Below are 110,422 nucleotides of genomic sequence, written 5' to 3' on the forward strand. Positions count from 1 at the left end.
AACATTAGTAAACATCACAGCATTTAACAGCCCCAGCCAGTCACTCAAATAAAACCATCCATGAATGAATCTCATTTTCTTTTTCCCAATTTGAGTTATTAGCTGTTTATGTTAAACAAATGTTGTATTTCACTTAAACCCATGACTAAAACAATTCAATCAGTTGATCGGTCCAACAAAATCCGACACATCTTACACAAAAGCTTTTTCTTGTGGCTTTGCTTCTCCCGCTACCCCTGAATGTGGGTTGTCTTTTGCCGCTCTTCCAATAGGCAATATTCCTCCTCCTTTTGGAGATGAACCAATGTGCAGGAGAGCGCCCCCCAGCAGCAGTAGAACACTGGCCACCCAGCCCAGATAGAGCGCCGGTCCCAGCTCTCTCTTTAGAGGTGCTGCAACATTCAGATCGTAAAAGTCCCTGATTACTGCAAAGGCAGTCCAAGAGATGGGTATCAAAAAGGCCAAACCAGACACAATGAAGAGCGCCCCTGCCAGCCTGCTCAGCCGAGCCTTGGAGGCTTGGTTGGTGTCACCCAGGCAGTGGGTGCACTTGGCCCCCATCACCCCAAGTAGGAGGGCCAGAATACAGAGGAGCAAAGAGAGGACAATGAGGCTGCGGGCGGCTTGAGTGGACGTGGGCAGCGCCAGTGTGGAGTCGTACGTCTTACACTGGATCTGACCTGTGGTCTGAGACAGGCAGTTCATCCACAGTCCTTCCCACATCACCTGGGCGATCACCAGCTCCCCACCCACAAAGGCGGACACGCGCCACAGAGGGGCGGCGCACACCAATATCCCACACACCCAGCCTAGCACCGCTAAAACCAAGCCCAGCAGCTGAAGAGTCGTCGATGCCATGTTTGCTTGAAAAAAGCCAAAGGTCTCACTTTGAAAGAACGTTTATACAAAACTCCCCCGAAAGCCTTGGTATGAAGAAATCCTCGATCGATGTGTGATAGTCATAAACCACCCCAATGAGTCCAATTCTTCAACGCAGTAATCTGCAGAGATGACATGTTTTCCACATTTAAAACTTGCCAATTTCAAAATGCCATTTCAGAATTAGCATGTGAGAACTGAAGATATTATGTTGACTCAATTCTCAAGATCGCATTTACATTACATTATAAAATATATCATTGCAATCAATAAGACCACTTAAAAATACAATACAATACATCCTGATTCATAATATACCTTGTAATTGGTAAAAACAGGATTGGGATGACATCAGGACAATGAGATTGATCATGTCTCTATGTTTTTCTAGCCAAGACATTCAGAGGCTCCGCCATGCTTTTGAGTGCTATGAAATCTTTACTTTTATTTTCCTCTTAGAATTTTCATTGCTTGTTTCCCTCTAATGGAAGTTACAGTGTTGTCCTGTCGTTGTTTGCGATCGCCAATCTCTCCTCTGAGTCCAGTAGGTTAGGATCAGTAAGCGTTATGTCAAATGAAAACAAGAGCTCATCCAATCCAAATTCACAACTTTTTGTTTTGATTATGACTCTCTAGAGCTTAGGCTACTCGATAAAACGCAACAAAATAATATATCTATTTTTTTAGCTTATGAATGTTGTAAATGCAAGAACCAAGACTCTTACCAATTTTGATCTTGTGAAATGTCAGTGTCTTCACAGTCTTTCACTCTTCTCTTATGACTGGTCAGCTTGTTTGTACATCGCTCGTGTCGACGAGCGTAGGAGGGCTGCAGTGTGTCGTGCTGCATACTTAATACTCACACGCAGATAGTTATGCCACAAATGACAACACAAGGGGACATTGTTAGAGGCGCATGTTCCAGAAGAAAATTCCAATGATGACTGCTCATGATGTCATTCCTTTGAGTTTAAATGTTGAGTAATATTGACTTTCTCTCCCGAGTTTTCTTTAAGAGCATTTTAGAAACTAAGTAGAGCCATGACGATGGCACTTTATCCTAAATAAATAATGTGAAGAAGAAGATGGCAACAAGGTACTTTGCAGTCTTCATGAACAAAGTTAGACTTGTTGATGTTCATCTCCAAGAAATGAGTGTCAAAATGGAAGAACCTCTCAGGAAGGTACAGTGCAGCTACACCACTACAAATTGCACCCCAACCCAAAAAAAATGTGCATGCCTTTCAAATTGTACCTCCTGACAGTGTCAATAACATCAACAATATCATCTTTATTGGGGCAGAAATTTTCTTAGGGCTTCTGTTGGCTTTCATTAGTTAGACAGGTTTACCTCACATATTGTGGCCTATTAGTGTGAACGCAGTGAAGTCATCTACAACCCAAGATCGCAGTAGTCCCTCTCCCAGGAACGCACTTTCCCCCTTCATTACCCCATGTTTTGTGCTTGAGTGAGCTGTAATGTGAGGTTACTCCCGGATGTTTCCTCTCTTAAATACAAATGGCAGCCTACAGACATTACCCATTGTCTTTCATTTCCTTAAGGGAAGAGCTTGTCATGTTTCTAACTATACAGCCAGCACATGACTGCTTAAAACGATTATTTAGCACAGTTATGACACTTACGTAAATGACAATGCTGTAATTTGCTTCGTTTATTAAGATTCACACTGTTACTTAAAATGTTCTATTCAAGTAGAATGTGCTTTTTTAAATACATTTTAAAGGGGGAGAAAATACAAATAAAGAGGCAGCAAGTATCATACCGTTCACAGTTTAAATGAGAGTTATATATCCAGGGGTCGCTGCATAGTTTTTAATTCTGTAAACAGACGATGCCAAAATGACATAATTCACGGATTTATAGTCAAAACAAATACTGCGTGCTGAATAGAGTGCCTCACGTCCTTGGCACTGACGTCGTTCTATACTGGAAAATCAGATTTAGCTTTGCATCGAATTCCTTTCCAAAACCAAAGAGCAACTAAGCCACATAACACTCCCAGGAGGAGAGTGGGTGCTCCAAGCGCCAGCGCCACAGTGGTGTCGGCCCCCACCGCGATAACCATGCCAGCCAACACCAGCACCACCGCAGCCGCTGAGGCCACGCAGATGTTCTTTTTTTTCGACTTTTTCTTCTTCTCCTTCTCTTTCTCTTGCCTCTCCCTCTCCGCGTCCCACATTTTTCTCTCCTCCTCCTTCTTCTCTTCCTCCTCTTGTTTCTTCCGTTCCTCTTCCTCTCTTAGCTTGCTCTGGGCTTTCTCATACATTTCATTTGTGTAGTGTTTCCCGCCGTTGTCTTGGATCATTTCCTTGATCATCGTAACGAGCTCTTTGACTTGGACTCGATCATCTGCGTCGTTGTTGTTGAAGGCGTGATACCTGCGCCCGAACGTGATGGAGAGTCTACGCAGCTCTTTGCACTCTTTTAGGGCATTGTCAGCTTTGGCCTGGTCCTTGCATGTGAATAGCATGATGGTGTACATGGAGGCATCGTCACCAAAGTTATCCTGGATCCACTTTACAGCGTTTCGCTCCTCCTCGGTGAACCTCACCCCAAGCCTGATCACGAGTAGGAAGGCGTGAGGGCCGGGCACTGACATCTTGACACATTCCTCTATTCTTGATTTTAATTCTTCTTCGGTGATGGCAGTGTCGAAGAGGCCTGGTGTGTCGATGACCTGCACCGTGGTGCCATCCACTTCGCCGCTCTGTGTCTCACAGTGTTTGGTCACCGACACCGGGCTCGGATCCTCTCTGAAGGCAGCTCTGCCAAGTATGGTGTTTCCTGTTGCGCTCTTCCCTGATCCCGTCTTCCCCACTAGGACTATTCTCAGGCCTCCAGACAGATCCACAGCTGAAAAAAAAAAAGATCTGGAGTCAGTAATTAAGTCTGGCCAAATAGGTTTACATGTTGATTTCTCTTTGAGGTCTGAATGTGATTTTTTTTTCTTTCTGAACTGCAACTAAAGAATTGGGTCCCAAAAGTATGACACAAAGTGTTAAAATGATTGCAAACTTTTACACACATTACTTTATACTCTCCAGATAAAAATGTGTATTATGACCGCTGTAAAACTACAGGAACTCGTGTCCATAATTTTGCTATGTGAGAGAGTAAAAAAAAAAAAAAAAACCTATACACAGCTCAGTGTGATACAGAACAGTTACACCACAGCAAACGATTACAATAATAAATTGTTACTTTAATTCCACTCAGACTGTGAGTCAATATAGCATTATGATCGCTGTCAAGCAGATTATTTGACACAGCTATTGATTTAGATTGTACACATGACCATAATGTTGTGGTTGCTGAATGTAGTTTTCATCAAATACACAAGTTTTAAACGTCAGAAAAGATGTTAGACATCTAGACAGACTGAAGTTATGATATTCTATTTCCTAAGCCACAGTGATTATTAGTACATTGTTAGTAGTTAGCCAAGAAAGCGATTGTTAGTATTTAACTATTTAATATTAAACACAACACAAAGCCATAAATTGATCGTCTTGGGACTCTCAATAATCATAATGAAGAGGAATAAGAATATAGACACAAGCTTACCATCAAAGTTATTCAGACCACACCCGTCGGATGGAGGGAGAGTTTTCTGCTTCTTTTCTCGCAATGGTATTGCTGCAAGGTCCAATAATCAAGTGGAAACACAAAAGCAAATGATTTATTACTCATTGCAAAGCAACTTTTCTCAGTTATCACACAATCAATCCGGTACTTATGAGCAAACCTTTGTCTTACCTTCAGCCATTACCGAATGTCAAATTTCCAGTTAGCGAGTGGCCAAATGTCTTTCTTCAGCTTTGAATTGAGAATTTATTTTGCTTCTCAATTCTGCTTTACCGTTTGTATGACTGGGAAACTTCTGGAAGCCCGGGAATCTGCACAAGGCGCTTCCTATTTCCTTGTATTGTCCTTGAATTGAATTTGAGACAAAATCCCCACATTGGCAGTCCCGCACGCTCTGTATACCTTAAGAGGATTCAACACAATTGCTATATTTTGAAAAAATAAAAGTAAATACATGAGCAACATTCCTGCTCTTCCACTGATGAACATTTGTTAATTTTATTCGTGCTTTTGCTCAGCCAGTTTGTTGAAAGGGGAGGGAGAAGACATCACATCCTTCCTTTGGTGACTTCCCCTTCCTTCAAAAGCAAGACATTACAACATCGACAGTCAGACCCTGAGTGTCCCCTCTGGAACATCGGGAGAATTCCTCTTGTGTCCAGGCTGTTTTTTCGGCTGTGCGGGCCTGATATTCCAGTCCACTAAGCTAACTATAACTAACTACTAACTTTCCATCCATGTTCTGATCTGTTTATCCTCACAAGGGTCGCGGGGCGTGCTGTCTTCGCGCAGTAGGCGAGGTACACCCTGAACCGGTTGGCAGCTAATCGCAGGGCACACAGAGACAAACAACCAATCACACCCATAATCACACCTAAGGACAATTTAGAGTGTTCCATTAACCTGTCGTGCATGTTTTTGGAATGTGGGAGGAAACTGGAGCACCTGGAGAAAACCCACAGAGGCACGGGGAGAACATGCAAACTCCACATAGGAAGCCAAGAGCCGGAATCGAACCCCACTACTAACTATCCATCCACCCATCCATTTTCTGATCCGCTAATCCTCACAAGGGTCGCACGGCGTGCTGGCGCCTATCTCAGCTGTCTTTGGGCAGTAACTTCAGAGTCATATGCAGTTCCTTTACAAATGGATTGTATCAAGTCAAGTCAAGTACAACTTTATTGTCAAATGTGCACTATGTGCAACGTACTGCACAGATGACATTTCTTCTTCTCAAGCTAATCCATCTGGGCAGGGAGTCATGCGGGGGCTAGTTGGCTCTGGAAGCGAGTGTCAAGTGACGTCTCCGTATGGCTCTTGTGCTTAGGGCTTGGAGTGGCTGCGGAAATCACCGGTACGACAGTGGCGGAGCGATGGTGGTGGTAGAGTCAAAGAACATTGTTCAAGAACAAAAAGAAGGGCAGTGGATGAGAAGATAAGAGTTCGGAGCGAAAGCCAAGGCCCTCAGGTGGAACGGCCCAGTAAAGGGAATAGGGTGAGTGGGTCACGAAGCCTGAGGGTAGCGGGTTTGTTATCAGCCCTGGGCAAAGACCCAAAAACGGTGCGACAGTGGAAGTTTCAGTCGTGAAGGCCGGTAGGACGTCCCATCGTCATCTTCGTCGGTAAGGTGGGCGTTCATCCGTTTAATGGATGAACTACTACTACTACCTACTCGACGGCCAAGGATAAAAACGCCGAAATGCCGTGTCGGAGGTTGTCGTTATGCGGAGCCCTTCAATCCATGAAAAATTAAGTATGGACAGTACACAAAACTCTTGTGGCACTGACACGTCTTGTCAGGGTTTCAGATATAGATTAAGGTATTTTTCCCAGCTTTAGTGACTCTCCATCCAGTAAACGTGTTCGAAAAAACGCGTTTGTTACCTTTGGTTTTGATTAAGCCGTTTACTGTATTGCAATCAAATTAAATTTCTAACACTAGGGAGCGCCCAAGACTTGCAAAACCATCCATCCATTTCCTAATCTGCTTCTCCTCACCAGGGTCACGGGAGTCTGGAAGGAACCCTCTCGATGCTGTAGAATATACCATGCAGTTTAGAGTTGCAACCCCTAAGTAAGCCTAGTTATTTATTTGTGTTACTATGTTTACAAGGAGCGCAGAGGGGTCAACACTGAATTGCTCAGTACCTTTACACGTACTCTGCAGCATCAGCAGCACTTTTAATTTGACCCAGGTGACAACAAAACAAAGAAAAAAAGCCACAATTGTGCAATAAACAAAAGCAACTGGAAAATAATACGTCTGGTACAAGCATAGAGGAGATCAAACATACATTGACCACAAGCAATAATTAATGTGATAACATGAGTGGGTTGGACACTGGCAGATGGCAGGCTTGTTTATTTACATTTGTGCTTGTTCCTTGCTTCTGATTTAGCTGCCCTTTCACGCACTTGCGTGACTAGCTGTCTATATAGCTCTGTTAAATGATATCTCCCAGCTGCTGTGAACTAGGAACTGAATGGACTGTTGACAAACACAACTGCCCTTACAATGATCAGATATGCCAACATTTCCACCAGATGTCTGATGTCATACAGAGGAGAGATCCAATCTGATACTTGCTGCAACGACGAAAGGACGGTTTATGTTATGAACAATCTGCACGTTGAACATTGGTTGATACGAAATGTTGGTGCAAAGATAATTATGTGTATAACTACTGTGCTATGATTGCAAACAGTAGCAATTTGAACACTCTTTATTTCACAGGTGTCAAACTCAACGCCCGGGGGCCAGATCAGGCCCGCAGCAGCATCTTATGGTCCAACTCATGTCTGTTGACTTCATGTTTCTAGCAAATTGTCCTCACTTCACAACACTGACATATGAGATACTGCAAGATTTGTTTTCATCAATCCTCCCTTGAAAATAATCCGAAAGGTAGTTGAACAAACAATTTAGTGGCCTCTGATTTTAAAACCAGCTATCCGTCAATTTGTTATGTAAAAGTGATCAGGCGATCATACATTTGTATGGGTTCACAGTCATAACGGCCCTCTGAGGGAAACCCTAGCCTCAATGTGGCACGCGACAAAAATAAGTGTGACACCCCTGCTTTATTTGAATCATTTCCTGCTTGTACAAGTTCATCCATCCAGTGTGGTCAAGAAGTACTGTATTTGGAGACTGAGTTTTAATGACAAAATCTATTTACGATATTTGTAGGAATGATATCATCAACCTTTAAGTGTGCATAATTCAGTAGCTGATCATCTCAACAACATCAAAATGCCTGAAATACCAGAAAGCAAGAATTATGTGAATGATGAAAGAATCCATACTTTGTAGTACAGTACTTTGTAAGTCGGCAGGTAAAAGCGATTATTAATATTTAAGTAAAGGAGAGACAGATAAGCTTTGAAAGAAATCATGTTGGCGAGGGGACGACAATTTTTTTTTTTTAAATCAGATTGGTCCAGTGGTTAGCGCATCGACCTCACAGTGCAGAGGGACCGGGTTCGATTCCAGCTCCGGCCTTCCCGTGTGGAGTTTGCATGTTCTCCCCGTGCTTGCGTGAGTTTTCTCCGGGTCCTCCAGTTTCCTCCCACATTCCCAAAACATGCATGACAGGCTGATTGAACACTCCAAATTGTCCCTCGGTGTGACTCTGAGCGCGGATGGTTGTTCGTCTCTGTGTGCCCAAGACTGGCTGGCAAGCAGTCCAGGGTGTCCCCTGCCTACTGCCCGAAGACAGCTGGGACAGGCTCCAGCACACCCCGTGACCCTTGTGAGGATAAAGCGCATCAGAAGATGGATGGATGCATGGATGGATTCTTTTCTACCAAGGAAACCAAGAAATATGGACAATAAAAGGAACAGATTGTGACCCATTGCATACCATAGTGCACGAACAACAAACTCCAGTCCTTGTATGTTTTCCATCTCTCTCTGTCCACCTGCTTTTGCCCTCACTCTCTGTATACAGATCATTTTAATTGCATGGATGGATGGATGGATGGGAGTTTCAGTGTTTGGTGCTGCATATAGCAAACTGTGTACCTTTTGCATTTCAGACACCACGATAGGAGCACACAGTGTGACTCATTGTTTACAGAGGACCGATCACCTGTTCAAATGTGTGTTTTTCTGTGTCTGTGCTTCGACAGACGCATTCACACAAAAGGCTCCAATCCAATCTTACTCCTCCAGTACCTGATTCAAATGATCTAAATCAGGCTGGATAGGGGGTCTCGATAAACGGACTTGGGCACCTCAACACCCCTCATACACACACATAATAATCCCAAAAAGAGAGAAAGTCAATAGTCTTCAAACTTTAGAAATACATAAGATTTATTCAAATTCCATGTAACGTGCAACAGAGAACAAACACTTTCTGATGAATATTGTCTTCATTGTCAACTTATTTCCTCAACCTGTCTGTTCAGGAATTACGTTTTTCATATCCAACAACGACATAGTCCAGTGTTTTATGTTCATTGGTCTTTCACTGTATCTGACATATTTCTTTACTTTTGCCTGCCTTGCGTGCACATTGTGGTCCAGTGACTTGTCGTAGCTCAGCGCTGAAGCTCGGCCTACGGGCCTGAGGGTACAGCAGTCCGCAAGCATCATTATGTCCCAGCAACTGGACTGGAAGGGGACCGGTGCGTATGGCCTGATATGAATGGAGGGACAATTTACGGTGTTGTGACGGTCCAGTTTCAGCCGGGAGCCCACCACGCTTTGCCAAAGCCTCGAATACTTTCTCCAGATTGGTGCTGTCCTTTGCTGAAGTTTCAAAGTAGGCACAGTTATCACCGAGAGCGTGGAGCACCTCGGCTCGGGAGACCTGCCTTTCACATTCCTGAAGATCGACTTTATTTGCGCAGACCACCAAGGCGAGCTTCTGCTGTGTCAAATCGTGTGACCATTTAGTCAGTTTGGATTTGGCTGCCAGGATCTCCTGTCTGAGAACACACACCTCTTCCAGTGAGGTCCTGTCATCCACGCTGAAGACGAGCAAGAAAATGTCCCCTGCAGAAACAACAACATCCATTTAATTATTGCTTTCAATGGGTAAATTACATTTTGCATCACAGGTGTCAAACTCAAGGGCCTCATGTCAGTTTACGTGGCCCGGCTAAAGCTGGCCACAATATTTCCTTGACTTCGGTTCAAAACTAGTTATCCAATATCCACTGTGATAATAATCAAATGGTAGGGCAATTATATAATATTATTATTAAGCTTCCAACCTATGATGTAAAGGACAAGATGTTTAAACTCTAGCCACATCCATGTTGTTATTTCCTAAAAAGAAAAGACTTAAGATGTTGATGTTTCATTTCAAATAACATTAAATCTTTGTATGGTTACACAAATGCTGAGCAGTTTGTTTTGCATTTTGTTCTCTTTGTGTACCGAACCATGAAGGTAACGCCAAGTACCCATCCAATAGATTTTTGGCATACGTTACACAAGCAATTATTTATTTACTGAATGTGGTCTCACTGTTACCACTTCTCTGAGCACAACCTTAACAGCCCGTGTATATGTGGCCTGTCATGACAGTTTGACACGAACACACCTTGTGAGATTATCATGGTGCTGTGGGAAATTAAATGTTACACTTAATTTGTCAGAAAGTTAGTTTATATTCATTCAAAATATATTTTGTTTATCTTTCTATGCTAGCAACTACAGTGACAGGCAGGACATTTAAATGATATTTCAGATTAGATAAAAGAATACTTGTGAATCTATACCTGTTGCCATTGAACAGAATAGAGTCCTGCAAGTACAATGTCAGCTCAAACAGGCCTAAATTTCACTGTCAGTTTGTGATTACATTGAGACGATATTCACTTTTGGTTACATTTTGTGCCTGGGATTGTTCGAATGTCATGAGTGCCCTATTGTCCAAATATCGTTTGGGAAACAGTGTCCCATATACGACATGCAATACAACAATACGCACCAGTCAGAATAGATAATCGCCGCTTGGCTGGGAAGTCCCTCTCTCCGGATGCATCTAATATGTCTATTTGGTAAGTTTCCCCGCGTATGCGGAACAGTTTTCGGACGAAATCCTCGGACGTGGGCTGGTACTCCTCCACGAATCCATCTCGCAAGTACCGTCGCAGGATGGAGGTCTTGCCGACCCGCGGCGCGCCAAGAACCACAATGCGCTTACAATGCTGAGGCTTGGTGGAGAACGAGCGCTCCTGTGGGGGTTCCTGACCTATTTGCCGTCGCTGCGTTTGGCAATGGAGAAGCAGGGCTGCCAGCTGATCCAGCGGGGAACTCTTGCACCTGTTCTCAAAGTTCGTCGGCTGCTTCGGGGCTACGCCTGTGTGCGTCTTCTTGTCCTGCCTCCACTGAGACGTGGCCACTTTAAGTATCCCCAAACCTACTTTGATCCCCGACAAGTTAAGGTTTTGCGATGCGTTTTTGTACGCCAGGAGGACTTTGGAGCACCCGGAGCTCTGCGAATCTCTGCTACCAAGGAGCTGCGGACCATCCGTGGAGGAGCAGCAGCGAAATTGCTTTGAGATGGACGACTTCTGTTCATCCGTGGACATGCTCCCAACTTCCATCGTATTGTACAATTTCTATCCGTGACGTGAGAGAGTGAAGATGAGTGTTTGGCTGTGTGACCCCTCTGTTCTGCGCAGATATACACTCGCGTCAACCACGTGATCCATCTACGTCATGATGAACGCCGGAGTGCGTTGTTCATCGTGGACATCGAGACCTTTTGATTAATGTAAAGAACGTTCTAGAAAGCATGATCGATATCAGTAAAGTGACTCATTAGTAGGGCCTACGGGTATATTTCATAAGAACTGTATTCAATTGTTATTGTTATTTGCAGCAGTAACATAATAGCAACTTCATTTTATTCTCATGAAGTAATTATCAACAGCACTCCGTTGCTCCAATGCGTAGCTCACCATTCACTACAAACGTGCACGAAACATTTCATATGATCAATTTATGTGCAGTAAATATTGGCTCGTCTCCCAACATGTGTAAGCTTATGTAGAGCTATCCACCAAAAACAACGAACCCCTCAACTTACACATGCCTCACATATTTACACATTTTCTATACAGGATAAGATAGGATAAGAAAACCTTTATTTGTCTCACAATGGAGAAATTCGCAATGTGTTGGCTTTTGTAAAAGATTATAGGGTTGTTTTGTAAATGATGAAGAGCCACTTCCATTTTAGGTGTCTGCCTCTACTGTCTGCTCTTATGTAGAGTAAAAAAAACCAAAACAAAAACAGTGGTAAGTGGTCAGAGCAGCAAGGCCTTCTCTGTTAGCCTTCCTTGTTCCATGAAATTGTTTTAATTTATAGCCAATAGTCTCTCATCATTTTGTAATGTTTTCATTTTCAGATTTCAGCCTAGATGGACTGCCATGCTCTGTTGAGTGTCTTCTGAGTCAGTAATGCCTGCCAATGTAATTTGGGACTGTGTCTTTAAACAACATTTCAAATTCACACAGAGGCAAGGCCTGCAAGATTTTTTTTTTTTTTGAGTCGGACAGCAAACATTTTTGCAGGCAACTTCCACTGGCAACTGTGGTGATCTGCACATATGAATATATTTAATAATCTGCATCTTTATTTAATCAGAAATATATTAATACTGACCCATACGTGTGCTGATTTGTTTTTTTTCCCAAAGTATTGATGGTGTCTACATTGTAAAAAAAAAGTTCAGTGAATTCAATTTCAAGCCAACAAACTTTGATAAAATTTTTAAATTGGGCAATTCAACAAAATACCTTAAGTTTTGCTAATGGGAAAATAGTTCATGCATTCATCTCTAGTCATCTAGATCACTGCATTGCTATTTTTTCAATCTTAACAAATCAAGCACTCAACACACATCAACTTATTCAAATTGCTGCAGTTAGAATTCTAACAAAAACAGATTTGAGCACATCACTCCAGTCTTCAAGGTTTTCCATTGGCGTCCAATTGAGCACAGAATCAAGTTTAAGATTACCCTTGTTGTTTTTAAACCTCTTAATTGTGCTGCCCAGCCTTGTGTTTGTAACATGCTCACTATCAGACAGACACCTTAGATCCAGATGCAAGTCTTTCCTCAGTATAGCACATATACATTCAAAATCAGATGAACTGGCTTTATTTATTGACTTTGAAGTCAAGATGGCGCCCGAGTAGGCAGCCGTGAGCAAGTGCTCTCATGAGCCTTGCTTTTTTTTGTTGTTTTTGTGTTTGTTTTGTCACTTTGTGTTGTTTACGTTGTGTGGACCTGATGTGGACTTTTTTCAGCATTTTTTGGCCACGACATTCATCAAGGAGGAGACTCTGTGCTCGGTGGTTGCGCCTTCTCGGCAGCATGGGTATACCAGCACTGTTTTTGACTGGGAGGAATGTCGGCGCCATTTGACTGTCGTTGCTGGACAGTCCGGGGCGCTTGTGTCTTGCGCCTGTAATGGGCAGCATTTTTCACAGCCCCGCTTTGTTCAGCGGAGAGATCGGTGCTGTTGAACGGTCTGCGGCTGGATGGATGTAAGTCTTGAGGAGCCGACGATGAGAAGAAAGGAGCGTTAGCGCGGAGCGCCGATGCGGATTTGGAACTGGGAGTCGCGGCTTGGAGTTTGAAGCGGATTACGTGGGACAGGAGAAATGAACTCATCTCTTTTCGTCAATGGACGCTACAGCTTCGTGTTTGCTTTCAAAACTTAGCTTGTAGCAGACGTGTGCACATTTTCAGCATGACGTCTCTGATCCACTGGTGAAAGGACACTTTGATCCTCTCCTCTTTCATCTAGAACTGCTTCAGACAACAAAGTGTATGCAGAAAAGTGGTGAAGATTGCACGACTGTCTGTGTCCTATGTGTTGTGTTGTGTTATTTTTGTTATTTTGACTTCAAAATGGCGCCGCGAGAGTGGCTGCCTTTCCAGCAGCTCCTATATTTTGTTGTTCTACTTCTTCCTTTTGTAACTTTGCTGCTGTGAATTGGGAATTTCTCCATTGCGAGACTAATAAAGGTTTTCTTATCTTATCTTATTATGGTCCAACACTGTGGAACTCCTTGCCTTTGGAACTCCGCACATCGCCAGCAATATCTTCCTTTAAATGTAATTTTACTGCATAACCCTTCTTGTGGCGGCCCGGTGCTCCAGTGGCTAGCGCGTGGACCTCACAGTGCAGAGGTGCAAGGTTCGATCCTGCCTCCGGCCTCCCTGTGTGGAGTTTGCATGTACTCTCCGGGCCTGCGTGGGTTTTCTCTGGGTACTCTGGTTTCCTCCCACATTCCAAAAACATGCATGGCAGGTTAATGGAACACTCGAAATTGTCCCTAGGTAGTAGGAGTGTGAGTGAGGATGGTTGTTCGTCTGTGTGTGCCCTGCGATTGGCTGGCAACTATTTCAAGGGTGTTCCTCGCCTACAGCCCAATGACAGTTGGGATAGGCTCCAGCAACCCTTGTGAGGATAAAGCGGATCAGAAAATGGATGGATGGATGGATCCCTTCTGGTTAGCTTTGAATTAATTTTGGTTTTGTTTGGCTGTTTTTTTAAATTGTTTGTTTTAATATGGGGTAGTCCAGTGGTTAGCACGTCGGCTTCACAGTGCAGAGGTACCGGGTTCGATTCCAACTCCGGCCTCCCTGTGTGGAGTTTGCATGTTCTCCCTGGGCCTGCGTGGGTTTTCCCCGGGTGCTCCGGTTTCCTCCCACATTCCAAAAACATGTGTGGCAGGCTGTTTGAACACTCTAAATTGTCCCTAGGTGTGAGTGTGAGCGCGGATGGTTGTTCGTCTCTGTGTGCCCTGCGATTGGCTGGCAACCGATTCAGGGTGTCCCCTGCCTACTGCCCAGGTGACAGCTGGGATAGGCTCCAGCACCCCCGCGACCCTAGTGAGGATCAAGTGGTACGGAAGATGAATGAATGAATGAATGAATGAATGTTTTAATATGAAGTTTCAATGCACAATATTGCCAACGTGCACTATCCTGAATGGGTTTATGGTGTGACAAAATCAGATTGAAATTGCCATCTCAAAAGGATTTAAAAGCGAAGTCGAGAAATATAAAGTAGTTTATTAAAAAAACGTTCAGCTTAATCATTCCTTTCGTTACGCTCACTCTTGATGACGTGTCAAATGTCCCTGTCCTGCACCGCTAAGCATTACGGTAAACACGTGTGCGCAGTTGCCAGGTACATTTGATGACAATAGGACGCACGCACCTCGAAGCTCATTTCTTGAAGGTTTTGGAGTAAAAGCTGAAGATAAAAGAGGCATGTAAGTCTGTGTTAGTGAATTGTGTTTTTACGAATGATGTCTGGTGGCATTTTGTGTCGCGAATGACACGTTAATTGAGAGCTCATCTCTAGTCATCTGTTAACTTTTACTTTTTATTTACCTTTTCATCGAAATGGTGGCTTGGCTCGGGGCATATTATGTTCGTAAGGAGATTTAAGATGAGCGTGTGGTTGAGTTAGTTTCGTTACAACTTATTTTTCTGAAACCATCTGTTGCTTGCTGCTTGTGGAAAGGTATGGCAAGAACGTCCACAAAGTAATCTTCGTAAAAAGAGATAGGGTTTCAATGCAGAAAGACGTCAGTGAAACGAGCAGCGTGGCAGTAAAGAATAATGACGTTGTCAGACTAGGTAACTGCTAAGCCTAAGAGTCATAGTATTCTCGATGTATATATACAGTACTGTATTCGTGTATGTTTCATTGCGTATTCTGGACTCTTACTGTGTTACGTCAGTGTGTCCACCATGTTGGATGTGGATTTACAGTATATCAATTTAGTTACTAATAATGCCAATCACTAAAGATGCACTAGTTGGATATCTTTCACTAGTAACAAGTGTTTCTCCATTGCTTTCTTTGCCTTTTATCTTTTCTCCATTGCTTTCTTGGCCTTTTATCTTTGCTTATTGTGTGAAAAGCTAGTTAAGCAACTCACAGCAATCATTGTAGTCAGAGTAGACTGAGCTTTTGGCACTTAAAGGGCATTAATCAGGGAGACGAATGGTCACTCTGTCAGAGCTCCAATGTTACCATGTGGAAATGACAGAATCTTCTTGTAGGACATCTCTGCAGCAATTCTCCAATCATGCCTGTATGGTGGATGGAAGCCACTCCTTAGTAAAAGGCACAGGGCAACTTCCTCAGAGTTTGCCCTAAGACATCTGAAAGCTGCCCAGAACATGAGAGGCAAAATGTTGTGGTATATTCGGACAAAGATGGAACTATTTATGAATGCCAGAGGTCATGTTTGGAGGAAAACAGGCACTGCCCAGCATCTGGCCAAAGATGTCCTGCTACCACATTCACAATTTGATCTCTTTGTAAATGTTCTTGTTGATCGTCTCGCTCAAATTGAAAAGGACAAATTGTGGTTTGTGAGGTTCTGATTGTCAATTGCATTTATATAACTTACCACTCACTGTCTATGATTTCCATTGCAGATTCACATAAGGCCCAGTTAAAAATAACTCACACCAGACTCATGGCTCATGCGCTCAGAACTCATTCAGCAGATGTGAGCAAAAATGCTCATCCAGCGACCCGCCGCCTTGGATCGCAACCACTGGTTCATTTGGGTATGTTGTGTTTGTAATGACACAGTTCTCAGCATGTATGTTGTATTTATGAAGAAATTGTGTCCATTCTGCTAAAGGCACGTCTTCAGGATCTGAACGCTTTCAGTTTGATGACAGAGGGATGCTTCTTCCTCACAGCATCCTGGGTAGCTTGGATGGTTTTAGAAAGTACCTGGAGATGAGAGGAGAGACAGAGGTGAAATCTTAAGTGTTTTTCAAACTTGAAATTGGAAATTAATCAATCTAACAGCACTTCCTCACACTAAACATTCAAAAATATATTTAAAAAAATCTTTGTATCCTAAACTTCTTCTAGTTAGTCGGACAAATACCTAATTCCAGAAGAGAACCTCCATCCCATGTCCGAGGGACGCATCCTCATGACCAGCGAGATGTTCCTTTCGGCCAAAGAAACTTGCAAGTAAATGCCTTGCAGAATTGGGATGAATACATCAAGCAGCGCAAACGACAGCAGAACAACTTATCTGGTGAGCTGATGGCACAGATGCAGTTTGCTGTCAAATCCTGTTAGTATTTTAAAAACTTAATAATATACAGTCACCGAAAAGTTATTCTACTTGCTTAACTCGTCAATATTAAAGATGCATTATAACAACAACCTGTTATTCAAGAATACACAAATGAACACCTAAAAACTAAATGGAAAATCTATTGTCATCATAGCATTCGACAAACACTTAATACATTGACGTGTGTCTTTTTCTGCATTTTACGAATTTCACCTGTGTCCAGGACGCCTCAAAAGGCCAGTGGAAAATTTACTGATGAACCGAGATTACCCTTTCAAAGAGCTACAGGAGCAGCGAGAACTTCTACGTCGAGTCTTGCCGCTCATCCAGTCAGGATATGTATGATTCTAATTCAGTGCTTGTCATCTTGGATGTCACTTACCTCTCTATTATTATAACATCCAGACTTACTTTCATTGTCCTAATAGGATCTTCTGCCTCATGTGCTTTTGCTTCAATGCGATATAGGGGCACCGTGTAGGAAGTGAATTTTGGAGTTTCCCCCAACGGTATGGAAATGAATTAAGCGGTATCAGAGCCACTCTGACACAGACAGAACAAGGCAAACGGAAACCTGTCACAATTATTGGACAACCACAAAGCATACTCCAGGAATCTGGTAAACTCTCTCTCTCTCTCTCTCTCTCTCTCTCTCTCTCTCTCTCTCTCTCTCTCTCTCTCTCTCTCTCTCTCTCTCTCTCTCTCTGTCTCTGTCTCTGTCTCTGTCTCTCTCTCTCGCACACACATCTTGAACTGTGATCAAATTGTGTTCTGTAGTTGGGAAAAAAAAATGAACATCAACAGTGGTGCTTCACTGCTTACCTCGTACTATGACCATCGAGCAACATGAATTATTTTAATGCAGACTCATTCAATTTAATTGCGCTTTTTCATTTTTTTTGCCATTCTCGAGTCTGGCGACCCCTGATGGAACAAACCGACCATTGCAATATTAAAAGCATCCGTCCATCCATCCGTTATCCAAACCACTCATTTATGTGAATGAGCTTCTACATACTGGCGGATTAACCATTACAGTAACATAATAATGATTCTGGTAGTTACAGGTAATTTTGGGCCACTGCAGTTCAAACCTACGTTTGGAGATATAGTTATACATTTGTTAAGCTCTGTAGCGTAAGCCTTGGATCCTCTCCCTTACAATGCTATGCATACTGGAGAGGCTGAGCATGAATACACCCAGATAAAGTCCTATTTTTTATATCCTTCTTGGCATTGCGTAGGAATCGCTTGTGCTGAGATGCTATGTCCAGCTTCTCAGATTTTGGACCCAAATAAGGACATGCAGCAACGTGCACTTCAAGAAGTCCTGCAGGGCTTGGAAATCAACAAGCAGGTAACACCAATTAATTCACGCCATTTATGTCTGAATGTGTTTACTGTTTGTCTTGTCTGGTTCTTCCTAACATACTGTACCAGTCCAATAGGTTCCTGTGATGATTTACTTTATACTTAATACCAACTTGAAATGTTTACGTTCAAAGCGATGCTACCAAAGTCACCAAAACATTTCAGTGTTTGCATATGGCATGAGAAACTTAAGCACAGAATACATTTGCATTCAAATCCGATCAGAGATTGTTTTAAATCCATGTCATTCAAATTTTACTGCTATAATAAATCAGCTATTTTTAAAAATATATATTTATTTATTTTTTCCAGGGAGCTTCATTTCAGATATGCTCACAGATTTTGTTTGTGCAAAATTCATTTCGGCAAAAACATTGCACTACTGTACTCATCCAAGAGTTTTTGTGCAAAATTCATTTCAGCAAAAACATTGTACGACTCATCCAAGACTTCCCACTCTCTGTGTACACTTTGTCCCTGCTTGCTATTTATACTCAATCTTTTGATCACAGTGTCCTGTTTTATTTTGAGGTCAAGGAACAAACTTCGATGTAACAGTAGGTCATGTACATACTGTACATAATCCTACAAAATACATTTGTATTCTTTTTTTGCAGACAGCCTTAAACTGTTCAAAACCTACATACTAAACATGTGATGCACGATGTCCATTACAACTTTGAAGTGGACATAGTGAAGACATTGCTGAGACATCTTTTACACTGGGGACAAAATTATTGAGCCGTACTTCACAAAGTACCATCCATCCATCCGTTATCCAATCTGCTTATCCTCACGAGAGTCGTGGGCATGCTGGAGCCATTTACTTTGTAATAAGTTTGGGATAGTAAGCAGTGAGCACCCACACTGAAGCTTCATTCTTAGGCATAACAAAACTTGTTGGGTAATTCTATGCGAGCAACATTGTGCAAGCAGTTTGAGGAAGACCCTTTCTCCTCAAGCATGACTGTGCACCCGTGGAATGTCCGTCAAGACTTGAGTTAGATTTGGGTGCAATGTGAGAAGTTTGTCCTCAACGCCGTTGCCATTTTTTTTTTCAGGAAAATGTTTGCTTTGCGTCAAGGATAAAAAATAATGAATAAAGACCAATCTCCTCAAGGACAGTTTTTAATCACCTGGGCTAGTAGACTACACAGTAGCACATAGTGGTTGTGACTGTTAAACCATACATATTTCATGATGGTTTATTATTTTTCCTCTGAGGGTCGAGAATGTGTCTGGCAAAATGCATATCCTTGCGTTGATTAAACTGTGTACACTTAATGTACGTGATGTTTCAAAAAATGTTCAATCTTTTTAAATACCAATGCAATATTTGTATACGAAATACTGTCGATTTTATGTTGGAAAAATAACAGTCCTGCAAGTAAACAATTGTCTCAACTAGACCAGAGATCGTGAGTGATCAGGATCTGCGTACAAATTCAGAGATGTTGAGCTCACATACAGTACCTTTCTGGAAAGTGCAATTAAATTGCCTAGATACATCTTATAGAAAGCCTATTTTAGCTACAAAGGGGGAACCAACGACAGGAGATGGTCTTCATATTTCCACTGCCTGTTTTATGTGTTATGTCGCAGTGTCCCATATCTATAGTATGTCTTAATTAGCTTGGTTGAGAAAGTAGGGAATGTCCAAAATGTCGAAAATATTATATGTTGATTGGCCACATTAGGCAGTTCACAGCTGAGATTCATGTGGTATCAAAACATTAATGTTCTGCATTGTAATTATTATATCAGCACGAGCAAGCAGTTCCCAATTACCGGTACTCAAAAGTGCCAGGTGCTTATTATGGACTAATTTATTCATATTCCACACTTTTCAATTATTTGTGCTGTTGACATAAGCGGAAAATTAGAGCAAGGTGTTCTATTGCGCTGTGTGCTACTTATGTTTGTGAAAAAATGAGACATTATCAGAACATGGAGAGACCACAACTTGATGTGTGGTGAAAGATGAAAATTTACCGAATCTCTAATGTGACCCGAGGCTCACAATGGAGGCAATTCTAAATCAGCTGAGATGAGAACAAAAGATTGCCCATGCATTGAACAATAAAGTCACTCTCTGTTCAGAGGCATACAGATAGACGATGATTAAAATAAACGATTACTCTACAGTGCATAGAACTACAATGCATAATGAGGAAGTTACATGTGAGTTCAAAGGGTTTCAGAAAACTGAGTGTCTCGTGTGCCTTACTTGGAGGGAAATGAATATAGGATGCACATATTTTATACAAGGAGCGTGTGTGACTGACAAATGTAGTGTAATAACTTCCAGTAACCAGAATGTGCCACTTTAATTTTAGGATCTCGGCAAACTAGAGGTGATTGGCTCGAGCAAACCTGTTGTGAAAGAGTGCCGCAGTCTTTTGTTGGAAGAGGACGAGAGTATGAACAAGCAATGTTCGTCGGAGATGGAAGATGAGAATGTGTGAGTAATATGTGTGTTTATGCCGTTGTAACTGTAAAACAATCTTGATGAATAAGATCATACTTGAATGGAAGAAGTTGAATTTGTCCATTGGTACTGACATACATTTAATTGTTGATATGCTTGCTTTAAAGAAAGAACATTTCGATTGGTCTATGAAATAATTCTATGGCTTCTTTCTTTTTTTTTTTGGGTGACCTAAAGAAAGCCAAAGCCGCAGGGCACACATCTCTGAAGAGTGATGTTTAAATTGACAATGGTAGTCGCACAACATAAGCGTTGTCCTGATTATAGATTCTGTAACAGAGATATTTTTTCCCTTATTACAAAACAACAAATCAATGTATTGATGCTAATTTTGAAAGTGTTAAGATTTGGTTCATTTGGCAATGTGACATGTAATTTTACAACATGTTGAATATGGGAATCATAGATAAATGTCCCACTATGATTAGTCCTGTAATTTGTATCTCTCTTTCTCGGCCAATACTAAAAATGAGATAAAATAATAATGTCCACTATCTTCAGAAACTAAATAAAACATAATCGTATGTATTTTCTGTTTCATTTTCTTCCCCAGTGACCCACTGGCACATAACGACAGTCAGTCAAATACTCTCCTCATTCCTGCCATGAGGTTCGCTGGTCAACTTGCTAGCTGGACTGGGAACTCTTCTCGTCAGCAGGTACGCAATGGCTTCGTTTCAGGAATGTGAAATACTGTTCAAATGCCTCCCGCTGTTTTCAAATACTGTATGTGTTGACCAGGGAAAGGTAGGAATCAGCACGACAATAATTTTTGAGGCTCATGTTGGAGAACGAGTCTCGTCTCAACTGGAGATATCAAATGAGGGCAGCACAGCCCTCCTATTCAGCTGGCAGCAGCTTCCCCTGCCGCAGAAATTCGCAAACCTTCAGTCGCGATCCAGCTGCCCACACTTCTACTTCAACAGCTCCTCAGGTACACACGCCAACAAAAACTACTGCCACCAACATCACACAACGTTGATAGCTAGAAACTTTATTTGTCTGACAGTACAGGGTATCTTTGATAGGGCTGTATAATAAGACTCAAAATACTTGACGTCATTTTCCTCCTCCATTCAGGGGTCATCCATCCAGGAGATACCCAGCAAGTGGAGTTTATATTTAAGTCGGCAAGGCCAGGCATTATAACTGAGCAATGGCAGTTCAACACCCACCCTTTGTTGCTCCAAGGAGCCTCGGTTCAGGTCACGTTGAAGGGGCTTTCGCAGTTACTGGACAGGACAGCAAGACAGAGGCAATTCATAGAGGTATGATACACTTTCAGGAAAACGCATGACATCATTATACGTACCTTGCCTAAGCAGTGACGCCTTGAGAAGGTTAATTGTTCCAAAACTGCACATGTAACTCAAATAATTTGTATCTCACATTATCTTTCCTCATTGAAATGAATGTAAATGCCCTTAATTAAAGCATACAGTAATGAAATTATTAAATAGAATCTACAGAATTAAATACAGTAGTCTGTGCTTCATTTCAATGGACATTGTTTGGCTCCTTCTTGTGTGTGCGCCTTGGCCAACTGCGGGCAGTGTTATAGTCGTGGGTATACATAGGGATGTTAACAACTCTTCAGTAACCCCCAGTATTATTTCTCATTCTTTACAGAGACTAAAGAATATTTGCCTGTGATTATTATTATCTATCTACATGTGTTACTCCGTTTGTGTTCAACTAGCAATTGCTTACACTGTGATACAGTAGCACCAATACATACATGCTATTCGTGAGCCCATAGATCGTGTGTTGCATAGTTTAACAGAAGCTAAACTGAATTTCCTGTGGCAAAGCTTCGGTATGTGATTGTTTTAAATATGCCAGTAATTATTTTGGGCGGTGGACCGGTGAGCATGTCGGCCTCACAGTGCAGAGGTGCCCGTACATGCTTGGGTTTTCTCCGGGTACTCCGGTTTCCTCCCACATTCCAAAAACATGCATGGCAGGCTGATTGAACATTCTAAATTGTCCCAAGGTGTGATCATCAGCACGGATGGTTGTTCGTCTGTGTGCGATACGTTTGGCTGGTAACTGGTTCAGGGTGTACCCCGCTTTGTGCCTGAAGCCAGCTGGGATAGGCTCAAGCATGCCCGTGACCCTTGTGAGGATCAACGGATTAGAAAATGGATGGACGCTTGGGTGAAGTCATTATTTTTGTTTTATGTTTAATTAACTGTTTGACAATACACTTCATCTGGGACTGACAAGACAGCTTGATGATTTGTTCACTGTCATCCAAACTGCAACTAGTTGTGAAGTGAGTAGTGTTTAAGTTACTGCCACCATATAGCACTCGTACCTCAAATTTTTGTTCTCAAGTCAAAATGACGCCTCTCATCTCCCCAAACGTATGAGCTGGCACTTTTCCAGCTTGGAAGCATGCCTGTTTTGATTTAGACCAGGTAAAAAAGCCTTGATGGCCAGTTACATTAATGTAGAGAGAAATTGACGCCGTTTCTGTCTCTCTGAGACGACGCTACTGCTTTGTTTTTTTACGCTTTGACCAACCACTAGTGTCTTAGAGGGGGGAAATCTATCACACACATATATATATATATATATATATATATATATATATATATACACACACACACACACACACACACAGTTTTTGTTGGTGTGTCCTCAGACAAAGCTGGAAGAGAGAGCCAGACTGGAAGTCTGCCGGATGATTGTCTACGAGGCCATGCGAGGAATTCAGACTCCAGAAAGATCCAACTCTCCTGCAGAGCCATACATGGTATTAAAAAACAACACTTCGCTATAGTCAGTCCATATTTCACCTCATTTTCTAATTTATTAGTGCATATCTGATCGGGGCGGCCCGGTAGTCCAGTGGTTAGCACGTCGGCTTCACAGTGCAGAGGTACCGGGTTCGATTCCAGCTCCGGCCTCCCTGTGTGGAGTTTGCATGTTCTCCCCGGGCCTGTGTGGGTTTTCTCCGGGTGCTCCGGTTTCCTCCCACATTCCAAAAACATGCATGTCAGGCTGATTGGACGCTCTAAATTGTCCCTAGGTGTGAGTGTGGGCGTGGATGGTTGTTCGTCTCTGTGTGCCCTGCGATTGGCTGGCAACTGATTCAGGGTGTCCCCCGCCTACTGCCCGGAGATGGCTGGGATAGGCTCCAGCACCCCCCGCGACCCTAGTGAGGATCAAGCGGTTCGGAAAATGGATGGATGGATATCTGATCGACTTCAACTACTCACTACTCCCCCCTCCTACACTATAAAAAGAGTTGTGTTGCCACATTACCTAAGTGGGTCGATTGAGAGGTTGATTAAATCATTCCAAGGAATATAGGACAATAGCCAGGAGTCTTAAAACCATAACGACCCATTTACTAACAGACAGGGAATGATAAAGTGTCATTTGGAATTTATTGCATTATATTAAAGTTACATGATATTTATATTATCAACCCCCCAAAAAAAAAAACCAATTCAAAACAGAGGGTGGGTTTTATACATCGAGTTCAGGAAAAAAATAAAAATTCATGTACATAGTATACTTGTTGACCTGGCTTCAGGCAGACTGTTTTGGTAATAAGACGTTTGATGCAAATAAAAAAATATCCACTTTGGCCATTTTCAGTGGCCAAAAATGTTCGGTGAATTAGAAATTTTTAATCGACTGTTTAGGCCAGCCTCAGACGATAGTGACTCGACATGGGCAGCGTGCTGGCCCTGGGCCACCATTAATGTCAAACCCTGCTTACAAAATGGAAAGAAATGTGAAATATGTGTACACTCAGTGTTTGATTCTTCTTTGTGTTTAGTTGCAATATCTTGATCAGTCAGAGGAGGACCTAAACAAGCTTTTGCAAGAAATGAATCCAGAACACATCTGGGACCTCTCAGACATATCCAAACAGGTAGAAACATTATGTCATGATGATTGTACCTCCTAAACCACAACTTTTCAGGATATTAAAAAAAAAATCCACCATGTTCAATGATTAACATAGCATCATCAAAGAGACCAAGCCATTTTCAACACTTGAGGTTTGTCAGTAATTTGTAAAAATGACACAATCATGTACACTGGCCAAGAGTATAGACTTGTCAATAAAATATTAAGTTAATTGTGTGTGTGTGGGGGGGGGGGTGCGTGTGTGCGTGCGTGTGTGTGTGTGTGTGTGTGTGTGTGTGTGTGTGTGTGTGTGTGTGTGTGTGTGTGTGTGTGTGTGTGTGTGCGTGCGTGCGTGTGTGAGGGACACCATCTATGAAAGTACATTAAGTCACTTAAGATCTCTACACTTTGAAACAGTTCTGTATTCAGTCATCCTGAATATAATTTTTTTTTGGGGGGGGGGGCAGGATATTGCTCCGGATGATGAAATGGACAGTCACCGTGCTTCAATGGATAAGTTCAATGATGATGAGCAAGATCCAAACAAACAAGATTCAACCCTCACCCAAAACGACACGCAAGACACTACAGTCGAATGACTGAATGAGCGTAGGTAGGAGCACGAAAGGGGAATGTAATGAGAGACTGTAACAGAAGTGTATTAATAAAACGGCGGGTGCACCGCTGACGCTGCACAAAATAAACGCCCCCTTCGCACTCCCCTTACTCCTCCACGCGTGTGTGTTGTTGGTGTGTGTGGGTGAGTGAGATGGCAAGAAGCAGGGGGTAAGCTTCAGCACGTCCTATATGCGAATTTTACCACTGCCTGGCCGCCCGGCTTCCTCGTACCAAAACCTGGGCGAGAGTGCGATCGTTCTGTTTGGATGCTGAAACTGAGTCTGCGTGATATCGTCGCTGCGTGGTTCACTGTGGTCACGCGGCAGCGAGGACATCATCTTGGACCTGCAAGGGGGAGAGGCAGTGCGGCGAGGGGATGAGCGATGGGAAAGGTAAACGAAATGAGATTCTATTTGATCTGTGTTCATTTATATTGCAATTCTGTATCTTGGAATCCAGCCACGTATACGTTGCATGAGGGGGTGAGTGGGATGTGACCGTACGTGTGGGGGTGGTGGGTGGGCGGGCGTCAGGAACATGCTCACGCATGATGAAGAGCACTATGGACGCCCTCCCGCGGTACCTGAAACACGCAGTACAAGAGGCTCTGCCTTCTACAAGCGCTTCCACTGCCGTGCATAGTAGTGACGTGTTGGCATGTGACCAGACCACACCACATCAGTTCCTGGACTCACTGCATCACACGAACGGCCGTGGCAAGGAGGTTTGTACACGTAAAGCTCATAGGATGAGTTACCAATGAGGTTTTGGGGTTTGTTTGTTTTTGACTTACTTTGGTTTTTGCTGCTATGTTTCATGTAGTAAGATCAGCCTTTCACAAACTTGGGGCATTTTCAGGGTGTCAGTTAAATGCGTAAACTATTGTTTCGACCATAAAGGAGGGAAAACCTGTTGTGAAAGGACAATTGTTTGTTTTGTTGTTTTATTTAATATGTCTGCTCAGTCACCTGCCTGGCCCCCTCTTCGCTTACTGCACTATCTGCGACTCACCTATCAGCTGTCAATGTTACATCCTCGACCCTGTGGATAGGCAGGTCAATCATGTGAGTGTGATTGGTTTGTGCCCCTTAGTAATTGGCTGGCGACCTATCAAATGAAGTGATGTAAAACCGCACTGCATCATACTGATCGCTATAACAATTTGCTTACCTTATGAGAAAGCAAATAATAAACATCATGATCATCACACTCTATGATGCAACGCAGTTTCAGTACAACACTGAAAATGGAAGCATTATTACAAGTGTACGGATATTTGTGTCACTGATGGTGTAGCGATTTACTTGCCTGACTTTTACACAGGCAGCGTAAGTTCAATTCCCACTGAGTGAATGTGACGAAACAGTTGTCTGTCTAATGTGACCTGGGACTGCCTGCTGACAATTCTAGAATGTAGTGTATCTTTCACCTAAAGTCAACTGGTGTAGGCTTCAGCTCCCAGCAAGAACAGGATAAGTCTGGATGGATGGATGAAGTCTGCTGTCCTCTGTTGTAGTTCTTGGGGTTGTTAAAGAAATCAAAGCAGTTTTTATGTGGCGCTGTGTTCCCAACAACATTTCAAATTCAGTTCTTTGGGAAAACCCAGTGGTAAACAAGTTCCAAAGTAGATCACAATGTGGCCTGTGGAAAAAAAAGCCCCAGGTTTTTCCCATTAAAGGTGTCCTTGAGCAAGGCATCTAATCTAACCCAGTTGGTATTCCGACTGCTGCAAAACCAAACACTGCTCCACCTTATCGCTAACTGTGTGAGCACTGTTGACGACTGCCGTTGGTTACTTGGGCCAATCTTCTGAAATGCATGTCAAATATATGCAGTGTAAGCAAGACAGATCGACTTTGATTTAGTTGTTGTGCATATGGTGTACAATGTGTTGAGTACAATTCCTATTAAGAACTGTTAGTGATGCCAAAGAGGATTTTTCAGAAAGTTGATCCTCCTTACAGGCACTTTGGTAGTCAAGCCCTTCAGTGGTTTCGGTTCATGATTAAACAGCGAGACCACTCAGACTGCCCTCCAAAAGGGGATCAACTTAGGTTTAGGAGGTTAAATCGACTCACATCTTCTTCACAGGAGCCCCCCACGATCAGGTCCCTTATGCCCACCTCGAACCATTTTAGTCGAAAATTATGTTGTGCACTGACCTCAATAAGCTACGCTATGAAGAGGCTTCATCAGACACCTGATTGCCAGTGCTTCTGACCTACTTCCTCCAGAGTGTGCACTAAATGTGAGCCACTCGTTCTTACTACCACCAATAATTGTTTGAATCGCTTTTTGGGCATAAATTGTCCAATGCCATACATGTTAGCTGACTTTAAAGATGTTCCTAGCATTTTAAACCTACAGTATATAGGACTGAATATAAAGCAAAGAAAAAAAATCGGTCCCAACAGAGCAACGCAGTTAAATAAGATACATTTCAACTTTGTTCCCATGCATTTTACAAAAATCACAGGTAATTTTGCAAGCCCATCTCATGCGAGCTACTGCAGGCACTTTTTTTGGTCATTTTATGGCTCTTTGTTTACGGCCGAATTTACGCATTTGTGCTTAGAGTGATAAGCCTCGTTTGCAACCATTTCATTTTTACTTAAGCTTTATTTCCACTATAATTAGCCACACGAAATCAAATCAGTGAGTTGTGCTACATCGCAAACTGTTGGAAATTAAAGTTCCAGTATGCGCAGAAGGTGGGAAACAGATTCAGACATGCACCATACAGTATATGTCCCATCTTGGCTTTTATTTGGTTGACATTTGTCTGTCATTTCTTCTTAACAGCTGTATCTAGCATTTCCTGACAGTAGAGGAACATTCATTGCCCTATTTACTCCTTCAGCCTGTGTTCTCCTTTTCAGCTTCACCTGTTGAAGGCCTGCTCTTCACTTACTATCACTCTGACTCCTCCATCACCTGTCAATATGACAACCTCAGCCCTGCGTAGGCAGGTGAAGAACATAGTGCACAACTACTCTGAAGCGGAGATTAAGGTACTGTGTGGTCTTTGTATATCAGTGATGGATGATGAGGATCAAGAAAAAAAAGAAAAAAAGTGCAAGTCATTGTTCTTCCCCTGCCGGTGGTAGGTTCGCGAAGCAACCTCAAATGATCCATGGGGCCCATCATCGTCTCTCATGTCAGAAATCGCTGATCTGACCTTCAATGTGGTGGCTTTTGCCGAAGTCATGGGCATGGTGTGGAAGCGCATCAATGACAGCGGCAAGAACTGGAGGCATGTCTACAAGGTGAAAGACGGCTAAGTCGCATGTGTATGTAGAACTGCTGTACGGTTTACTAAGAGGTGCTGCTCATATTTTGGTTACCTACATAGAGCTACATGAGGACAGCAAAACACTGTACAACTCTCAAAGTTATCAGTATCTATGTAAAAGCATAACTTTTGATTTAGTTCTCATATAGGATCCAGTTTATAAAAGGAGTAAGTGAGATTTCCCCCACTAATTTTGTGTTTAGCTTCTGCAGCAAATGTGTAATGATATTGACCGGTGTGTATTTTAACTTCAGTCCCTGACTCTGTTGGACTATCTGCTGAAGACGGGATCGGAGAGAGTGGCTCAACAGTGTCGAGAGAACGCCTTCACGATTCAGGTTCATCAAAGCAGCTACAGAAACAGTTCATGAATCTTAGGCTACAAACGATATTCTATAAACACTCACTTTTTCACTCACTGTTGAATCTCCTGACCAAAGTCAGTCACATAAAGTGCAGTGTTGACGATATACAGTACATCCATCCATCTATTTTCTGATCCGCTCATCCTCACAAGGGCCGTGGGCCTGCTAGAGCCAATCTCAGCTGTCTTTGGGCAGTATGCAGGGTACACTCTGAACTGGTTGCCAGCCAATCACTGGGCACACAGAGACAAACAACCATCTGTGCTCACATTCACACCTAGGGACAATTTAGAATGTTCCATTAACCTGCCGTGCATGTTTTTGGAATGTGGGAGGAAACCGGAGTACCCGGAGAAAACCCACGCAGGCACGGGGAGATTGACAATATACAACATGTGCAAAAAGGTAATGGCAACGCAATACATTGGACAAGTGAAGCAAATGTGTTACATGTTTTCTTTATGTTTTGAGGCAAAAGTATACCTTTTGCAGCGATATGTGGTGAGGTTCATGAGTGATGACTGTTGAGGATTTAGAAATATGAACCCCAAATACAAAGTAGAAAATTAGCCTGGAGCTATTTGAATTTTGACCTGAATTCAAACATTTGTTTTCAAAGCATTCAACTATGCTTCAATGAATTCAACACTGTTCAACAATGTCATAGCAAGAAAATATGTATATATATATATATATATATATATATATATGTATTTCTCACAAGGTTAAGTTCGTTGTTGTTCTTGCTGATCCCTCTTTTTTTAAATTGAAAAATCATGTTGTATTCCCTTTAATTTTATATGTTCTGAAAGCCCTGATTATAAAATTACCCGCATGTCTGGTGTAATAACTCCATGTGTGATATTTCTAACAAATCAATCAGTGTCAAAATCGATTTAAGAATTAAGACCAAAAAAAAAATGTATCTGGATCCAGATACATTTTTTTCAAGTAGATATACAGTACTGTCCATTGGGTTTGACACCTCTGATATTTATAAACATAAAACCAAGGTGGCCTAAAAAGGAAAAAAAAGCTAAATTACAAAACAAATGTGTCTTTACTGTGATGAATTGATTTATGTGAAAATGACCTAAAATCTATCAATAACGCAAATAAAAATCCACATTTTGTAGTTTGAAACATTGTCCAGCATTTTACCCAAATAATCCACAGGAATGTTTTTCTCTTGGTTCAGACGCTTCGTGATTTTCAACATGTTGACCGTGACGGCAGAGACCAAGGGGCCAATGTCCGAGAAAAAGCACGCCAATTGGTGTGCCTTCTACGGGATGAAGACCGTCTTCGACAAGAGAGAACTCAAGCTCTGAAGACCAAAGAGCGAATGGCAGGGGGAGCCGGTGTGGGTGGAGGGGCCATGTACGGAGGAATACCCCCATCCTATCACCCAGGCAGGCGAACCAGCCAGCCCAGTATGGCTGTACTCTATGGGGAAGAGTTAACCCGCTCCAGAGGTTCTCCATCCTCCTTTAACTGTGAGTGTTCTGTTGAGTTTTAAGATTGCATCGGGGTCTTGACTGCATTAAGTTAGCATTAGACTGCCTTTGCTGTCCTGAAGCTTCCACTATTGCACTTAATGCATCAACCTCTCTGAAATACATGTAGGTATGCACACATCCAAACATATCGCCATTCCATCCTCATTGCCCCTCAGCAGCCTCCTCTTCATCTCCTCGGGGTGCCTCGGAACTGGAACAGGCTCGACCTCAAACCAGCGGGGAAGAGGAACTCCAGCTCCAGCTGGCTTTAGCCATGAGCAGAGAGGAGAATCAGAAGGTAAAAGAGCAGTGCCAGTATTTTACTTTGTTGGATTAAGTTGGAAAGAAACCATAACAGGTGGCACGGTGGTTGACAGGTTAGCACGTCCACCTCACAGTGCAGAGGTGCAGGGTTCGATTCCAGCTCCGGGCTTCCTGTGTGAAGTTTGCATGTTCTCCTCGTGCCTGCGTCGATTTTCTCTGGGTACTGCGGCTTCCTCCCACGTTCCAAAAACATGCATGGCAGGTTTATGGAACACTCAAAATTGTCCCTAGGTGTGCGTGTGAGCGTGAATTGTTGTTCATCAATGTCTGCTCTGCAATTGGCTGGCAACCACTTGAGGTTGTACCCCGCCTACTGCACAAAGACAGCTGGGATAGGCTCCGGGATGCCCGCAACCCTTGTGAGGATAAGCGGATTAGAAAATGGATGGATGGATGGATGGATGAATAGAAGCCATAACATATTTTGTTTGTTGTTTGACATAGATTTCACTCAGCCTCGCTCGAGGTCTATGCTCCACTTGGCAGTTGTGATTTGCAGTGTCATTTGTGGTGAACAGCTGCAATGCATCATAGTGGAAGGTGTTTCAGAATGTATCTAATTGAATTCATGAAATTATGATGCACCGGTGCAAGGTCAAAAAAACTGAGTAATATGAGGTGGACTCTTTGATACGGCCCCTGCATTATGCTCTTTAGTATGTTCAGCTGTACCATAAAGAATGGGCCGCAGGGACTTTATTTTTGCCACCCAACCAATTTTTGAATGTAAAAAGGTTATTGGACTGTGATGTATCATTCTATTGCTTTTACCAACAGAATCTCGGTAAAAAAAAATGTTTTCCCCTAAACAAAACCCAACAAATCCATTTCATACCAACAATCATGAATTTCTATCAGCATATATATGAAAAATTAATTGCCTTCAGTTTACCCAGTTAAGTTCAAGCATCTTTCTCAAAGATCAAGTGCTCACTGATGACGTCAATGATGGCACCCCGGCAGGAGCAGCACTGTCACCAAGGAGACGAGTCTGTCCTGCAGAAGGTCCTGGATGAGAGCAGGAGAGCGAGCCAGTCGGAAACGCAGGTGGTGAGTCTGAAAACATTTGTGAATGCTTTCCATGTGGGTGTATGCTCTATGAGTGTGCGTAGGCATAGTTGTTTGCTTGTGCGGTGCCCACTGTGGACTTGTGGGGTAGAGTGTCAGTGATATGAGGCAAAAAGACATAGATCAGCATAATGAGAGCAAAAGGTGAGAGAGGAGAAAGAGTTGCTGCTGAATGATAACGCCTTTGTCTTGTCTAACCTTGAGCTCAACGTGACATTTCCCGCAACACGATCTCCTTATCTGGTGGCACAGAAGCCTCTCTTCTCATTGCCGGTTGACAAGCGAATCAGAGTTGACTGTTGATGTGCATATTGGTTTACGTGCATCCTTCCAACATTCAAATGCAAGTGCATACTGTAAATACATTACTGTAGATAATGTCTTAATAGTATGAGTGGAAAATGATCATTGACCTGAAATTGCCATAATACAGTATACCATTTGTATGTTAAGTCCACTTTGCGCTGTAGTAATTGATTCTTTTGTTTGAAAGTGGCAGTAATAATACGGGGAATGAAAAACAGGTACAGTATATTTGAATCAATGTGTTAGGGAACACTCACATAGAGATTTGAAGCTTGGATACTGTTGCCATGTGCCTTAAAACATCCTGTTGGGGAAAATGCTACGCAGTGGATGTTGTTTGTTTTAACACAGCACTTTCTACGTCTGTTAATGAGGTGGGTGAGGAATGCGTCAGCTGCAAACGTCATCACACTGCAGAGGCGCTTCTCGAGGGAAAGCCTAATTTTCTCTTTTGACAATCAATTTTTGGGGGCTTCCAACAACAAAATCACCTTACTGTGCTCAGCTGCCTCCCTACCGCAGATGCATGCCTTTCCATTTGGCTGTTAGCCAGTTGCTACTGAGGATTCAAACTCAGTTCCTCAGAATTGAAATGACTGGCCTCATAAGTCTTGGTCAAAATTATGTCTACAAAAAAAATTATTGATTTGCATTTGTGATTAACTCAGACAACAGAATCACATATCTATAATTTAACAGTAGCCTGAAACAATCTTGTTGAACAAATGGTGGGTATAAAAAGTCTACCCAATCCTGTTTGAATGTAATTTTTATGTGAAATAAGAAATAAGAAAATGTTTTCTCCAAGCGGGGAAGTGCAAAAGAACAAAGAAGATAATGTGGTTGCACAAGTGTCCATACCATCTTATAACTGTGTAGGAGACTGGACTGTCTCAAAATTATTTGTTATTTATTCCTTTGTTGTGTGTCCACACCCCCCCCCCCCCCCCCATAGGATTCATTTTGTGATTCTCTTGCTTTATTTTCTGTTCTGGTGCATTATTTTTGCTTTTCTGAGTGTGTTTGAAGTAGTCGTTAATTTACGTTTTTTCGGAGGCGGTCTTCAAATGGCTCTCAAGTCGAACGGCAGTTGAGAAGATGCGTAGTCCAACATCGACGTGTCTGTATTTGCTTCAGTGTGAAATGAATTAATAAAGTGTACGTTTTCAAAATAAAACAACACGACAGCTCTCTTTGTTTCGGAGCTGCAACAACCGAATACGTTTAGAATTAGCCAATCACATTCCAACCACTTAAAATGTCTCATACTAACCACAAATAAAGTTCAAATGTTCAAGTAGGCTTTTTCTGACCTTTATTTTCCTTTCTTGAAGAACATAAAGGTTTTGAACTGTTCATAATTTCTTCCACTTTGCCCAAGGCCCCATTTCCAGCTAAAGAAAAACAGCCCCCAAGCATCACAATGTTATGACAGTATGTTGTTCTTTTGGTGATGAGCACGGTTGTACTTTTGCAGACACTTTTGGGAATTATAGTCAAAAGCCAGGAAAAGCCTATGAGAAAATCTGTTTCTCTATAAATCATCCAATGTTTTGCACAAACCGATATGAAATATGTGGTTATTGTTTCAATAGTCGACCACGCTGGACCTAGTGGATTTCCTTGGCGCATCCTCTGAGAGGCCACCTTCACCTGGTGACCCCTGGGACACTGCGCGGCCTTCCTGTCACATTACTTCTGATCCTTGGGATTCTGTAGGTGAGTGTGCGGCCGTTTTCACACATACAAAGAGTTACCGATTTGTTGCTTTACTGTTGTATATGATAGTTGTTCCATGTACAGCACTTTGTATGCAGCGATGGCTGTTTGAAAGTGCTCGATAAATACAGTTTAGTTGAGTTGAGTTGAGATACAAAAGTGAGAGGGTAAAGTGATCATGTTTCCAACATCACTTACTGTATGTGATGTATACAAAACTTAATTTATCCACCTGCACAGCCGTCATAGCCGCCCCAGACCCATCTGCGGATGCTGCTAATCCATGGGCTATGTATGCCGACTCACACCGAGAGCTCTGGGAGGCGGTACCCACCTGCAGCCCTGCAGTTGATCCAACGTGGGATCGGACCTCCGGGCGCGGTATCTTCCAGAATCACTGGTTTATTTACTTAACCACCTTTTAATTTTGTTCAAATATACAAGTATACTGGTTGTATTATTTCATCAATGAAACGTGGTTCATATAGGGATTGATGGGACATATCCTGTCAGTGCTTCTGAAGAGGAGAGGCTTCAGCAAGAAGTTCCTCAACTGTGTTCTCCTCAGCCAGCTAGCCCGACAGGTAAAACAAGAGTCTTGTGCTGTGGGATTTGGGTATTATACAATTGTTCCAGGTGGGGCTTTCACAATCGCATCTTTTTAGAGTCGATTATCCTACTGACTGTTGCAAGTAATTGGTTTATAATAGTTGGCGCTTTCTTTTAGACCTCTGTTGAACTGCAGTCATTTGGGGACACCGCGATAGACATAAGTCTGTCAGCTGCATAGCCATGATAGTCAACATGCAAGATATGCAGATCTTGACCCAAGCAATGGTAGCACATACAGGCTGAACAAGAACTGATCCTTCAGGGACCCCATACATTTTGTCATGGCCCTTCAATTAGGTTCAAAATTTCCATTGGTCACAAAATAACGCCTTTCTTCCACGTAGGACCTGAACCATTTGAGGGCTGTTCCATTTACGGGAGTCATCAATTCATCATTATTAATCTACAAATGTATGATAACTAAACTACATAATTACTCCTTCACTGTGTTTCCTTTTTTATATATTTTTTTAATTGATTTATATTTAGTGGAAGCTCCTTTCGGGGGTTTCGGAGACTGCCCTGAGGTGACCAATTGATTATTTGCTGCAATTTAGCACTCATTTTACAATAGTTTTGCAAAAAGTCAGATGGTATTGAGATAAGACAGTGCTGAAGCATTTTCGCTATGGTTTTTTTTTCTTTCAGTCTATCAAATTCACACACGGGAATTGAGTTGTTCTTATTTTTATGATTTTGCTGATTGTTTATATTAAACTTGATTGAATGTATTTCTTACATTATGATACAAGCAAGCTACATCCTAGATTCCTACATTTCGATTCTAATGCCTTTTTTATCAAAATGCACCTTGATTGTGTTTTAGGTAGGCTCAAGGTCATCTTAGTTTTTACAGGAGCCACGCCATTCAAGGCACTTGAACTTCTCCCAGTGAACTTATTCAAAAGTTCATCATCTGTCTCTGCATTCACAGTTGGTGACAAAGCCATGACTCATTTAGCTACTTTTTAAAAAATAGAAACAGTGATTGCCTGAACTTTTTGAAATACATTGTTTGTAATTCACACCGAAATGATCTGGGATAACTTAGTCCTGTAGGTCAACGGATAAGATGTCAACAGCTGTAGAGATAACTAGGTCAAGAATACAACCTTGGGAGTGTGTCTGACTTTTCACATATTGGAACAGACCAAAGGTTTCCAGCACAGCATAGAGGTCTTTGGTATTATGTTTTCCATGTTATTGTCAACATGAATGTTGGTTTCCTGTTATAACCAAAAAGTCTTGGTCGGTACTGATTGCAGTTCTTCCTCCATAATTTAAAAATATAATCTTGGAGGTCTATAAATTATTATAAAAATAACCTTTGGATCACCTTTTACAAAAAAAAAAAAAAGTGGGCAGAGTTAGTTTGAGTCTCACTCAGACAATTACTAGCTCATTTCTATGTTGAAAACCATGTTGATTGTTTATGTAATATAATTTATTGAGAACTGAAGTCTTGAGGAATTTGGGGGTTTTGGTAACTGTAACCGATAATCCGTTTTTATATATTAAAAAAAAAAAAAAAAACATGTTCAATGTGTTTAGCGGATGATATACCAAGAGTATAAATTCACTTTTTGGATTGAACTACTGAATTAACTTTCCCATGACATTCTATTTTAGAATAGACACCTGTCCCATTTTTATCTTCTGTTGCTCTTCCACAATGACTATCGTCAGCAGATTCTGAGCTACGTGGGTCTGAGGATATATTCTGTGGAGCAACTTCAAGCACTGATCCCTTCAGGAATGAAGCTCGGGTCAAACCCCAGCTCAACGGACGGGACTCGGACAGTCCAGAGATGTTTGATCTGTCACGACTCGCGCCCCCTGTAAGCACTACGACGCGTGTGTGTCAGACCCCTGAGGCCTTCCTTGGACCTACGGGGGCTTCGTTGGTCAATTTGGATGCACTGATAGCTCCAACTCCGCCAAGCAAGGCGCACAACAACCCATTCCTCTCAGGTAACAGCTTTGATATCACTTATGAGGAAAGCATTCACAATCCAAGTTTTAGGTTTCTAACCAGCAAATGGCCCCACCCACAGGTCTGAGCGTACCATCTTCCACCAACCCCTTCCACTGTGACCAGCGTCGCCTTACCCTCAATCAAATGCGTCCATCTTCGACATCTCCGCTACCCTCGCACATGCTCTCCTACAGTCCGTCACTTCCACTCCCTCTCCATCACAGGGGGGCAGCCCTTCCCTCCTCGCACACCCAGCCTCCCACCAAACTTATGGAACTTCCCTCTAACCTCCCCCAACCCCTGCTCCCCATCTCTCCTCGGCCGAGACCCCAAGCACAGACACACAGCCACAATCCATTCCTCTGAGACTTAATTTGCCCTTCTTATTGACACACTAGTCTAGACGACAACATGAGCCTGAATCAGAGTCAAGATTCTGTTCAATATCTGCGCGTACATGTGAAACGGATCAAACGTGGACATGATGTATTTGTGTCTGTCCTCAGACACATCAGCTGCTATATGTAAGCGAACCTGAAGCCCAGAGAGCACTGCAAATTAAAGACAAATCAGAAGCCTGATGAGGGGAGTATTTATTGCCAGAGCGTTGTGTTAAACATTAATACCAGATGAAGCGAAGTGTGGCGAAGATAACGATGCAAGACGGTAATATTGTTGCAGCAATTATGCTATGCTTGCAATAACAAAACTCCATTGAGAAATTGCTCACTAAATTAACAGAATTTTTGCCATGTACATTAGAAATTGCTGCCTTCTAAGAGTGAAGCAAATTTGAAGCGTAATTTTCTGAAAGCATGCTTTTTAAAATAAGAACGAATGAACGAAAACTCGACGGGAAGGTAGAACAGACATTTTAAAGGGGCCTTATTCAAAGGATCTTTGTTTTGTTTTGTATGTGTATAACGAAGGTTTATTCATTTTTTAAATTCATATTTTGTTAATGTTACTTATTTTTAGGTCAACATTTTATGTAAAATTTCAATTTGGACGACAATGCCTGATTAAGAATTAAGTGTTCAAATTATGAACGAAGTTTAATGATTTTCATTTAAAAATGAATCCTATCTTCGGAGAATCATCAAAACGTATGAGTGGTGGGGTATTCATCGTATGACAAACTACTGCTGCACATTGCACTTCTGCAAGTTGCAGCTCGCCGCTCTTAAATTGCGATCCACGAGGTGACCACAAGATGTCAGCGATGCCCGCGTTTACAGTTTTCAAGCCTGTGCTGCTTAAGGTGAAGATGAACTAAAACTTCATCAGTGCCATTTATGGAATTGGTGTCTATGGTGAAGAATGTCGAAGTGATACACTTTGACTGAGAGATGCTTTGCCATTATGGCCACAGAGTAAACATGCAATAAAATATAATATTATTACGATTATAACTTGCAGTCATGTTTTAGTTCAAGCCATTTTTATCTACTCAATTGGGGTGGAAATGACACAACAAAGTGAGACTGGAAGTTGTCTTAAATGTAAAGATACGTATATGTACAGTAGATGGGTTTCAAATTCAGCTCTCTCCTTCCTGTCCAGAGTTTGCACAGTTTCTTAGATTCAACAAAGACAACAAAATAGTCCACAAACATAAATGTGAGTGTGAATGGTTGGTTGTTTGCAAGTGCCCTGTGAATGGCTGGTGACCAGTTCAAGATTTACCGTCTCATGCCCGCATGTCCACTGGGACAGCTGCAGCTCGCTTGCTACCCCTCGCGAGGACAAGCAGCATAGGAAATGGGCATAATAAATGTAACACAAACTATGATTCCAGCACACTTTAGCATAAATTCACTCATCTTACTGTACATTAACCTTGAAAGTAAAAAATGGCAGCTCAGTCCAGTCGCTTAGTTTTAAATGACATTCACAGTAAATTGGGTTGCAATGTTATTTAGCCACACACAGCAATAAGGCCAGGAAAAATCAAAAGCAGCCTGATGACCTCCCCTTTTCACATCACAAGGTTCTTTTTAAGACTTCATCAACGGTTGGTATAGAAAGTTGTTTTTTTTATATTCCGATAGAACATGCAATAGGGTAATTCATTCACCAATGTCAACTTGCTAATATAATAACTCCTGTCTGAATGTGATGTTGCACAACACTCACTACAGTAAAAATCGGACATACTCTGCTGGGGTTACAAGCACACATTCCTTTTTCCTAAAATCTGGTTCTTATCGAAAAAAAAATATCAGATGTAGACCTCAACAGCTGCAGCCTCGACCTTCAGATATTCCTGGTTGAACTGCATGCAAAAGTTCTGAACATATTGTTTTGTTTAATGCAAAGAGTGAAGTGAACAGACAGCCAGGAATGACTGTGAGAATCCTTGCAAGAGCTGATTCCAAATATTGTGAAATCATTACGCACATCAGTGAGCTGTCAAAGTACCACAACCATAATTGAATCAGGACCCAAAACAGAACTCTTGAGACTAAAATCTGGTTGATATTGTGCTGAATACATCAGTGTAGTAGTTCTTATTCCATTTGTGTCTGCTTCTGTCCATCTCCATTAGTTCAAATTAGACACCTGGTTCGCTTCTCTTGTTGAGGGCCAAATTCAAATGCTTTATCTGGAGTCTCCCGATGTTTCGAAGGCCAAGCTATAGTCCAACCGAGCCAAAAGTTCTCATGATTACACTTCTCATGCATTGAAGCATGACAGGATCTTTCCTAAATTTGGCTTCAGTCTTTTGTCCCCTGGAGCTGTTGCTCCTGGCCTGCAATAAAATAACCCATCAAGTTTAGAGACGCATTCGGCTTGAAGATCAGTGTGATCAATGTGGAAACCATTAGTCTGTGCGCAGACTAATGCAATACACTACATGTATGGGCTTCTTTAGTCAAGTCCACTTCAAAACTATATCCTGTCTTAAGTGGTGCCCTGATTGGGGTGGATTGAATGTCTGTGCACATGTGGAGTAAAATGTTAATGGAACACATACGGGGCGCAATGAGGGTACACAGTATGTTTCTAAAATGAATGTAGGCTGCTGTGTTCCATGGCGCATTTTAATTGCCCTTTTTCTATTTTTCTTGGGGCAGCATGGTGGCCTCGTGTCTGCAGTTCAGAGGTTTGGGTTTGTATCTCAGCTCCGGTCCTTCTGTGTGGAGTTGGCATGTTCTCCCCGTGCTTGTGTGGGTTTATTTACGGTAGTCCAGCCCCAAACCATACTTTGTCAATGTGCCGTTAGGTTAATTAAAGACTCCAAACTGTCCATCAGACTGAATGTGAGTGTGGATGATGGTTCGTCTACATGTGCACTGGGAATGACCAGTGCTGGGTGAATGCCACCTCTCGCCCAAATTCAGCTAGGATATGCTGCAGCTTACAGATAGAAAATGGATGGATGGAAGTTTAATGCCAGAGCTGTGAGAAAATGCTATACTTCAGAGTGCAGAAATCAGACAAATGATTAATACAGCTCTCGCATTGTGATATAATACTGAGAAATATAAAAGACCAAACTATTCCAAATCAGTTCTTTTTTGGCCCTTGACAGAGCCTTCAATGGCCTGGTGACTGCAGCCTGCTTGCTGACTGCCTTTACCTAATGTCCATCACGTGAAATGAAACGCTAAATGATTGATCCTTGCAATGCATTGCCCCCAAATTGTGGAATGCACTTTTTTTAATTAGCTAAGTGCTGTCCTTTCAGTAGCCTTTTTTACAAGTACTGTAGTTAAAAACACATTTCTTTAGGCTGACATTCCATTAAATCTATATTATTTTTTATTTTTACAGAATCTTTTTTCGTTGTATTTTTTTTTCTTTTAGTCACTATTGTATTCACTTGTTGCCTCAGTCGTATTTTAACATTTTCAGAAAACATAAAACAAAAACATTTTTAGCAAGAACATTGTTATTTGGTAACAGTAAGTTAAAACGGACTTTCACATTTATGGCATTATGGTAACAATGTGTATGACTGTATTCTACAACTATGTGAATAATTTTGTAAGTCCTCCTTGGAAAAAGTGCTCCACAAAATGAACAAGTCTCAAATTTTGTGGTCCACGCAAATAAAGTGGGCGTTCCTTTCTAAGACTGACAAGAGTAATCGCGAATCCGATGTCTTATTTTCTCGACGATCAGCCAATCAGAGCATGAGTTTGATTGTTTGCGGAAAACACTGCACAGCGGGCTTGCCGCGTACGTGAACGAGCCATTCTTGTAAAAAATATAAATACCCATTAGATTGCTACTACTCTAAATAAACACACCGAAGTGTTTCTTTGGGTGAAACAGTTTTGAAATTTAATTTAATGACACTTTTGTAAACTTCGTCGTAGGAGCCCGTAATTTCTATTTTACGCGTGGAGGTAAGCATGGAATGGCCAGTCGAGGTGTCCGAGGTGAATATGAAGCCGCCAAAGCGCCTCCGCATCGTGCAAAGTGCAGCAGAAACAGCACTGGAAGGGCAGGAGAAGCGCCAGGGTGCCGTTGACGTGGTGAGTGACAACACGGTTGACGTGACTGTGACTGTCCAAACCGGTGCTGCCTGTTTCCAACAAAAATGTTTTGGAGCGGGAGGGAGGTAATTGAAGTAGAGCTTACGCGTGTTAATCATGAAAAGCCATAACGTGCAAGCAGTGTTCGCTATATTACTTAAAAGTAAGTAGTTATCAATTATTTATTGGATTTTATCTATAGTGTACAGTATGTTTGTAATAGCTCATATGAACATACATTTGAATGCATGATCTCCTCATATTGCTATATAGTGTATACACAACAAATTGATGGACAATCAGTTCTGAAATCAGAAGCCAGTAAGAAAAAAAAATCAATCATCAATTTATTTTTAAATGCAGATTGCTAAAAAAAATGCTTGCAATATATCAACGTTATTAAACGTGAAGATAATTTGCTGTTTTGATATTTTAGCAAGAACTCTGAAGTTGATTTGCACAACATAAAATGATGTGGTGGGCCAAATCTGGCTCAAGGGCCTTGAGTTGGATACCCGTGTTCTCCGTGCTGTGCAATATTTACCTCCTCTATTTTAGTGTTTACCTAGTCTACCTCAAACTCTTCAGCTCATTCAAGACGTACACTGGCTACAGCCTACCATTTCAAAAATTCCCAATTTTTCCTCAAACAATTCCCAAATCAAGCAACATTTTATATATTTACATTTTCCTTCCACCTTTTTTTTTAACCAATTCAAATAATTGCAGCTTCAAAACATTCAGCTCATGAACAACATTTTGGGTATTTATCACATTGTCAAAATCCTTAAATTTCCAAAGCACCACAGAAATTTCAAAATTTAAGAATGTAACGTTTTCCATAACTGCATCCTCAACAATTTCAATTTTTTTCTAATGTTGTTGATGTAAGAAGCCAATGAACCATTGGTTTGTTTGTTCATTTTCTATCAAACAATGGTGACAATATAAAAAGCAGACCATAATTTTCACATTTTAATGCATTCTGTGGTCATTTACTGCTTGATTAATGAGAATATTTTGTGTGTCTCAGAGTATCATCATGCCTGTGTATAATGCCTCCTGTTGGCTAGATGAGTGTCTGCAAGCAATATTGGACCAAGATTTCACCGGCACTATGGAACTATCTGTTTTTGACGACGCCAGCACCGTATGTTTGTTTTATTCACATTTGCACATATGTGCTTTGTCTTCTTGAATATGTTGTACAATCTCAGTATGCACCCATCTTCTCTCTAATTAAAAAAAATCATCACTGCATTATAGTACCACATACATTTTCTTCATTTCTAGCTACAGTAGCCATCTAGTTATCTATCTAGATATCTACAGAATGTATCCATGTCTTTGTCCTAGGATGACTCCAGAAAAGTGGTGGAAACTTGGAGGGAGAGGTTGGAGGGAAGGGACATCTCACTGGTGTTCAGTGGCCACAACTCGGACCAACCAAGAGGGGGTCTGTTCTGTTGTGATGAGCATTGAGTCCTTTTCTTAGATGCAATTGTTTTTGCTGAAAAATGCTGTTTTTTAAGAGCTAGTATTTCTTCTTGGGGGGCCTCCACGCTGGGAAGTGTGTCGGCTGCCACTCAGCGTGGATTGGCTCCCGTTGGGTGCTTTTTTCCCCCAAATGGTTTCTCTGTGCCTTGCCATGCCTTTTTTAATATCAGAGTATGTGTGCAGATTTTGTATGTTTGTGTGAGTGTGTGTGTGTGTGCGCGCGCGTCTCTGTGTGCGAGCATAGGCATGCCTGTGGGGATATAATCTGTATGTTAGGGGACGGGGGTTCTCTTTTAATGTTGCACGTTTAATTGCACGGCACTTTGAGTTGCATTTTTATGTCTGAAAAGTGCTATTTAAATAAAGTACAATTGATTGATAATATTCTAATCTGTGTCTCACGTGCTCATTAAATGTCAAAGATCACAAGTGGAAATCTAAAGAATCTTTGTTGGGTTTTTTTTGTTTGTTTGTTTATTTTGTTTTTTCAGTGGGATATGCAAAAAATAAGGCCGTGGCGCAGAGCTGTGGAAAATACTTGTGCTTCCAGGATGCGGTAAGTGAGTGTGCAGTCTTATGTTAGTTCTATTAAAACGTCATTTGTCTTCTGAGGGCCGACTTGAAAAATCTGTAATGGAAAGGCCATCTGGAGCCTTCTGTCACTAATCAAATGAAGTTGACCTCATCATTCCGTTGTAGTCTTGCTTTTAAACTACATGTAAAGACTTTTCTTCCTTCCAGTGGAGGGTGTCCCTCAGAAAAACAATGCCTGACAGTCCGATTACATTCTCGTAAAACAACCTACTTGCTCAATTAGCTCTCTTGTAATGGTCTCTGCTCGACACAGTTCAGGTCCTCCGGCAAAGTCCAGAAGTAGATGAAGTAGAAGGCTTTCTTTTAGACATTGTCCAGCACATGTTAAATGTTGTTACAAGTGTGATCTTTTCCTCCCACATGCCTGATTACTTACATTAAGAGAAAATCAGTTCCAGATGAGGAGATGGAGTGGGGGGAGGAGGGGGTCCTGCTCAGAATTCTTCATGTTGGGTATTTGTTCTCTTCGAGCTCATAATCTTTAATATGATTTATTACGAACATTCTCTTGAAAAGCCTCCGTAGACTCCAACAGAGATCACACTCTATTATGTTTGCATCCCGAGTCACATTTGACATGTATTGTGAATGACTGACAGTGTGTGTGTTGCAGGATGACATCATGTTGCCCCAAAGAGTTCGGCTGCAGTACGAGGTGTCTGTCCTCCACTTAAGCTCTGTAAGTTTTTCTAGACGTGTTTTGTCATTGCCTTCCTTCCCTTTTCCTCACCCCACCTTTTCTTTTGAACTGTCTTTTCACTTTCTGTCGTTTGTCCTCCACGCCGCTCCCTCAGCCAGAAGGTGTCAGTTATATCTGGATTCATGTGTTTTGGAGACCTGTGTGCGGAAAGTGAATCAAATCCAAATAGTATGTATTAGTAATCCATCCATCCATTTTCAACTCCACTTATCTTGCCGAGGGTTGCGGGCAGTTGCCGGAGTCTGTCCCAGCTGATTACGGGCGAAGGCACTATACCCGCTGAACTGGTCGGGAGTCTGTCGCAGGGCACATATAGAGATAAACGACCAATCACACCTAAATTCACACCGTCACTGAGTGGGAACTGATCCCACGCTGCCCGCACACAAGTCCGGCATGCGTACCGCTACACCATGAGCGACCAAGTCTTAGTAATACTGTATTAGCAAAATGTGAGCGACTGAGTTGGCATGCCATGATGTAGGGGTGTAGAACAGTGTCAGTATCTGGTGTTGACGCGTTGTGGCCCTCCTCCGGGTCAAGGGTTGGAGGTCATGTGTGTGAGGGTAGTGAGGGAGGCAGCACAGAGACAGCAGGCCTGCCGCCCTGCCCAAACAGCCTGTCCCTTTCTTTTACGCCTGTCATTTTTTTTTCACTTGACAGCTCAGAGTCAAAATGCAAAACATCTTTCATTTTTAATTTTGTCAAGAGCCTCGGCTTTCCCATGTGCTTATTATTGATCATAGAGTTTGGGTCAATATTGTGGCAAAAAAAAAAGAAGACTTTAACCAAAGTGGTCTGATTATCAAACCGCATCTCCATTGGATTCCAACTGCTGCAAAGGTCAATGTACGTACAGTATATTAAAAAACATCTAAACATATGGTATTCACATTTTAAGACTGGTATAGAATTTAAAAAAAAGTGAGATGATTTTGTGGATTCAAGCCAGAGTGCTGTTTTTTCCTTGCTAAAAGGAAATTAATAAAAATAGTTTTTTTGAGATTCTTTGCTAACAACAAACTAAGATGCAGCACACTTTGAACGCTTAACCTTCCTGGCAGAAGTAAACCTGTTGAAGACAGACTTTAGATTGTGTTTTTTTAATTTATATTTTTATCACAAGAAACAATATTTCTAAATGTTGAAAAATACATTTGTGTTCAATGTTCCCTTAGGTTATGTGTTGCCCTTTTTCAGTCACGAGGCACTTCACCATCCTCCGCTGGCTGTGCTTACTGTGTTCAATGTACCAATTCTGTTCCAGTAATCATTTCAAATGTTTTCAATGATTCTTTGAAAATTATGTTGACCCTCTCATGAATGTGTGTTTCCATTATAGTTGATAGGCTGTAAAGTTCGGAGGCTTCCAGAGGGATCCACGCAACGCTACACCCGCTGGATCAACACAATCACTCAAGATCAACTCCTCACGCAAGTAAACACTCCGAACTCGCTGCGCTCTGTTTGGAGGGGCCTTTCAAAGGGGTCATGTGGCAGGCTGAGAGCAGGTCAGTTTTAAACAGGATACGTACCTGCCCCTTGCCGTTTCCACGGAAATGTGCCAGCGGACTGGACGTAAACTACAGGATCGCCGGCGACCTTTCTGTCGCTCACAATCCCACCAGAGGAAGCGCCTCATGCCGCCATCTGTCAATAGTGGAAAGTTTCAGTAGTGGAACTGATAGTTTTGCAAACAAAACGGCACTGTGAGTTTATTGAGCAAACAGATTGTCTTCCATCTTCAGGGGACATCTGGGTATGCTTATAGTGCTGCAACAGTACATGACGTTCACATCCACACTGCCAAAATATTAAACTTTCATCCAGATGGTGTGGCTATCTCTTGAGAAGTAAGGAGCAAACGCAGTGAGACAATTGATGAAAAAAACTCTTGGGGACAACCAATCCTCACACTTATTAGACGTCAGGTATTTCAAGGGGAAAACGGCTTCCTAAGACTGGACGTTGTCCAACATCATCCAAAAATTAAAATAGTGGTTCCCGGACAATATGAGTCATTGGTAGTGTCGTGGTTCACAGGCTTGATTTTCGTGCAGTCCTTGCGATCACATCTCACTCAATGAGCAGAGGCGTGAATGGTTGGCTGCCTCCATACGTGCCCCGTGACGGACTGGCAATCAAGGTGCCGTCCGCCGTCTGGCCAAGGTCAGCTGACGTCAACTCCAGCTCCCTGCCGCCAATGAGCCTAAATAGAAAATAGACGGATAAAGTTTTCTGATGATTGATTCAAGAGCTGGAGTTACACTACAAACAATCTGACCTAAAGCTCAGGAAGAAAGATGGTAACTACTATCTGACTCTGTAAATACGATTAGAGGCATGAACAATAAGCCTAGACCGTCAATTAATTGAGTGAAACCTGTCTCTCTCTCTCTCTCTCTCACAATCAGTTTCAAAAACTCCCTTTCAGAAAATTAGCGTGTACTATAGTTGTGTGTACTTAACAAAATCTATCAAATATTTACGAGGCAGAAAACCGAAAATTTGAAACATAAGTACAGCTACATGTATAATAAGAATTCAGGATACGGTATTTCAATTTATGAAGCGGTGGAATGTAGCATTAGAACTGCTGTTGCTGTCCGAGCAAAACACACTGTCACCACAGCAACAGGTCTCTTTTGCTCTTTCTCACACACACACACACACACACACACAGTCTGTATAGTGCCTTACCAGACATAGAAGTATCTTTATATGACATTACAGTTCATGAGGATGTGATTGTTCCTCTCTTCTCTAGCTTTAAAACAGCTCATTTTCCAGTGTACTTCTCTTTCTCCACATTCTGCGTCTTTGCCTCCACTTGTCGGGTCAAGAAGCAGAGGCTAGGTAGACGTAAAGCAGATTTACTCAGGGTGGTGCTTGCTTAACTTGATCCAGAGCAGGACTCTTGAGTGTTCATCTGCTGGACATTAGCTATGGTTATCAATAACCTTCCCAACCCTCCTCACTAGTCGCATCTTCTTTCTCATGCTTTCCCACATTCTGATTCATCCGATTCATGCAGTTGGCCTGCGCTTACACCTGCAAAGTGTTGAGATATTGCAACAGAGGGGACACATGGACGTAGGTGGGATGCACATAAACACACACATGCTCATATTTAACAGATTCGTCAAGCTGACTCTGAGGTTTTCGCAATGTTTTTCATCAGTGAGCCTTTGAGTCACGCAATTGTGCGCACATAAAGGTTAAGTGCACACATTCACACATCATTTGAAATATAGCGAGGCAACTGAGGAAAACAGGAGATTAACCTGAAATCACCCTCACACACACGCACACACACACACACACACACACACACACACACACACACACACACACGAGGCACGCGTAAGGAAGGCTTGGAGCAGCATTGAGGTGGGGGTCTGTGAAGATGTAAATACACAGCTCATAATCGCTTTCTGGTGCATTGAGGAGATGCAGCCAAAGAGAAGAAGAAGAAGCCAAAACAATGGCATTAATCTTTTCACATCTTGCTTGGGAGCACACTTCTAGCAAAGTTGAAAATCAACCTCTGCGTGTGACTTACTGAGGTGACTTTTTGAGGCAGACATATTCTATAATTTCACCTGAAACTAAATGGTTGACAAACGCACACACAATACTGGTGTTGCAAAGGTGACCCCCAGATCACCTGCTTGAGCCCAAAATATTGGTTGGACCAGCCTGGTAACTCCTCATGCTGTGGTATTCTTTGTGTTGTTGACATGACTGTGCTGAGTTGAGGGTTGCGCTGCTCTCCGATTTCAACAGTTTATTTTAAACCATTATCCGTTTAGTAGTCGGTGGCTGTCCACCATCAAGCAAACTTGACCGCAATCAGTTTTTTGTTGATTTTGGATTTAGCAGTCACTTGAATATAAACTACCGATCATAACTCGAAAGGCAGCCCAAGATCCAAACAAGTTCCCAATTCCTTCCTCCTGAATGATTTTTAATGAGATGATCTTTAGTCACCGAGTGTGTTGTGGTTCAGTCACCTGACTTAAGTGCAGGCAGAGTAGGTTCACTTCCCCCTCAGTGAGAGTGTGATTTTTTTTTGCCTGTCTCAGTATGTGTCCAGTGAATGACTGTCAATCAGCTCCTGAAGTATAATTCTGAGTTCACAGCAGTATTTTGACAGACAGGATTTTTTTTCTACCTACCATTCTCCGAACCGCTTATACTGCACATGTGCTGGTGTTATGCTAAGACATTCTTACACCTTAGGTATATACATCCCATGGACCGACAGTCATCATGCCGACTTGGTTCTGCTCAAGAGACTGGTTCTCAACTGTTGGATGGTTCAACGAGGAGAGCAAGGTAAGGCACCCCAGCGAGTACTGTTTTCATTGCCCGGTAGGGGTTTTTTGGTACTTAGTAGGATTATTGAAAAACAATAAACAGAATTCCATGGAAATTTGTGGAGGGAAAGAACCCATTAATTCTCACTGCGAGTCGGAATTGAAATGCAAGTGTTGTCTCTTTTGATCGTTTGCCTGATTTCTTCAATTCCAAAATCCAAACTGTAAAATCTTAACGTCAGAAAGTAGCCAGCTCGCTAATACAGACAAACAAAGGTCGACATTTTTTGCATCAACACGAAGCACGACTCTTTTTATTCGGGCTGTTGGTTGTTATCATGCACTTCACATCTGCCTCCAGGGAGTCCCTGAGGACTTGATCTTCTTTTACCAGAGTCTTCGTCAAGGAGGACTTGTGATCAGAGTTGACCACTGCCTTGTGGTGTACCGTTACCACGAGAAGGCCACCACACACTCTGTGAAAGAGTCAGTTTCAACCCGCACCTCCTCCCCCACTACTCGTGCTGGACATACTGTTGATCTTCCACCTACTCACAGCTGCCCATCGCCATCCCGGATTCTATCAGCTCAACCCACACATGCAATACAACATTTTTGCCTAGAATATGTTCAGGAAAGTCCCGATTTCTCTCTCCTTTCACTTTTCTTGATGTGCTTCTTACTATGTCTACGTGTACCTCGTCCTTCACCAATCCTCGCTCCTCTCTGTCATCGTCTATTATCCATCTTATTTTGGGAAGCCTATTTCAAGCTTGCCTACTTTCCACCCAACCCCCACAACTTCTTGACACCTCCTCCCCGTTCGCTACTTCCGTTGACAAGTAAAAGCATCATCTTCCACAACCTCGCGCACATCAAGTAATTATAGCCCACGTTTGTGAGGTGTGAAATGCTTTGTAAAAAAACTTAAGATGGTGACAAAGGCGCACCGAGATGATTGACTAACCACACGAAGACGGGAATTTATGAACGTGATTGTGTGTGCGTTATGGGAAATATGTGAGCGTGTTGATGAGCCGTGTTCAAGGGACACGGATGTAGATACTTAGATTTATACCTGCTCCGTTTTCAGGGAAACCATTTGGAACCTGCGAGTTGGATTCCTTCAGGAGAGAGTCATTAGCCAATGGGAAAGCTTCACCATATGGAATGCCGGGAAACAGGGCCGTAAGCTGTACCGCTGCCTTAACGCCACTAATCAGAAGAAAGTATGTTGTCATATATATATGGCAAGAATAGAACAGATTAACGGATGGAGTTGTGTACTATTGGGAGTTGTGTTGGTATTCGTGGGCACCAGCAGTACTCTATTCATGACTGTGATGTCATTTTTTTTTTTTAAGGTCAAAGCTTTCTGTGATGTGGACAAGAATAAGATAAAGAAGGGTTTTTACACATATGAGGACTCCAAGGTGAGGTTATCGGTAACTAAGCAATTAACTCATTCACTCCCAAAGACGTTTTTAAACGTCTTTTCAGACTCGGTCCAGATTTAATGTCTGTCAGCGACTGTCAGATGAGTTAATGTCTGTGCATCGAGAGCTACCATGGATCTGTCTTTTGTTGCGCTCTGTTTAGGAACGACCAAAGCCAAAGATCCCAATCCTGCACTACAAAGATGCGTCGCCCCCTTTTATCATCTGTGTCAAGCTGGTGAGCTGAAAGTGTTTTTGTGTGTTTGCTGTTTCTGACCCCCAGCTCTGCAATCTGAGTTAACGACATAATGAGCGAGGGCGTGTGCCCGGCACAGGACGTTAGCACAAGGGAGGCTTGCAGGAAATGGGTAGAGACAGCAGCCTGATCTTTGAACACATGGCGCTTGTATCAACATCAACAGATCTGCTCATTTTCAAATTGTTGTCAAAATCTATTTGGTCATATCTTGAAACCATGTCAGGTAAATTCCTTTTTATTGTGTTTCTTTAGCGTGGCCTTGTAAAATGCACACAGATGTAAAATAATAATAATAAGAATAATAAATAAATGAATGAATAAACATCCAGGCTGCCAAATGACAAATTGTATCCTTATCACCCAGATTCAGACATCAAATCTACGCTGACCCCATCAGCAAGCCATGCCAATTGGTCAATTATGGGAATTAGACATGGAGTCGGTGTAATTTTCTCTTAAAAACACCTGGACTCGATCCCATGTTTGTCAGCCAAATGCCACTTTGCTCAAAGCATATCTTTGAACTGTGCTGACAAGCCAAGGTAAAACTTGATTTGTTGAAGGCAGAAGATTATTCGTGTGGTTGTACATTTTTTGCACATCCAAAAACTTCATTGAGAACTCTGCAGGAGGCCACCGAGACAGTTGCTGAAAAATACCGTTACGCGTCTAATGAGGTTTTGAAGAAGCATTTTGTCTTTCTCTCTTGCTCTCCTTGTGCTTTTCCGCTCATATACAATGTTTCGGATGTGTTTAGGACATGACGGCTGGCGTTCTAGAGGAAAACCTCAACTCATTACAGATGAAAGAAGGAATCGACTTCTTCCATTTCAACTGACTGACCGCGGCTGGTACATCACTGTTAGACATATTAAATCACAGGAGTAGATTTAAAACTCATGCACACTCTTCCATTCATTTTTTTCGAGGCTAATCCTATTCAAAGTTCAAAGAAGCTTATGTCTATCTGAGCTAAATAAGCCTGAGAAGCGGTATACACAAGGCTGCACATCCATGCTCACATTCAAAGTACGGCCAATTTAGAGTCTTCATTGAACATAACGTGCCTGTACGTGCGTGTTGCTTGCTTTTTTTTTTGGTCTTTTTTTTTAACTGGTATGTGACTATTGAACAATTATCGGGCCGGGCGGTTTTCCATTTTACCTCATCATTTATATTTATTAGTCAGAATTATTCATGTATACACACATACACACACGCATACACAAAAACCCAATGTACATTATAAATCAACCCCAAAGTCTCTTCTTTCAATTCATTGTCAAAGATGAAAACAAAGGACGCCTTTGCTGTAATTATTTATCAGAGTTGAGGATTTTGAGTCATATGACTTTGCTCGGGTTAGACTCAAATTGCTATTTTTTGGACTTGCTTGCCAAAAATGTGGGTATGCCTTGACTTGAGTTGAGACTTGAACTTCATTACTTGGCAAGTCATTTTGTTTTTATAGTAGTTTTAAATCTGCATTTTCGTGTCATCTGTCTGATGCATCTAAGCTAGCTCTGCGAACCTAAGCTCACCAGGTTAGCTCCACAGTTTAGCTGAATAATCGCTGGTCAAATACTTCACGTCGATTCTGCATTTAATTGAGAAGTATTCATCTCCACGTTCACAGTGTGCTACTTATACAAACGTCAATATGAAAAAAATAACCTGCATTCTTCGAAATAATTGAATTGTAGACATTCATTTTATTAGTTCATTGTTTTGCATTTCATTTTTATAGATGTAAATGTAGGATCAGTGAAAACAAATGTAGCACTCCAACATGTATTGAGCAAGAGGTTGTGATTTGATTTACGACTTGCTTGAATTAAGTAGTGACCTGACTTGCTTGAAATTTGGTGGCGATTCGAGTTGACTGCCATCATTTTTTTTCCACAGTGACTTGGGACTTGCTTGAGACTTGAAGGTTACGACTTGAGACTCGTGACTTGCACATATGTGACTTACTCCCACCTGTGATAATTATTGTTAGTTTTTGTTGGTTTGGTCAACATAAAATGCTTTTTCAGTTAGTTTTCCTTTTTTGAAAAGCATTTTTGTTTTTATGCTATTTCGTTTTTAAAAAAATGTTTTTTTCATTGACATTGTTGTATTTCATTATTTTTTGTCAACTATAATAACCTTGACTACTCTGACATATGGACCAGCTGAGCCGTGCAGTTTGAGGGCTTATTGTACTGGAAGATGTTAAATTGTCCATCCATCCATTATCGGAAGCGCCGATCCCCCCCAAGGGTCGCGGGCATGCTGCAGCCTATCCCAGCTGTCGCCGGGCAGTAATTTTGAATTTTAATCTATTCACGATTCTATTTATGTACAGTACATGCTTTGACAAAAGGAATATTTTCTAACCGGGAGTGGTTTTTTTTCAACATTATTGTTTCCATGAAAGTTAGTGCTGGCTGAAGGCAAGGAGGGAGGAGGGAGCTCGTGCTGGAGGAAGAAAAAAAAACTTTCAAAAGTTTCTTGGTATCAGGAGAAATTAAGGCCATATCGCACAGCCCCTTATTAAATTCTTTCTGTCTGTCAGCCGGGGAAATGGCAGGCTTATGTAAGCACGAACACTGGAAATAGCTTTGTGTGAGCAGACTGGAAACAGTCTGTGCATTTAACGAGTCTCGCTTGCTTCCCGACTTACTGCACATTTCATCCACATACAAAATGTATGCTGTGCCTATGGTGGCGCTCTTAATGGCAAAAACCGGGGACCCTCCTGCGCCATTCCTTCATATTTAGCTTAGTGGACTAGAAACATTTTCTTCAAAGATGACATGAGTACAGCTGTAATTTGTTAGTTTCAAAGGAATCAAAAGGTCCGATCTGAACTTTTTAATGCTAAAAAAAAATAATAATAATAATGGGAGGGAGTGCGTGTACCGTCAGAACATTGAACTTACAATGGGTGTGGCCTCCCTCTCTGATGCAACCGCGCGGACACATCTGCTACAAACATGGACACAGCCTGTGCTTGTTTAGCATTCTCCAAGACTCCTATGAAACAATATTCTCTTCCAAGAGAGTGCAGATCGGACACGTAAACCCTTGGAGCAAGTTTATTTTACCTCACAGAGCGTGCACCGTTTGCTGCCTGCAGCCAAACAGGCCTTTAGCCACAAAGCTCCTTCAGTGTTCCTGTCTTTCTGTAAATCTGCGGCACTCTGCAACTTGGAAGGAGGCAGCAGGGGCCGCACTGCAGCATTGTGTTCAATGAGTAGGCACAACTGTGTGGACCTGATAGTGCTTTTAGTTTTCGGGAAGATCGTCGTCACATTTAGCCAAGCGCTCGTGGGAAGTAAGCATTGACAGTTAGGTAAATGAAACAAGATGTGCTTGTGGGTCTGTGAAGGCCTGGCAAAGCAGTTCCAGGGAGGGTAACTCAGAATTTGGTGACGTTCAGGCTGTCATCCACCACAATGGATTTTCCCCCTGCGTGTGTTCAAAATTTGGGTTATATCTACAATGGTGTCACCTTGTTGAAATACATTTGAGCCCATGGCAATAGAAGATAGTTTGCACAAAATGGCTGTAATCTCGAAATGGCAAATGTCCCATGTTTATGAAAGTGTTTAAATGTTTTTGTATTGAAGCAAATTCATCCAAATTCGAATACTGGACTTGATTGGATGTGTTTTCTACGCATATGTACCATCATGCTTTTGTGATTAGATTTTCGGCATGATTGTTTATCTTCTCCGTGTTGTTTTCAATTAGTTGATTCATTTTGTGGTCTCTCATCAAAATAGTCAAACAATGACTTGACAATGAAAAAAATCTGAAAATGTTTACCACTAATAGTTCTGAGCAAATGTTGCCTCCTTTGAATCTTTGTCACTGAGCCAGTTCTCATCTTTGCTCTGGGATGATGCATTTCAACATCTGCAGGATGGATTGCTACAGAACGTTTGTAGAGGCTTCCTGTGATTGGCTGAACTCACTTGTTTTTAGCTCGTACCAGTATCGCAAACGTGGTTAACGTTCCAAACATCCGTGTCCCCCTCTTCTGTAGCATTGTGCCACAAAGAATGCATTTTTCTTTATTACTCAACTGATAGAAGTCAGTAAAGGAATGGAACTTGGTGCTCATTTGAAACAAGTGTGTTTGTATTTTTCTCAGCCTAAACTATTTATTGCTTCCCCAATGTTGACTTTTTTTTCCCACAAGAAGATGATGGAAGGAAAAGCAAGGGTGTGGCAAGAAGGAAATGTGCTAATAAATAACAACAATGGAGGAGAAAGAGGCTCCCACGTGTTTTCATCTCAGCATGGGGCATTTGCTACAGTGAGAAGACACGTTTTTTGAGAGGAGAGCGATAGCTACCAAAGAATGGATCGCAACAACAAAATAGAGTGTATGGAGTGCAGTGACACCTCTACTTACGAAATTTATTGGTTCTGGAAGAAATGTCTTAACTAGAAAATGTTGTAAGTAGAGACGTGTTTTCCATGAAAATGCCCTAATCCGTTCCAAGCCCCCCCAAATTTCAGACATGAATGTTTTCTAAAGCAAAAAAATGCATCAAAATATGTAACAAATACATGTTTCAATGAGATTATTGCACAATAAATGAGAGTTGTGCATTATGTAAAAAAAAAAAAAAAGAATAAAAATGATGATCATTTAACTTTTAACTGTGTCCTCGTTGTTTTTTGCCCTCTTTAGTTCATGTTCTCTCTCAGAAGTGGTTTTTGCCTGACGTTTTGTAAAGAACTGATCCAAAGCTTCTGTCAGCTTTTAATAATCCTTTGAAAATGTCCAAGGCAAACATCAGCAGAGTGAGCGATCGCCCGACTTGTGAACACCTTTTCTGGGTGATTCACATTTTCGTTAAAGTATCGGAACGCCTCACGGCCCGAGGGGCGAATGACGAGAACGCTACATAGACACATATCTACCAATCTGTCTACACACATAGACACATATGGTGGAGGTCCCTCTTAGCCAATGGGATGCCAGGAAGAGGTTAGATAATAGCCAATGGCAGAAAAGCTATAAGTACTGTATGTTGCGTTCAGGAACCTCAGAGCTACAAGTAGGTTTTTTTTACCTTTTGTGTCTTGAAATGTCTTTCGGAACAAGAGGCAATATTTTCCTGTTGAGGCGTTTCATAACTTGAAAATTTCGTATGAAGAGACATTCGTAAGTAGAGGTACCAATGTAATACCAAATCGTCCAGAACTGGAAGCGAATGTCTCCGTGTTGATTTGTTTGGATCTTTGTGCCTTGTCTCCTCAAATGTTAATGTGGAGTCGACAGCACGTTGATGCCGCCCACATGGGATAAGCGTGGCAGACCTTGCGACCCTGGTTCACCAAGTGCAGCGCATGAAATTCTACCTGCAAATACTAAGGGCTCGTCAGAGGACTAGCACGTTTTCCCGTGAGGCGTGCCTCTGCGTCTGTAGCTTTCCCTAAAAATTTGAAGTGCAGACGCGGTCTCGTCGTTTCAATCCATAAGTCTGCCAGACTGACACTGCACGTTTGAAAGAGTCGCAAACCAAAGGCAGTTGTTTGAGTTAGACTTTGCTCTGTCCAAATACAGACCGCCCCCTCTAACCCTCCTTCATGATAAAGTACTTGGTAGATGATCACAATGAACCCTAATGGAGAATCTATGAAAAAAGAGCCAAGTGGAGAGTAATCATAGCTTCGCTCTGTGTTTACACTTCATCTTTCTGCAGACATCCGTCCTGAGAACAAACATGCACGCAGAATAAAGGATGGTGACCACAGAGGCTGCTTGCCAAATAAACCTGAAGCGAGCAGGGCAACTGATAAGAATCGGGTGTGTTTGGGCGAAGAGCGCTTGTAAAGGTCAGACACTGAAGGCCTTTGAACACATTCCTTTGTTTCCTAGTTCCCCCCCCCCCCCCCCCCCCCCGCGCCACGCTATCCTGCAGGGCCAAAGCACACAAGCACAACCTGGTCTAATGACGTCTGCCTTTCTGACGGTCCAGCATAAATCTTCGCCGTAGGCCGACAGTAACTACAAAAAGAAAAGAAACCTTGTGATCTTCCATCAGATCTGTTCAAAGACAATAGCATAACAAAGGGCACAATCCTTTGTTATGCGCATGAGTGGTTCGCTCAATAATTAGCTTAGTAGTGATCGTGTTGATCATCCAAGTGACAAAGTCAAAAGGGAAAGAGGACATAAAGTAGGCATTAAACGCCATTTGTCTCAAATTAGTGAACAGAACACAGTGGGAAAACATTGAAGGCATTGCTACATAAAAAAAATACGCTCCAACTGTTTTCAAACGTCAGCAATGTTGTTTTTTCTTACCAGTTTGGCATGCAATGATGCCCATCTCCCTTGTTAAGATTGTGTATTAAATAACTGCAAGCTGTTATTTTGTAACTTTTTTTTAACATTCACAAGAATGCATTGTGTGTAATAAAGCAAAATATGTTGGCGAAATATTACAACACAAACGTGTGCACCGTTGATAGCACTAACAACACAAGGGGTTTCGGAGTAATCCACCACCACTGATGTGTGTCATCCAAGGTCGCTCTGGTGATAACAAAGAAATCTGCTCCCTTTGTTACAAGCTTGTGTACCACCCCAATGATTGAAGTTGTGACTCAACAATAACAGCACTACTTACCATTGCTTTAATGAGTTGAAACCTAATAACTCCTACTTTGTATCAGATGACTAAGTACGCTTCTGCATCTCTCTGATGCACTAAACATACAAAATACAAAATGCTCCCCCGCCCCCTTCGCTACTTCAACTACAATCAAGGTGCCCTTTAGCTGAGTGCTCAAGCTGCATGTGGACCAGGACCACTGCAGCTCAGATGCCCCCTTTTTGTGTGTGTGTGTGTTTTTTTCCTTGAAGGAAAGGGGGGTGTGCTGTGCGTGAGCGTGGAGGAAGTTGGAGCCATGAAAGTTGAAATCAGAGACTTGAGGAATGCATGTGTGTATGTCACCATCAGGAAGCAGTGTGTGGACAGACGGAGTGTTTCCCCGTCATGGGACTGCTTGAAGCGGGCCAGGTGGAACATGGGAGCGGGTCAAATACTTTCTATACTGCAGTGAAGGAGCCGATGAGGTCAAAGCACACATCAGTAGCTTCCTCTGGTGTGGTGGTAGGATGACACTCACTTTCCTATCGCAGCATCAGTCATCAAAGTATCAGTCTGAATCATTTGCCCCCGCCCCTCCATTTTTTATACTTAATTTGAATCCTTCAAGGGGAAATTCAATCCAACTCTGCTATATATTTTGTGCTGCATACCACACAAAGGGTCAGATTCATATCCCTCCAAAAAGTAGTTCCCATTTTTACATTTGCCTTGTGTGGGACTTGAACTGTGGCCCAACATCCTTCGAGATGAGAGATACAATAGTTATACAGTCTGGAAAGGTGACAAAGGTTTTTGTTGGTTTTTTTTTATTTTTTATTATTGTTTGTCAAAATAAGCTTGTAACTTTTTTCAACCTCCACAGATGATAGCACAGCATGAAAAAAAAGATGTCAATGGAAAAAGATAAAGTCAACCATGCATGGCTCAGATCTTGATTGACTGAGATCTTGGGGGCCTGATAAGAAAGAAAACACAGATTCAGATGCAACAGATTCAGAGACGAAAGATATTACACATCCGTGGCCTTATTGAACATAGTTGTCTGATCTTGTCGGCTGAAAAAAAATAAAAGTTGCTGTCCGCCATACTGCTGAGAGGAATGTCCCCTTGAAATAGTGGAAGTGTGTGTGTGTCGAGGGCAGTGCGGTGGTCTTGAGGTATTTCTCGAAACACACTTCATTGCTGTGGCACTCAGTGGGAATGTGACAAGGGGGCAACATGCTTGCCGTTCCGTCTGTTTTCTCACGGGAAAACCGAAGAGGCGTATAGAGCACACGTGTGACTTTTCCTTGTGTCTTTCCCCGCCCCCCCCACCCCCACCCCCCACTCATCGTGTTGAGATCTGTAATTTCTGTACTCTGTACAATTTGAGTGCTAATAGTTAATTGTCATATCACTGAATTTCTGTTCTCATCCTGCCTGCGCATTAATTTAGTGTCATTCCATGTGGTAGTTCGCCCAATGAAAATATATGCAAACAGTAGCGTGCAAAAGTTTTAGGTCATTAGGTATTTTGGTATTTTTGAATGACATTTCACAGTAGACATTTTGACATAGTCAGCGGGTTTACACAGTCGTACAAAACTCTAATGGGGTGGTGTGGCTCATAGAACTCGCTAAATTTAGGTGGGGACAGGACATACTGCAAGGTCCATAAATATTGGGACATCCACACAATTTTCATCTTTTTGGCTGGAATCACCACCACAACAGAGCCATTTACTATGTTTGTTCTGCCTGTCACAGGCAAAGCTGGATGAACCATTCATTCATTCATTTTCCGATCCGCTTCAACCTCACAAGGCTTACGGGGGGTGCTGGAGCCGATCCCAGCTGTCTTAGGCGGGGGACGCCCTGAACCGGTTGCCAGCCAATCGCAGGGCACACAGAGACGAACAATCATCCAAACTCACACTCACACGTAGGGACAATTTGGAGTGTCCTTGGTGTGAGTGCATGCATGTTTTTTGGAATGTGGGAGGAAACCGGAGTACCCGGAAAAAACCCACGAAGGCCCGGGGAGAACATGCAAACTCCACACAGGGAGGCCGGAGCTGGGATTGAACCGGTACCTCTGCACTGTGAGGTTGACACGCTAACCACTGGACCACCAACAACCAAGATTACTTATTTTGCCGGCGGAATTACATGAAATTGGATACTTTCCCACACCACACCTGAGAATGATTTTTGATGATCACACATGGGTTGGGAATCATAATATTCTAGACATTCCAACAAAAACACCTTCCGGTATCTCAGTGGTGAAAGTAAAACACTTTGGTCTAATTTGGGTTGAAAGCAGATGTGGCAAAATTAGCCACACTAGGTACATATACATGTGTGTGTGTGGGGGGGGGGGGATACAATTGTAGAAGTACCGATTCAAGTCCTTTTCTTAAGTGAAAGTTAAAAAAGTACAGGACTCTAAGATGTACAAAAGTAAAAAATGATTTTCTGCTGACAATACCAATTTTGATTGGTATTGGACAACTGCACAATGAAAAAGAAACAAAAATATCCTTCTGCGCTCACAATATTTTCCCTCTTATTAAAATTCATAGTGCTCCTATGAAGAGGGAAAACCTAGTTAGCACTGTCTCAGGCTTTCATGCCATCAAAACAAGTTTTGTCATCTCCGCTAAAGTTGTGAACTGAAAACAAAAGCTACATTAGATGATAATATCTGAAAAAATGTATCTGTTATAGGCTTAATCCGATTAGACAGCTACTTTTGTTTTGAGTATTTTGGTCAACAGGTCCTGGTGCTGAGTCGTTTTTTACTTTGCTAACTCCACACACAATTTTGCAGTTACACGCGCACTGCTGTCACGGGATGGTGTGGGCGTGGCTTGTCGTGAGTACTCGCGTGTCCTGGCACGCGCCCACCGTGCACGTGCAGGAAAACGTATTTAAACGAGCGGGTGGCGCGCACACGCCGCCACCAAGCAGACACACGAACTTTTTGAGCCTGCAATCCGCCATGTAGTTGACGCGATCGTTCTACCGTACGTGGAGCTCGGTTCTTGCGGTTCGGAGCGGCAGAGTACAGTGGAGTGGATCCGGGAGGCCAGCATGATCCGGCCGTGGAGTGCACTGCACTGGGTCACGATGGCGCTTGTCTACCGGGCCTTGTGGACCGCAGCTCAGTATTCCAGCGATCAGTGCAGCTGGCGAGGGAGGTAAGGATGGAGTCGAGCCCAGCAAAACACACACGATGCGCGCAGTGACGAGCACAAGTTCAACTTTTCACTCATCTCGCTATGTTGTTCATTTATTTCTCAATATTTACACATTTGCTTGTTTTGTCTTTTTCAAGGCATGTATGGCGTATGTGCGTATCGCTCTGCTTTTCAATGGAACGGGCAGGCTGCTCGATTCAAGGCTTATGAAAGGGGATTTGTTTTCGTTCTTTGTTCTTTAAAGTGGATTTTGGCGGGCAGTCTTTCCATTTTTTTTTTATTGAGCCGAGGCACATACTTTACGTGAGAAAAACCCACAACGCACCAGTAAACAAAATGTGGCCCAAAAGTCGAAGCACGGGTTAATTAAGTAGCCACCATCTGCAAAGTGATGGCTTTAATTGCTCTGTCTCTCACTTTATGGTGCTGCTATAAACGTATCAACGAAGATTATCTCTCTCTGGCCAAGATTCACCCCGTGCAATATGCATATAAAATGACCCAAATGAGTTACTTTTCTTCTTCCGCCTCTCTCCAAGGACAGAAAATGTCCATATGGGCTTTATGTAGACCTCAGAGTTTTGTCTCTGCGTGCTTGTTTAGATCTGACTAATATATAACATAAATCTGTCTTTGAGGATCGAGGATCTGCTTCTGATCAAATCTTGCACAGCTGCCCCTAACTGTGGTGCTTGTTTTAGATTGACATGTTCTGTGAAAACCTAATTAGCTAATCTAAAATGTTGAAATGCAATCCACGGGGCCCAGCACAGGAATGTCTAATCTCCAGTTCCTATCTTAAGTAAATAAAACCATATGGAGCCTTTGATCACTTGTCCAAGTTGTCTCCCTCCTAAAGTTATAAAAGAATGCAAGGCAGGACTTCACATGTGGTTCTGTAACCTTTATCTGACTTCTAACAACTTAATAACCCCCTGTCATTTGGCTGTTGAGGTTACTGGTGCATGCTGACCACATCAGTAGAAGAGAGAAATTTTGTCATTATCTTTACGCCCCATGAACGGAATGTTTTTTTTTTCTTCTCTCTTTTAGCGGTCTGAGCCACGAGTTGCATCGCAGAGATGTGGAGCAGGTCTATTTACGCTGCTCCCAGGGCTCGCTGGAGTGGCTATACCCGACTGGTGCCATCATCGTCAACCTGCGTCCAAACACAGAACCCTCATCGGCAGACATGGCAGGTCTCCATGTGTGCATCAAACCTCAGCATCACTCGCAGGTAGTGTCTTTACTTTAGAGACAGTGGTACATTGACTTACCAGTTTAATATGTTCCGTGGCCATGCTTCCATTTAGATCACTTGCATTGCAAATCAACTTTCCCCACTGAAATGAATGGAGATGCAGTTAATCTGTTGCAGCCAATTTAAAAAAATAAAAATAAAAAAATCAACAAATTTTACGTAATATTTTTAATGGGAAGAATAGACCTGTGCAGATGAGTTGCAACAATTTATCAACACCTCATTGATTATCATTTGAATTGCTAATTATTTTTGATAATCAATGAATTGTTTAGAGACCTTGTTAAACTGAAAATTATCCAAATTGACTCCTCTATACACCTGGCTTATGATTTGAAGCATTAATTTTAGGCTTTACACGGAGGATTGTGGGAGTCTGTCACCGATCCAATCACAAGACGGAGCAACGTATCTAATTTATTTATTTACTGCACATATTGTAGAACATCAGATTAAGAATTGGTTCCATGAGTCAGTTTGTCACCTGAAACTTTTTTTTTTAATTGAAACTACATAAATCACAAATAGAACATGAAAACCTACATGATCGAGCATGCAGGGGCGTAACTTCCACAAACACGCGACAAGGCTAAGAATATACTCGTTTTCAAACTCAAACATATACAATGACTAGAGTGTCCCCGGGGTAAATGAGATGATGTTGTCTGAGCTGTTTTAAATCACGTCTCTGATCAATGATGAATTACGACGTTCCATCGAAAAACATTTGTATAAAATGCAAACTATCGTCCAACCCGATCTCGTCGATTAGATCCGTGGAAAGTGTGGTTAATTCAATCGCCGTCTTCCGCCGCTTCTTTCTCAACATTCACTTTTTGAGGTCCCATGGTTAGATAAAAGAAATTTGACAAATTACTGCGGGTATTTTAATAACGCAAAGTACAAGCACAAAACACAATAAATACTTTTCAGTGCATGTAACCACTGATGGTGGCCAAATGTTGACAAGCTGGCGCCATATGGTTATTTATTTGGTGTCTGAAGCTCACTCATGAGGCAAATTTTTTGCTTCATCATAACCCGAAAAAATAGACTTGGCGACGACTCATAATTGAAAACCTTGTAAACTGGGCACACTTTAATCAAGGTACCACTGTCCAAAGCATGTCCATTAGGAAGCATATGCACTAATGCTGTGTGTCTTCAAAAAAGGGTTCTCATTTGTATTTGGAGCACACTGGCGATCTGAGGCTGCTGATGGCCGAGAGCGACCAGCCGCAGAGAAAAATACGTTGTTTCAGCCTCACCGACGGAGCTCTGTTTGTGGAGGCCGTCCACCAGGCAGACATCAGTCGGAGGATAACGGCTTTCCAGTACGAACTGGTGTCCAGCCGAGGTCCCGGAGCGCACTTGTACCCACACCTTCACCCTGGTTTTGGTAAGAAAATTCCACCTTGTTATATGCAGTTTATCATGTGTGATGCAGACCCACACGCAAAAGGTGAAAATATGCAATATATAGAAACAATGTAAAGAACTCTAATTTAAAAAAAAAAACATAATACACAATGTCGTTTTACCCTTGCCGAATACTTTAAAAATATTGAAACTTATGAAAGCACACCTCAGCTAGTAAAACGCAATACTTTAAGTAGGTGTGAAAGGACTCCTTCCACTGAATTTCAAAACCAGGACGTGACTGAGCCCCTCCGTGAGTCGTCACCTTACCGTGGTGGAGGGGTTTGTGTGTCCCAATGATCCTAGGAGCTAAGTTGTCTGGGGCTTTATGCCCCTGGCAGGGTCACCCATGGCAAACAGGTTCTAGGTGAGGGGCCAGACAAAGCACGGCTCAAAGACCCCTTATGAAGAGCAAAATATATGGACCAAGGTTTCCCTTGCCCGGACGCGGGTCACCGGGGCCCCCCTCTGGAGCCAGGCCTGGAGGTGGGGCTCGTTGGCAAGCGCCTGGTGGCCGGGCCTACACCCATGGGGCCCGGCCGGGCACAGCCCGAAGAGGCAACGTGGGTCCCCCTTCCCATGGGCTCACCACCCATGAGAGGGGCCAAAGGGGTCGGGTGCAATGTGAGCTGGGCGGCAGCCAAAGGCGGGGACCCTGGCGGTCCGATCCTCGGCTGCAGAAGCTAGCTCTTGGGACATGGAATGTCACCTCTCTGGCAGGGAAGGAGCCCGAGCTGGTGTGTGAGGCAGAGAATTTCCGACTGGATATAGTCGGACTTGCCTCCACACACAGCCTGGGTTCTGGTACCAGTTCTCTCGAGAGGGGTTGGACTCTCTTCCACTCTGGAGTTGCTCAAGGTGAGAGGCGCAGAGCAGGTGTGGGCATACTCATTGCCCCCCGGCTCAGTGCCTGTACATTGGGGTTCACACCGGTAGACGAGAGGGTTGCCTCCCTCCGCCTTCGGGTGGGTGGACGGGTCCTGACTGTTGTTTGTGCATATGCACCAAACAGCAGCTCAGCATACCCACCCTTTTTGGAGTCCTTGGAGGGTGTGCTGGAGAGTACTCCTGCTGGGGACTCCCTTGTTCTGCTGGGGGACTTCAATGCTCACGTGGGCAATGACAGTGAGACCTGGAGGGGCGTGATTGGGAGGAACGGCCCCCCCGATCAGAACTCGAGTGGTGTTTTGTTATTGGACTTCTGTGCTCGCCACGGATTGTCCATAACGAACACCTTGTTCAAACATAAGGGTGTCCATATGTGCACTTGGCACCAGGACACCCTAGGCCGCAGTTCGATGATCGACTTTGTAGTTGTATCATCGGATTTGCGGCCGCATGTTCTGGACACTCGGGTGAAGAGAGGGGCGGAGCTGTCAACTGATCACCACCTGGTGGTGAGTAGGCTCCGCTGGTGGGGGAAGATGCCAGTCCGTCCTGGCAGACCCAAACGTATTGTGAGGGTTTGTTGGGAGCGTCTGGCGGAATCCCCTGTCAGAAGGAGTTTCAACTCCCACCTCCGACAGAGCTTTTCCCATGTTCCGGGGGAGGCGGGGGACATTGAGCCCGAGTGGACCATGTTCCGTGCCTCTATTGTTGAGGCGGCCAATCTGAGTTGTGGCCGTAAGGTGGTTGGTGCCTGTCGTGGCGGCAACCCCCGTACTCGCTGGTGGACACCAGCAGTAAGGGATGCCGTCAAGCTGAAGAAGGAGTCCTATCGAGTCTTTATGGCCTGTGGGACCCCAGAGGCAGCTGACGGGTATCGACTGGCCAAGCGGAACGCAGCTTCGGTGGTCGCCGAGGCAAAAACCCGAGCGTGGGAAGAGTTCGGTGAGGCCATGGAAGCCGACTTCCGGGCGGCTTCGAGGAAATTCTGGGTCCACCATCCGACGTCTCAGGAGGGGGAAGCAGTGCACCACTAACACTGTGTACAGTGGGGATGGGGCGCTGCTGACTTCGACTCGGGACGTTGTGAATCGGTGGGCAGAGTACTTCGAAGACCTCCTCAACTCCACCAACACGCCTTCCTTGGAGGAAGCAGAGCCTGGGGACTCTGAGGTGGGCTCTCCTATCTCTGTGGTTGAAGTCACCGATGTGGTTAAAAAGCTCCTCGGTGGCAAGGCCCCGGGGGTGGATGAGATCCGCCCGGAGTTCCTCAAGGCTCTGGATGCTGTGGGGCTGTCCTGGTTGACACGCCTCTGCAACATCGCGTGGTCAACAGGGATAGTGCCTCTGGATTGGCAGACCGGGGTGGTAGTCCCTCTTTTTAAAAAGGGGGACCGGAGGGTGTGTTCCAACTACAGAGGGATCACACTCCTCAGCCTCCCTGGTAAGGTCTATTCAGGGGTGCTGGAGAGGAGGGTCCGTCAGGAAGTCGAGCCTCAGATTGAGGAGGAGCAGTGTGGTTTTCGTCCCGGCCGTGGAACAGTGGACCAGCTCTACACCCTTAGCAGGGTCCTCGAGGGTATGTGGGAATTCACCCAACCAGTCTACATGTGTTTTGTGGACTTGGAGAAGGCGTTTGACCGTGTCCCTCGGGGAGTTCTGTGGGGGGTGCTTCGTGGGTATGGGGTACCGAACCCCCTGATACGGGCTGTTCGGTCACTATACCACCGATGTCAGAGTTTGGTTCGCATTGCCGGCAGTAAGTCGGAATCGTTTCCAGTGGGGGTAGGACTCCGCCAAGGCTGCCCTTTGTCGCCGATTCTGTTCATAACCTTTATGGACAGAATTTCTAGGCGCAGCCGAAGCGTTGAGGGGATCCGTTTTGGGGGCCTCAGTATTGCATCCCTGCTTTTTGCAGATGATGTGGTGCTGTTGGCTCCTTCAAACGGGGCTCTCCAACTCTCACTGGAGCATTTCGCGGCCGAGTGTGAAGCGGTTGGGATGAAGATCAGCACCTCCAAATCTGAAACCATGGTCCTCAGTCGGAAAAGGGTGGAGTGTCCCCTCCGGGTCGGGGAGGAGATCTTGCCCCAAGTGGAGGAGTTCAAGTATCTTGGGGTCTTGTTCACGAGTGGGGGCAGGAGGGAGCGGGAGATCGACAGGCGGATCGGTGCAGCGTCTGCTGTGATGCGGACGTTGTATCGGTCTGTCGTGGTGAAGAAGGAGCTGAGCCAAAGGGCGAAGCTCTCAATTTACCGGTCGATCTACGTTCCAACCCTCATCTATGGTCACGAGCTATGGGTCGTGACCGAAAGAACGAGATCCCGGATACAAGCGGCCGAAATGAGTTTTCTCCGCAGGGTGTCCGGGCTCTCCCTTAGAGATAAGGTGAGAAGCTCGGTCATCCGGGAGGGGCTCAGAGTCGAGCCGCTTCTCCTCCACATCGAGAGGAGCCAGATGAGGTGGCTTGGGCATCTGATTCGGATGCCCCCTGAGCGCCTCCCTGGTGAGGTGTTCCGGGCATGTCCCACCGGGAGGAGACCCCGAGGAAGACCCAGGACACGCTGGAGAGACTATGTCACCCAGCTGGCCTGGGAACGTCTCGGGATCCCCCGGGGAGAGCTGGAAGAAGTAGCTAGAGAGAGGGAAGTCTGGGCTTCCCTGCTAAAGCTGTTGCCCCCGCGACCCGGCCCCGGATAAGCGGTAGATGATGGATGGATGGATGGATGGACGTGACTGAGTCAAATTTAGTGTTTGCTCACTGAGGTTGGCCCTTTTGGGCTACGATGTTATTACTGAACATTTAAAAAACACATTTTTTGATGCACAAAAGTATTAGTTGAATGTTTGTGTTCCAGCACACAATAAGAGATTTTGCAGAGGGCCCAATTCGCTTTGATGAGTTTGCACCATGAAATTCATTGTCGACACAAGTCACAAAAACAGCTGTCACAAGTCAAGAACGTGTTAGTTTTCACAAAGTCCGTTATTATGTAGTTGTCCTCAATTTGTCGGTGATCATCTCTAATGCGATGTTAATCTGCTCCGCGCAGGCCTGTCTAGTCAGTGATGTGAGCGAAGGTGACAGGACAAAATTGGGTGGTTTTGTGTGCGAGAGGCCATTTTGCCCGTTTCAGCCATCTCACCTAGCATGAATGACTCCCCTGCCCCCCGCCATCTCGTCTCAGCCAGACTTGTGAAAATAAACAGGCCAATCAAAAGGTCATTTCAGAGTCAAGCACAAGAGTCAAGCACAATCGTCCTTCAGCTGTCAATCAAGAGCAGATGCCCCTCAGATCAGAGCATTTTAGGTAGGCCACCCATAAAAGTGAGGCAGCTTGGCAGCATGGGAGGACGTATGATGTTGTTCTCCCAAATGTCCATCCGTTAAGTACCCAATCAAAGAACCACAACCACACAGTGAGGCGCCTTATGTTGTAGTTGGGAACAATGAGATGCTAATACCGCTTTCCTTTTTTCTACCATAGTCACATGTGAACCGTGTTCGGATGAAGAAGTCCTCTTGGCTGTCTGTATCAGTGACTTTGGTAAATACAAACACTAGATGCACACACACCATATGAAAAATCATTGAGACAACCAATATATTTTTTTATATTGTTGTTTGTGAGTGTCTGAGTACTCAGCTTTGTTAAGAAAAAAAAATTTGCATGTGATAATGACGCACCAAGAACCACTAGCATCTGTTCATGAAAGGGACACACACACAAATACAAAATGAAAACAGTGCCAAGAGCAAATGCTCACTCTGAACTAACCGGCCAATCCCTAAAATCACTCAAATACGACAATACACGATGGTATAATGTTTTATGAAAACATTTCATTTCTTGATATTCTTTTTTCTTTTTTAAATACAAAGCAGTTTTTATCAAAAATGTAACCAAACATTTTGGTGGATTTGGGGTTGGAAAGGATCAATGGCATTTCAATGTATTTGAATGTTAAAAATTGATTTGATATGAGAGGATAGTAAGTTGAGCGTGGTCACCAAGTCCTAAACCAAAATATCACAGGGTATTAAAAAAATGAGAGAGAGGGAGGTAGAGAGGGAGAGAGAAATTTGTGGGCTGCACTTTCTAAGCACTGAATGTATCGATACGCTATATAATAAACCACGAAAATACACTTGTTTAAAAAAAATACAAAATAATGCCGAAAGACCGACTGAAATGAAGTATTTTTTTTTTCCTCAGCACCGCAGCCTTTGTGATTTGGAAACTACATTCTATGACATTTCAATGTAGATTAGAATTTGATTCATTGTTCATCCCCACACTGCACACACCAGCCAACATTGATGCACCGTAAATAAAATGTCTCTGTCGTCTCTAGCGGGCAGCGGCGTCTTTCAAGGCGAGCCGTCGATCACCGGCGAACACTCTCAGGCGCAGCTGACTCTGAATCGGCTCTTCCACCAGAAGAACGTGCTGTTTGTCGGTGGCGGGGCTCGAGTGCGGCGCTGGACAGGGAGCGTCAACGTTCCCACAAAGTGTGGCGTTCCCCACGGAGGGGATGAGTACCTTTTGACCGGCTCGGTCCATTTTGGTGAAGCGTGGCTTGGCTGCGCGCCACGTTACAAGGACTTCTTAACGCTTTACGTCAGAGCTCGGAGAGCAGGAACCAACCCTTGTCACATTGACGCTGACTGAGGGAATGCAAAGTGTTACCGCCTGAAAGCTTGAGAATGGAGGTCACCTTTCAAGTCTGTCACGGAGATACGCCGAGTACCACCTGTGTGGGATCTACAACCTTATATTGTTGCTGTGCAGCAAAACTGTAAACAGTGGCCCTCCGTCAAGTCTTAGTCACCTGCAAAACTCGTGACTTCTTGATGGCAACGGTGGTGTTTCGTCATCTGGTTCCAAGGGAATCAAATGGAATAGCCGAGATAAAGTCAGCATATGACATGATATGGGGAGACTGGACAGAGATGGTCAAAACTTTTCCATGTGGTATTAAGAAATATTTTAAATTGCTATCCGGTTTTTCTAGCATCGTGAATGGGCATCTGTTCATTCATTTTTAGAACTTGCGCGAATTCCTATTTAAGGGAACGTCCTTGCAAGAATATTTAATACTTAACCAATTATCAAATTTTTTAAAAAATCCAGCTTGCTTGATCAAACAACACATGGACTGTGCTAAAGGAAATCCAACATCCTTAGCTCATGTATGTATACTGCACCTCCAGTCACTGAAGCATTGAATGTCGCTGTCATCATAGCTACCAATCAAATTAATTTGGACTTGAATATAATGCTGTCAGTGGTTGTATCACCATGAGAATTTGTAAATCGTTGAGCGTTGAAATGTGAGATATGAAGCACTAACTTACTTACTGGCCTTCCTAAAATAATGGCTCGAATCATGTTTTTAGGGTGTATTTTTTTCAGAAAACATGAAAAACTAAAACAAATATTGAGTATAGTATTATATTTATTCCTAATTTAATTTCTGGGGTACAATTGAAGGATCTCTAAGGATGTGGTTGATTATAGCAGAGATGGCCACTGGTCAGCGTCCTGAGATGTTTCAGGCAAAAAAAAAAAAAAAAAGTGAAAATATGACTTAGGACATGGGTGGGCAAACTATGGCCCGCGGGCCGGATCCGGCCCGTTGGTCTTTTTAATCCGGCCCGCCGAAGATTGGTGCACAATTAAGGTTTGATTGCATTCATTTCGTTTGGACTTTTAATGACAGGTATTTCAACACCAGGCGGCGCAGTTACTTCAAGTTGCAGAGCACAGGGAGGGAGGGGAAGACGAAGAAAGAGGGAGAGAGTAATGACCATGGAAGGGAAAGTGATATGTATCTGATTAAACGAAGCGGGTAACAAAGTACGAAACATTCAGGAGACGCCTGGAGTTGGAAAGACTCAAATCTACGAGACTTTGAAAAACAAGGAAGTGATTCTTACTCAGTCCGATTCTGGCAATTTCCATGCTCAGAGTGAATTGCTTGTGGCTCGAGTAAATGAACATTTCCTAGAATGGTTTGATTGTTATCATGTTAAAAACTTGTCACAGTTAAATGTGTGGAGTGTGAACAACAGGGGGCTCAGTACACATCCTTGAGGAGAACCGGTGCTGAGTGTGATGGTGGAGGAGAATGTTACATTATTACTGGCATACAAAGACATTGTGCTATCTTCTTTATTTTCTATTTCTAACTTTTGGCCCGGCCCTCCACAATATTTTCTGCTTCTCATTTGGCCCCCCCGGGAAAATAATTGCCCACCCCTGACTTAGGCCATTATTTTAAGAAGTTGATGATATTTTCCTCAAGGTGATACTTTGTTCGATCATTCTTGAATTGAAAGTTTGCTTTGTAAAAAGCTCCCTGTAAAAAAAAAAAAAAAACCCCAAAAAAACCTATCTTCTTTCAGAAGTGTACAATATGCAGCTCTGTGAGTCTTGATGGCGTATGTGTTTTTGCAAAGTGTCTATATTTACAGAAAATAACTTTCTTTAAATTGATCGACATGTTTTCAGACCGTTTTTTTGAACACGTGAACTGACTTGGTCATTTACACGCGTCTGATAAATATGAAATACATCATATCAGTTGAGCAAGTACCAAAATGCACAAAAATAAACTTGTTGTAAATTGACTGAGCGGCAATAAAACTTTATGGCATCTTCATTCCTTGCGTGTAACAGTGAATTAAACAATTTGATTTTCCGAAACAGTTTTCTACCCTCGGGGCTCATGAAAGGCCTTTTGTGTATGAATCTGAATTAGAATTGAATTCGTGACAAGGCATATCGTCGTTCAGCAACGACTGTTTACTTGTTAGCCACAAGCAAAGTAACTGCTAACGTGTGATTTTTAGTAGGAAATCACGCCGTTTTTGTTTGGTTTTGTTTTTCTCCAGCAACACAAGCCTGCATGACCTCTGCACAAGCAAATCCTAAAGAAAATGGTGAGTCTTGCCCTGAAACATTCAACTACCATGCAGCCACATTTGCAAAACACCTTTGCTGTGGGATTACTTATGAGCTTGATCAATGCTTTTTGTAAATTGAATGTGCCCAAACTTTTTCCTCCAGGCAATGCAAAATATGAAATGAAGCAGTGGCCACTTTGACATTCTGAAACTTTAATTTATTAAACGCTAAAATCTTTTTTATATGTAAAAAAATAGTATTTAGAAAATTTGACATCATAGCTTTCTGTTACAGGTGATAAGCAAATAGTATATTTTAGGATTTCGGGTGGTCCGTGACCCCATTTCCCACCCAAATGGATCGGCCCATCTGCAGCAGATCTCCACGTGCAGCAGAATGAAAAGCAAACCATTTCTTTTCTCCTGAGACTAAATGATCTCTATTCAATGGGGCTGTATAAAGACCTTTGCGGTACTCCAAAATGTTCCTGATAGTACCAAGTCAGGGGTGTCTCACCAGTGGCTGATGTGAGTTTTCCAACCCACCCCAAATTCGACACCCACACTTCACCCTTTCACTCCTTTGCTATTTTTTTTAAGTAGTCCTGCCGGCTGGGTCAAAAGTTATATTCGGCACTTGTGCCGGTGGCTGCTTAAAAAAAAAAATAAAAAAATGACAGCAGGCAGCAAATGGCCTGTGGAGCAGACTTTGGATACCCCTGGACATACAATGTGTCATAGACTGTATCTGACTTTCGAGAAAGTATTGTGATACTGAAAAGGATCAAGAGGATAAAAACGTGAAAAGACCCAGGTAATTGGTTGGTCTCACTATAGTTACTTTAAACACATTTGATATTGAGTTTATGTATTGGTAATTATTACAATTACCAATACTTATTGGAGGATTGTAAACAGTTTATGGTCATATGGTTTTCTAGTCATCAAGTAAATGTAACAAGGTGCGAAGACAAGTGACAGGAAGCAACCAAGAATAGACATAACATAGTCTGAAGGTTGGAGGAAGGCCCTGAAGACTTGAGAGGATTATCTCTGTATGACACCCTACTCTGCTTCATATTTGGGCGTGAGGGTCAGTTAGCCCTGGCTTGTTGTTTAAGAAAACTTTGGGGCACAAGTGTCTTGTGTATTGCTCACATGTCAACAAGCAGATAAACAAGCACCAGCTGGCCTGCGCCCACCCTTGGCAATTTCCCCCTGGCAACAAGCCCAGCTCCCCTTTGCATCCTTCCTAATTTGGGACACACTTATCCCTCTGCTCAGGGTTCTGACAGCTAACCTTTGCGTGTGTGAGGAATGGAAACAGTTAGACTTGGAGTATGTGAAAGACACAGCTGTGTGGTCAGCTAGAGGCCAGGGAATGGCTGAGATCAGGGAAAATATCAGCGCATGCTCCTGGTGTACCACCGACACGACCGTGCGAGTTTAAGATGCACCCGCCAGGGCATGACTGGGTCAGCAGTTTTAAAAGGTGGCAAAATATTTTAGCCTGTAAGTATATACGTCTGGTTTCCATTGGGTCTCTGAGAACCACATATTGACAAATGCAAAGACTTAACTTGAGATCAACTTCCACAGAATGTTGCAGGGTATTCCAAGTGTGCAAGTGTGTTGGAATGGGCCAGTAATAAATTTTGCTGGGGGCTGAATAACTCAGTATAAAAGCCTATATGAAGTGGATTTTTTTTTAAAGGGAAAAAACAGTCTGGACAACCTTGCATTTTATGCCAATAACAAAATCTCCCAAACACCTGTGGGAAACAAAAGTTCAACTTTCTGGCCTTAATTCCAAAAGTCACCAAAACTGGAGGGAAGCATGTTGGTAGCAGCATCATGTTTTGGGATTGTTTTTCTTCAGATGGGAGCCTTAGTCAAGGTTGAGGGAATTATAAACAGTTGCAAATACTGTAATCGACATGTCAAAGTTACGAACGGTGTACAGTGAACAAAACTGAGCTGTGGGGTTTTTTATACTGTGTTCAGGTCTAATTATTCAAATTAAAAAAATATTTTTGTCATGTTGTTTTAAATGGTACTATTCAGTTACATTATTAGATATTAGCTTGTCATCCATCATTCCAATTTTAGTATTTGCAAAACCGTAGCAACGCAGCCGTGTTGTTTTCTTGTTTATTTTATTCAAAATTCGTTTTTCACATTTCAAGGTATATATCTGGATATCTTAAGTGGGGGGGGGGGGGTAAACTGAACATTATTGTTGTTTTTGCACTACAAATATAATTTTTACTCATCACTGTCACTGATTTTTGAAACCCAAAAAATAATGTCACCTTTACAGTAAATGCTTGGCTCCTGGATACTTTTTATTAGTTTTAGTAGGCCGGATAAAATTTTGTATCATTGCTTGTAGGAATGCTAATTAACTGCAGTTCTCTCTTGTAATATCACACCGCTGCATGAACTCCGACCAATCATTAATATTATTTGCGTATGCCCCAATGCGCAGTTTTGCTTCGGCCACTGCGGGGTGGCCGAGTTCTGTATCTTTTCAAAATGAACGTTTGGGGCTCCCTCTTAAAACAAGTAACATATGTCTAGTACTGTTTGTTGGTCAACGACGGCATCTAGCGGCAAATCACTATAACTATCCACTTTCGGCATCTTTTGTAAAACTTTATCTAAAAAAAAAAAAGACATCTACATATTGAACGGTCCACATTGCATACCTGACGAGTCCAAATCGTCGATCGGCGTGCTACAAAGGCTTCTATTTGGATGATGGGATGAGATCAGATTACACATATACAACACATAGCAGAACGAATTTCCAAAAAGGCTCTGTTACACGGCGTCGTAGGAAAAGGCAGAAAAAGTCGTCAGATCCCAATGAGAGTCATTCATTCATTCGTTCATGTATTTATTTATTTGTTTATGTATTTATTCCTCCTATTTAATTTCCTCTCTCCCTCCACACATTTTTGGATTCATTGTGGCTGACTTCATGACTGAACCACTAGTTATGGCTTCCTCCCGGGCAAAGCAAATAATGTGCAGGTCAGAAAATGGCATATCTTTGGAACATAGGGACATCATACTAGATGCACTTGAATAATTTAAAAATCCTACACACATTTTGTAAATTGGTTACACTCTCCTCAAGTTACCAGAGTTGTGTGTTGTATCCAGGCAACCATAAACAAACACTCCATATGCTGCACTACTTTGTGTCACTTATGTAATTGCTCACTGCTGCTTTTACTCTATTTGAACTGTTTTAGTCGTTGTAAGAAAATGAGCGCGGAGGTGTTAGTGTCAAAGCCACACTATGATGGCGGAGCGGTGGCTCAGGGGCTCCGGCAGGAGCAAGGGGCCCCTTTAGAGCCGCCCTCGGTCTTAGCTACCGCGGGCTTCCGCTCCGCTAAATACACCCCGGCCGAGTGGTTCTCCGGATACCGCAGCCTCCTCCAGCAGGCCGGCGCCGACCACTTTACGGCCCAGACCATCCAGGAAGAGTCCAGGGTCTTGCGCAAGGACACCGAGGCCACCACTGTGCAGACTCAGACCGACGGGACCCGCTTGCTGGGAGAGAGGTTGCAGGACATCCACCGCTGGAAGTCGGAGCTGCAGGAGCACATCGGCCGGCTGCTGTCCGACACGACGGCGCTACAGGCGCTCAAGATGAGGCTGGAGAGGGCGCTGGACGCCACCGAGACTCCGTTCGCCATCGCCGTCGACAACCTGACATGCAGGAGCCGACGACTGGGACCAGACCTGGTCCGGGACTGTGTGGAAGAGGAACTGCTCAAGGTTAGCACAATGCACTCAGAACAATCTTTCCCAAAATATTGAGCCAGGGCACATAATTTACGTGTACATTACTTTTATCGCCGTGTATTCTATTGAAGGTGAGGAGAACAGTAAAACACACAAACACAATGAGCACACACATACAAGGACTGCTGTCAGCCACAGCTCACGCCGAGACCCTCACACGCAGACTCGCTGATGTCACGCGTCACCCTTTTACAGGCAATTCAATCTATGTACGCCATACTCGATGCATTTTATTTTCATATTATTTTGCGGATGTGCTCAAATACATTTACCGTGTCTATAAATAAGTTTAAATGTGTTTTTAAAAGTATAAATGTGGTTAAGGATAAGCGGATTGGAAAATGGATTGGATGATGGGGTGGCACGGTGGGCAACTGGTTTTAGCACGTCCGCCTCACCGCCATGCAGAGTTCTGGGATTCGATTTTGACCTCCAGCCGTACTGTGTTGAGTTTGCAAGTTCTCCCTGTGCCTACGTGGGTTTCCTGCGGGTACTCCGGGGTTTCCTCCCACATTCCAAAAATACAAGTTAATGAAACACTATATTGTCCCTAAGTGTGATTTTGAGTGTGGATGGCTGTTGTTCATTTATGTATAGCCTGCGATTTGCTGGCAACCAGTTCAGGCTACCCAATGACAGCTGAGATAGGCTCCAGCACACCCGCGACCCTCGTGACGACTGGCGGCTCAAATCATGATGGATGGAGAAAATGTGATACATCATACTCACAAGAAAGGCTTATTATTAATCGTAACTATGTGTGCAGCTCGCTATAAATGTCTTTTCCTTGTCAACCTTGGCTCGGTCTGATCAACCAATCAGAGGACAGGCAAATGCTGATATTGTGAACCAGCTCGCTGACCCTCTGTGGCAAATTGAAATCTGATTGGTTAAAGAATCAGTCCTAATGTGAATATAGTTTGAGTAACATCTGTCAACCCTGATTCTGACATGGCAGCACAAATGGTTTATGTGTCACATTTGTGCGTTCAAATAGGAAGTCGACTTGATTAGGAATGTCCAAGCCCTTCTCAAGAGAACCATAGACCAAGTTGCTACTCAGATCAAGTGAGTATCACGTTCTGTTCACTATTACTGTACAGTAATCTAATAGGGAAAATGTTTTATCACCACCAACTTTCTAAAGGCTGTAAAGTTTGTACTCTCTCGAGCTTCTAGAGGGACACACCTTAAAGAAATCACCTGGTCTGATCCTAAACTATAAGAATGATCAGACATTTTTTGCCTAGTTTAAATTTTTGAACATTTATTTTGCAAATGATTCAATACTGTGGGGCTAAGCCCCCCCCCCCCCCCCCCATCATAATTGGCTGTTTGGAAAAAAAAAAAAGGAATATCGCACTTGAACCAACCATGCGATCAAATCACTGACTACCATCCCCAGCAGTTGAGCAATGAGCGCTCTGTAGCTAGCGGGCAGTGCTGGGCAAACGCTGTTCCCCACATCAAATAGCTTTCCAGTCGTGATGCTCAGCAATGCACCCGTCCACGAAAGCCACATTTCCCCAGTGAGTTCTAAACCCTGAATGCATCTCTTTAATTTGAGGTCATGTTACGCACCTGTCCTCCCGGATTATGGGATGCATATGTAACACAACGGTCAATCATACCACCCTCTAAAATATTTCTTATGTCTTCATATATCCCTTTATGTTTGAGCTGTGAAAATATACCTGCGTAAAGCCTCTCATATCCGAGGGGCCGCATTAAAAATCCAGCGATGAGAGGTCCTACCTGCCAGCTAGCTCATGAACTAACAAGCTCCCAAAGACTCCTATAAGAATTGGCGCCGCGGGATATCGCAAGTTAGTGGGCTCGTCCGCTTCATCACCTTGCTTGTTGTTATATCGGTGTGTACGTACGTCCACATAACGGAGACACTTCAGGGAAAGTCAACCGTTGGCAACACAGCCACACGTGAGCCTGTGGCTCACACTATCTGACATTTGAGCATATGCTTTTTGGGGGCTTGTATGCTAACATTCTATTTCTTTATCAGTATGAGCTGGCCCACCTCGTTCCTTTTTTTTTTTTTTCAATCTGCCATGACAATGGTTGGGTGACCAGTCCCTTAATGTGGACAAGAGCAATCCAACGTGGATGTGTGAATTCACTACTTTGTATGAAATGTAATGTACCAAACAAAGTGGCGTGGGTCATTTGGTGGTTCCCGCTAGACTTGATGAACATTATACATTTCAAATATCTTTGTTGAGCTTCTTTAAAAAATTCTGAAATAACTTTCATTCTGTTCCTCCCGTGTCCGCGTGGGTTTTCTCCGGATACTTCGCTTTCCTCCTACATTCCAGAAACATGCATGCCATGAACACTCAAAATTGTCCCTAGCTCTGACTGTGAGTGCGAATGGTCGTTTGTCTATGTGTGCCCTGCGAGTGGCTGGCAACCAGTTCAGGGTGTCCCCCGCCTACTGCCTGAAGACAGTTGAGATAGGCTCCAGCACCCCCCGCAACCCTTGTGAGGATAAAGCAGATCGGAAAATGGATGGAGGGACTTTGATTTTCTCGTCCTTGTCTATCAGATTGAACAGAGATACCAAGCAGGCATTGGAGTTTGACTGGTCAGATAAGTATGAAGCCTATGCCTTGGACCTCCAATGTGGAAGATTCACCGACAAGAGTACAGACACACAGCACTACCCTATTACAGCCGCTATGCTGAAACAGTGAGTAATACAGTGCATAGAGTTAACCACTGACCAGAAGTGAACACAGCCACAAATGCTCCTTTGGTCTTACAGGATGTCTGATGTCCCTTCGTGGATTAAGTTCACACAAGACAACCTTCACAGGGCCTTCCGGGAGGAAAAGGCCTCTAAGGATCTCAGGCTGGAGCATTGTTTTAATCAGACGGTTTGGACCACAACAAACAACATCACTGGGGTGCTAACTTTTGTGTGTATGTGTTGCGCATCAGTGAGCTGGTGCAGCAGGTGCTACTGGACACCACGAAGGACCTAAGAGTCCAATGCTCCAACGTGGACCAAGCCTTCCTCCAGCGTTGTGCGGAACAGATGGATGCCAAGATTCAGCTCGAGATGCAGTTCAAGCAGGTCAACACACACGAAAACACACACATTGAGAAACAAGAACACACTGAGACGTTTTGGCTGTAGTGGGCAGGCTGGGCCATTAAAGACTTCTTTGCTGGTCTAAACTATATCAGAAGCACTAACCTACATTTACACTTCCAATTCTAATATTTGTTCCATGCATTTTGAGATTTATTTTGATCTATAAATTGCCATGGGACTCTTTCTTTCACAAATCACACAACTCAGAGGGGCTTGCTCGCTGGTTATCGGTGACGTCAGCATTTCACCTCTGGTTGGTTTGACCATTAGTTGTTACAGCCAATTTGAATGAGCAAAACACGTGTTTAACAATCTGAATACTTGAATACATTTCATAATCAGCATCTCTGGTGATTGTGATGTCGTTTCTTTCCATGTGCTCTATTTTTGTCACGTTATTAGGTTTTTATTGATTCTGAGGCGCTCCAGATGTGCGTGCCACAGTTGAATACTGTTTGACTCCAGTTTTGTGTAGTGTCTAGAGTTGTGATGTGATAATATGAAGGCATGTGCGTGTGCAGACCCTGGAGCAGATTGGCGCTCAGGAGAGGAATATAGTGGCTCTGCAGAAGGCCATCGATGACAAAGATGCCCCGCAGAGAGTGGCTGAGTCCAGGCTGTACCGCCGCTATCACAGACCCAACATGGACCTCTGCAGGGACGAACCTCAAATCAGGTACACACACACACACACACACATGCACAGACAATTTTGCTTTCTCTCACATCCGGTTTCCTGCCTGAGTACAGCTTGGAAGGGGAGGTGAGGGAGATTGATGCCACCCTGGCATCTCTGCAGCAGCAGCTGAGAGATGCCCGCAGCTCGCTGTCCCACCTGGAGGACACCCGCATGGCACTCGAGAAGGACATTATGTGTAAATCCAACTCGCTGTTCATCGAAAGAGAGAAATGCATGACTCAACGTAAATTGTACCCAACAATCTCCACACTCTCGGGGTACTGAACAAAACACGTTTGCTTTGACTCTTTTAAGAGAGTAGAGGATGACAGTACAGTACTATATATGTAATGGGTTTATTCCCCATTTGCAGTGTTAGCAACCACTTAACTGATTGCTGGAGACAGGCAGATGTACACTACCCTGCCAATAAAAAAGTCACTCGTATTTGTTGGACCGCCTTAAGCTTTGTGAGAGTATTCACCCATCGTGAAATCAAGGATAACTGTGTAATGTCTCATTTTTAACCCATAACCCTTTCCAGTTGCTCTAGACCAGAGGTGAGCAACTCCGGTCCTCGAGGGCCGGTGTTCTGTGTGTTTTTTATGTCTCATGGTCCAACACACCAGGACCGGAATTGCGCAATCCTGCCCTAGACTCCAGTACCGTTGCTCCTTGCACTCAACTCCTGTGGTTGTTCATGGTGAGGCCTATTCTTTGTAAAACCTGTCCTGTTTAGCCTCTCTGTGGTGGTCTTGACCACCGTGGCTGCAGCTCTCTCTTACTGCCTCGGCCTATGTTCAGCGACAATTTTTGGGTTGTTTGAGATCCTCTGAGTTCTTTATCAAGAGGCGCAAGATTGACATTCCTTTGAGAGGGAATGAGAATAACATCAAGTTAACACAAGTGCTCCCCATTCACACCTAAGACCTTGCAACACAAATGAGCCACATAATACCAGGGAGAGGAAATGACTACATGGGCTCAAATTTGGGAATTTTCACGTTCTCACTTTTGTTGCAATGAGATGAGCTTTTAATGTCTGTATTTAGTTATTTTAAAGGGAACAATACATTTACACTGTAATACCAGCTGTACACTGACTTCATTTTCTCAAAGGGTCATTTCTTCAGTGTTGTCCAATGAAAGGATGTCATGTCAAACATTAAGTGTCCACTCACTTTTGTGAAATGCTGCACCATTATTTTTAGCGACCCCTTAAATTATTGGTGCCTGGCTGTTAATTGGACAGTTTGGAAAATGAAAACAGAAGGATTAGTGCAGTTGTCATAAAATCAGTTTCTTTTGTCTGCATCATGATCAGTTTTAGTAATCGGGACCAACTATTACTTGTTCCTCACACTCGAACCCTAACCCTAAAATGTTATCGATGTGTTATTGCTAACAAATCATGGTTTTTAAAAAAAACATACGAACAGACGTGTCTATCTGCGTGTTTCCAAGGCATTTTTTGTTTTCTGGTTGATATTGTAATGTGTTTCAGCCGTATGTGAAATTGTACGCGTCTTGTGGATTTTATCTGTGGCTGTTTTAATTAATCTGCCATCGCATTACAGGTAAATACAATTTGGAACTGAGTTTCAGTGCGAGTTATTTACTACGCTAGAGGGCGCGCTTGAGCCTAATTTTCCTCTTTGGGTCCTCATCGGTATCACGATTGCGGGTTCATTAAATAGCGAACTGTCAAAAGATGTATTCGAATTGCAAAATATTGTACTGTGCATTTGATTTGCACATTTTACTGGGGGATTTGGCAAAAAAACATGACATTTCAATTGGTACATCTGAGATTTAATATTATTCTGCCATTACAAAGATGATGCTGTATGATGTTTTCGTTCACACTGCCAGATATTCATTCTGTTATGTCAATATGTTTGTTGACGTGGTGATGATCTGCAACTGCACTACACATAGACGTGTCTAACGTGCCCTGTATACAAATAATTAGAAACACTAGTGCACTGCATTTCTTTGAGCAGGGGTCACCAACCTGGTGCCTACGGGCACCAGGTAGCCCGTGAGGACCACACCAATAGCCCACCAGTGCTAGGATTGTGATTTGCTCATAGAAATTATGATGTAAAAATGCAAACTGAAATGCAGTATTGTGAGACATCTTTTAAGATGATCAGAGCCTGAAATTAAAATTATTAAGTATTAAATAACATTCCAATATTATTAAATGTAATTTGTACAAATGTTATTTCAGATGTGTATCAATTTGGTAGCCCTTCACACAATCAGGACACATGAAGTAGCTCTCACTCTCTAAAAGGTTGGTGACCCCTGTCTTAGAGTTTATTGTGTGACATGAAGAATCACGATTTTACACAAGACGGGGTGAAATTGTTCTCTCGGGGCTTAATAGCAGACCATCAAACTGTATTTGTAGGGTTTACATCAGTTGTGGTGCCACAACAAGGAAGGAGGGGATCAGCTGTGGTGAGCACATCTCACCCAGCTCCTGATCACAACTCCCTCGACCGCCACTGCCATTGTATGACTTGCCAAGACCCCTGATGTGCGCATGCTTCTGTTGACATAGTGACTGTTGGAGTGTACCTTGTATATTTTTTATGATTGTGTGGAATAAACATACTCGGGGAGAGTTCAGTAGCATTGACATTTTCACCTGAGTGACTAAATATGACTGAGGACTTGACAGCAGCACATATAGGAGTGCATGAGATGTTGAAAAACGGACTTGTGTAAGTTAACGCGCTCACGTGTACTCAGACCACGAAAGGGAAGGAGGGCCCTTGTAGCCTACATCCTGCGGCCAAATGCAGTAACATGCACAAAGAATACGTACATAGAATAAGCTTTATGAAGCACTATAAGGGACATATAACCTGAAAGAAACGATATATACTGTATATCTACATATGCATACCATATATTGCGTATTTTATATTTTTAGTTTTCTCTGTCAGACTTTACAAATGCAATCAGTTGGAATTGTGAGAATAATGAGGAAAATGGGAGGGAGCGATTTAAAAAAAAGTCCCCTCTGAGGGAGCGATTTAAAAAAAAGTCCCCTCTGAGGGAGTGACAAAAAAAGCAAGAGGGAGGGAAATGTGGAGAATAGAGTGAGACAGAAGGAGCAAAAGTCGGTGCTTTTTTTCCATCCTTTGCTCCCTCACTCCTTTCCTCCCAGTCACTCCAAGTTGAGAACAACAGATAGGTGAGTTCATCTTCGTCAATCTCTCTTGAATCGAGTTTTTGGTTTCAGATCGGTTCCTCTTCATCTTATTTGCTCTTGAATACCCTTTTCTTTATAGTTCATTTTTCGTGTTGCAGCAGCAAAGGCTTAATGCTTGTTTCAATTCTTAGCAAGCTAGAGACAAACTTATTGATTTATGCTTTTCCGCAAGCAAATGTAATGATAGTGCAGGTAATCCACAAATATACTGAACTTCCCTCACTATCCCTCTTCCTCTGTAAGAGGAAAAAGCTTTCAGGATGAGTCATAATTGCTTCTTAATCAAATGTCTCCTAAAGATACATACCTGATGTTGACAACATTTTTACGATGGTGTTTGTTTGCTTTTGTGTCTGCGGGTGGAATGCATGCAGCCAAACTTTTGGGGTTTGTGGAAAGCCAACATTTTCTTTGGCTGGATGGAGAGGCTACTTTTAGCTCTGTTAGCCCTCTTACTCTAATTGGTTAAAAATGTTTTGGAACCAATTTAAACATCATCACTGTCTTCAGATCACTTTGAGAATCAATAAACATTAAAAAAAAACACCTATAAATTCTCTTGAGTGCCACATAAGGGAAAGAGGAGTAATTTCTAATTATATGTTCTGTCAAAGGAAGGAATGTCAATAGGGCTTTGCATGATTTAAAGGAATTTTATGGCGCCTGTTATTGTGAAGTCGCTCCTTCACATTCCCCAAGTCATCACCTAATGTAGCACCGCTTCTCTTTCATAACCACCACTCCCTCCCTCAGGATGCTGTTCCTCAGCTCCTTATCCACTACCTTCCTGCTTCTTCTTCTCTATCCCTCTGAGCTGCCTGCACAAGAGGTGAAGGTGCGGCTTGCAGGTACAGGCCAACGCAATGCCAACGAAGGGCGTCTGGAGGTGTTCTACAATGGCGTGTGGGGCACAGTGTGTGACGACCAGGTGGATCTGAACCTGGCTAGTGTGGTGTGCAAACAGCTAGGCTTTCAGCGCAGTCTTACCTGGGCGCACAGTAGCAAGTTTGGTCAGGGACAAGGTATGTCCCGCCCCGTATCGAGATATATTTCCACAAGAGTTGGTGAGTAACTTTCTCCCCACACTCTGTCGTCCAGGTCAGATCTGGTTGGACAATGTGAACTGCAGAGGCCATGAGAGCTCCATTGCAGAATGCGGCTCCAACGGTTGGGGAGTCCATGACTGCACCCATGCTGAGGACCTCGGCATCATTTGTAGCCCAGAAAGAATCCAAGGTGCCCCAGGAGGGGAGGGCCCTTCCTCATCCAGACAAGAGCAGAGACAACCGAGAACGAGAACGCCGCAGCAGCCAGATCCATCGTTGGTCTCATCTTCTCAGAGTCGAGGCCATGAGATCGCCCTCCACCGTAACCCGCCATCTTCACGTCGCAATAGGATCTCACCGCAGGAGAACGGCCACGAGATACAGATCCCACGAAGGTATAGAGGGCCAACACATCAACAGGGGCAGCAGGTATCATCGCAGCCGGCAGCCAGCACCACCCAAAGGCGGGAGGAGACACCAAGAAGAGAACCACCTGCATCGAGGCGCGAGTCCGAGAGACAGTCAAATAGGCAGACTAATTCCCCGCCCCAGTCCGAGAGGAATCAGCCATACAGTGGGAACCATATCGAACCAGAGCCTGTTTATCCAGATGTGGGACTGGAGACGGACACACAGTACATCCAGGTAAAAATGTACATTCTGCATATCCATATCTTCTCTTAAAAATGATACATTTAGGGTGCAGTGGCCTCTGTAGGTTGAAGGTACGGTTCTGTTTTTAGGAAACATTAATAATTAATTCTACCCATGAGAACCATTACTACTATCCGCTTATTTCAGACAGTTTAGAATCAAGCAACTCCTAGAGCACACCAGAGTAATCCACTTTAAGTTCATGTGTGTTCTGATAAACGCATGCAACTGTGGCCAATTAGCCTCTATAATTAGACAAGTGTGAAATCATTCAGACTTCAAATAATGTGGTCATCTTTTGTATTTAATTATTAATAGGATGCGTAATAATCTCCAAGACGAAAGCCCTTTCTAATTACAAAAAATATATATAATGATAAATAATAATGATACAAACAAAATCAAGCCTAACTCATACTTTTCATGTTTCCAGAGTGCTGACAGCATTCAGCTGACCGAAGCCCGTCTACGGCCCGTGCTATCCGGCAGCCGCGGTGGTCTGGTGACTGAGGGAGTGCTGGAAGTGAAGCACTCTGGGAAATGGCGTCATGTGTGCAGTCACGGCTGGGACCTCACCAGCAGCCGTGTCGTCTGCGGCATGTTGGGATTCCCTTCTGCCGAGACGTTTGATCAAAACGCCTACAGGTGAGTGACTCAGAATGTGTGTGTGTGTGTGTGTGCGTGTGTGTGTGTGTGTGTGTATGTGTGTGTGTGTGTGTGTGTGTGCGAGAAAGCAGGCAAGTGCATTGACACAGGCTATGAAAAGGATGGAAAAGTGTGGTCGTAGACACTTCCTTTTGCGGACTTGTTGCTCCCATGCCTGAATCGCCGTTCCATCCTTCTCCGGGATGATAACCACAACTGCTACCGTTAGCACGACCACACTTGGCATGACTCGTGCACTGCGGCATGAACCAAAGCCAACTGTCCACCAGACTGTCTGGCCCATTGACTGACTGGGCCTCAATGCGTGCCTTGATAAGAGTCCAAGGGAGTGTGTTATTAATGTCTGACCCAGAATTAAAAAAAAGTCATTCTCATGAAGTGTATCTTACAATATGTTTATTAACTCATTTAATCAAGAAACTCATAACTTGTTAAGCGCTAAAACTCCTACCAGCCCTCAAGAGGAGCTGTAACCTATAGGAGGGGAAATGCAGATACTGGACTTATATTTAAGTCAAAATGTCGACCACAAGGCCATGTGATTTCTCAAAATCAAGTATGAGTAATTTAATCAGGAAAGAAAGGTCATTTGAAAACAAGGAAAATTCAAACAAAATTGAATGTTATATTCAATCCATTTTGTGTAGCGCTTGTCATTAGGGTCACAAGTGAGCTGTAGCTTATCCCAGCTGACTGGTAGACACTAAACTAGCTGTCATATTGAAGGGCACAGACAAGCAAACAATTATACTGTATACACTCACATTTATAATTATGGACAATTTATAATTTTCACGTGCATGTTTGTGAAACATGGCAAGATGCCACGCTACCCAGAGAAAACCCACGTAAGCATAAGGAGAGTATGCTTTAAACAGTGCTGCACCAATGCAAATCTATTATAAAGATGTGTGTAATGATGTTAATTATTTGAAAGTAAAAAAGAAATCTTGTAATGCCCTCCAAGAAAAATATTGCTATTAAAATTAATGAGCGAACTCTAAAAAAGACAAAAAGCTCTTATTTGCAAACACTGTCTGGTCCATATGTGAACTTAGTCCCCATGAATGCAACTTTTCTAAGTGGAGCCCTTTTAGCCTCTCTCACGCAAACCCCAACACACAAATACTAATGCGTTGCCTTCACCTCTCCAGAGAAAAGCACCTTATAACACTTTACAAAAACCAAATCCATGTATGCACACAAATAAACGTGCCAACGTGCGCATGCAAACAACCCTCTGTGTGGCTGCCCACAGAGGTCTTTTTCGAGCCTGGCTAGCAGCACAACTAGACTGACCGCTGGTCTGCACTGTGCCATCTGTCGCCAATAATTACCCCTTGTCCTTGTCCTGTTCAGCAGCTTGCCAATCGGACACACGCTGGAGTCTTGTCTAACACCAATTGCAACAACTACCAATGAACATCTCATGCTTTAATTAACGCCATCGAAAGCGGCAGGAAAAAAAAACAGGGATGGATCTCAAAGAACGGCTTCAACAGCTGAGCCATCATAAACATGATAATGTTTCCCAAAGTGTTCTCTGCGCTTTTCGAAATGGTCTTCTTCATTCTCATGCCTTCTCGTAATACAGATCAACATCAACTGAATATTAATAGCACCACTATCACCGCACAAAAAATGCAAAATGTGACCGCACATCATTGGAATCAGTTCAGGATCAATATTGATCTGAATGTGACAAAAGCAGAAAAGATTTAAATGAAATACGTCAGACATACCAGAGAAACATAACATCCACATTCCATCTAGACTGGAAGCAGTGCAGCCACGGGAAACCCTAAATAATGTGGATAATTGTCTGTAAGGTATTCATCCATCCATCGATTTTCTAATCCGAGGGTCGCGCGCGTGTTTGGGCCTATCCCAGCCGTACACCCTGAACCGGTTCCCAGCCAATCGCAGGGCACACATAGACAAACAACCATTCGCACAGGACAATTTGGAGTGGTCCATTAACCTGCCATGCATGTTTTTGGTCTGTGGGAGGAAACCGGAATACCCGGAGAAAAACCACACAGGCATGGGGAGAACATGCAAACTCCACACAGGAAGGCCGGAGCCGGAATCGAACCCTGCACCTCTGCACTGTGAGGCAAACGTGCTAAACAGGCTCACCGTGCCGCCCCCTGTTTGGAGTGAATGAATACAATTTCGTGGAACAAATCCTGGAATGTTGGGTGTAAAATAAACGTAGCACAGTACTTCTGATAGTATTTCGACCAGCAGAGGAGTCGTGGCTGGCCTTGCCGTCACACCACTGGTTGCACGTTGCCAACTCGGCTCGTCACAGCTCCTGTCGACATGCTGTTTTGCATTGACAAAAGCAGGGACAAGCAGGCTCCCAGTCTGCTTTCCAGACTGTATGGGTGACTTTAAGTACTCTTTAACTCCCTAGTCTCCGATTTTGCTGCAATGGTTCATTTTCTTGCCGCCTTCCATCCTCTCGAATCCGACAGCCACACGGTGAGAAGTAAATACAGAAGACAATCCTTCTGTTCCATTGTTAGTTGTCTCATTCTGGCCGGTGACTGAGCTTGCGAATACCCCTCGAGATACTTTGAGGGGAACGTGGCATTCACCAGTATGCGTGTTGTTGCAGGCTGTCAGGTTGCCCGGGAGGAAATGGCTCAAGTAAGACCTTCTTGCAAAGCTAACTTTGTTTTGGACCAAAGAACACAAATGAGTCTTGTGATGGCTTCTGGTCAAGTTATTTGAGATCAATATTTGTTTGAGGCTTTAAACTTTGATGTGCTTCACCGACCCAGTGACAATGATCCCTTTGACAGTCCGAATTTTTGAGGGCTTGTGACTCACTGGATAGCAGACGTATTACAAAGTATATTTGACTTTGGACACTCTTGAGAGAAGAGGATGCACAAAACAGGGTTAGATGGAGGCAATTGATTCGCTGTGGCGACCCCTGAAGGGAAAAGCCGAAAGGAAAAGAAGAACTCATGACTGTAACCTTTAATGGCACTTTCAAACAAGTGTGTGTCAGTGGACATCATTACTTTGTCCTGTGTGAGACTTTCATTCCATGTCCATTTAAGAGCTTTAATTACAATCTTAGAGCCCCTTTAATCCAGAAAATAAATGATCAACCTGGCTGGCCAAATTCTGCCGTTGTTGTTGGGGTTTTTTCTTTTTTTTTTTTCTTAATTTGCTCCGCCCCCAATCTTGCAACACTTACATAAATGGGATGCCGGTCAATACCACACGTCTTTTCATCACAGCCATGATCCTTTTGACTCCTCTCTCTCATCTTGTCTTCCCCTTTTTTGTGATTTATTGTAAAGTGTAACAGTCTGTTGAAATGGCCTGATAAAGAATACATTTGTGAGTTTTCTCCGTCTCTCGTGCATTGGAATCAGTCAGACCTGCCACCGCTTGACACAGCCAATTGTTCCTTTCTGGCATCGTCATGCTAGCACAACATAATAACAGGTCATTTCTTCTCTTTTGACACTGAGCTGCTCTTTCCAATCTTCCTTTTGGAATTGTGTGGTCAGGGTTGCATAAAGGAATACTGCAGCCAGCCTTCTGCAAGATACGAACTAAGAGACACGAAACTGCTGATGGTGTCGTCCCTTTGCTTTCCTTCAAATCTCCTACCTGACAAAGACGGGTAGGAGATTTAGCACGGAATAGATCTCGACTTAAATAGTGTGATTTTTCTTGAATTCGGGCATATCCTATTCAAAGTTCTGAGAGTCTTACATCACCAGCCTCTTGTTTCCAGGCATGCAGTCATGACGCTGGGTTTAACCATGTCACTTTGAGCTTTAAAGGCTTTTTTAAAGAGGCGGCGACAGAGGGAAAGTTGATATGTATGTGCATTTTTCCACGTCTGGTGCGTGTGAACCAACATGCTACTGCTCGAATCGACCGCACAGCAGACACTGCCAAGCACAGCAGGCAATTATACCGGTGACTCTGATCTCCTCCTCCCAACCAACCCTGTGAACTAACACCCCCTGACTGTCCCAATTATTGCTTAATCGTCAGGTTACGAAAGGTCTTCAAGAGCCCGGATGGGCTGACGCCACAAAAAGTAGTATTTGTAAGTAGCATGTAACAATGGTAGTTAGCATAAAGAATAATATAGCATTAACATATAGGACTTGTAGATGTATGGTACATGGGCTAAGCAGGGTCCCGTTTGGTGGGGACCTGGCTACAGGAGTTTATTATCACTATTCGAGTCATGAGAGTAAAAATGCAATCCCCAGTTCCCCCCATGGTTGCATATGCTCGATTGCTCGATAGGGCATTGCTGAAACATACCATCTTTTTCACAGTAGCTACTTTACCGTAGAGGTCTGAAGGTGTCAGAGCCATATGACTGTAGCATCAAAAGAGTTTGTCTGCATCTGATTTAGTAACAGTCACGAGCATCTCCTACTTTAGTTTGCCCAATATTTACATTTGCATCACTGGTCTGGTGGCGCAGGTAACCAACTGGCCCTCTGAGGTATAAACTTGTGTCAGTCCTGGGTGTTCTGACTCACTGAATTCACAAAGGGTGTCCGTGAGGCTGCACCTGCTTTGTGGTTACACTGGTTGATGTAAGTGGTCAGCTTTGGTGTGAGTGTGTGTGACAAAATGACATTTTCCAGGCCCGCGCTGGCTCGTGAAACTTTATACATCTTCAGACAGTGTTCTCTTTTTTAACACTTGACAGTTTTAGCTGGCCGAGCATGTCGGCGCACACACACTTTGGGCCTAGCCCTCCAAAATATGAGCTAAAAAATTGATGAATGTAAGAAATATTGGTTAGTGTGTGCTCGTGTACAAGTAGTGGCTCATGATGTACAGTACTTTTTTTTTCCTGACTTCAAGATTGATGGTAGCCTCTTAGTAAGGCACACATTTTTATATCCCACACAGATGTCCCAGACGTCCCGCTATAGACATAAGTACCATGTATGACCAAACCAAAAATGCATGACAGGAAACATTTAGAGGGAAAAAATATTTTAGTTTATCCACAAATGCAGATGAATCCAAAAGTGTGTTTGTATCGAATGAAACAAGGGTGATTGAGAGTAGGAGCGTGAAATGCAGCGACGAGCTCAGACCTTGTGTGTGTGTGCGTGCGTGTGTGTGTGTGTGTTCTTTTCTGTCTATACTTAGCAGACTATTCTAGGAGACAATAACAAATTGAGTGGCAGTAGTAGTTGTTGTTGCTCACTTTGGAGTATGTTTCTAAAGTTTTATTCCAATGCATTTACTCGCACTTGTTGTCTTTCAGGAAACTGTGGGACTCCAAACTAGCGGATCCATCATCCAGGTAAACTCAGTTGTTCAAGAAAGAGAGCATTCGCACATGCCGGCATTTTACATCAAACATTCCTTGTCAGATTGAAGACTCAGATCACCAAGAAGGCCTACTGGATAGAGAGGGTGCAGTGTCAGGGAATGGAGGTCTCCTTGTCCCAGTGCCAGGCCCAGGTTTCCCTCCGCAGGAGGGATGCTCCATGCGCAGGGGGAATGCACGCTGTCGTCCGCTGTGTCCCTGGACCGCAGTTTGTGCGCAACGGCCGAAGACATACAACACACACCGTGTCGGTCAGTTCGGGCTTCAAAACTCATAATTACAAGGATTGATGGAACTATATAGGCTATATAAGGTACACCTGCAAAAACATCTCTTGCGAGCCAATGCCGTACAACAGTTTTCCATTGATATTTTCTAATCACTTGATTAATTACAGTAGCAATTGGCAAAGTGCCGAAGTATTAAACCTCTCGATGCGATGCAGTTCCTAATCTCGGTCATCTACGGTTTGCATTTGAAAATTATAACCTCCTAGCTCAAGTGCTACCCTGTTAAGTAAAAAAATATATATTTTTTGTCTTGAGTTGAGCTTTGGGTAAAACCTCAAAGAGGTTTTAGAGAGAAAGTGCAAACAAACATACTGTCAAAAAAATAAGTGCACTGAAGAATGAACACGGAAATGGAAAACTCAACATTCGAAAATAAAAAGCACGCTTGAAAAGAGCAAATGTTGACTTATTCTCTTTTTCCTACCAGAGCAACGTGCGTCTGAAGGCGGGGCCCCGCCTTGGGGAGGGTCGCGTGGAGGTTCTGAAAGAGGGCAAGTGGGGCACCGTGGCAGACCACCTGTGGGACATCACCGACGCAAACGTTGTCTGCAGAGAGCTCGGCTTCGGAACGGCCAAGGAGGCCCTGACAAATGCTCAGCTGGGAGAGGGTGAGACGAGACGAACGTGCATAAATGAACATATACACCGCGGAACACTTTTGTGTGGAAGCGACTTCTTACAAAAGGACATAGCACTTGGTCTTGTGGTCTCTACATCGATATTACAACGAAACCGAGGTCTGTTCCCAGTTGATTACGATCCCGATTCTCACTCACATTCACACCTAAATGGGCAAATTAGAGGCTTGACTAAACCCAGCAAGCATGTTTTAGGACTGTGGGAGGAGAAAACTAAGCAAAGTTTAGATTCAACAATATTCCTGCTTTGATGCCGCACTGCTAATCCGTGTTCTGTGAGACTTTCTTTCTAAAACCAAGAAAAATCGACACAACCTCGCTTAAGTTATTTGCAGATGCCCCTTTGATAAGCAAGCTGCCGTTGACAGCGTATTTGCCCATGACTTACAAGCGATTGTGGTTAGGGCGTTACAGTCGGCGCAGATTATTTTCATTTATTAATTTCAAGAGAAAATATGTTGTTTTTTGACTACCGGTAATTACAATTCATTATTTCTTGTATGACATCTGACTAAATTCCCCATGAGGGGGTCAGACTAAACAGCTAAATGTGTGCTTCTAAATGGCCCGATGCCCAATTCCAAAAAACTACGAAGGACTACAAAAGTATTCCAGCTGTATTGCTGCTTGCATCTGAGAAGCTGATGGTTGCCCGTTGTTTGATGGCACATGCATGACACACACACATTCTCTCGGTACTGCTTCCGTTGTGGTGTGGCCCTGGAAACACTCCCATGCAGTTGTCTCACAAAAGCAATGTCAAATGTTTTCCAAACGTCACTTTGACAAGTTGCCGTCCATTTTTTTGGGCGCCGTACTTCTGCTGCAATTAAGTTAATTTCCCGCCATTATCTTTCTGCCCAAATGACAACATCCAGCAGCGTGATCCTCAAGGGCGGCTGCATTTCCGTCACTCCACTTGCCCCAAATGAAGTAATTCATGGAAACCTTTTAGGGTTGTTAAAGTAGGTGCTGTTGCAGTGAGTGTTGTGGGTTGAACTGTTGACAAAGTTCAGGCCTATTTTGCACAAACACAGGAGAGTGGTCTGGGCCCCGCCGGAGTTCTGGGAGGGCTCGTGGGTGGTGCACTCTGAGACTCAAGGCTGGGTGACATCAGTGGCTATTTGAGGGGAACAAAATATAGCGCTTAATAAAACTTTGGCCTCATATACCTTCGCAGACTTCAGCAAGTTCAAAGATTTTTGGCTGGAAGTGTGCAGTAATTCGGACGGCAATTCTCTCTCTCTTTCACATGACCGTTGCATGAGGCACATCAGACGACTGAGCGTGAATCGCAAAACGCATCTGTACAGCGAGGATGTATTTGACTTGATTCCGCTCTGGGTGGCTATCTTACATTGACACTCCGTCGCATACGCTGTTATCTTTTGCCGCTCCGACCGAGTCAATTAATTGTTTTAATGTAAAAAAAAATGTTAAACTGTTTGCAGCTCTGACTAAATGTTGTCATTTTCAGAATGATCTAAATCAGGGGTGGGCAATTATTTTTGGCATAGGGCCACATGAAAACCAGAAAATATTATGGAGGGCCGGATCAAAAGGATGAACTTAATTCGACATAATATTAATTGGATTTCTTTATTTAAAAAGCAGTATTTTACATTTTTTGGCACGTTTTTCAGACTTTAAGAGTACATTATTCCGTCGTATCGAACGGGATTTGCTTGACTTGGCGCTACTGCGGGCTTCTGTATCGTCTCCCCCTTCCTCCCTATGCTCTGCAACTTCAAGTAACTGTGCCACCTGGCGTTGAAATGCCTGTCATTACAAGTCCAAATGAAATGAATGCAGTCGTTGACATCGAACCTTAATTGTGTACCAACCTTCGGCGGGCCGGATTAAAAAGACCAACGGGCCGGATTTGGCCCGCGTGCCGTAGTTTGCCTAACTTTGATCTAAATGGATTTATCGTGTTTTGGAAAATAACAGTGCACTTTTTGAATAATTTGTTGAATGCAGCAATCAGGCGTACCAGTGTAGTAAATTATTCACATTCCCAGTGGAAATTTCCATAACTTGCTGCTTTTTTTTTTTCTTCATGAAAAGATTTCCGCTGCTGACCATTCCCGTAATTTTGCCATTCTAGGTTCCGGTCCCATCCACATGAACAGTGTCCAGTGCACAGGCAGGGAGACGTCCCTAACAGAATGTCCATCCAAAGATGTCCCCCTGTACACCATCAAACACAAGCAGGACGTGGCGGTCCGTTGCAACGTCCCCAACACCGGCATGCAGACCACAGTGAGACACACACACACACACACACACACGTCCATGAGGTCCACACACCAATCTGTGGCGGTGTTCAATGAAACAAAACACACTCTTTGCCTTCAGGTGCGGCTTGCTGGAGGCAGAGACAAATCCGAGGGTCGCGTGGAGGTGTTGCTAGAAGTCGGAGGAGTGAAGCGCTGGGGCTCGGTCTGCAGCGAGAACTGGGGCATCAATGAGGCCATGGTGGTGTGCCGACAGCTTGGCTTGGGTTTCGCCTCCAGAGCTCACCAGGTGATCGGCGGGATCAATACGCATCCTCTTGTCTTCTGCCCTTCGTGTCACTCCTTGACTTGGCGTTGATCCTTTGTACTGCCTCATTTGCCTTCCCTCTGGGCTGCTGTTTGTGTGTCTGCGCTGTGTTATTACCGAGGCCTGAGGTAATTATAGGCTTCTCGAAGGTCCACTTCAGGCACTCTGAAAATAAAAGATGGAAAGTAAGGCAAAGAGAAATCGGCAGAAATTCTCAGGGAAAACAAGATGAAAATAGGGCCGGGCATGGAAAAGGCATAGTGGTTGTGCTGAGGCATTTAAAAGACGGATATAAAAAAAGAGCGTGATCCTATTTACTGATAGATTCTATTAAAAAGAGGGCTTTTGAGGTCTGAAAGCAAAAAGGAGGAGAGCCTCCTTTCATGGGGTTTTAAGCACTCAGCAGGGCAAAAACGTTCCCCTTCCATGTGCGTCCAGGAGACTTGGTACTGGGCGGGCTCCAGTGATGCACGCGATGTGCTTCTCAGTGGAAGTCACTGTGTGGGCTCTGAGCTGTCCATCCAGCAGTGTCGCAAGAACGCACACGTCTACTGTCCCAGAGGTGGCGAGGGCAGAGCCGCTGGAGTCACCTGCGTGGAGAGTGAGCAAAAAACTGACGCTTTGGTTTGTTTTTGAATACTTGTTGTGCAAAGACTTGGAACTCCCCTCTTTGTGTGTACCCTCACAGGTGCTCCTGACCTGGTCGTGGATGCCCAGCTGCTCCAGGAGTCATCTTACCTGGAGGACAGGCCTCTTCACCTGCTCAGCTGTGCCAACGAGGAGAACTGCCTCTCCTCGTCTGCTGCCAGGATGAACTGGCCTTACGGACATCGCCGACTGCTGAGGTTTTCCTCCCGTATCTTGAACAATGGCCGCGCTGATTTCCAACCTCGAGCCTCCAGGGAGAACTGGATTTGGCATCAGTGTCACAGGTACGCTCTCTTTCATGATCTCAAATAAGAGTCCATTTCAGTCCTTCCGAACAACATTGGCATAACTCAGAGGCCATCGGACTGCATGGATATGCGCCCGAATTGTAAAAGTCAAGCATCGACTGTACAAAATCAGAACCTTTGAGGATGCCGCCCCTGTGAAAATGCATTGTACCCCAAAAGGTCTAAAGACGCACTTTCCCCCCCTGATCGTTGATATCAGCGCTAAGATTGACCTCAGGGCAACTTGATTTCTTTACTCAGCTGCTGAGGTTTCATGTCCTAAAACAAAAGAGGCAGATCTGAGGGTTTGTTCCAGCCTCAATCACTACCTCCCCAAGCAGCCAGCACATTGGTTTGGTTTCCCATTTTTGCTTGTGCCTCTTGCGGGAATGGTTCTATAACGAGAGACAGAGTGACACCAAACAGATAAACAACCCACTGTGAGACGCCTTTATAACTGCACAACAGGATTTCTCCTTACTCTGTTTAGACTTTGAAATTCCTGTTTAGAAATGATGTTTTTGCTTCAGACAAGAGCATAACAAAGAAGCGAATTGTGTACCTTTACACTAATTATAATGAAAGCTCAGAATAGAAATTTCCCAGGCGCAAGCGAATGTGAAGCAGGCCACCAAAGCTGATGAAACACAAAGAGGCAATTGGATGTCAGCCTCACTTTTGTCCATAATCTTTGAGAAAAAACATTGACTACAGTTCTGGAGCGGTGCATTTTTCATGCAGAAAAAACGTTGACCATTCATCCATTCTGAATAAATCAGAATCAGAATCAGAATCATCTGATTCTGATTTCTGAATAAATCAAGAAAGTCAATCAAAGAAAATTCAAGTGAATTACAGAATCCTGTCAGGATCCCTGTGATTGTCGCTCTCTTCATGACTGAAATTATCGCCCTCTCCCATTTTTCAGGCACTACCACAGCATCGAGGTGTTTACACACTACGATTTGCTGACCCTCAATGGAACCAGAGTGGCTGAGGGTCACAAAGCCAGTTTCTGCTTGGAGGACACCTACTGCCCCGATGGTCAGACAATCAATTTCCAATTCAAATTTCAAAGAAAAATACACTTGGTCCATCATTTCAAAATTCTTCACATCAAAACTATCCAACCACTTTGCCTGTGGAGGCACGTCCACACTATAAATCTTCATTAAACCCTTTTGGCTCTCAGGTCTCCAGAAGCGCTATTCCTGCTACAACATGGGACAACAAGGCATCTCAATTGGCTGCTGGGATACTTACCGCCATGACATTGACTGCCAGTGGATCGACATCACAGACGTGCGACCTGGTGAATATGTCTTCCAGGTGAGGATGCTTTTTCTATGAAAAAAAAAAAATTCCAGGAAAGTCTCACTACATGCTCTCAAATTCCATTAAATTTTCTTTCGCTGTTATTTATTGAACACCAGGAGAATAATAAACCCAAACACAATGAGCACACTCACGCAGGAGATGCTGTTGGCCACAGCTCACAACTAGACACTCATGCTCGTTGATGTCACATGCAAGATGACCAAACCCCGCCTCTAAAAGACACATGCATGTACTTTGTACACAGACACAACAATATGTATTTTTTTTCTAGTTTATTCTTGATTTTTTTTTCTTTTTGTGTTCCGATATGTTTAAAATGGAGATTTAAAGTGTGTCTTAATTTAAAATGTGTTAAAAGGGGGCGTGCAAAGTAAGGTTATGATGAGTCAATGAAAACTAATGAAACTCAAGATAATATTGAAAAAAAAAGTTCTTTCACAAAATAAAATAAAAATGAGTGCTTGTAAAATAAATAACTGAAACAAATGTTTATTTTTATAAAATTAACTAAAACTAACCATAACTTGGGCCGACCAGTTAGCGCGTTGGCCTCACAGGGTTCGATTCCAGCTGCGGCCTTCCTGTGTGGTGTTTGCATGTTCTTCCGGTGCCTGTGTGGGTTTTCTCCGGGTACTCGGTTTCCTCCCACATTCCAGAAACATGCATGGCAGGTTAAAGGAACACTAAATCACACACAGATGTCAAAGTCAAGGCCCGGGGGCCAGATCTGGCCCACCACGTCATTTTACGTGGCCCGCAAAAGCAAATTATCTGTATCAACTTCCATGATCGTTGCTTTAATCTAGACCAAAATCTCAAATTGTCAAACGTAATAAATAAAGGTGATATTTTGCAATAATTGTGTTACCCTGTTTACACTCACTTGAGCAATGATTGTACTGATTTCAACTCTAGTGAGACATCTTTTTTTTTTTTTTTTGTGTACAAGTAATATTATGATGTGATGATTAAACATTTATTCAGTTTCACGGTCTTAACGGCCCTCCGAGGGAAGATGTAACTCCAAAATGGCCCGCGACAAAAATGAGTTTTACACCCCTGCTCTAAATTGTCCCTAAGTGTGATTGTGAGTGTGAATGGTTATTCGTCTATGTGAGCCCTGAGAGTGGCTGGCAACCAGTTGAGGGTGTCCCTCGCCTACTGCCCCAAGACAGTTGGGATAGGCACCAGCACATCCCGCGACCCTTGTGAGGACGAAGCGGATCAGAAAAAGGTTGGATGGATGGATAACGATAATTTAAGTGAAAATGTCCTTTGTTTTTATCTTTGTGAATTCATTTCAGAAATGAGCTTCCAGGATTTATTTTGAATTTATTGACTTAAGTATTACTGTATGGTCGAACAGAAGAAAGAAGGACAAACAGGTGTTTGGGAATTGTAGCTTACATATTATTATAATACTTAGTGACATTTTTTTAAATCTTGCACTCCACAAATGCTCCATTTGTGTCAAAAATAAACTAAAGCTAATACCAAAACTAATACAAACTAAAACAAACGTCAAAACAAAATTTTAAAAAATAATTAGAACTGTGATGCAAGTAAATAAAACCATAATAATAAAATAATATATTTTTTAAAAAGTTATGGACTATTGATATCGTAGATTTTCTATACTGCAGGTGGATCTGGAACGTGTAACCCATTACCCATTGGGAGCTCACTGTCTTCGGTTATGTAAAGACTCGATGTGTTATTGTGAGTGAGTAATTAATTGTCTGTCTACAGTACATGCGTTTGTCCTTTCCTGGAATGGTCATCAACGTATCCAGCTGGGACACAAGGCAGCTTCCATGCAAACTTGAACAGTATAAACGGTATAGAAAATAGATGGGTTGCTTTCAGCCATCTGGCAAATACGCCCAAACTGAATGCCAAATTGCATGTAAGTGTGCTGAAGAAAGGGAAAAGGCAAAAGTTAAAAATCTGCAAGCCCGTGTGGGATAAAAGCGATAACCAACTATAATTGTAGCAAAGTGGCTCTTGGCTAAGCATTCAGCCATTCAGGTACGCCATGTGCATGTTGTTTCAGGGTGTGTGTGCATTTAAGGCGAGTGCATTTAATGTGGCTTTATATAGAAAGCAGACCTGCTATTAGTGAGAGAGTGGAGCTCCTTGGCCAGCAGACAACCTCTCAGCACTTCACAGTATTTTATTTTTTTTCATGTTTAAGTCGGTTGGTCTTGTCTGTTCCCTAAACATCCAATCGACTGTGCTGACCTACTCATCTGTTCTCCCGCTCTGTCATTTGTTCTATTTTGGAATGCAAGCGGCACCACATAGATGATGCTCATGGTTTCTCAGTGTTTGCATTATCAGAGATGCTTTCATCAGACGTGCAATGCGCCCTTCCGCAAAGCACACGTGAGGCAACGAAGCCAGGACCGGACATCAAACCACGTGCGGACGTAAAAGTTGAGATTTGTGGCTACGTGACTCGGCAACTGTCCACCGATTTCATAAGGAGTAAGAACTGAAGGCAGGGCGATCGCAGATGCTTGCTCAGGTTTCTTCCACCAGCTGGGTGTGGCCTTTACCAAGAATAGCAGACATTTTTAGGGCCTTTTTTTTTTTGTAGCAATGAGTCACGTTGACCCAACTTGATTGCCCCTTATTGCAATTAACATCCAGTCTCTGCAGTCGACACATGCAGTGACAACCCCTACCGACATCTTAAATAATCTCTTTTGACTTTTTACAAACTTTATAGAACTATAAAAAAAAAAGTGTGCTCAAAACCTTAGACGCCTAATTTTGTCTGTAAACCAAATCAAAAGAATGATACTTATGAATTGTTGCAGTCGTTTATGTATGTGGGTTATATATTATTATCAACTACAGAACATTCAAAGTCAAGTTTTTATAATATGACAGTGTGTGGTCAAATTATCTGTTTGATGTGTGCATGGGGAATATTAATTTACAGCGTGCGTTTGCTCATATAGCAGTGGGAAGCACAGACGGAGTGGAAAAAAAATCAAGTCGTGGCAACCAAGCGTGGCTACAGTCTAATGACAGGCTGCAACTTCAATCTTAACCAAAACTTGTCATCCGCATCCCTCGGCTGTTTTTGTATCCTGCACAGAGATAACACCGGAAAGTGATGACATTCATCTCTTCAACCCCCAATTTGGGCTATTTAGAAAAAGAGAGAAGAATAATTCTGCGGCTCCTCAATCGCCCCCACGGAAAGTCGCCTGTTTCCTAACTGTCACAAGTTCTTGTTTGTTTTGTTACATGATTAGAAAGATCTTTGGGTTTAGTCTCAACAGAAAGGTAAATTTAGGGCCCCACTGCTGCCGGGGGGGAGGGGGGTGCGGGAATCTGCGTCAGCTTTATAGGGCTGGACTAGGAATATAATTATACTAAATAGAGTGCAATCAAGCCATTGGCAAACGGTTGAGATTAAGGGGCACGCCCGCCGTACGTCTACAAATATTCCTGGATGCATATTCATGGGAATTTGGCTGTAGATCTTTGAAAAATAAGCATTACACTCATTCGGGTTCCATGTTTGTATGAATGTAAATGTGTGACATCCATCCGTGTGATCAAACACGTGTCCCTCCTTTTACAGGTGGAGGTCAACCCTTCTTTGGATATGGCTGAATCTGATTTTAAGAACAATGTGATCCGCTGTCGGTGTAAATACGATGGAGCGCGAGTTTACATGTTCGGATGCCATGCAGGTAGAGTTTAAAGACATGAGATGAGAGGCCTGGGGTGGGACCAGATTGGATTGGAGGGGGCAAGGGTGTGGGATGAGATGTCTGATGAGGTGAAATGCGATTTAGAAAATGTAATGGGAGATACAGTGCAGGTAGGAGATCAAATGGGATGAAATGAGATTGAGGATTGGATGATATTAAGGGTGACATGATATTGAGGGTCAAATAAAATGAGATAGGGTCTGAGATGAGATTCAGAATGAGACGACATTGGGGATCAAATGAGAACAGATTGATGATGCTGAAATGAAATACGATTGAGGATAAAGTGAAATAAAAATGAGATTCAGATGAGACTATGTATTGGAGTGTAATATCAGATGAGGCAACATCTGGATTAAAGTGGGATGAGATGAGCAAATACTAGTTTGAGGATGAGGCATGATAAAAAAAGAAGGGATGAGATTAAGGATCAAATGAGATGAGATTGGGAATGAAATGAAATGACCTTGAGGATGAAATTAGAGTCAGGATGAGACGGGATTGAGATTAGATGATTATTTTGGATGGTAAAGTGAAATGAGACATATGGGATGGGAGGGGATGAGCTCAGATAGGATTCAAGGATTGAAGACTTGAGATGGGAGAATATCATCCGGACTGTCTTGAGTCCTTTATGACAGGAGGGAACACTGAAAGATGATTGGGTGAAAAGAGAAGGGGTAACAAATTGGGGGGATGGGCAGGAATGAGATGAGACACCTGAAGAAATCATGCATTTTTCGCTCCATTTCCCGCCGTGTAATCCGCTTTGTGTGTTTCATCAGGTGATGCTTACAGCGCTGATGTCGAGGACTTGTTTGACCACCAGCGTCAGATCACCAACAACTTCCTGTGAATGGATGCTCACTCCGGTACAGGGACAGAACCATTCAATTCCTCAGTACACCTCAACACAAGACAGAGAGGTTGAGCGACAAGAAGAGATGAGAGGGCGAGGGCAAGTTGCGGAGGGAATCAAGAATTTTTGGAACCTGGTGACTGTCTACCAGAGGCAGTTCAAGTCAAGATGATTAAAGGAGAAATGTTGCCAAGTCGAAAAAAAAAGAAAAGCGCACATCATCCAAAATGTTGATTATTTCGCTTTTTCGAAACATTTGAAATGATTAAATTCCAAAGTCGAAATCATCAAAAGAGTACAGAAGGACATTAAGGCACCACATTAACTGATGGCATTCACTTTCCAATCGCAAAGGCGTAATTATTTTATTTTTTTTTTACTGTTGCAACTGTGCTTTTGGGTTTTGAATGACATTTTTTTTTCACTCCATGGTGCTATTTTGCCTTATTTGAATAAATATTGTAATGTATTGCACATGTATTGTCATGTACAGTTTTATATTACCTCTCTGGAACAATGTTAGGGCTCTAATTTATGCAGATTTTATTGTACTTTTGAGTTGGCATTGTCCGTGCGTGGCTGTGTTTTGTATTGTTAATTTTATTATGAGAGATCATTTACCTGTTTGTTCTTCACCTGTTCAACAGTGGTAACACCAGATGAGACCTGGAGGCACCACAGTAGTGCGCCTTAAATATTACTTAAATGGTAGAGCAAGAATAAACATCACCATGACAAACATGCTTATTTAAGGAATGGTTATTTTTCCTGTAGATTTTGCACAATAAAGATTAAAGATTAATGTTAGGATCTAGCTGAATCTGCTCAGTCAAATATTTCCTTTAAAATGGATCTTCAAGGTGTATTGAAGTTACAAGGCAAACAGATCGCCACAGTGCTCAAACTCCACCAACGTTCATGTTCATGTCAACTTTATTGTTAAATGTGCTACATCTGCAACATACAGCACAGATGAAATTTCTTTCCCCAGGAGAGAGAGGAGCCGCTGCGGGTGCCCGCGCCGCCATCAAGAGAACAGTTAACATAAAATGACAAATAATACAACACAACATATAAGACACAGACAGTCGTGCAATCTTAACCACTTTTCCGCATACACTTTGTTGTTTGAAGCCGTTATCGATAAAAGAGGAGCGAATCAAAGTGTCCTTTCACCAGCGAGTCAAAGACGTCATGCTGAAAATGTGCACACGTCTGCTACAAGCTAAGTTTGAAAGCAAACAAGAAGCTGTAGCGTCCATTGACGAAAAAGATTGGCTCACATCTCCTATCCCATGTAAATCCGCTTCAATTCCAAGTCGCGACTCCCAGTTCCACATATGCATCGGTGCTCTGCGCTGACGCTCCTTTTTTCTCATCGACGGCTCAACCAGCCATCCATCATTCCAGCCGCAGACTGTCCAACAGCACCAACATTCCTGCTGAACAAAGCTGGGCTGTGAAAAATGCTGCCCATTTCAGGCGCGAAAAACACAAGCGTCCAGCAACGACAGTCAGATGGTGCTGACATTCCTCCCAATCAAAATCAAAATCTTTTTTTTTTTTTTTTGCTTTTCCTGGCTCGTACACTCGTGCTGCCGAGAAGGCGCAACCACCAAGCACAGATTCTTCTCCTTTGAACAATGTCGTGGCCAAAAAAATGCTGAAAACAATCCACAGCAGGTCCACACGACGTAACAACAAACACAATGTGACAAAACAAAACACAAAAACCACAAAAAAAGCAAGGCTCTTGAAGAGCACTTGCCGACGGTTGTCTACTCACGCGCCATCTTGCCTTCGGCAGTTAAAAAGACATCGTAAAAACACGTTGGCAAATTTACATCTTGTTACATCTTTTTTTTTTTAACATATGGTAACCTTGAGGCTTTCCGCACAGTAAACACCCTCACTACGAGTTATCTGTTCACGAAAACATCAGTGGCTGTTATTCTTAATTGTCTCAGTGTTAGCTCAGACCATGTCGTGTTTTAACAAGCCACTGGTCACTGCAACTGAGTGGAGGTTAGCATGACTGCAAACACATCACAAGGATTTTCATTTGAAAGAAACTATTTTGTTTGTTTCCTTTTGGTCCGTGTCTCATGTTTGGTTTGTTTGTTTATTGAACATAAAACATATACAGTAATAATTTGACAGAAAATAAGGTAAATAAATCATGTGCTCCATGATATCAAAGTTAGTATTGTATAGAATATACTAAGAACTAAACTGGCATGCTGGACATTTCCTGAGTGATGCTTTATAGGGCTGTATGCAAAGAATCAGCTTTTGGGTCACATACGATGATGATTCAGCTGCAGGAGTGAGCTCAGGGAGGGCTACAGAGATATACAGCTCTTTATTTTTGGGACAATTTCAGAATTGGTCTATATTTGCTTTAAATCCACCGAGCAAGTAAAAAGAGAATGAACCACCAGAGACAAGAAAATGTTGATGAATGGCATATGAATAATACATTTCCATACCATTTACAATTACCGGTACTAAGATTAGAATAATGACAGATATGACAGGAAGTCTTCAATTTCAGGTTAGGTTTTACCCGACTTTATACAGTATGGTGTGTGATTTTTGTCGTTTGTAAGACTATCATATCATAACTGAACATTGGCATCATGAGAGTTAGACTGTATTGTGCAGCCTTTGCGTGTGTGTGTGTGTGTGTGTGTGTGTGTGTGTGTGTGTGTGTGTGTGTGTGTGTGTGTGTGTGTGTGTGTGTGTGTGTGTGTGTGTGTGTGTGCGTGTGTGTGTGTTTACCCAAACCAACTGAACAAATCTCATTCCAGAAAAATGAGTCCTTCCACAAAACCATCACTGACATGCTGGACTCAAAACAGTTCATGTAACTTGAATGTGGGCATTATAATTTATTTTTCCTCAAGTCAGGCCACGACTTGCAAAACAGTTATATCGGCTGAAATAAGTGGCAGGATGCCATGCATCAAATCTTCTATTTACTTCTTGTGCCGATTCAGCAGACTGTACTTAGCTTCCATAAAATGTTTTTGTCTTTCGCTTTGGGAACAACAGAGTCCTGAGAAAACCCAAATTGAATGTGCAAGTGTTGAGTTTATGTGAAACAGCATCCAGTGCACAAAGTTCCTTGAGCAATGTGGCATCTTCAGTGTGACATTCCCTCTGCGAGAGCAGAATGGATCAGACAAGTAAATGTTATCTGAAGGTGCATGATCACCTTTCAACATGTTTAGCTTTAAAGCGCTAACGTTTTAATTGACCAACTACTGATTGTATTTTACATCACAGATGTTAGCAAAGCTAAAATAATTTTATTTGAAGGTGGGGGTTTTTTAAGATGAAAACAAGCATCACATAAGCAGCTCATCCTTCTATTTTGCTGAATGCAGCTTAAGAGTTGATGAGTTATTTGAAAAGCTTCTGTGGTTGTAGGTCAGAGATGTGTTCCTCGAGCCGGTCCTTGGCCTTGGCCTCGGAGGCCTTGGCCTCGGAGTCAAGTCCTTGGTCCTTGGCCTTGGCCTCGGGAGTCAAGTCCTTGGCCTTGGCCTTGGCCTCGGATTGCCGGTCCTCGGGCACAATGAGGGATTAGAGCCTCGAAACACTTGTATAAGGACCGCAAAAATTACGAACGAATCTAATAAATTCCATCCAAGGAAACCCATATTGATGGTTTAACTCTGGCGCTTTAAGAGGGGCGGGTCTGCTACTGACAGGTAACAGTTAGCGCAATGTATAAAGAGCGGCATCACAGTTAGTTTCAATCATGGTTTGTTGCGTTCGCGATCGGCAGTTTAAATAGCGTGTAAAGCCTTTCTGTAACAGTGGTGTCTTTTATGTAGTTATTTTTGCACAGTCGTCACGTTTGTGCGGTCGCACTAGAATGTTTGTTTGAACCAAGTAATTTGCGTTACAGCTGGAGTCAATAATGTCGGCAGTTCACTTCCGGGTTTGGCCGTTGGGATTTGGAATCCTTTTGCTCGATTCCAGTTATGTTTGCTGAATGCTTTCTCATGTTTGGAATAATGAATATTGATAATACATAGTTTAAAATCAAGGTTGATTTAATTATTTATTATTATTATTGTGAAGTTGAAGGTATTAATTAATGTAGTATTAGTGGTAGTGGAAATGATAGTCGTACTCATAGAATTCAGCCATCTCGTTACCTCTGCGTCCCGCGTCCGAGACGCATAATTTTCCCACAGGACGCACAGTTCCAAACAATGTGCCAGTGTTGTGTCCGAGGACCGGCAACCCTAGGCCAAGGCCAAGGCCAAGGACTTGACTCCGAGGCCAAGGCCAAGTCCAAGGACTTGGAAAATTTTCCGAGGCAAGGTAAGGTGTTTTGAGCCGAAAAAAAACGACCATGAATAGCAAGGTGTTTTGAGCCGAAAAAAAAGACCATGGATAGTAAGGCGTTTTTAGCCGAAAAAAACGACCATGTATAGTAAGGCATTTTTAGCCCCAAAAAAACGACCATGTATAGTAAGGCGTTTTTAGCCGAAAAAAACGACCATGTATAGCACGGCGTTCTTAGCCGAAAAAAAAAAAAAAACGACCATGTATAGTAAGGCATTTTTAGCCGAAAAAAACGACCATGTATAGTAAGGCGTTTTTAGCCCAAAAAAACGACCATGTATAGTAAGGCGTTTTTAGCCCCAAAAAAACGACCATGCTGTATATAGTAAGGCGTTTTTAGCCCAAAAAAACGACCATGTATACTACGGCGTTTTTAGCTGAAAAAAACGACCATGTATAGTTAGGCATTTTTAGCCCCCAAAAAACGACCATGTACCGTAAGGCATTTTTGGCCGAAAAAAAACAACCATGTATAGTAAGGCGTTTTTAGCCGAAAAAAAAGGACCCCGTATCGTAAGGTGCTTTTAGCCGAAAAAAATGACCATGTATAGTAAGCTGTTTTTAGCCGAAAAAAACGACCATGTATAGCAAGGCGTTTTAACCCGAAAAAAAACGACCATGTATAGTAAGGCGTTTTTAGCCGAAAAAAACCGACCATGTTTAGTAAGGCGTTTTTAGCCGAAAAAAATACCATGTATATAGTCAGCCGTTTTTAGCCGAAAAAAAATGACCTTGTTTAGTAAGGCGTTTTTAGCTGAAAAAAACGACCATGTATATTAAGGCGTTTTAACCCGAAAAAAACGACCATGTATAGTAAGGCTTTTTTAGCCGAAAAAATACGACCATGTTTAGTAAGGCGTTTTTAGCCGAAAAAAAACCGACCATAGATAGTAAGGCGTTTGAACCCCAAAATACGACCATGTATATAGTAAGGCGTTTTTCAACGAAAAAAAAAACATGTATAGTAAGGCGTTTTTAGCCGAAAAAAACGACCATGTATAGTAAGGCATCTTGAGCCGAAAAAAATGACCATGTATAGTAAGCCGTTTTTAGCCGAAAAAAACGACCATGAATAGTAAGGTGTTTTGAGCCGAAAAAAAACGACCATGAATAGCAAGGTGTTTTGAGCCGAAAAAAAAGACCATGGATAGTAAGGCGTTTTTAGCCGAAAAAAACGACCATGTATATTAAGGCGTTTTAACCCCAAAAAAAACGACCATGTATAGTAAGGCTTTTTTAGCCGAAAAAATACGACCATGTTTAGTAAGGCGTTTTTAGCCGAAAAAAAAACGACCATGCATAGTAAGGCGTTTGAACCCCAAAATACGACTATGTATAGTAAGGCGTTTTTCAACGAAAAAAAAACATGTATAGTAAGGCGTTTTTAGCCGAAAAAAAATGACCTTGTTTAGTAAGGCGTTTTTAGCTGAAAAAAACGACCATGTATATTAAGGCGTTTTAACCCGAAAAAAACGACCATGTATAGTAAGGCTTTTTTAGCCGAAAAAATACGACCATGTTTAGTAAGGCGTTTTTAGCCGAAAAAAAAAACGACCATAGATAGTAAGGCGTTTGAACCCCAAAATACGACCATGTATATAGTAAGGCGTTTTTCAACGAAAAAAAAACCATGTATAGTAAGGCGTTTTTAGCCGAAAAAAACGACCATGTATAGTAAGGCATCTTGAGCCGAAAAAAAATGACCATGTATAGTAAGCCGTTTTGAGCCGAAAAAAAAACGACCATGAATAGCAAGGTGTTTTGAGCCGAACAAAAAGACCATGGATAGTAAGGCGTTTTTAGCCGAAAAAAACGACCATGTATAGTAAGGCATTTTTAGCCCCAAAAAAACGACCATGTATAGTAAGGCGTTTTTAGCCGAAAAAAACGACCATGTATAGCACGGCGTTCTTAGCCGGAAAAAAAAAAAAAACGACCATGTATAGTAAGGCATTTTTAGCCGAAAAAAACGACCATGTATAGTAAGGCATTTTTAGCCCCAAAAAAACGACCATGTATAGTAAGGCGTTTTTAGCCCAAAAAAACGACCATGTATAGTAAGGCGTTTTTAGCCCAAAAAAAACGACCATGCTGTATATAGTAAGGCGTTTTTAGCCCAAAAAAACGACCATGTATACTACGGCGTTTTTAGCTGAAAAAAACGACCATGTATAGTTAGGCATTTTTAGCCCCCAAAAAACGACCATGGATAGTAAGGAATTTTTAGCGTCAAAAATGACCATGTATAGTAAGGCATTTTTGGCCGAAAAAAAACGACCATGTATAGTAAGGCATTTTTAGCCCCCAAAAAACGACCATGTACCGTAAGGCATTTTTGGCCGAAAAAAAACAACCATGTATAGTAAGGCGTTTTTAGCCGAAAAAAAAAGGACCCCGTATCGTAAGGCGCTTTTAGCCGAAAAAAATGACCATGTATAGTAAGCTGTTTTTAGCCGAAAAAAACGACCATGTATAGCAAGGCGTTTTAACCCGGAAAAAAACGACCATGTATAGTAAGGCGTTTTTAGCCGAAAAAAACCGACCATGTTTAGTAAGGCGTTTTTAGACGAAAAAAATACCATGTATATAGTCAGCCGTTTTTAGCCAAAAAACATGACCATTTGTAGTAAGCCGTTTTTAGCCGAAAAAAAATGACCTTGTTTAGTAAGGCGTTTTTAGCTGAAAAAAACGACCATGTATATTAAGGCGTTTTAACCCGAAAAAAACGACCATGTATAGTAAGGCTTTTTTAGCCGAAAAAATACGACCATGTTTAGTAAGGCGTTTTTAGCCGGAAAAAAAACGACCATAGATAGTAAGGCGTTTGAACCCCAAAATACAACCATGTATAGTAAGGCGTTTTTCAACGAAAAAAAAAACATGTATAGTAAGGCGTTTTTAGGCGAAAAAAAACGACCATGTATAGTAAGGCATCTTGAGCCGAAAAAAATGACCATGTATAGTAAGCCGTTTTTAGCCGAAAAAAACGACCATGTATATATAGTAAGGCGTTTTAACCCGAAAAAAACGACCATGTATAGAAAGGCGTTTTTAGCCGGAAAAAAACGACCATGTATTGTAAGGCGTTTTTAGACAAAAAAAACGACCATGTGTATGTAGTAAGGTGTTTTGAGCCGAAAAAAACGACCATGTATAGTAAGGCGTTTGTAGCCGAAAAAAACCCCGACCATGTAGAGCACGGCGTTCTTAGCCGGAAAAAAAACCCGACCATGTATAGTAAGGCATTTTTAGCCCCCAAAAAACGACCATGTACAGTAAGGCATTTTTGGCCGAAAAAAACAACCATGTATATATAGTAAGGCGTTTTTAGCCGAAAAAAAAGGACCACGTATCGTAAGGCGCTTTTAGCCGAAAAAAATGACCATGTATAGTAAGCTGTTTTTAGCCGAAAAAAACGACCATGAATAGCAAGGCGTTTTAACCCGAAAAAAACTACCATGTATATAGTCAGCCGTTTTTAGCCAAAAAACATGACCATTTGTAGTAAGCCGTTTTTAGCCGAAAAAAAACGACCATGTATAGTAAGGCATTTTTAGCCGAAAAAAACGACCATGTATAGTAAGGCATTTTTAGCCCCAAAAAAACGACCATGTATAGTAAGGCATTTTTAGCCCCCAAAAAACGACCATGTACCGTAAGGCATTTTTGGCCGAAAAAAAACAACCATGTATAGTAAGGCGTTTTTAGCCGAAAAAAAAAGGACCCCGTATCGTAAGGCGCTTTTAGCCGAAAAAAATGACCATGTATAGTAAGCTGTTTTTAGCCGAAAAAAACGACCATGTATAGCAAGGCGTTTTAACCCGAAAAAAAACCACCATGTATAGTAAGGCGTTTTTAGCCCCCAAAAAACGACCATGTACAGTAAGGCATTTTTGGCCGAAAAAAACAACCATGTATATATAGTAAGGCGTTTTTAGCCGAAAAAAAAGGACCACGTATCGTAAGGCGCTTTTAGCCGAAAAAAATGACCATGTATAGTAAGCTGTTTTTAGCCGAAAAAAACGACCATGAATAGCAAGGCGTTTTAACCCGAAAAAAACTACCATGTATATAGTCAGCCGTTTTTAGCCAAAAAACATGACCATTTGTAGTAAGCCGTTTTTAGCCGAAAAAAAACGACCATGTATAGTAAGGCATTTTTAGCCGAAAAAAACGACCATGTATAGTAAGGCATTTTTAGCCCCCAAAAAACGACCATGTACCGTAAGGCGTTTTTAGCCGAAAAAAAAAGGACCCCGTATCGTAAGGCGCTTTTAGCCGAAAAAAATGACCATGTATAGTAAGCTGTTTTTAGCCGAAAAAAACGACCATGTATAGCAAGGCGTTTTAACCCGAAAAAAAACGACCATGTATAGTAAGGCGTTTTTAGCCGAAAAAAAACGACCATGCTTAGTAAGACGTTTTTAGACGAAAAAAATACCATGTATATAGTCAGCCGTTTTTAGCCAAAAAACATGACCATTTGTAGTAAGCCGTTTTTAGCCGAAAAAAAATGACCTTGTTTAGTAAGGCGTTTTTAGCTGAAAAAAACGACCAGGTATATTAAGGCTTTTTTAGCCGAAAAAATACGACCATGTTTAGTAAGGCGTTTTTAGCCGAAAAAAAAACGACCATAGATAGTAAGGCGTTTGAACCCCAAAATACAACCATGTATAGTAAGGCGTTTTTCAACGAAAAAAAAAACATGTATAGTAAGGCGTTTTTAGGCGAAAAAAACGACCATGTATAGTAAGGCATCTTGAGCCGAAAAAAATGACCATGTATAGTAAGCCGTTTTTAGCCGAAAAAAACGACCATGTATAGTAAGGCGTTTTTACCCGAAAAAAACGACCATGTATAGAAAGGCGTTTTTAGCCGGAAAAAAACGACCATGTATTGTAAGGCGTTTTTAGACAAAAAAAACGACCATGTGTATGTAGTAAGGTGTTTTGAGCCGAAAAAAACGACCATGTATAGTAAGGCGTTTGTAGCCGAAAAAAACCCCGACCATGTAGAGCACGGCGTTCTTAGCCGAAAAAAAAAACCGACCATGTATAGTAAGGCATTTTTAGCCCCCAAAAAACGACCATGTACAGTAAGGCATTTTTGGCCGAAAAAAACAACCATGTATATATAGTAAGGCGTTTTTAGCCGAAAAAAAAGGACCACGTATCGTAAGGCGCTTTTAGCCGAAAAAAATGACCATGTATAGTAAGCTGTTTTTAGCCGAAAAAAACGACCATGAATAGCAAGGCGTTTTAACCCGAAAAAAACTACCATGTATATAGTCAGCCGTTTTTAGCCAAAAAACATGACCATTTGTAGTAAGCCGTTTTTAGCCGAAAAAAAACAACCATGTTTAGTAAGGCGTTTTTAGCCGAAAAAAACGACCATGTATATTAAGGCATTTTAACCCCAAAAAAAACGACCATGTATAGTAAGGCTTTTTTTAGCCGAAAAAATACGACCATGTTTAGTAAGGCGTTTTTAGCCGGAAAAAAAACGACCATGGATAGTAAGGCGTTTTAACCCGAAAAAAACGACCATGTATAGAAAGGCGTTTTTAGCCGGAAAAAAACGACCATGTATAGAAAGGCGTTTTTAGCCGGAAAAAAACGACCATGTTTAGTAAGGCGTTTTTTGCCGAAAAAAAACGACCATGGTAGTAAGGTGTTTTAACCCAAAAAAACGACCATGTATAGTCAGGCGTTTTAACCCAAAAAAACGACCATGTATAGTAAGGCGTTTTGAGCCGAAAAAAACGACCATGTATTGTAAGGCGTTTTTAGACGAAAAAAACGACCATGAATAGTAAGGCGTTTTTAGCCGAAAAAAACGACCATGAATAGCAAGGCGTTTTAACCCGAAAAAAACTACCATGTATATAGTCAGCCGTTTTTAGCCAAAAAACATGACCATTTGTAGTAAGCCGTTTTTAGCCGAAAAAAAACGACCATGTATAGTAAGGCATTTTTAGCCGAAAAAAAACGACCATGTATAGTAAGGCATTTTTAGCCCCAAAAAAACGACCATGTATAGTAAGGCATTTTTAGCCCCCAAAAAACGACCATGTACCGTAAGGCATTTTTGGCCGAAAAAAAACAACCATGTATAGTAAGGCGTTTTTAGCCGAAAAAAAAAGGACCCCGTATCGTAAGGCGCTTTTAGCCGAAAAAAATGACCATGTATAGTAAGCTGTTTTTAGCCGAAAAAAACGACCATGTATAGTAAGGCTTTTTTAGCCGAAAAAATACGACCATGTTTAGTAAGGCGTTTTTAGCCGAAAAAAAAACGACCATAGATAGTAAGGCGTTTGAACCCCAAAATACAACCATGTATAGTAAGGCGTTTTTCAACAAAAAAAAAAACATGTATAGTAAGGCGTTTTTAGGCGAAAAAAAACGACCATGTATAGTAAGGCATCTTGAGCCGAAAAAAATGACCATGTATAGTAAGCCGTTTTTAGCCGAAAAAAACGACCATGTATATATAGTAAGGCGTTTTAACCCGAAAAAAACGACCATGTATAGAAAGGCGTTTTTAGCCGGAAAAAAACGACCATGTATTGTAAGGCGTTTTTAGACAAAAAAAAACCACCATGTGTATGTAGTAAGGTGTTTTGAGCCGAAAAAAACGACCATGTATAGTAAGGCGTTTGTAGCCGAAAAAAACCCCGACCATGTAGAGCACGGCGTTCTTAGCCGGAAAAAAAAACCGACCATGTATAGTAAGGCATTTTTAGCCCCCAAAAAACGACCATGTACAGTAAGGCATTTTTGGCCGAAAAAAACAACCATGTATATATAGTAAGGCGTTTTTAGCCGAAAAAAAAGGACCACGTATCGTAAGGCGCTTTTAGCCGAAAAAAATGACCATGTATAGTAAGCTGTTTTTAGCCGAAAAAAACGACCATGAATAGCAAGGCGTTTTAACCCGAAAAAAACTACCATGTATATAGTCAGCCGTTTTTAGCCAAAAAACATGACCATTTGTAGTAAGCCGTTTTTAGCCGAAAAAAAACGACCATGTATAGTAAGGCATTTTTAGCCGAAAAAAACGACCATGTATAGTAAGGCATTTTTAGCCCCAAAAAAACGACCATGTATAGTAAGGCATTTTTAGCCCCCAAAAAACGACCATGTACCGTAAGGCATTTTTGGCCGAAAAAAAACAACCATGTATAGTAAGGCGTTTTTAGCCGAAAAAAAAAGGACCCCCTATCGTAAGGCGCTTTTAGCCGAAAAAAATGACCATGTATAGTAAGCTGTTTTTAGCCGAAAAAAACGACCATGTATAGCAAGGCGTTTTAACCCGAAAAAAAACGACCATGTATAGTAAGGCGTTTTTAGCCGAAAAAAACCGACCATGTTTAGTAAGGCGTTTTTAGACGAAAAAAATACCATGTTTAGTAAGGCGTTTTTAGCCGAAAAAAAAGGACCACGTATCGTAAGGCGCTTTTAGCCGAAAAAAATGACCATGTATAGTAAGCTGTTTTTAGCCGAAAAAAACGACCATGAATAGCAAGGCG

At 42.7% G+C, this 110,422-nt stretch overlaps 9 protein-coding genes across 24 annotated transcripts in view; 6 read left to right on the forward strand and 3 right to left on the reverse strand.

The window, feature by feature from the left end:
* The window catches only part of cldn31 (claudin 31), a 2,309-nt gene extending 623 nt beyond the window's left edge, over positions 1 to 1,686 (reverse strand). Inside the window, exons 1-2 of the mRNA XM_086119754.1 lie at positions 1,605 to 1,686; positions 1 to 1,001 (exon numbers count right to left, since the gene is read on the reverse strand). The exon at positions 1 to 1,001 is cut by the window's left edge and continues 623 nt beyond it. Coding sequence (XP_085975880.1) covers positions 193 to 858 — 666 coding nt within the window. The 5' untranslated portion in view covers positions 859 to 1,001; positions 1,605 to 1,686 and the 3' untranslated portion in view covers positions 1 to 192. The remainder of the gene's footprint in view (positions 1,002 to 1,604) is intronic.
* An 868-nt stretch (positions 1,687 to 2,554) lies between these two features.
* Positions 2,555 to 4,967, reverse strand: LOC147200458 (GTPase IMAP family member 9-like). The gene is made up of 3 exons (XM_086120192.1): positions 4,658 to 4,967; positions 4,466 to 4,537; positions 2,555 to 3,754 (listed from the first exon to the last, which is right to left on the reverse strand). The coding sequence occupies exons 1-3, from the start codon at positions 4,665 to 4,667 to the stop codon at positions 2,823 to 2,825; spliced, it is 1,014 nt and encodes a 337-aa protein (XP_085976318.1). The 5' UTR covers positions 4,668 to 4,967; the 3' UTR covers positions 2,555 to 2,822.
* Positions 4,968 to 8,877: 3,910 nt separating this feature from the next.
* Positions 8,878 to 11,120, reverse strand: rasd2b (RASD family member 2b). Its single transcript, XM_086120232.1, has 2 exons — positions 10,435 to 11,120; positions 8,878 to 9,491 (listed from the first exon to the last, which is right to left on the reverse strand). Exons 1-2 carry the CDS (start codon positions 11,051 to 11,053, stop codon positions 8,962 to 8,964), a joined length of 1,149 nt encoding a protein of 382 aa, XP_085976358.1. The 5' UTR covers positions 11,054 to 11,120; the 3' UTR covers positions 8,878 to 8,961.
* Positions 11,121 to 15,926: 4,806 nt separating this feature from the next.
* On the forward strand, positions 15,927 to 25,002 carry mycbpap (mycbp associated protein). Its single transcript, XM_086121049.1, has 13 exons — positions 15,927 to 16,060; positions 16,138 to 16,256; positions 16,377 to 16,548; positions 16,814 to 16,929; positions 17,059 to 17,209; positions 17,835 to 17,947; positions 20,298 to 20,422; positions 21,003 to 21,108; positions 21,191 to 21,383; positions 21,530 to 21,717; positions 23,097 to 23,207; positions 24,243 to 24,338; positions 24,784 to 25,002. The coding sequence occupies exons 1-13, from the start codon at positions 15,967 to 15,969 to the stop codon at positions 24,913 to 24,915; spliced, it is 1,716 nt and encodes a 571-aa protein (XP_085977175.1). The 5' UTR covers positions 15,927 to 15,966; the 3' UTR covers positions 24,916 to 25,002.
* An 82-nt stretch (positions 25,003 to 25,084) lies between these two features.
* On the forward strand, positions 25,085 to 36,675 carry epn3b (epsin 3b). Of its 8 annotated transcripts, none has more exons than XM_086121045.1 (12): positions 25,085 to 25,326; positions 27,814 to 27,945; positions 28,042 to 28,200; positions 28,481 to 28,564; positions 29,790 to 30,087; positions 30,270 to 30,388; positions 31,378 to 31,464; positions 33,384 to 33,507; positions 33,748 to 33,888; positions 33,996 to 34,091; positions 35,806 to 36,090; positions 36,174 to 36,675. In XM_086121045.1, the coding sequence occupies exons 1-12, from the start codon at positions 25,318 to 25,320 to the stop codon at positions 36,458 to 36,460; spliced, it is 1,821 nt and encodes a 606-aa protein (XP_085977171.1). In that variant the 5' UTR covers positions 25,085 to 25,317; the 3' UTR covers positions 36,461 to 36,675. The 8 variants fall into 8 exon arrangements, with proteins under 8 accessions (XP_085977171.1, XP_085977169.1, XP_085977168.1 ...); XM_086121043.1 differs by having other exon boundaries at positions 25,086 to 25,326; positions 30,267 to 30,388; XM_086121042.1 differs by having other exon boundaries at positions 25,086 to 25,326; positions 31,336 to 31,464.
* A 3,587-nt stretch (positions 36,676 to 40,262) lies between these two features.
* qtgal (queuosine-tRNA galactosyltransferase) lies at positions 40,263 to 54,011 on the forward strand. Of its 7 annotated transcripts, XM_086120291.1 has the most exons (13): positions 40,263 to 40,578; positions 41,612 to 41,728; positions 41,935 to 42,034; positions 42,567 to 42,631; positions 43,283 to 43,348; positions 44,712 to 44,807; positions 47,612 to 47,707; positions 48,050 to 48,174; positions 48,782 to 48,917; positions 49,053 to 49,121; positions 49,288 to 49,362; positions 50,141 to 50,234; positions 51,289 to 54,011. In XM_086120291.1, exons 1-12 carry the CDS (start codon positions 40,456 to 40,458, stop codon positions 50,219 to 50,221), a joined length of 1,149 nt encoding a protein of 382 aa, XP_085976417.1. In that variant the 5' UTR covers positions 40,263 to 40,455; the 3' UTR covers positions 50,222 to 50,234; positions 51,289 to 54,011. The 7 variants fall into 7 exon arrangements, 3 of the variants coding, with proteins under 3 accessions (XP_085976417.1, XP_085976416.1, XP_085976418.1); XM_086120290.1 differs by having other exon boundaries at positions 50,141 to 54,011; XM_086120292.1 differs by having other exon boundaries at positions 48,083 to 48,174; positions 50,141 to 54,011.
* A 4,938-nt stretch (positions 54,012 to 58,949) lies between these two features.
* metrnlb (meteorin like, glial cell differentiation regulator b) lies at positions 58,950 to 69,416 on the forward strand. Of its 2 annotated transcripts, XM_086120969.1 has the most exons (5): positions 58,950 to 59,185; positions 60,239 to 60,422; positions 61,620 to 61,845; positions 66,239 to 66,298; positions 67,107 to 69,416. In XM_086120969.1, exons 1-5 carry the CDS (start codon positions 59,079 to 59,081, stop codon positions 67,421 to 67,423), a joined length of 894 nt encoding a protein of 297 aa, XP_085977095.1. In that variant the 5' UTR covers positions 58,950 to 59,078; the 3' UTR covers positions 67,424 to 69,416. The 2 variants fall into 2 exon arrangements, with proteins under 2 accessions (XP_085977095.1, XP_085977096.1); XM_086120970.1 differs by lacking the exon at positions 66,239 to 66,298.
* A 3,466-nt stretch (positions 69,417 to 72,882) lies between these two features.
* Positions 72,883 to 78,866, forward strand: tekt4 (tektin 4). Its single transcript, XM_086120705.1, has 7 exons — positions 72,883 to 73,449; positions 74,474 to 74,544; positions 76,037 to 76,180; positions 76,256 to 76,342; positions 76,432 to 76,567; positions 77,110 to 77,264; positions 77,339 to 78,866. Exons 1-7 carry the CDS (start codon positions 72,934 to 72,936, stop codon positions 77,550 to 77,552), a joined length of 1,323 nt encoding a protein of 440 aa, XP_085976831.1. The 5' UTR covers positions 72,883 to 72,933; the 3' UTR covers positions 77,553 to 78,866.
* A 1,560-nt stretch (positions 78,867 to 80,426) lies between these two features.
* LOC147200465 (lysyl oxidase homolog 4-like) lies at positions 80,427 to 99,274 on the forward strand. Of its 2 annotated transcripts, XM_086120704.1 has the most exons (15): positions 80,427 to 80,475; positions 81,247 to 81,515; positions 81,592 to 82,184; positions 82,627 to 82,838; positions 88,135 to 88,173; positions 88,244 to 88,451; positions 88,918 to 89,098; positions 91,236 to 91,390; positions 91,487 to 91,654; positions 92,111 to 92,273; positions 92,361 to 92,604; positions 93,536 to 93,651; positions 93,800 to 93,936; positions 97,544 to 97,655; positions 98,462 to 99,274. In XM_086120704.1, the coding sequence occupies exons 2-15, from the start codon at positions 81,248 to 81,250 to the stop codon at positions 98,530 to 98,532; spliced, it is 2,667 nt and encodes an 888-aa protein (XP_085976830.1). In that variant the 5' UTR covers positions 80,427 to 80,475; position 81,247; the 3' UTR covers positions 98,533 to 99,274. The 2 variants fall into 2 exon arrangements, with proteins under 2 accessions (XP_085976830.1, XP_085976829.1); XM_086120703.1 differs by having other exon boundaries at positions 91,236 to 91,654.
* The last annotated feature ends 11,148 nt before the right edge of the window (positions 99,275 to 110,422 follow it).

The sequence above is a fragment of the Hippocampus guttulatus genome, chromosome 9, assembly GCF_054856545.1.
Source record: "Hippocampus guttulatus isolate MCC_2025c chromosome 9, RoL_Hgut_1.0, whole genome shotgun sequence".
Classification (NCBI taxonomy): Eukaryota; Metazoa; Chordata; class Actinopteri; order Syngnathiformes; family Syngnathidae; genus Hippocampus; species Hippocampus guttulatus.

Bases quoted from the DNA above. Each gene is read 5' to 3' on its own strand.
- epn3b (XM_086121040.1), top strand. The intron at 27,946-28,041 runs GTACTGTGTGGT...TGCCGGTGGTAG, and splicing joins ACTCTGAAGCGGAGATTAAG to GTTCGCGAAGCAACCTCAAA. The intron at 33,508-33,747 runs GTGAGTGTGCGG...CCACCTGCACAG, and splicing joins TGATCCTTGGGATTCTGTAG to CCGTCATAGCCGCCCCAGAC.
- LOC147200458 (XM_086120192.1), bottom strand. The intron at 3,755-4,465 runs GTAAGCTTGTGT...TTTTTTTTTCAG, and splicing joins TGGTCTGAATAACTTTGATG to CTGTGGATCTGTCTGGAGGC.
- rasd2b (XM_086120232.1), bottom strand. From the start codon at position 11,053: ATGGAAGTTGGGAGCATGTCCACGGATGAACAGAAGTCGTCCATCTCA. The intron at 9,492-10,434 runs GTGCGTATTGTT...TTGTTTCTGCAG, and splicing joins GCGATTATCTATTCTGACTG to GGGACATTTTCTTGCTCGTC.
- mycbpap (XM_086121049.1), top strand. From the start codon at position 15,967: ATGGCTCATGCGCTCAGAACTCATTCAGCAGATGTGAGCAAAAATGCT. The intron at 20,423-21,002 runs GTGAGTAATATG...TTTCTTCCCCAG, and splicing joins GAGATGGAAGATGAGAATGT to TGACCCACTGGCACATAACG. The intron at 23,208-24,242 runs GTATTAAAAAAC...CTTTGTGTTTAG, and splicing joins CTCCTGCAGAGCCATACATG to TTGCAATATCTTGATCAGTC.
- metrnlb (XM_086120969.1), top strand. From the start codon at position 59,079: ATGATCCGGCCGTGGAGTGCACTGCACTGGGTCACGATGGCGCTTGTC. The intron at 59,186-60,238 runs GTAAGGATGGAG...TCTCTCTTTTAG, and splicing joins CAGTGCAGCTGGCGAGGGAG to CGGTCTGAGCCACGAGTTGC. The intron at 66,299-67,106 runs GTAAATACAAAC...TGTCGTCTCTAG, and splicing joins TGTCTGTATCAGTGACTTTG to CGGGCAGCGGCGTCTTTCAA.
- qtgal (XM_086120290.1), top strand. From the start codon at position 40,456: ATGGAATGGCCAGTCGAGGTGTCCGAGGTGAATATGAAGCCGCCAAAG. The intron at 43,349-44,711 runs GTAAGTTTTTCT...TTTCCATTATAG, and splicing joins CTGTCCTCCACTTAAGCTCT to TTGATAGGCTGTAAAGTTCG. The intron at 49,363-50,140 runs GTGAGCTGAAAG...GGATGTGTTTAG, and splicing joins TTATCATCTGTGTCAAGCTG to GACATGACGGCTGGCGTTCT.
- tekt4 (XM_086120705.1), top strand. From the start codon at position 72,934: ATGAGCGCGGAGGTGTTAGTGTCAAAGCCACACTATGATGGCGGAGCG. The intron at 76,181-76,255 runs GTGAGTAATACA...TTGGTCTTACAG, and splicing joins ACAGCCGCTATGCTGAAACA to GATGTCTGATGTCCCTTCGT. The intron at 77,265-77,338 runs GTACACACACAC...GCCTGAGTACAG, and splicing joins AGGGACGAACCTCAAATCAG to CTTGGAAGGGGAGGTGAGGG.
- LOC147200465 (XM_086120703.1), top strand. From the start codon at position 81,248: ATGCTGTTCCTCAGCTCCTTATCCACTACCTTCCTGCTTCTTCTTCTC. The intron at 88,174-88,243 runs GTAAACTCAGTT...ATTCCTTGTCAG, and splicing joins CTAGCGGATCCATCATCCAG to ATTGAAGACTCAGATCACCA. The intron at 93,652-93,799 runs GTCAGACAATCA...TTTGGCTCTCAG, and splicing joins GGACACCTACTGCCCCGATG to GTCTCCAGAAGCGCTATTCC.